We start from the raw sequence: 144,179 nt of genomic DNA on the forward strand, positions 1-144,179 counted from the left end.
ATATATATATACATACTCAAATAATTGACTTATTTTGAGAGTTTAAAAAATAATATACTTGCCCAAAAATGAATATTTACAATAATAATACAAAAATTAATTAAAGATTATAAGAGAGTAATGACACACGTATAACTATTTTTACAACATTTTAAATTGAATGTATTTTTGTAAAATTATAGTTCTTTAATAAGTTATTTTATAAAAATATCCCACGTTCAAAATATAATTAGATAAAAAGTTAAGAAAATGGTTGTATGTGACTATGTGTATCGTTTTTCTTTTTATATATATGTATATAATTCGGGGATCAAAATTACATAAACCCATTCATTATTTTTCAAAATAAAATTAAGTTTGCTCAAATAGATACTTTCTTATTTAATCCTCTCTTTTTTTGATAAATTGATTGTGTTGATTAAAATTGTGTATCATATCATAAATCCTTGTTAATATTAAGCACCTATAAGTTTTATCGCTTGGTATTTATATTGAATCATATGTAATATTTTTTTATTGATTGTATTTTAATTAAAGGTAGTTTTCTTTTTATTTTTATCAAAATTGAATACAGTAACTTTTTTGTTTTTATGCTTATAAATGTAGGTCATAAATCAAAAAAGGTAAAAAAGAAGAAGAAGAAAGAGGACAAACTTGTGTCGCTATCTGTTTGCTTTGTGAGAAAAAAAAGGTCTGAACATATCGAAAATAAGTCGTGGTTTGGTTATGGAAATGGGGTAAAATGAGATGAGTTGTTTTGTTAAAAATTTAATAAAAATTTTGTTATAATATAATTTTGTTTATTTTAAAATTTAAAAAAAATAAATTTTTTATTATATTTTATATAAAAATTTTAAAAAATTATAATAATTATATGAGATAATATAGTTTAATTTTATGTAATCAAAGTAACTCTAAATTAATAGGCAATTTTATTGAATTGGTGAGAAGTTTTGGTCTGTAATTTGAATATGCATAAGCCTCGCATATTTATTTAAAAATAAATAAATAAACTTAAAAATTATATAAAAAAAATTATTTTTTTAACAATAAATCATTTTTATTAAAAAAATAAGTAAAATTTATATTTACTATAAATATTCACTGTCTAGTATAAACTTTATATTTTTCATTTATAAGGACAGAAGATCGTTAATTAGGCACAGGTCCTCCGTGCTTTATTTCCCTCCATATCTGCCCAAACGAAGTGGGTCCGGTCCTCACACGGATAAGGGAAAGCTGTCCAACACAATGACTTCCCTCCCGATCTTTCCCTCCTATTTTCCACCAAACCAAACACTGTTGATTTTAATCAAGACAAAATAGGTATTAGTACTTTATTATATAAATATATATATATATATTACTAATCAGCCTATACCTACCCAAGTGATCCATTCAAATTATAATTGGTTTGCTCTCTGTCATTTCTCAATTTGAAATTCGAAATTGGTTTTAAATAATTTATTTAAATTTGTACATACCCAAATGGTTTTTAATTTTTTCTATTTTGTTCTGAATCCACCGAAGACCTTGTCAGAAAATTCTTGTTTTGATCACATTCACGCCCCACTTTGCATGTGAACATTTATGGAAGCAGATCTGAACATTCTTTACCGAGTTTAATATATAGGTATATAATAAATGCACAAAGCATAGTTACGGATCTAAGAAAAATATTGCTAAATGTAACTTACTTTTCGACATTTTAATTATTGATATGTTGAAACATTAAAAATTATAAAATTTTAAATTTTTAAAAAAATATTTAAAAAAATTAATCTTATAAGTAAAAGAGTCATATTACATATAATCATTTTTACGTATTTTTTATACACTCTATTAATATGATTGGGAAGAGCAGTTATTTTATATTAACAAAAATGTGATGCAGTCAATCACATGCACGTCTATATACGTATAGAAGTCATCAATAATCGTCGTCTCTTACCATTTTTACTCGAGAAACAAAAGAAAAACTTGGGTTTGGACAAAACCTTTGAAAATTTTCACTAATCTATAGTTTATTTGGGTTTCATGCGTGTCTAGCGAACGTGAAATTGAAAGTATCGTGGAACGTGGATCGATGAGAAATCTATAAGAAGCTAGCTCAAGCTAATGTCAAGCTGTGTAGAACTCAATTTAGACAATTTTTGTACTTTTTCTTATTTGATCTCAAACCAGAATCTATCGAATAAAACTATAACTCAATTGGACTACAACAATAATATTTTACATTGAAATGTCGATTATGAGCAATAAGAAAAATACATAAGAAAAATAAGTATTTATGATAAATTATTTACGACCGTAATGACTATTTGTGATGATAATAAATTTATTTTAATAAAAAAATATATATTTTAATAAGAAATAACTGACGGTAAATAAGTATTTTTTTTTTTCGTAACAATCAAATCATTCCACCCATCACCATTTTAGAGCAATTATCAAGTGTATCATTTAAAATTCAATTCAAAACATGGATTTCAATAGAAAAATGATAATATGATATAATTGTAGTGATTGCATCTTAATAAACGAGGAGTTGAGGAGGGATCTTTGTCCATCGTGCACGGCAACATGAAGATCACCCGCTCCATGCACAAGGACGGGAGGCCTACCCATATCATTGAGTTATGGAGTGCGAAGGAGGTAGAGATCGTTCCCTTTCACGGGGGTTGCCCTAATGTGTTGGGGATCTCTGCTCTCATAACCACATGAGGTTTACTTGCAAGCCTTGAAAGTTTTCCCTAGAGTGTAACTAGTTCAATCCGATTCGATTTTAGACAAGTTTTAGGATTGAATCGATATACACTGATTTTAGAAATTTAAAAATCGATACAGACCGATTCATTATCTTCACTGGAGTTTTCGATTTTTCTCATTTCAATCCGATCTGATTTTTTCAGTTTACCATTTACACGTATGACACTACATAAGTTTAGTATTATAATTTTTTTAACACTAAATTTAATTGTTATAATTTAGAATTTATTATTAACAATTACTAATTTATTAATGTCTAATGATACTACTATATTAGTGATAATATGATATTTACATATTTTTTTTTTATATAAAACGGATCATAACCCTTCATTAAGAGAGGAGTTACAAAGTTGACTTGAAAAACAAGTCAATTACAATCGTTAATAACAACCTAGTATACTTTCGTGACTGATATAGTCTAGTCCACACGGTAAACCTCTAAAGATCTAGATCTTAGAGAAACTACCACCTCTGTTCACGATAGAGGTTACAAAGCCCTATACCCCGACTAAGCAGGATAGGGTTCACCAAACCCCGTCAATGCGGAGGGGGGACTACTACTCCATTCGGACCACCGTCCGAAGGCACTATTTTTTTTTTTTTTTGGTAGAATTTTATTATCCTATAAACATTACACAAAAGAAAATACAGAGAAAAACATTGCACAAAAAATGAAAAGCAGTGCACAGAGGCTGCTGTGGCGTGTGCAGTACACGCGCCACTCTGGGAGGAGAACCGACAATCGATCTTGGAGATCCCAGACTCACAGACTCCAGAACCGCTGCGCGTGGCATTGGCAGAGGGCTCCCCGTTGGTGCGTTAAAACCACGCGCTGAACGACGCTGGACTACGTACACGCGTGTGAGCTACTCGCCGCTCCGTTTGGTGCCGCATTCGGTGGTCTTGAAGATCGGCGGTTGGGCAACACCATGGTGGGGCACGTGCTGGCTGTGGGCGGCGAAAAGACCCAGAAATTGCGATTCTCCCTTATTTCGCCTGAAACCACACAAAAAAAAAAAACAAAACAACAGAAAAAAACACTACACAGATGAGAAGGGAGGGAGGAGGAGGAGGAGGCAGGAGGGAGGGAGGGAGGGAGGGAGGGGAAGGGAGCCGAAGCTCCCACCCCTCCAGCCGGATCTGTGGAAAAGGTTTTAGAGAGAAGGGAGAGAGTTTTAGAGAGAGCGTGTCCGATTATTTTCGAAAGTGGTGACTGTTTAAGTATGCATTGAATGGGAACTTCTTTGTGGATTGAGGAGATTTCAAACAAACAAAAATGATCCAGACCACAACACAAGAACTACATACTAGTAAATAAGTTATTAATATATTTGTATTATTTTATAATAATTAACACATACTAGTATATTATTGAGTTTACTATAGTCTATACAAGTTCTATACTTTTTATACTAGTATATATAATCCATATTTTTTATAAGATTAATAGACATGAATAAATAGATTAAAATTTTATGTTATATTAATTAGCAATTTAGCATATAATATATATAATATAATATAAAAATTAAAAAATATATACATATAAATACCGGTCCGATTCAAACCGGTTTTCAAAATATGAAAACTGTTACTGAACTGGTTTAGGACTAGTTTCGATTCTTAAGAACCAATACTAGACAAAACCCACCGGTTCAGACTGGTTATGAACCAATGGGTTTGATTCAACTGGTTTTCAATTTTTTCTTACACCCCTAACTCCCTCAAACCCATGCATATAGGTGAGGGAGTAGATCTTTCCCTGCAGTTCACAACACAAGAACTACATATAAGGATGAGAGATGTAACCCTCCCTCCATTGCAATTAGGGGTGGGGGCAAGTCACCCGCACCCAATCCACATGTGCGATCCGCTCATCCTACTAGGAGATGGATAGGCAACCCACCTGCATCGAGCACAACTACAGACAAGCAGTTTAAGTGTTTAATTGTGGGCGGGTAGGTTCTGGATAGGGTACCCACCCACTTGACTTTTATCCCGCCCGACCATATATTTAGTATATAAACCAAAAGCTCTAACATTTTAACTCTCTCCCTCGTTTCCCTTCTCCCAGTGTCACTCCATTTTCTCTTCTCCATTTTTTTCTCTTATACAATCCCTAATCTTCTCCTCCCCTAAAATCTCTTAGACTGCTCTTCTTCTTCTTATTCTTCTTCTTCTCCTCCTCCTTCTTCATCTTCTTTTGTTTGTTTGGCCTTCAACCGTAGCCATGTCGAGCCAAAGACTGGAGACCATGGTCAAGAGTCACTCAAGTCAAATCTATGTTTTCTTTATTTTTTTGTTGTTCTTGACCTAGATTTGCATTTCCAAGCTAAATCTATGTTTTGTGGGTTGATTTTTATTTTTTTGATGCAGATTTTGGTTAAATCTTTTTTTTTTTTTTGGTCGAATCTACAAACAGAGGGGATATCTTGGCCGAATATATGGGCGAAGGGGATAAAAATCCATCCGCCCAATCAACAAAGATTGACGAACTAAATAAGGGGTCAGGGGGATATTAGCAACCCACTCAAACGAGGGAGGGGTACGATAAGGGCTACTGCCCACTCATATAGGGTGGCAGTAAGCCTAATTACAATATTCTATGTGGTAGTTACTAAAGTGTAAAGGAATAAGGATATGTTTCTTCCCTTTTGTGGCGACTACTATGGCCCGAAGAGGGAGAGATTTATACCCTCCCTTGTAGGGTTGCTACTCGCCCTATTCAGGTGGGTAGCCCGCCCTTGCACCCGCCTGGGTAGGGGCTATATTTTTCCTTGTCACCCGGCTCTGCCTGACCAGACATATGAGTGGATTGGCCCATGGCCATCCACTCACCTGTGGGCGATCATTGGCCCATTTTTTGGACAAACAACGACGATAACAACAAGGAAATTGCGATGATGACAAGACGAGAAATAAAGGAGAGAGAGTATGACATAGAGAAGTGATGGAGGTTGAGATTTGAGAGAGACAGAGAGGCGAATGGGTTTCAAGGTCGAGGGAAAGAGGGGAGGGGAAGGGAAGGGAGTATTCTAGAATGTCGTCGTCTTGGGGAGTTCTTTTAACTCTAATAAATGTTGTCATTTTGTTTAAACTTTTTAATATATGTAATATAATATATATTTATATATTATACATACAATTCAGGCGGGGGAAATGCCCTACTAGGTACTCTTCGTCACTTTTTGAATAAGGGCTCATATTTATTTAATATGGAAAGTCCACAATCAATGTATGTTAATAAGGTTATGCCTGTAAACCGACTCCTAAAAGGGCAAGGAAAGAATAATGGATGCAACCAACTTATCAAATCAGATGATTCCTCTGGAATGTGACCCATAAATTCAAATAGTTAATTTATTAATAGAAAATGATTTGTATAGTTTTAATACATGTAAATTCCTTTACAAAAATGAGGTGTACCTAAGATTCACATGAATAAATTTATGTTTTCATGGTATACCCTGCTTCTTTTCAAAGAGATTGTATATAAATTGCACATTCTAAAACTATATTTATTAATAAAAGCAATTAGAATGGATTTAAAATTCCAAGAAAAAAAATCTATTTGGAAATCTATATTTAGACACATCAAAATTCATCAGCCCTAAGGAGGATGCAGAGGCTTGCCATGTTAACTAATTAATAGTGTTGACTTTTATAATTAAAATGAGTTCCACAACAAATAGTGTGTTGATACATTAGATTTGCCGATATTAAAATTGGAAAATGCTTTTCAGCCATATGAGCTTACTGTTCAGATGGATAGTTTAACTTGGTAGTGCCACTGTTAGGTCATATTAAAAGGAAAAAAAAAAAAGAACATAACACTTTTTTTTTCAATCATAAGACATATTCTCTTGGGATCTATTTCTCGTTATTTTTTTTTCTTAATATTAATGACTATAAAACAAGGCCCATCAATTATCAGTTATGAAATTTCTTTGGCACAATAAAATAAAAATCAAATTATGGTTTTAGAAACAAGGGAAATTAATCGAAATTGTTGGCAATATTATTGTTTGGTGATGAATTGAATCGTACATTTTGAGAGTTTATTAAGGGACTTGATAATTGTTTGTAGTCAATTAATTATTCTATACATGCTTACTATCATGATAACAAATTAATACTCGCCTTCTTTCTCTGAGAGAAGGTGAGGTTTTCTCTCTAAGTTTCTCTGTAAACTTAGAGTTGGTTTTTTCTCTTGAGCTTTGGCCTGTAGAGACTATTGTCATGGAAGGGGTTTTGTCATCGTTATGTGAGAGTTTGAAGTTGACTGAGGAGGAACTACAGGAAGTTGAGATTAGCAAGGAAGAGATTTCCTTCTTTGTTACAAAAAGTAAGACTTGCATTATGGCCTGCGTGATGTCAGACAAAGAGATTAGCCGAGGGGCTTTCAGAACAACCTTAGCAAGAGTGTGGCAGGTTGAAGGTAAGGTTGTGTTCAAGGAAGTGGGATTGAACAAGTTCTTAATAGAACTTAAAGATGTGACTGACAAAAAAAGAATTATCAATGGGCGTCCATGGGCCTTTGACAAGAACCTGATTTGTATTCAAGACTGTGAGAGGGTTGATTCTATTAAAGAGATGCAGTTTCATCGTGAACCTTTCTGGATTCAGTGCCATGATCTGCCTTTTGCGGGTATTAATATTGGCACAGGTGAAAAACTGGGTAACACAATGGGTGATGTTATTATGGTTGATGCTGATAGCAGCGGTGCATGTTAGGGGAAATTTTTACGTGTGAAAGTTTGGATTGACATCACTAAGCCCCTTACTAGAGGCAGATTTCTTACATTGGGTGATGTTAAGTATTGGATCTCTTTTAAGTATGAGAGGTTGCCTAACTTCTGCTACCATTGTGGCTTGATTAAACACAAGGTAGGTAGATGTGAAAAACAGGTAAAAGGAAATCTTTTAGTGGATGGATTCAATCAGCCATATGGCGCATGGTTGAGGGCTACTAGTAATAGCCCCTTCAATAAGTCTTCTATGGAGAGGAAGGTCTCTGGTAATGGTGGTTCATCGGAGATTGGCCGGAGTGAGGATTCTGGTGAGTCTTGCAAGGAGGGGTCCAAGGATGGTAAGTCTCAACATGTGGAGGATTTTGTGGCATGCAATCAGGAGAACTCCACGAAACTAGGGTCAACTCAGCAGATGGAGACTAATTTTGGTAACTCATTTATTCCTTTCTCTGCAAGGAAAGTTGACAATATTCAAGGTGGGGTGGAGGCTGAGTCAGCTGAAGCAGAATCTTTTTTTGAAACTGCTGCTACTAATAAGGGCAGTTTTTTCGAAGGAATAAGTGTGGATGGAGTGAAGTCAGCAGATAAATCTGGGATGGCTCATCCACCAAGTGGTCAAGTCAGCACTGGTGATCAAGAGGTTAGTCATCTTCCAGCTGGCAAAGTAGGGTCTATTAGGAAGTAGGAACTCTACTTGGAAGAGAAGAGCACGTGTAGGTATTAATATTTCTGAGTTGCCAAACAATGCAGATATAGTTTTGGATTTGAACTCAATATCCCATAAAAGAAAGTAGTAGTGTGAAGATGAGTGAGTGGCAGATAAGAGGCACAAGTTGATTCAAGAGGTAGTTAATATGGAGACTTCATTGGCAATGGCTGCTGAGCAGCCCTGCCAATCACCATGAAACTACTAAGTTGGAACTGCCGAGGGCTTAAGAACCCTCAGATAGTTTGTGAGCTTTACCTATAGGTGAAAGATAAGGTCCCAATGATGATTTTTCTGTCTGAAACTAAATGTAGGAGGGAAAAACTTGAGAAAATCCATAATAAAATTGGCTTTGATTGTAGTTTTGTGGTGGATTGTGTTGGAAGGAGTGGGGGGCTAGCAATGCTTTGGAAACAAGAAGTTAATGTTGAGTTATTTTCCTATTCTAATAGCCACATTTCAATTATAATTACTAAGGAGGTTGAAACATAAAAATGCATGCTAATTGGCTTCTATGGTAGTCTTGTGGTGGAAAAAAGAAAAGAAAGTTGGCAGTTACTTAGAAAGCTTAAACCTATGGAACAGATGGCATGGTTGTGCATGGGGGATTTTAACAAAATCCTGACTAATGTTGAAAAGTTTGGTGCTGCTAATAAACCAATCTCTCAGATGGAGAGTTTCAGAGAGGCCCTCTATGATTGTGAGTTAACTGACTTGGGGTATAAGAGATCCATGTATACCTGGAGCAATAAGAGAGAAGGGGGAGAGTTTACCAAAGAGAGACTAGACAGGGTCTTAGGCAATGGTGATATGCAAATGTCCTATAGTAGCTGTCTTGTCCAAGTCTTACATGTGATGCACTTTGATCACAATCCTTTATTTATTTTATGTGAGTGTGAAGATGAGATGCAAAGAAGACTTGTGAAGATTTTCAGATATGAAGCTCTTTGGTCCAAGAAGCAAGAGTGTAAAGAGTTAATTAAAAGGGTATGGGGTGCTTCAATCACAGGCTGTAATACTATGAGCTCTCTGAAACTTGGTCTTGCTCATTGTAGAAACCAATTGACACATTGGTCCAAAGCAGTGAGAGGGGACCATAAGAAGCAACTTAGCCTCAAAAGGGATATGATTCAGGAATTACAGAATATAAGTCACGGGGACTTTAATGAGACTATCAAGGGGCTTCAAGCAGAGGTTGATGTTATATTGGAGGATGAGGACTTCAAATGGACGCAAAGAGCCAAGGAGAAGTGGCTTTAAGGAAGAGGAGAGAAATTCTAAGTATTTTCATAAGTGTGCTTCTCATAGAAGTCAAGTCAATACCATAAAGAGGATCTCTGATGAAAGGGGTTAGTGTGCTACTAATCGAAAGGGATTTGTAAGCATTTTCAAGAGTTTTACCAGGATCTTTTCTCTTCCTCATTGCCTAGCAGCTCCGATGAGATTCTGAGGGACATTGATCCTGTCATCAGTGATGAGATGAACTAGTAGCTTCAAAAGGATTGCACATCTGAAGAGGTGAAATATGCTTTTGTTTGAAATGAACCCTCTAAGCTCTCCTGGGCCAGATGGCTTCTCGACAGGTTTCTACCAAGAAAATTGGAATGTGGTTGGTCAATATGTGGTCTCTACAGTGAAAGGTGTTATTGCTGCTGGTACAAATTTTGAAGCTATTAATGAGACATATATTGTCCTCATTCCAAAGAAGAAAAACCCTAGTTTTATCTCTGAATTTAGACCTATTAGTTTGTTTAATGTGGTATATAAGATTGTTTCTAATGTGCTAGCCAACAGACTGAAATCACTCATTCCTCACATTATTTCTAATGCTCATAGTGCCTTTGTTCCTAGTCGTTTGATTTCAGATAATGTAATTGTGGCTTTTAAAGCCATGCACTCTATGCAAAACAAAATGAGAGGCAAGAAGGAAGGGTATATGACACTTAAATTGGATATGAACAAGGCCTATGACAAAATTGAATGGGGTTTCATTGAAGTAGTGTTGAAAAGAATGGGGTTTGGGGGACACTGGATAGATCTGATTATGACGTGTGTTAGCACAGTGAATTACTCCCTTTTGATTAATGATTCTCCTCAACAAACTTTATACCCTTCTCGTGGCATAAGGCAAGGGGATTCTATTTCCCCTTACCTATTCATTCTTTGTTCAGAAGTGTTGGGTCAAATGTTGGATAAGGCTGAGAAAATAGGTTTTATTTCTGGCTTTCCTTTTGCTAGAGGGACTTTACTGGTTAACCACCTCTTTTTTGCAGATGATAGCTTGTTTTTTTGTAAGGCTAATCCATTGGAGTGGAGCAGACTTTTCAAATTACTCGACTCTTATGAAGAGGCCTCAGGTCAAAAACTCAAAATTGACAAGTCTGCTATATTTTTTAGCAAGAACACAAGATTTGATGCAAAACTGGCCATTCTTTCTAGCACAAGAATAAAGGAAGCTAAGTCTTTTGAAAAATATTTGGGGCTCCTTTCTTATGTGGGGAAATAGAAACTGACAACATTTAGACCCATCCTTGACAATATTCAAAATAAGATGCAAAGTTGGAAAGTAAAATTCCTCTCTCAGGCATGTAAAGAAGTGTTGCTGAAATCAGTGGTGTAGGCCATCCCAACATATTGCATGAGTATTTTCAAGCTTCCCAGAGCAATTTTGATGGCCATCAACAAACTTATGCAGAAATTCTGGTGGGGCAGTCGATGAGACAGGACTAAAACCCAATGGATTCGTTGAAAAGTCAAAATTGGAAGGAGGACTTAGTTATAGAGATTTTGAAGACTTTAATGTGGCCCTTCTAGCTAAACAAGGCTGGAGAATTCTACAACAATCCCATTCACTTGCTGCTAGGGTACTAAAAGCTAAGTACTTCTTTAAATCCAACTTCCTTCATGCAAAGGTGGGTAGCAATGCTTCTTATCTCTAGAGAAGCTTTATGACAGTAAAGACAGTATTGCAAGAAGGCTTATTATGGAGAATTGGCAATGGAGAATCAGTGAACATATGGTCAAATAGGTGGATCCCTCGTCCATCCACTTTTAAAATCCAGTCCCCTATGCAAGATCAATATGGTGGGTGGAAGGTTAGCTCTTTGATTGACAAACCTACTAGTTCTTGGAACCATGTGTTGTTAAGAGAAATGGTGAATGCTGAAGAGGCTGATGTTATTAGCAGGATTCCTATAAGTGTTAGCAATGCTCTAGATAAATTGGTGTGGAGATGTTCTAGTGATGGTAAGTTCTATGTAAAGAGTGCTTATCACCTGCTTTGTGATATGGAGGCATCTGAAAAGGGAGAGTCTTCTCAGAGATCACTAAGGAAAGACATCCGGGCTATGATATGGAAGCTTAATACTACTAATGTCATCAGAATGATGATATGAAGACTATGCCACGAGTCCTTACCCACCAACTAGAATTTGTTTAAAAGGAAGATTGTTGAATCCCCATTGTGTCCTGTGCATGGAATGGAACTTGAGTCGGCTTCTCATATTTTATGGCTTTGCAAATTAGCTCAAGATGTGTGGGGTTTCAGTTTTAAAAGACTACATAAATTGGCATTGTTGGATTCATCCTTTAAGGATTTGGTGAGCTATTTGTTTACTGTTTTAGATGAAGATGAAATGACTATATTTGCTATAATTGTTTACCAGTTATGGAAAAGGAGGAACTCTTCTGTATTCGAAGGCAAATTCATGGATCCAAATGCTCTACTACAAATGGTTATTCAGCAGAACATGGATTTCAAGGTGGCTAATTAGCAAGTTGATGAGGACAGAGTGATTGAAAGGCATACTGTTTCCCAGTGGAGGGCTCCTCCTCCTCATGTCTTTAAAGTCAATTGGGATGCATCAGTTGATAAAGTTAATTGCAAAGTTGGGGTAGGGGTCATTGTTCATGATTGGACTGGAAAAGTTATAGCCTCTCTTCGATCTCAACGTGATCTTTTTCCTGAGGCATGCCTAGCTGAGGCCTTTGCTGCACTTAAAGTTGTTATTCTTGGTAGACAATTGGGTTTGCAAAAAATTATTCTAGAGGGTGATGCTCAAAAGGTGGTGAATGATATTAAGGGGGCAGTAGAACTTTGGACTCCTGTTGGTTTGATGGTTTCTGATATTAGATTGATGCTACAACACTTTTAGTATTGGTCTGTTTCTTTTGTTCCTAGGAAGTTTAATGGGGTTGCACATTGTCTTGCAAATGATGCATTAAAACTCTTAGGAGAGCATTGTTTTGGAGGGTGTCTCTCATTGTCTCCATTGTATGTTGCAAACAACATGAATAAATTGATATTATTCATTTAAAAAAAAAACAAAAAACAAAATAATACTTGTGATAATAAGAAAAAAAAGAGTTTTACGCTCAACGTTTTTTAATATGACATGACAGTGCCTTGCCACAAGGCACTGTTAAGTCTAGCAGTCAATCTGAACGGTAAATTTAGATGGTCGAGTAGCACCATCCATTAAAATTAAAAGAAAAATTTACAAACTAGTTTTAAGAACACTCATTTTTTGTATTGTTGATATGACATGATTTAATTTATAAAAAGTTTTAAAATTAAATTATTTTACAAATCAAATAATAAAATGTAAAAAATATAAAATAACTAATATTGCTCAAAACCAAAATTCGCACCCTACCGAGCCAAATCCTTGGGCTCCACAAATCGATCATTAACAATGGTTCATCCAACGTCCTAAAACAATTGCAATTCCTACACCTAACTAACACACAAACACTTCCCAAAGCCCAAACGCCGAAATCGTCAATACTAGGGAATCCAGCTAGGACGAACTCGTAGACAGCTCCCACCGTTCTGCCCACCTGCTCTAGATCTGACCACCCTCATTGCCTCCGATTGTTGCGCTCAAAGTTCTCGGCGCCATGGATGCTCTGAGAAAACAAGCCAGTAAGCTCAGAGAACAAGTCGCCAAACAACAACAGGTTTAACTTAACTCTCACTTTAATCCATGATCCGTTTGATTCCCGAGAAACTGAAGTATGTTGCCTAAACAGAGGGAAAAGTTAGTGTTTGTAGTTTTAAGTGAAAAAAAGAAAAGAAAAAAGAAAGCTAGTTGAATTAGGCTCATTCTAGTGGAGGATTTTGTTATGGCAGATCACGAATGACAAGTCCTATATTCTATGTTTTTTTGTGTAAAGTTTATCTGGAACCAAACAGTCCTCTGATGTTGTTTTGGTCAAATGTGAATTGAATTAACATCCTCCATCTGTATCAGCATTTTGAAGTGAAAATTGTCTTTGACGGTTTTGATTGTTCTAGAAAGGGGAAATTTTTATTTTACATCTATTTTTCTTGTCTTTTTTCCCCATGGAGGATAAATAGAAGCGAATGTAGTTTTTTTTTTTAATATTATTTGGATTTGCAGGCTGTGATAAAGCAGTTTGGTGGAACTGGTTATGATGGCTCCGATGTAATGGTTATCGATGAGGTCGAGATGCACAGACATCAACAGCTAGACAAACTGTACAGGTCCACTCGTTCAGGAAGGGTAGAGATGTTTTTGCACTTCTGTTTTTTTTTTTTTTTTTTTAATATATATATATATATATATATAAATTTACGACATATTTATTTTCACTATTTGTGAAGTTAGCGGCCATTTTTCCTTTCTTTGTTCTTTTATTGTTTTCTTTTTACTGAGGTATCTGTTTCTAATGCTTCTACCAATTGGTAATGTTAGCAGGGTGCTTGTTTTTTGATTTTGCAATTTCTTTCTTGAAATATATATAAAATGGAGTGGTCTATATCGGTTTTTTAGAAGTTTAGTGTCCAGGGATGTTGACGGTGATGGAAATATTAGAGGACAGCATCAAATGTTAGTGAACCCAAGTGTTAGCTTTCTTCAGGATCAATGCGCTATTCTCCAGCCTGTTATAACCGATTCTTAAGCCTTGCATTGGGCTTCTATTTGTCTAAGTAGACCCTTGGATTTTTCTGGGAGTGCTAATGCTTCAAAATTTACCAGGTTTGATAGATAGTATAGGAAGAGTACTGAATGCAAAAATCAGCAATGGAATGGCTTGGCATCATCTAAAGTGTATGCGGTACTAAGGACAAATGGGTTGGCTAGGGAATAATGCACCAGCCGTAAGTTGGAGGATATGGGCTGCTAAATATCACGCATACCAAATCCAGCAGAACAGAAGTGCATGACAATAATGGAACCTTGCGGTGATGTGAATTTGGTAGGTGTCAAGGTCATCAGTGAAGGTAAGTCAGTTTTAGGCTTGACTACTTGACTACCTGCTGAGGCAAGACTCTAGGAACATTTTTTGCTGCTGGTGTGTAATAATGACAAGTAATCACTAATATGTGTTGATATTTGTGAAAACAACTGGTAGGGCTAATTGATCCCACCACTGAAAAGGTTAACAGTTGTGAATTTTTCACACCTCTATGTTTTGTGCTTTGGGTTGGATTAACTCGTTGTAACCATAGGAAGTGGTATTTGGTGATAGTTTGGCTGGATGCATTTGGTAGACTTGGGCTAAACTATTTGTTAACGTCGTGTTTCGTACGCCTGGGCAAGGTTCTAGCAACTCGGGCCGGGATCTTCACCTGCAAACATAAAGAAGAAGGTGGGCTCGGGGTTGTCCGAGGAGCCTCCAATGCCTAAGTTAGTCTCCTTGTGCGTATATTGATAGCTTAAGTATTCAGAGTTTAGAGAGAGTTCTTTGTACTTGGGTGGGGGGCTTTTATACTAAGTCCCCAGGGAACATTATGTTCCTTGTGTTAGGATTAAGCCGTCCTACTCGCATCCATCTTAGCCTGAGCATTTAATGCAACGTGATGATCTGGGTCAGGGCCTTTAATGCTGTGTGGCTTCTGGCATGACGCTTTTAATGTGGTGTGGCTCCCAGGGCAACTCCTGGCGGTGGGTAAACAATGCAGTCACTTATGGTCCCCTCCCTCAAAGAATGGAGGCGTGTCTCCCGTTTCTCCTACTGACGTAATTCCTCAAAGCTAGGTGCAACAAGGGAGGATGTCAAAGTCGCCGAGTCCCCATCTGTTCCATGTGTATGGTTTCCCGTGTTACATATCCTTCTTTCTCTGATATGATCTTGAGGGCTGGACCCTTTTGGTGACTCTGGGTCCTCCATGTAGTGAGACTCGGGTTGGGCTGGGACTCAGTGTTGGGCTCAGGCCCATCAAGAATGGGCCTGGTGGGAAACACCCTTCCCACCCTTATTTGTAGACATGACACTTATTTTATTCTACAACTTTTTTCTTTCGTTTACCTTTGACTTTACCTATCAAAAAACAACTGATAGGTCTCAAAGTATGTCATGACTTATCTATAAAAAAAATTCTCATAGTATGTCATCATAATTTGATGAGTTCTTTTGACCCTTTACCATCATCAATGATGATCCTTTCATAAAATCAAGGGTTCAACTTCTGTCATTCATATATATGTGGAGCACAGGATCTCAGATACAGCAATTTACTTGCTATATTTATTTCTCTCATAACTTTTATACCTCTCCTCGTTTTGTGGTCTGCCTTGCAAGCTATGGCTTATGCCTATACAAAAAATAACTCTTCTCAGAGCAACACCTTGTCCGTATTAAGGTGCTTGAATTCCAGTTTTGAACCAATGATTGAGAATTTTCTCAATCATATGAAGTCCTGCATGTAATTCTTTAGCCACTTGTGTCATACCACATAGAGCAATCTTGTATGGACGTGGATGGCAGCCCTTCTAGTGCATGGGATTTAAATTGGATATGACTTTTTGGTGAAACTCATTAACTGATTTTCCATGATTCATTCAAGATCTGTATGGTTTATCATATTTCTGGAAGTAATTGTCATTATTCAGTAATTTCTAGTTCTCTTTGAATTTAGTTCTATTTTTCTTTTTCAGGATTTCCAGAAAGAAGTTATTAAAGCAGCAGAAGCATTTACGGCCATAGGCTATAGGCATATTGAAACAGGTGATTTATTTATTTTTGATCGGTAAACAAATTTTTATTGATAAAAAGAGTAGGCATTGGCCCAAGTAAACGGGATAGACAAGAGCAATGCCTAGGTGTGCTAATTTAGTAATACAAGGAATTCATGAAATGTCATGCCATGGAAATCAATTACAATCGACCAATGGAGTAAAATATGGAAAAAAAAATTTCTAAGCTCATCCATCGATGCTCTTGGTCTTCAAAGCTTCTTGCATTCCGCTCCCTTCAAATGCACCACCATAGACATATAGGTATCATCTTCCATATGGATGCAATTTGAGAGTTGTCCCGAATACCTCTCCAAGAAGCTAGAAGGTCACATACCCTCTTCGGCATCACCCAAGCTAACCCCAATTGAGCAAAGACTTCATTCCACAAGGTCATGACAATTTCACAATGTAGTAGTAGGTGGTCAACGAACTCTCCGCTCTTCTTGCACATATAGCACCAGTCCATAACTGTAATATGACGCTTCCTCAAATTGTCCATGGTGAGAATCTTTTCCAAAGAAGCCGTCCATACAAAAAATGCTACCTTTAGGGGGTGCCTTTGTCTTCCAGATGCTCTTCCATGGGAACATATATGTGTTGTGTCTGGTCATGGTTTGTTAGAAAGAGCGGGCCATGAATATCCCTTCTTAGAGGGGTACCAATAGATCTCGTCTTCACCTCCCCCCGACAAGTGAGTGGAATACATACACAAGGTCAAAGAACATGGAAAAGTCATACATTTCCCAATCTTGTGCATCTCTAAGAAAAATAATATTCCATTGGGGAAGGCCATTGGAGATGATAAATAGATCCGCAATCGATGCTTCTTTCCTTCTTGCTAAGCCATAAACTTGTCAAAAACTTCCTTGAGTGCCCGATCGCCGCACCATACATCATGTCAAAATTTTACCTTCAATTTGTCCCACCCTCTTCTTATGTGTTTCCATAGCCCCACTCCATGAGGCCCACTCACCTCATTAGAACACCATCCTCCCCATGATTCCCCGTGCTTCAAAGCAATGACGGTTTGCCACAAGGCCTTCCCGTTCATGGTGAGATCTCCATAACCATTTTGCCAAGTAAAGCTTTGTTAAAAGATTTCAAATTCCGAATTCCCAAACCTCCTCCTTTAATGGTAAAGAAAATTGTGACCCATTTCACCAAGTGGAATTTAAACTCATCATTTATCCCTCCCTATAAGAAATCACGTTGGAGTTTCTCCATGCGATGAACCACCTTGGCGAGGAGCGGAAATGACGAGAGGAAATAAGTTGGCAAGTTAGAAAGGGTGCTTTTGATTAAAGTCACACGACCCCCTTTGGATAGGTACATCCTCTTCCAACCAGCTAATTTCGTCTCCATTTTTTCTAGCACATCATCCCATCCCACATGGATTTCGATTTGAATGTCGCACCCAACGGGAGGCTAAGATATTTCATGGGCAACTGAAATATCTTACAATCCAAGATGGACGCCATACTCTCTACATTGGGCACATACCCCACTGGCACTACCTTTGATTTAGCCAAATTCACCTTCAACCCTGATGCGGCTTTGAAGCATAATAGGAGAGCCCTCAAAGCTCGAATTTGCTTATGTCTTACCCCACAAAAGATTATGGTATCATCAACTAACAATAAATGAGATATGTTGAGCGAACCTGTAAGTGCCTCACCCACTGCAAATCCTGATATGAACTAGCCCGCCAAGACCCCTGAAATCATCTTACTAAAAGCTTCTATCACAAAAACAAAAAGTAGCATAGAAAAATGGTCACCTTGTCTCAATCCTCTGGAGCTTTTAAAAAAGCCTTTTGGTGTACCATTCACCAATACGGAAAAACAGGCCATAGAGATACAATGATGGATCCATGTACGCCATTTCGTGCCAAAGCCACATCTGTCAAGCATATGAAGTAAGAATCTCCAATTAACATGATCATAAACTTTTTCCATGTCCAACTTGCATAAGAGCCTCGGCTCTCCCGACTTAATTGGACTATCCAAGCATTCATTGACAATAAGTACTGAGTCAAGGATTTACCTACCTTTAACAAAGGCATTTTGAGGCTTCGATATCAATCTTTCTAACACTTTGCTCAACCTATTTGCCAAAACTTTGAATAAGATTTTGTATAACCCACCCAACAAGCTAATAAAATGATAATCTTTTACCTCTACAGCGCCGGGTTTTTCAGGAATGAGTGCTATGAAAGTTGCATTTAGGCTTTTTTCAAACCGCTCGCTTTCATGAAATTCATGGAAAACCCCCATGTATATTCTCTAAGCACATCCCAACAAGTTTGAAAAAAGGACATGGAGAAGCCATCCGGGCTTGGAGCTTTGACACCCGCCATACGTTTTCATACTTGCCTGACCTCTACCTTGTCAAACGACATTTCAAGCTGTTCCATTGCCTGGGGATCAAGAACATCAAAAGCAAGCCCATCTAGTCTCGGCTTCCATGAAAACTGTTCCGAAAGCACACTCTCATAGTAATTGACAATGTGATATGCGATCTCGGTTTGGTTGGATGAGGCTGCCCCATCTATCATCAATGTTTCTATAGCATTGTTTCACCTATGTGAGTTGGCCGCCCCTTCCTTCAACTATAATGCTCACGATTTTTGTTGCCAAGAATCCTCCAATGTCCATAGTCACTTGGGTTTTGCAAACCCACTCGATTTCAAATAGTACCCTCCAAGCCCTTAAGTTCCTCCAAAAGAACATTTTTTTGGCTTTCCACATCACCAAACACTTGCGCATTCCACACTTGCAGATCTTTTTTTAGGGACTTTAATTTACAAGCCAGGATATAACTAGGGGTTGCCATGAAATTGGTAAGAAGACCACCATTATTGTATTCTGTTTAGAAACCCATCTGACTTCAATCACATGTTCTCAAACTTGAAGTACCTTGGGCCTCTTTGAAGACCTCCGCAGTTCAAGAGGATGGGAAAGTGGTCCGAACACAACTTGGGGAGTCTCTTTTGAATGAGGTCCGGAGAGTGTGCCTCCCAATCTGATGAAATTAGAAATCTGTCAAGCCTTGATCAAGATGGATGATCTCGGTTGCTTGACCAATTGTAGGAGCCACCTACAAGAGGAATATCCTATAAATTTTGTTGAGAGATGAAATTAGAAAAGTCTACCATTGGTGGGTTGAAGCTGTAGCCACCCGATCTTTTTCTCGGAAAACGAGTGACGTCGAAGTCGCATTCAATACACCAAGGTAGGTCCCATGCTAATACCGACCAACTCATCCCATAGTAAACTTCGGGCCCGGTCAAGATTAGGCCCATAGACTCCTGCGAAAGCCCACTGATAACCATCCATGACATTCTGAGCAAGCCACCACATAATCCCCCAAACAATCTTCGATTTTTTACACAACTCTTTTGTCCCACATTACTAATATGCCCCCTGAGGCTCCATTGGACGGTAAATAATGTCATCCCACTTGACTACATTCCCACAAATTCCTAATAGTGCGAAGGGAAATAACTATCAGTTTCGTTTCTTGCAACATACAATGTTTACCTTCCATTTATGGAGCTGATTTCTAAATTTAAGGCGTTTATCCTTCTCATTCAGCCCCCTTACATTCCAAGAAACAATTTTTGGTTTCATAAAACTGCCTCCTTTGCCCTTCCCTTCACTCTCCCCCGGTTAGAGCTTTTTTCTCTTGCTCCATCATTTACTGTCCAGTCAAGTCTTTTGAGTTCTCTTGCTTTCTTCTTAGCTGATGTGAGCTCCCTGGATGATACCAAATTATTCTTTCCAGCTTCTAAGCTGCAAGGAGGGCTATGAATTGATCCTCAAGAACGTCGCATAAAATCCCCAGTGTTGAATCACCTTTGCCTTGTGTAAGACCCAATCTGAAGCCTGGATATTGCTGTTTTTGTTCAGATGTAGGGACAACAATGGAGTTGGTTTTTCTCAGCTAGCATCTTCACACACCAAAGGGGGCTGCTTGTGCCACACCCACTCTGTTTGAGCCCGAAACTAGCCTTTGCATATACTCTCCTTCAGTCCCATTCAAGTAAAAAACAACCATCGCTGTGAGTGGACTTCCTGTTGCCTCTGTGTCAGCCTCACAACCCCTTGCCTCTGTTAGATCCTTCTCCAGCTCGAAAGATCCACCATTTCCAATGACTGCGCATTCTAGAGTGAGTTCTCATCTGTTTGAGCATATCCGCCATCGTTTTCTGTATTGAAAACCAACCCAGCTTCCCTTATGTCTGTCGGTGGCGCCTCTGGCAGCCCCCCCTCGGCCGGGAACCTGGCCACCAGCTTGCCTTCCCCTGTCGGTCGATTCTATGGTGACCCTGTCCGGTGGGTGTTAGCTGCCAGTAGATTTTGTGCAACACCGGAGGAGGACCCAACCTCGAACGTAGATTGGCCTGTTGGTTTGGCCTGCCATCGCCGGGCCTAATGTCCTATGAGATTGTGGGCTTTTAGTTTTCTTTTTTTGGCCCAAGCCTTTTTGGCTCCCCACGAGTCCACCTGTGTGCCCAAAGGCTTAGGCCCTGCCGAGTTCTGTCCTAGGCCCTTCTCCTGCTTACCCTTTGCGGCCCAAGTCTTCTTGTCAACTCCCAAGCCCACTTGAGCGCCCAATGCCTCAAAAACATACAGCTATAAGTTCCTCCGTTATGCTAATTATGGAAGTCTTTTCAGCTACACTCAGAGAGCCTCCACCCCTTCTTGTGTAAGCACCTTTGATTGACGGTGAAACATTGCTCTCCTCTCTACCCTTCTCTCTAACGGATGCACCCTTCTCCTTTGAAATTCCAAAGCTGCCCTTCAGTTCAAGGTTTGACCTTATTCTTCTCTGTGTCACTTCTGGTCTGCCGGCGGCACCTCTTGTGGTTGGAGCAGTGCCCATTATGGCCTTGGTGTAGGTCTTGGCAATGGTTATCTTCACAGGTTGTTGGGTAGGAGCCTCAGCACTCCCGTACTTCTCCCCTACTGTGTTCACCACACCACCACACATCTCACAAAGCTCCATAGCCAACCTTCTCCAGCCTTGACCTCCAACATCTTTTGGAATGATGATGATGATGCTTCTCCTGCCACCACCTCTATATTCAACTATGGCCAAATGTCTTCCGAAATCATTAGAGGACCTCTGTGCAATATAAGCACTGCGGCCATAACTGAGAGTTTTGATAAATTCCTTCTTAGCATCTGATTGAGCGCATCCTTCAAGGGTCTGCACAACCCAGCTCACAGTAGTGAAACTGATTACCAAGTCTATAGTCACCTTCCTTCCCCTCTCTATGATGCATAATGCTTGACTTCCAGTATGCACAATCTCAAATAACTTCGTTTCTATAAGGACTGCCTTCATGTACCCCATCCTTAACAATTATACTTCCTATAAGATGTTAATTCGTACTGGTGCTAAACAGCCATGGAGTGTAGATGCTTTTAGGTTGAGTTTTAAGACACCAATCCTGTGGTTTGTAGCAATGAAACTATGGAAAGTTTCCACTCCTATTTGAAAATGATAACCCTTGTTTTGGCCAATTATATACATTACTTGAGATTCAGGCGAAAAATTAAATTGCTATTACTTATCGAAAGAAAGAAAAGAATAAAAGAAAAATTAAGTAGACTATCTGCATCACATTATATTTGTCATAGGGGAATTTTATGGGATTAATCACATTAGATTTTGGTATTAATCATATTTTTTGTGAAGGAAATGCACCAGCTGATTATTTAGCTAAACAGGGAGCTCAAGGATTGACTTATGTTTGGCGCTCTTTATTGAGAGTTCCAAAATTTCTTAAAGGATTGCTGCGCATGGATAAATTGTCTTTGCCTTATCTGAGAGGGCTTTGATATGCTTGTTTATAATTTTTATTTCTTGGGTTGGTCCTTTATTGGTGAGGTTTGGTTTTTTGTGGCATTTTGCTAGTTGTGGTATATATGCTTGTTTTTTGCTAAGGTATTCCTCCGCCATAAGTGAGGGTTTGTGGTTAATAAAATTGAGAAGGGGTCACTCTTGGACATGTGACCCTAACTCTTTATAAAAAAAAAAAAAAAAAAAAGGGGGGGGGGGAATTTTATGGGATGAAGTATATTAGATTCATCTCACATACAAAAGCATTTCAGAATTAAGCTCACCATTTATAGTTCTTATGGTATTTAGGAACCAAGTTATCTGAGGATTGCTGCAGATATGGAGCTGAGAACATAAATGATAATGTTTTAGCTAAGGCAGCATCTATATATGGAGACGCTCGTAAACATGTGGAAAAGGAGCAAGAGGACTTCAACAAGCTGTTGTCTTCACAGGTTATCCTTTTTATTGCACTAGCAGAGATGAAAACATTGTTGATGAAAGTGAGCCATTTTATTATTTGGAAAGAAAAAAATTATCAAAAAAAAAAAAATTATTTGGAAAGGAAGAATCGATCTGATGTATCCTGTTGGATGTTTTATCCCAGATGTTGTGTACTTGCACATCGAGTATTTTCAGTTCTATCTCTCCATTAGTATTATAAAATGGTTCCTTTGGTTACTTTTAGTAACTCACAACTTCATCCTTATCAAGATTATAACAACAAAAACAACAACAACAATAATAATTCTTGCCTTATAATCTCTGGTATCATCTAAATCATATTTTAACTTCCATGTATTTACATACTGAGTCAGGACAGATTGATAGCTCACCAAGATTGTTGATTTAACATAAGAAAAAGGAGAAGACCAAATAGTTGAGATATTTCTGAGTAGTTGAATTATCGCCCACAGAAGCGGAATTCTTTAGGATTGTTTGCCATCGAGATTTTTCATCGTCAGTTAATGTACATGGTATGACTAGTAAGCACTGAAAAAAGCTCATTTGGTGATGGGGCAGAATATATTTTATGACCATTATTTCTTTTCAATTTCTTGTTCTTTTTTTAATAGGTTTTATTGAAACTGCAAAATGAGGGCTTCAGTGTGTGTAACAATCACTTATCAAAAAACAAAAGTGTGTGTAACAATCAAAACAATAAATTTTCTTGTTCTTTAACTGCTAGAATATTTCTCTGTTGAAGTTTTATGGTGCAGCATTATTTCTCCTAGCTGCTCTTTTGTCACAGCTAAGAAATTTGGTTTGTATGGTTTTTGTGCTATTTGAAGTAAAGTTTTGGAACTCGAATTAATATACAGCCTTTTTTTGACTATGAATGAAGTTGACTAGCTATAGATTAAAGGCCAATTGATTTCTATAAGAACCCGCAATGTTTAATGCTTTAAGATACAAGCATGAGCTCTATATTTTCCCTTCCAGGTTTTAGATCCATTGAGAGCAATGATCGCTGGTCCTCCTTTGGAAGATGCTCGTCATCTTGCTCAACGTTATAGTCGAATGCGACAGGAAGCAGAGGCACAGGTAATTAAATCACTTGGCATATGTGCATCGGTACATACTATATTAGTTATTTGTTATGATTTAAATCTCACTTGTTGGTCTCCTATTCTTAATGTTAGCATCATAACTCATAATTCATATTGACCACAAAAAGCAAACAGGCAGCAGAAGTTTCTAGAAGACAAGTGCGGGTAAGGGAATCTCCGACTCCTGAAAATGTTGCAAAGCTGCATGCAGCTGAAGCAAAGATGCATGAACAAAAAGCAAACATGGCTGTTCTGGGTAAAGAAGCTTCAGCTGCATTGGCTGCTGTTGAAGCACAGCAGCAAAGATTGACTTTCCAGAGGCTTGTTTCGATGGTATGTGGAGAACATTTCTAGGCTACAAGTTTCCACATAAAGTGATTTGGAGTCTGATATTTATGACCTTTCCTTTTGAAGGTTGAAGGAGAAAAGACTTGTCATCTAAGAATAGCTGCTATACTTGGTGAGGTCGAAGCTGAGGTTTGCTTCTGGCTCTGTTGTTTTCAGAAGAGAATTTTGATCCGTTAAACTATTTAAATTTTAAACTTATGTTTTGGCCGGGAACTTGTGGCAGATGGTCTTAGAGAAACAGCGGAAAGACTCTGCTCCCCCAATAATTTCATCAGAGAATGGCTCAGAAAAAACGACATACTTCTTGGCTGAAGTATGCTACTTTTCTCTAGACTTGGATCTTTAAAGGTCAATTTTACTTTTTTTAAAAAACATTTATGACTATTTTATAAAAATTGATTTCAGATTGTCTCAATCATATTGCGGCAAGGTGGCTATGAGTTCAGCTAGTGTAGTTTTAATTAAATAACCATGACTCCTGAGTGGGTTAATCGGAGTGGAGTGTGAAACTCCTCTCCCCCCCTTCAATCCTATTCCTTTCAGAGGAGGTTGCTACCAAGTGCGTGGTGTTTGTAATTGTCAAAACAACTTCTTCCATGCACTTGAAGGTTTAGAATTTTTTTTTTTGACAAGTAAAAAAAAAGAGGGTTTAGAATTTGAAGTTGATATTCAACGGTGGGTGTGATTTTAGGAGATATCTGTAATTGATTGGTGGATTGGTTGCTTTCTTTGGGCAGCAGAGGTTAAGAAGACGGAATCAAATCCTAAACAGAGATCTCTCCTCATGATGGTAAGAGAGAGGACTTGATTCTGCCCAAAATTACGGGGGTAGCAATCTCTGTACTTATTCAGTAATGCTAAGAACTTAATAGCTGCTCACAACAGATTGAGATGCTTGGGTGAATTATGAGATATGCAAGGTAAGTTTTATCAATGATAAAAAGTACTATCAACTATCAAGTACACACGGAGTATACATTAGCTTGAAAAAGTCAAAAGGTCCAGAAAAATTTGGAAGCTGAAGCTAGGGAAACATAAATAGGCAGCCATACTATAACAGTTTATTAAAAAAGAAGGCTTTGAGTTCCTCTGTCGACCTTGATCTGTATTCGAAGCTTTTCTTTCTTGCCATATGCACCATATTAGACATATTGGTATCATTTGGCATAAAATTCTGCTTTGGACATTCTTCCTTTCCAGCATGCTAGTAAATCTATCACTTGTCTGGGCAACACCCAGTCTAGCTCAAAGAGGCCAAAAACAACATGCCACAAGGCTCTAGCTTTCTCCACATGGAGTTATCGTTGATCCACGGTTTCCTTGAACCTCTGCACTCTCAACACTCTCCATTACTATGACATATCTCCTTTGTAGGTTGTTTAGTGTAAGGATCTTACCTTGTGCAGCTATCCAGACGAAGAAAACTACTCTTATGGGAGCCTTATTCCATGTAGACTTCCATGGAAAGCTAGTGCTACCATGAGGGATTGATGTGCTATTAAACCACTTGACATCAAACACCCCTCTCTTAGACATGGTTTGGCGCACTTTATCTTCCCCATACCTCTCAGATTACAACTGAGCATAAAATGAGTTGAAGAGATCCATTTCCCAATATTATGTCACTTTAATAAAATTGACTACCTATTTGAAAGCTCCAAATGATCTGTTATGAAGCATCCTTGGCCTGAACGATGTGGAATAACTTGGAAAAGCCTCTTTGAGACGGAGATTTCCTCACCACACATCACACCTGGACTTTATTTTTTATCCATATTCCACCTCATATATGGTATGTCGTGAAAACTGCCCCCCTATCCCCTGCTAGTATTTTTCCATAATTCAACCCCATAATTCACCTTGTTGGAGCTCCAACCAGACCAAGCACATCTGTAAATTACCTCTCTCCATAAACTGTATCTTTCATTGGCATATGGCCAAAGTCACATCCATAGAAAGCTTGGTGGAATATAATTAGCTTCCTAACCCCAACCATCAGAGAGATGTAATACTTCTGTAACTTCTCAATATTGTTGGCTACACTTGCTGGGAGGAAATAAAGAAATAATGTAAGTGGGTAAACTTGAGAGAGTAATCTTGATCAGAGGGTCTTGTTTGGGAACACAAGTATTCTTAGGTATTCTCAGATATCTCCTTCACAAACATCACTCAAACACAAAATATAAAACACTTTTCAATTTCAAATTTTCAACTTTCTTGTCTAATCATTACCTAATTACAACTTTTCCAAACTCTCAAACAAAACACAAAAAACAATATAAGTTTTTCAAATTTCAAAACAAAACTAATATTAAAAAATAATATTCAAACAACTTTTTAGCTTTATAATATTTTTTTAACCTTTTTTCTCTCATTTCCCAAAACCCAATAAAATATCTTAACTCAAACCATTTCACTACTATTCACAGATATTCTAAGTGTCCGAACGAGCCCTTATTCTCCGCCCCTTAGATAAATACATCATCTTCCAATCTATGTTCCACTTTCTAAAAAATACCTTCCCAAAATAACTTAGCTTTAAAATGTGCCCGTAATAGGAGACCAAGATATGCCATAGGGGTAAAGAAGACACCATACATCAGAGGATTTTGGCCAAACAATCAACATCATCTACATTATGAATTGGGAGTAGGTAAGTTTCTATGGCAATGGACCTAAATTAGAGAATGCAATTGGGTTGCCCCGGATTAAGTAGAAGACTAGAGTTGGAAGGATATTCTAAGAGGCTAGTAGCTTAGGGTGATAGTAGTATTAAAACAAAGGTAAAGTGCTATTTCTCTGTTTTCCGGTTTGCAATTGGCTCAAATGGCACATCCGCCCGTAAGATTGGGATGAGGGGTAAGCTTATGGGTCAATACCCACTGAAGGTACAACATGTATATGTTTACAGGTCTCCAAAAATGCTAATTGAAGAGATAAAATAGAAGTACTAAGTTGAATGTTATGCAGAAAGAAGAAGGCATAATAGCAAAAGTTACATATTTTTATCCGATTCCTTATCAAGAACCTATTTATAAAGGACCAAGGCAATGCGGGGAAATATTCTTTAGGAGAGATAAGTTGTGAAGGCCTCTTAAATAAGAGAAAATACTGCACTACTGCTAAATTGATGATAGTGGCATGTTCTAGGAATTGTTGGGAGATGATAAAATGATGAGCTCCTCTCAAAGGATTTAGCTTTCCTTAGATTACGAAAGGTATTAGATAGCAACATGAATCACCTCCTATATGGATGGGCCTCTCGTAAATGTCAGGGACATCATTCTCATTGTTAGTGGGTGAACCTCTGTTAGTTGTTTACCGAAGGAACATTTACTATTTAGTTGTAGAATTTTTATTTTATTTTTTTGACTTAGCAAAAAAAAAAAATAATAACCTTTTTGGCATTACTTGGCTTGGGGCAAAGAGCCTTAAAATGCAACCAATGACAACTGAATGATATTCCATAAAAGCTTGAATGCACATGATATCCCAAATCACCGGTTTCCAGGATTAGAGTGGTAACTTGATGGTTGTGCTCTGATAACCTCTTATTTTGCTTACTACCAATGATATTTAAATTGTTGTCCTAAGAACTTCCTAGATTAAGCAAGGCATTTAGGGGAATAAGAGCCAGTGAAAACTTTTAAGAGGAAGAGAATGCCAGGTGGAGTGTGTAAGGCTTAGTCATATAATCCAGCTGTGAGCACTTATCACATTTCTTTTTAACTTCAAGTATAAGGGCCATACTGGTTTCTATTAAAGCCACTTCTTATCTTTCTTCTGCAATGTCAGAGATGAGATAGAACTTTTTTAAGGGAGCCCATTACTAGTTACATGTCTTTTTAAAATGTAATGTCCTATCCATCCCCGCTTTAAATAGATGAGATTTCTTAAAATCTTCATCCTGCCTTTCAACAAATGTGGAAAAGATAGGAAACCAACAAGTGATGTGTTGCAATCCTAGTCATCTCGAGAGCAATACTGGAATATAAGGCAAAACCAGTGGACTGACATGCTTAGTACAAACTTTCTGATTCCATTTCCTGAGAAGACGCCAAATCTATGTAAGGGTTAGCTTTCAGTCACTGGGCGTTACTCCTGTTCTTTAAAAGTTTCTTGTTGCACAATGACTTTTTTTTTCAATGAGGAAAGAAACTGTGGAAGTAAACTCTGGACATAGAACTTGCACGTCCTACTGGGAGAAATTAGGAAGGGAAGCAACATTGTCTGAAAGGGAAAGATTCTGACGTGGATATACTCTCATAAGTCATTTTATGAACAAAAAAGTTGCTTTTCCTCAAGTAGGCTATTAGAAACTGATCTTGCAGCGACTCTAACTTTCAACCCTCTCATCTATGAATTAGCATCCCAACACACCATATTGTTGAATGGATACATCATCATTCACTAAATTTACTTCTTACCTCTTGCAGGCAATACATCATTTTTATGCTGAATCAGAGAAGGAACTAAGCTTGTCAGTGGGCGATTATGTTGTTGTGCGGAAGGTCCTTTTTCTCCTCCCTGAGACAGATAGCTTAATTTTGAGTCGTGTACTTGGTACATGTACTTTATTTGCACATAGGCGGCATATATGGATAAGTTGACCTCACTGCTGTTGTTGTTGGAGTAGAAGGAAATCAATGTGCGGCATATAATTTCTCTTGCAGTAAAATAGTGGAAGTCCCCTTCTCTTTATAAATAAGCAAGCATATGCACACACACATATATATGTATATACATGTATGTATATATACACATGGATACGTATTGCTTGCTTTACATTCACCTCAAAAGTGTTTCATGACATGCCTCTTGATGGCAATGGTACTCTTTGTGAGGGGTACGGTTCTCATTCAATATTTTTCAGGATTTTTTTTTGCATTTGAGAGATCCATTCAAATAGTTTAGTACATGCTTGAGACAAGCAAATATCATCTTATATGGCAAGTATTTGAAACTTTCATAAGATTACTTGACCGGTAAAATTTCAAACAAAGAGCTGATCCCTCTTTGACATTGAGGGTTAATATTTTCCCAATGGAGCTGTCCACTTCAATCTTATTTGATATATTTACTTTTAGGTCTTAGAATCACCTATCCTTTTGTTGATGTCACATCACCCCTATATATTTTATCCAGGTCTTAGCTTGTTCGGTAATTCTGAAACTTCTCATGTTTATCCAGGTGAGCCCATCAGGATGGTCGGAAGGAGAATGCAGAGGTAAAGCCGGGTGGTTTCCATCAACATTTGTGGAGAAGAGGCAGAGAATTCCTACCAGTGACATCGCTGGTGAAGTTTACTAAGCCCTACCCAACTATTCAGCTGGCCATTAAATCTATCGATCCAATTTGAGAAAAAAAGACTTTGTATAGATGATAGTAAAAATAGACTCATAATTACCAGTTTCCTGTTGAGTTTTTCAGATCATGTTGGTTCTTTCTTATGCCATACTGTTTCAAAGGCACAAGGCTTTAAATGTCTGTCTATGTTCTTTCGTATCTACTTCAAGAGAATGGCCATGTTTTTCAAGAAGATTGCACTCTTTGGATCTCATTTCTTTAGATTCTTAGAAACAAAAATTAGGGATAGGGCGTTAGCTGGCTGATAAAAAAGAAAAAGAGCTCTAGAGCCATGCAAATTGAAGGCCAACAAACATGACCTCAAGCGAGCTAATCCAAACTGATAGAAGTTAGAACTGAGCCGAGTTGATGATGGTAGTTTGGTCGTTTGGGTTTTCTTTCAACCTTTTTGAGGGATCTATTTTCTGAGCATACTGAATGGGGAGAGCATGTAAGGCTAGAAGAGAGCCTGAGCTTGGCTTTTTATTTAATTCCTCTATAAAAAATCAAATACTACAAAAAATTAGAGTTATTTAGTGTAAATTTTTGTAAAGAGTTATAATATATAGGGTATACAAAAATATATGTAGTTGTGCTTCTCCCTCTTACATTATGGATAAAAGTGAATGTTTCTCCTACATGGCTGCTAAAGGAAACGAGCGTATCCGGCTCTTCTCGATTTTCCTTTCTTGCTTATGACGATGAACTCATATGAAGTGCCACCAAAGAGGCATATACCCCATCATTGATGTCCATCAGCACATCATGTGTTCCCTTCTCTCCAATCACACCATTCTTCACCACTGCAATAATATTAGCTCCTTTGATTGTGGCAAGGCGGTGAGCGACGACAATGGTTGTTCTATTTACCATCACACTGTCAAGAGCATCCTGCACTACTCGTTCGGACTCTGCATCTAGTGCACTTGTGGCCTCATCCAGCAAAAGGATTTTAGGGTCCTTGAGAATAGCCCTCGCAATGGCTATTCGCTGCTTTTGGCCTCCCGATAGCTGTACTCCTCGTTCCCCTACGGAGGTGTCATAGCCTTGTGGCAGCGACGATATAAAGTTGTGTGCATTTGCTGCTTTTGTAGCTGCAATGATCTCTTCCTCCGTAGCACTACCCCCCTGGCTGCCATAAGCTATGTTGTCACGAATGGTTTCGTTAAACAGGATAGGTTCTTGACTTACCAACCCCATTTGTTGCCTCAACCAACTTAGTCTCAACTTACTGAGTTCCACACCATCGAGTAGCACAGAACCTGAATCTGGATCATAAAACCTCTCTATGAGGCTGATTACTGTTGATTTCCCACTTCCACTCTCTCCAACCAAAGCAACAGTCTGCAGATTAAAATTTCTTTCAAATCAACTAAGTCAAATGCATAAGAGAACCAAATGTTTTAAGATTAATGTGAAGCATATAAACATCGAAGTAGTTTAAAAAATTATAGGAAATGCTTATTTGTTAAACAAAGGTTGATCATAGGCTCAAACATTAGCAAGAGATAGAAACAAGGAAGTCATATAATAGTATGATGATGACTATACCTTTCCAGAAGGGATGTTCAAACACAAGTCTTTGAAGATTTGCATGTCTGGACGTGTGGGGTATCTAAAGCTAATATGTTGTAGCTCAATATTCCCTGTTACAGAAGGTAATGTGGTGCCCGCATTGTTGCTTGAATCTATCTTAGGCTTGCTGTCAAGCATTTCAAATATTGAAGCTGCTGAATCCTTAGCTTTGTTCGTGTCTGGGGCCAAGGCACTGGTTTGGGAAACCCCAACTGCTGATATTGTTAAAGCAAAGAAAACCTACAAAAAATCATTAATTAGAGTTGGAATGACTGGAGTAGATAAGAAAAGGAACAAACAGCTCAGATTGTACCTTGAAAACTTCGCCAAATGTTGCTTTCCCATGTTTAATAAGAATAGCACCTATATAGAAACAAAATGCATTTGTGCAGAAGAGTGCAAAGTAAGAGAAGCCGAAACCTATTCCACTTATGAGTCCTACCCGAACTCCGTTTTTCATAGGGCCCTCACATTTCCTTTGATACATATCCATCACCTTATTTTCAGCACAAAATGATGCAACAGTTCTAATGCTGCCAACAGCATCATTTGCCACTTGACTTGCTTCTTCATACATCACCTGAAAACACTCACAACATCATTAGTACATATAATGCATATGAGAAATTTGCAATCCTAAGTGATGGATTGCGTGTGCAGTCTCATTGATGAATGTGGATAAAAGAAAAAAAAACATCATTTTAAAAAAGATATTATTGTAATTTTTTTTAAATATAACTGTATGCGCTTGCATGAGCAGTTCCTACTTGGGGACTGTATGTAGACTAACTCAATGCATATTTCTTCATAGATTGCAGAAGTTTGAGGAGAAAACTAACCTTGGCATCTGCACTGAACCCCTTTGTAAACCTCGCCTGAATGAACCCTTGCATTAGCACCAATGGCAACACAGCTAGAATTATAAATGCCAATATCCAGTTAGCTGTAAATGCTATGATTATTCCGGCTATGACTGTGGCTATATTTTGTACAATTTGGGCCAAGGCATCACCAACAAGACTTCGGACCGTGGAAGCATCAGTGGACAATCTTGCACCAACTGCACCGCTGAAAATTGCAGAAGAGAACATAAAAAAGGTTTAAGTGAGCAAAAAACTTGGACAAAAGGATTTTCATTTGTTTGACAAACCTTGAATTTGCAGGATCGTCGAACCAACTTATTTGTTGGTGCACCACCTTCTCAAATGTCAAGGAACGAATCCTTTCTATTAGTTTTCCTCCTGCAATTCCAAAGAAGTAATTTTGCACTGGAATAGCCACTAGAGCTATGCAACCCAAAGCAAGATACACAAGTGCCCAAAATCTAGAATCCTTCCGTAGCTGACTTGGAGGTTCAAAAAACATGCTAATGGCTGATGAGAGTAAAAGGCCAAAAATTGGGAATATAACACCTTGTATGGCTGCAGCAACAGATCCAACTAGCAAAACTGGAATCTCAGTCTTGTTTAGGTAGGCCAATCGTTTAATGGAAACCTTTTGCCGCTTGCCAACATCTATCTCCTTTCTTTCAAAATCCTCAGTTATTTCATCTGTCTCAAGCATAGTGATTGGGCCTCCAGGGAGAGCATAGTTAATTGTGAATGATGAGCGCCTGCTGCTACCAGATGAACCTCTGCTAATGGATCTCCCTAAAGAGAATCTTTGGCTCCCTAAACTTTCCACTGTCTTATCTACATCGAAGAAACTTGTATGTGTCTTGTTAGCAGTAGTGATTTTGACGTTTTCTTCTTTTTTAGCTCCTTCTTGTAGGCTAACTAGCTGGGAGTAAGCACCATCCGGATCTCTTATCAATTTCTCATGAGTTCCTAGAATTCCAGTTTCTCATAAAAATTAATTATTGGCGTAATTTAGCAATTTAGGAAGGAAAATGAAAGGTTCAATTTTACCTTGCTCCACAAGTTTTCCTTGATGCACCACTGCTATAATGTCAGCATTCCTAACAGTTGTCAAGCGATGTGCAACAACCAAGGTTGTCCGATTTGACATAATATTTACTAGTGCATCTTGTACAATGCGTTCAGACTCAGCATCCAATGCACTTGTTGCTTCATCAAGAAGCAAGATTCTTGGATTCTTTAGAATGGCTCTTGCAATGGCAATTCTTTGCTTTTGTCCACCAGAAAGTTGGGTTCCATGCTCCCCTACCATCGTGTCAAGTCCCTATAAATTAAACACATATGGGTAAACTCAAAATTCAAACATTTTTCTTAAATTGTAACTAATGAAATATCAAGTTGACAAAACAAGGGATTGGGTTTACCTTGGGTAGCTTGTCTATGAATTTTGCTGCATTAGCAAGCTCAATGGCTGTTCTGATCTCCTCCATAGTCGCATTTTCCTTCCCATATGCTATGTTTTCCTTTATGGTAGTTGTAAACAAATTGGGTTCCTGACTAACAAGGCCAATCTTCTCCCTTATCCATCTAAGCTGCAACTGCTTCAAATTGACACCATCTATAAGTACTTCACCAGCATCGGGATCATAAAATCTTTCAACTAGGCCAATCACCGTGGATTTCCCACTTCCACTTTGCCCAACTAGAGCGACTGTTTTGCCGCTTGGAACATACAATGAGAATCCAGAAAAGATCTGAACATCTGGCCTTGCAGGGTATCTGAAGTACACATCTTTAAGTTCAATTTCACCCTTTATGTCTTCCAACATAGCCCCACTTGTGTCATAGACATCAATCTTGGGTTGTCGGTTGATTGTTTCAAACATTTTATATGCTGCAGCTTGCCCTGATGCAAATGCATTCATACTTGGGGATGCCTGACCCAGAGACCTAGCAGAGAGTGAGTGAAAAATAGGTTTATGAGAGTGAGTGAAAAGTTGGGCAATCAATTTGGATTGTCTAAATTAATAGTGATATGAGCTATAAGTGAGCGTGGATGAATTTAGAAATAGAGAATATGCTATGGAAAGAAACTTTCATGGAAATTATTGAATCAAATGTGTTAATCTACTCACATTCCACCAGTCATGACTGCCATTAGTACATTGATTACTTGTCCACCATCATATCCTCTTTCAATGATAAGTTTGGATCCATACCACACAGCGAGTCCATAACTGCAGAATACGATCGCAATAACCACACCAACTCCTAGTCCTGAGGCCAATCCTTGATGAACTGTGGCAGTGTAGGCGATTCTCAACTTCTTGTTATACTTCTCTATTGCTCGCTTCTCCCCAGTGAAGGAAGCAACCTTGCGCAATCAAATAGAGAATCAGGAGATTTGGCATTTTGGAAAAGGCTCTTAAGAATGTTTGTGAATAATAGTAGCGATTATTAGCCATGACTTACTGTTCTTATGGCTCCAACTGTTTGCTCTACTACGTTTCCAGCATCTGCATAAGCAACTTGTCCACGACTTGACATTTTTGACATGATAAGCGAAACAGCCCCACCGGCAATTACAATAGGAGGTATACATGAAAGCAGAACTACCGTAAGAAGCCACCCTTTTGCGAAGGCAACCGCAAATCCTCCAAGAAATGTAGAAACAAATTGTACAAACTTCCCAACCTGCAGTCAAAACACTAACAACTTGTTATCTGTGCTTCCAATCCTACAAACTAACATGAAGTTGGGGAAACTAGAGAAAATCCAATAGGAGACGAAAAAGTGGCAAGCACTACGTAGGTATGAGTGAGAATACCACATTTAGATATGTAAATTAAGACTATATATATAATGGAAAATGGAGCACTACCACAAACGTTCTCTTTAAGCAAGAAAGACGTGTACCTTTTCACCCATGGCGTCTTGAATGAGAATGGTATCTCCAGACATCCTGCCAATGACCTCTCCAGTTGTTGTCTGAGTGTCAAAGAAGGCAATGTCCTGTCTTAATATCGTTTTCAAGTACAAACCACGGATACGGGAGGCTTGTCTTTCTCCTGAAACCGTCCAACAAGCCACCTCTACAACATTTGACATAAAGTGATCGTTTAACTTTTTTATGTTAATTGAAAATTAAAGAGAAATAAGTCATTAAGTAGTAACACTTGAATCTAAGAGCATTAGCAATGATGTCCTAAAAAAATACCCAAGAAACAAATGCAACTGTGTAAGAGAGAAAAAGAAAATATAATGCTCTTACGTAGAAATGCAACAATTCCTGTAGCTATCGCCAAGTATACAAAATCAAGTGATACCTGAAAATCAAAGAGGCACATATCAATACATAGTTAGTCAACATGATGTCTTCTTAGTCAACTGTTTCTAATCTTTCATTAACAAATGTTGAAAGTTGACGCGAAATATTCCAAAATGGTAATAAAAACTGATGTTCTCTCCAGTACATTACGTTATAGCTTGTCTGTAACAACTTGATCTTGTAATTTAAGGAATGAGACATAGATAATTTTTATTGGACCTAAATTAATTTTAATGGATTATATTGGATTAAAGCGCATCTAATAGCTCATTTCAATTAGTATTAGGTCCAAAGATTTATTTTAAAAGTCCAAAAGTATTTATTGGACGAGTTGAGCTCATTTTTAGAATTTAAAATTGACTCGTTAAGATTGTTAAGTAACTAGGCCCGCGAAATAAGCCTAAGACCCAAAACCCACAAAACAGGCCCAACTCGTGTGCATCTTCTTGTCCTGTGAAATCCTAAATTCAGACCTGCTACCTTAGACACCACAAAGCATTGCTCAACTGTTCCTCCCTCAAGCCACGTCCAAGGCAGCCATCTGTGCCACATTGATGACCTTAAAACCACCACAAACTGTTGCAATCACCTCTAATTCAAGCTTGTTGCATGCCATAGATGGAAGCCGAGCCCCACGTTGCAGCCTCTCCCGTCCTACATGTCAATAACCACTGCACTCAACCTCACAAAAACCCCTTGTTTTGTAATATCGAAGCAGAGCATCCACCGTAACAGTGAGCTTGGTCTCCCTCAGCAGCAAGCACAACCTCTAGACTCCTGTAGGCCTTGGATGCAACCTCACTACACCAAGCGAAGGCCACACCCCTTAGTCCTCCCTTAAAAGAGCCAAATCGTAGACCCTATTTTCACTCCCTGCAATAGTGGACAGTCCAGCATGTATGTCTAACTGACCCAATTGCTCGACAATCCTTCCAAACACTTCAGATCACCGCATCAGTCCTCCCATAAGCCATGGACTCGGCCTCGCTAAACCATAAGATGTTAATACACCTTCTATCAGCATCGTAAATCATGAAAGATTTCCCTTGCCGAAGATCATGTCTCACATGCAAGGCAACAAGCAATTTCTTCAAATTGTATAAAACAACTAACACACTTATTTATATATTATCAAACATATCCTAGTAATCATGGGACTCATTTATATATTGTACTCTCTGGAAAGTTTTCTTGTGTAGAATAATAATATTTTTGCACCATATTTCATTTTACGGTATCCAAGCCCTACTGACACACGTCTTTTTTTTTGCCATACTTGTTCATGGCTTCTTCGTCTTCCTCCCGCACAAATGTCTCTACTACTCCACCAAACTACCTAGCTCCTCCTACCAATATTACCCACCTTATCACTTTAAAACTAACCCATACAAATTATCTTCTTTGGAGGGCTTAACTCCTTCCTTACCTCAAAGGACAACAACTCTATGGCTTCGTTGATGGTACTCATCCACCTTCATCTCCAATACCCAATCCAACTTCCTCTAAAAATATTGATTCTATCTTACTTTCCTTAAAAAAGGCTCCCTGTCCATTTTAGAATTTTTTTCATAAAATGAAATAATTTGGAGGCACCTTGGCTACAATTGACTAACCACTCCCTGATAGTGAACTAGTTAGCTTTGTCCTTGCAGGACTTGGATCAAAATATGACTAGAATATGACCCCTTGATCACTTTTATTACTACTCGAATTGATCAAATGACCATTCGAGATGTTTATGGTCATCTTCTCAATCTTAGTTACGATTGCAATGATAACACACCACTCCAGATCTCACCCATGCTAAACCACCACTACTTCCAAATGCTCTTCACTTTGTGGGCATTCTCACAACATTAACTCGTCAGGTTCTAATACTCGAAATAATTTCCAGTAGTCCTCTCGATCACGTAGAAGAGGACGTGGTCGTGACCCATCACCATCAAATGGATCTCGACTTACCTACCAAGTTTGCAACAAGCCAGGTCACATAGCCCTCAAATGCTATCATAGATTTGAACAAGCATATCAGGCAGAACAACCTAATTAGTACTAGACATTCATCTTTTCAAATTCCTCTGCCCCTAATCAAAATTGGTACCTTGGCACAGCAACTGCTCACCATCTTACATCTAACTTTAATAATTTGACCTTTCACGCATATGAGTATGTGGGAAATGATCATATAAAAGTCATCAATGGTGCAGGTTTACCCATTTTCACACACTGGTGTCTCTAGCATTTCCTCTCCTTCTAAATCATTACTTTTTAAACAGCTTCTTCAAGTTCCTTTGATTCAGAAAACTTATTATCTGTCAATAAATTTACACGTGATAATAATGTTTTCTTTCAATTTCACCCCAATTTTTTATGTGTTAAGGATCACACTATAGGGAACCTCCTCCTCCACAGACCAACTAAAGATGGTATTTATTCTTTCTCTTTGCGCTTTTAGCCATCCATAACCAAGGTTGCTTTCATTGGGAAAAAAGCATCCTGCCAAACCTGGCACAATTGACTTGGTCATCCTTCTCTCCGCATGGTCAAGTAAATCTTATTTTCAAATAGCATTCCAATATCCTCAAATAAGGCTCATTCTATTTGTGACTCATATCAACAAGCAAAGAGTCATAGGTTTCCCTTTTACTTGTCTCCATCTAGATCCACAAACATTTTAGAATTAATTTTCTCTAATGTTTGAAGACTTTACATGTTGAGAAAATTTTCTATAAATTTCAATTGTTTGTGAAGCGTCAATTTGGGACTAAAACCAAAGCAATCAAAACAGATTGGGGGGTGAATATCATCGCTTAAATACATGTTTCTCATTTATGTGGACGACATCCTGGTCACTGGCTCCTCTAAGGCTGCTATTGACAATCTCATCCATTAGCTTCGAGTAGATTCTTCCAGTTAAATATCTTGGCCACCTAAACCTTTTCTTGGGTATTAAGACATCTATGCAACCTGATGGTATTTCCTTCAATCAGTCTCAGTATATCTATGATATTCTCCAAAAGACCAACATGTCTAACGCAAAACCTGTATCCACACCAATGTATTTGTCTAAATTTGATCGTGATTCTTTCTTAGATCTATCGAAGTATTGTTGGAGCCTTACAATACCTTCTCCTCACTCGACTGATTAATTGTTGTTGTCAACTAGATTTTTCAATATATGCAACGTCCCATTGTAAACCATTAGATTGCCATCAAGCAAATTCTTCACTATTCCAAATCCACCCAAACTCATGGGTTGTTCATTAGTCATACTTCATCATTTAAATTATAAGCCTACTCTAATGTAGATTGGGCAGGGTGCCTTGATGATTGTCGTTCTACTAGTGGGTATCTTATATATTTTGGCACAAATCTTATCTCCTAGAGCTTTAAAAAATAACAAATTGTTGCTCGCTCAAGCACTGAAGCTGAATATAAGGCACTTGCTAACTCCACTGCTGAACTAATATGGTTACAAAGTTTTCTCAAGGATCATGGTGTTTTCCTTCATTAGCCACCTACCTACCTTGTGGTGTGACAACATTGGTGCCACTTATCTCTCAATCAATCCGATATTTCATGCTCGTATTAAGCATATCGCTATTGGTTTTCATTTTTTCTGTGAACATGTGACCCTATAGCAACTGACTGTTCATTTTATTTATGGAAAAGATCAATCGACATATGTCCTCACCAAACCATTAATCATGGCAAAATTCTCTTTTTTATGAGACAAGCTCAACATCCCTCACTCCCGTCGAGCTTGAGAGGGCATGTTAATACACCATCTGTCAGCACTGTAAATCATGGAATTATTTCCGTCGTTGAAGATCATGTCTCACATGCAAGGCAACAAGCAATTTCCTCAAATTGTGCATAATAGCTAGCTCACTTTAGTGCATTATATGTAAAACATATCTCAATAATCCTGATTATCTTATAGTGTGTATATTGTACTCTCTAGAAAGTCTTCTTGTGTGGAATAATAATATTTTTACACCATATTTTCTTTTAAAGAGCACCAACCTGCGGCGATATTGCACACAGTTCCTACACTGCGTTAAATAGAAGCACAATTCTGTCGCTGCATGCCATGTCAGACCACCTCCCTATTTGACTTGGCCATCGTAGCAACTGCGCATCCAACACCACTACACCCATAACCCGTATGCACACCATGCAACTTGGCTCGCCTTTGTTCTCTTGGTATTTAATCTCTCTCTCTCTCTCTCTCTTTCAATGTAGTTTATGGCTAGTGGGTCATAGGCTAAGCCTAAGATTAATGTCAGCATGCACGTGTAATTACGGGTTTATGTTAGGAACATGTTTGATATGCATGGAGAGGATTACTATTTTCAAGCACACCAAGGTCACGCGTTTATCTATATAGGTCACATGAGTTTGCATGAATTGTTTAAGGCTGATGATATTATGATGAAACCAAGAGAAAATAGATGTTTGGAGGAAGAAATATTTAGAGTTTATGAAGTATAGGTTATTTGACTAATTCGGGCTTTAATTACAAAGTACGTGCATAATTAGAGATTTTTGTATCATTGAGAATTGACACAAGTTATGTTCCTATTTTAAGATGAGGATTGATATTTGTTTGGAACTGTTGTGATAAAATTCAGAGAGTTTAAAAAGTTCATGTAAGAGGTGCTCCTATGATAGAATTTACTGAAACCTCATTGAGGTTGATTTTATGAAAAACTTACATATTTGGTTATGAAAACAAGTTATTTTCTGCACTAGTCTCTGTATCTAGACTCTAAAATTTGACATTTTATTATGACTGGTATAGACATGAACAATTTTTGTATTCTGTTTCTCTACTGCATAAAATGTGAATATGAAATATGAAATATTTGATCGGATTATATGATATTTATTTGCTCAATACTTTATTATGATATGATATTGCATCTGAAAAATCATGAGGCATAAGATCTTATTATGCTTTGGTTACAACCCTGCCACGGGTTATAGTAGTGGCCTCTGGCCCTACCACGGGTTATAATTGTGGCATTTGTTCTGTGTGCAATTACCTTGGTGATATGGTGATTTATCACGTTCTGCTTGGCTAACCACAGAATACACAACCCTACCACAGGGATAAACATGACTTTTGTTTTGAGTGCATGACTTGGGTGACAAAACATTAATTTATGTTCTGCTTGGCTAACTATAGACATACATAACTCTACCACGGGGGTAAACATGGCCTTTGCTTATGTTTATGATGTTTAGTTATGCTTGTGCCTAAAGTCTTTTATATATGTATTATTATATGAAATGTTTTTGAAAATATCATGACTATTTTTTAGAATGATTTGTTTCTGTATTCTGTAACTAGTTCATGTTTACACATTAGTATAAGCTCGTTGCTTACTGAGTCAATGGACTCACACTTTTATCCACAATTGTTTTTACAGATGACGTCGATGATTGTGACAGGATCATAGGTGGTATAAGTGGGTTTGTCCAAATTAGGAGAAATTTTGCAGAGTTTAGTTTATTTTACTTGGAAGGATTTTTGAAACATTTGGTTTCTGGAGGACTTTTTTATGTATTTAAGTTTTTATTATTTCAGGTTAAAGGGTCACCCCGGTACGGGCGCGACATTGTCTGTAATATCTCATTTGCACCAAAAAGTAAACATGCACCCATGCAGTCATATACGTACACATGCTTAATATCACTCATGTCTCTTTCGCAATTAAATTGTTTTCTACGCAGTTTCGAATAGGTGGCATTTGAAAGCCAAAATACGTATAAGCTTCTTCAATGATCTCCAATATTCTTCTTTTAATTTTTTGTTTCAAAGTGAATCAAAGATCAATCTAAACTGCACCGTAGATCGTTTAGGTAATATATACACCATTCAGTATTTTGATTATATATATAAAACCCTCAAAAGTTAGAAGCGAAGATCAAACAAATTAAAGAGGAAAGTAAAATGAAAGAAACCTACGTATTAAACATAGTGTAGAGAGGTGTACCTTTGACACTTGCTTGATGACATGAGAAGGGTCCGAGGCACCGAATGAATTGATAAGCTTGCCGAAGATGAGTGTCATGAGCGGCTGCGAAAGCCCGTTGGCCGCGGCGCCTATCGTGCCCAGAATCATCAAGACAACGTCGAGCGAGTCCGCAAACGAGAACAGCTTGTAGAAGGAAACCTTCTGTTTATCGATTTTTGCACCTGATTTGTTGTCTCCTCCTTTTCCATCATCATCTTCTTTCATTTGCTTTGTGACCATCCTTCTCTTCTCTCTATCGGTGCTGGTGCATGCACTGGTTTCGATCTAAAACTGAAAGCGTTTTTTCGTGAGACAAACAAAACAGATCACGCAAAACAAAGAAACATAAGGATTGGTTTGTGGTAATGCATGTATATATATTTATATATATATATATATATATAATAGCATTGAAGAAAGGAAGTGTACGTCTGTACTTTCTGTGGGCAGAGACACTCTATGGTTTTCTTAAAATCAAGCAAAAAGAAAAAGGTACCACAAACTAAGAAAGAAAGAGAGACATACCAGCAGAAGCTCAGTTATTAGATCGATCGAGAGAGGGAGAAAGAAAGAGAAAGAGTGAAAGAGATCAGGGGGGAGATAAGGAGGGAGGGGAAGCAACAAAATGATGTGGGGTTAATATATACAACATATATATATATATATATATTTATATGATGAAGAGTTTGGAGGTAATTTGGAGTCTTTTAGCAGTGACGTCCTTAATTCACACCTCCTGTGTACCACTCATCTATTTTAGGTAAATGCCATCTATATATTTAGACGTTTCTTTAATTACTACGTACGTACTCAGCTAGCTTCTCCTAGGATCACTCCCTACCTTATTTGCTTCGTGGTTCTTCTCCTTGATAAATCAGACGTCTCTTAACACGTATGACATGATTAATTGATTTGTAAAAAATTCAAAAATATAATTTTTTTTTTTAATATGAAATGTTAGCGTCCCAAAAGCATGAAAAATGGTAGATTTTATTATTTTTATCATGTTATTAACACCCCCTCATGTGTGAGTCTATTGAATTATGAAATAATTAAGCACTTCATGAGGTGTTCGACAAAAGTCTAGAAAGAAGAATTCCTCTGTTTTTCATTCCTTCAATTTTCTATATTTTACAACCGTGACTTTACAATGCATATATATAGGAAGATTACAACAACCTTGATCATTCCATGAATTTCGGATCAGTTGTGAGCACCTGTCCTACCAGAATGCTGTTCTTGTTACTAGAATATTCCTTATTGCTCTGCTGTGTGCTTTTTCTTTAACAGGGTCAATCTTTCATTCAATGAGTAGGTCTAACACATGAAATATTTAATTAAATTGGATGAAATGTAGAATCAAGATTCGAACTCAAGACTTCTGTTCTGATACCATGTAAAATCACTACTTATTCCAAAAACTTAATTGATAAGAAGAAGTAAATTTTATTATTTATATCATATTCTTAACCTAGCTAATGGATGTTGTACTATGAATACGAATAAGAATAACGATACTTTGATTGCAAAACTTCCCATAAGTTTGGGTTTTTTTTTTTTTTTTTTAAGATGAATTTTTCAAGGATTTTGTGAATAACTTAATAAGTAGCACTTTAACCATCTAGCCAAGAAAAACGCCATCAGGAATACTATAATAATAAATATATCAAAGTTTGAGCCTTTTTCTAATTAAAATCTGTTAAAGCCCTTGCCCAAAGTAATTAGGCTAAGCTTAGGCTATATACATATGTAAATTATCAATACAAGTGATCTCGTATAAACAAAAAATTATTCCTAAAATAAAAGGTTAAATTTACAACTTATTAATTAAATTGAGAATTTTCTTGGCCCATTTGGTCAATCAATATTCAATAAATTATATAGTAAGCTCTATTTAATTGTTGTTGTTGTTGTTTTTTTTTTTTTTTTTTTTTTACTTTTATTAATTTATTTTCTTGAGCCTTATATATATATGTATGTGTGTGTTATGTGACTATATTCATGATATTGGTCAGTAGCTTAATTATGTCAGATTTGAATAGTAAAATCATCTCAATTCATTTAATTATTATAAAATTTTTAATTTTTTAAATAAAATATAATAAATAATTATAAAAATAATATTATAATAATATTTTATTCAAATTTTAACTTTTATATCATTTCAACTCACTATCCAAATCAGGCCTTACACTTCTATCCAAGGGTGACAATTCAAAAAAAAAAAAAAAAAACACGAAATTGTTTTTTCATGACTAACTGGGGATGCAGCTAGCCATTTCTGTCATTTTTCAGCCGAGTACGAGTAGTCCTTGTAGCAGTACTTCCAATATATATATATATATATATATATATGAAATTTAAAGTGCCTCCACTTTTGGGTTTTCTTTATTTGCTATATATGCTTTACTGTCACCATGCATGCGTTGCTTCTATATATGTTGGGCTCTTTGTTGTTGTACATGTTTGCTGTACTTAGGGATGTAAAATTTTCGGTCTGGACGTAAATATTGACCAGACCGGATTGACTAAACTATAAATATATATTTTTAAATATTTTTTTTATAAATTATATATATTATTTTATATAATAGTTATAAGTGAATTACGTAATTTTCATCTAAGTTATGACTATTGAAAATATAAAATGTTAAATATATAATTATTAATTAACTAATATCAATTATCAATTTTGATAATTTTGAACAACTATTTTTAGGCTATTTTTAAGTAAAAAATATGTAAATAAAGTCAAATAGCTTTATTATTCAAAATTATAAACATTGTGAGCTTTTATTTTATTTTATTATTATTCTAATGGGCCGAGAATAAACATTGCGGGTTTTTTTGTATACTTCAAAAATGATGAGGTTTTGTGTGTAATTGGCCCCCATTGGAGACTGGCTTGGACCAATATAGACTGACCATACTAATAGCTAATAGTCCGGTCCAATCCATTAGGGGTGATCGTCTGGTCCGGTTTGAGAAAATGATGAATCGAAAGTCCATCATCCCCTCGACCGAACTGGACTGGACCGGACCGATTTATATCTCTAGTTGTATTGCATGTGGCCAATATCGGTAGTTTTATATATTTTTTGTGGGTTCTTTGTGGTTGTATTATTTAGATGAATTGTTAGACCTTCGTTCCTTATTTGTACATATTTTCTTAGTAAATTATTGCCTTTTTTTTTTTTTTTTTACTTTCTCAAAAATAGAAAATAAAAGAGCAAGTGCGATTGTCACCTTTGCTTACTAAATGTTAGACACATTAGCATACCCTAATTAATGTAATTATCTATGGGAAAATTACACTATTGATTTGGTCTTTGAATTACCAGAAGAATATATAAGGTTGGAGCCTTAATATTTTCTTGAAAAAGAAAAAAAAAAGAAGATAAAGATAGTTTCATCACATTTAATCATTATAATTTTTTTAAATTTTCATACAAAATATAATAAATAATTTAATTTTTTAAAATTTTAAAATAATAATAATATTAAAAAAATAATTTTTAACTTTATCTCAATTCATTATTCAAATCTCACCTAATGTTGCATAGAAAAGGTAAGGCTACCAAAATCTAAGCAAAGGACACAAAGCCAGTGGACCACACAACACTTTGATGCATATGCAACGAATCTAATTGCTTTTAGCGTATGAGCCCAAAAGCCCAACTGACAGAAAAAGAAGTGCCAACAAACTTAACCATTTCAATCACAGGTAGTTGAATTTGGCATGAATTTAGCAAAATATTCTCTAAGAATATATATATATATATATATATATATATATATATCATGATACCACTCTGGGCAGTGCATGGGTCTAGCATTTCTGGTGAAAATTCTAAGAATTTTGGTGCACAGAGAATGTATAGGTTGGGCATGTATATGTTTATAGAAATGACATAAAAGGAATTGTTGGGATCAATATCTTATCTGGGGAGAGAGTCGCAATGGATAAAGACAAGGGACAGGAACAAGGCTATGTCATTGATCACAACATTCATGAAGGTCGATTTCAGATTGGATGTACCAATTGGCCTGGCCCCTGTTGTTGTGTTCATGCCCGCCCTTATTAAAATCTGGCACCAAGTATATGTATATATGCATCATTTGGCATGGTGGGTGGTCCTGTTTATGGACTCAAATTTTCAATATCCTTAGAATTGTAGATATTGTAAGAAAAATGATAAATAGGCATTACTTTTTTAGAACTTTTACAATTTTATTTTAAAGGGAATGCATTTTTAAAAAGAAAAATTTTATTATTTAAGTCGATATATAGAGTATGGCTAATAAAGTGTTTATATGATATAATTTGATTTAAAAGATAAATTTTAAATTTTGAATATTATAAATAAAATTTTATCACTTAAGTAATGTAGATGATATACTTTACATACCAGTTTAAGAATAGAATGATTTTAAAATAAAAAAGTTGAAAGACTATCATTAATTTTTAAAAATCTCATCTTTTATAAATGAGAAATAATATTTATAATCATAAAGTGTATAAATATCGTGTATTTTTTTTTAAAAAAAAGAGAATAAATATAAAATTTATAAAAAAAAAATTAATTTTTTTAATGATACATTTCACTTTTTTTTTTTTTTAAATAAGTATATTAATATCTTGCATTATTGCTCTATGTTTGACATCTCATAATTGTGTCTTTGTCGGTACTTTTCTTTAAATATCAGAACAGGCTACACGGATACCTAACAAGTCATGACTTTGGCCGCCTTCCATTTAATCTAGAATTCAAGGCTAATCAATGGTTACAATGTAGGGGAAGGGTAGTTCAAAAGAAAAGCTGTCGAGGATTACTTCAAAAGAGAAAAAGAAGGCCCACGTACAATTAATTTTGTTTACTTGCTCAGGTGGTGAAGGAAGAGATTGGAATATAAAGGAGGAATCCTTTTTTATTTTTTATTTTTCCTTGAGATTAATTAAAAAGAAAAATTGAAAAGAAAACTCAAAAAAGAAGGAAATAATTTTCAACTTTTGGTTAAGATTAATTAGAAATTCATAGAGGATGTAAACATGGTAATATTCTTGCTTAACAAACATGTTATTATAAAGAGAGTTTAGACGAATTTATAGAGAGTTTATAATACATAATTGGATGTAAAAAGTCGAGCGATCATAACCCTATTGTAACGCCACTTAAAAAAGAGCGAAATATTTAATCTACAAACATACCTTTAAAAATATATAATAATCCGAAACAGATAAATAGATAACTAATGTAGTCTAATGTCTTTAAATGTTATACTTAATAATTAAATATATGCAAGAGTGCTTATACATTTACGAGTAGGGTTTCACATGAAATCTATTGTTCATGTAAGATTTTCATTAGTGTATCTGCAATCATCTTATGATTATATACAATCCAAACTTAAAATAGAAGCACTTTAAAGAAACGAAAAGCCAAAATTCATAATAGATACAAACTCTGAAAAACTCGCCAATAAACATGTGCATACAAAATTTTGAACTTATGGTATCTTATTTATATTGCTCATCTCAAAACCATTGCGCTATCTATTGAAATTTGTTGAGAGTGTAATTCACGTCACAAGGGTTAGTTTGGATACATAAATTATCTCACCTCATCTCATCTTATTTTATCATTATAATTTTTTTTTAAATTTTTATATAAAATATAATAAAAAATTTATTTTTTTAAAATTTTAAAATAATAATATTTTATTTAACTCATCTAAAATAATCTCATATCATTTTATTTTATTTTACTATTCAAACGAGTGTTAGAATCATTATACGCTATCGAGGATTCCTCTAATTCTTTTTTTATACATATTTTTAATCTTTTTAAATACTTAAAAAAATTACAATATGATTATTGAACACTTTTTAAATCATGAAATAAAAAATAAAAAAAAATAATCGGACCCATAATCGGTAAGAGTAGCTTTTTTTCAAACATTTATTATAATTTGATGTGTTGGATATTTTTTCATAATGATGAGCACGAAGAACAAGTGAACCGCGTAATATTTAATGCCGAAAGATACGATATCGTTTGGCGATCTTTATTACTGTGATCTGTATACCGTACAATATCTAGCTTTTTAAAAAAAAGTATATAAAATGAAAAAGGAAAATGCTACATGCCCGCTGGGGCTCCGCTGGGCATGATTTATTTTAATTTTTTTAATATAAATATTATTAATAATTTTAAATATTTTAAAAAATAAAATAAAAATTATAATATTATTAAAAAATATTTTTTTAATCAAGAAATAGAATAAAAAATAATATTTATTTTACTTCGTGATTAAGGAAGTATTTTTTAATAATTTTTTTTTACTTTCTGATTAAGAAAGTGTTTTTTAATGATATTTTAAATTTATTTTATTTTTTAAAAGTGTAAAAAAAATTTATATAAAAAATAAATTAAAAAAATACACATAAAAGAGTACATATTAAGCCCAACAGGAACCCCAACGAAACTGTAGCATGTCCATTTTAAATATTTAAAAAAATCATAATATTATTAAAAATACTTTCTTAATCATGAAGTAAAATTAAAAATTATAAAAAAATATTTTTTATTTTACTTCGTAATTAAGAAAATATATATTTTTTTACTTTCTAATTAAAAAAATATTTTCTTAATAATATTTTAAATTTATTATTTTTTTAAAATATTAAAAAATGTTAAAAAATTTATATAAAAATTATTTAAATAAAAAATATATAAAATAATCCTACAGCCCCCAGCGGGAGCTCCCTCCCGCTGGGGCTGTAGCATCACCCAATGAAAAATAATAATAAAATAAATCTTTAAACTAGTTAGGACGCGTGGACAACGCGCGCGGAACGGAGTCAAAACTCAAAACCTGAGACGACAAAGACGAAGAGGCAGTTTCGAAGACAGAAGGGCGGGGTTTCGTTTTCAAACCAAACATACTTGTCTCGGATACGCAAAAGCAACCAAAACATTATTGAAAAAGAAAAAAAACACAAACACAAAACAACTCTCTCTCTCTCTCTCTCTCTCGTAATTCGTGCACCAATCTCATCACTCCGTCCCTGCACCAACCAAACCCTCACTTTCCTTAAACCCACATCTCTCACCATCTGGGTTCGAGGGTTTAAGATGCGTTTACTAGTTCGAACCCAAGCCCATGCTGGCCGTGGCCTTCGTCACCTTGTGATTCAGTTCCCTGAGAGATGGTTTGTGCTCAAAAGGTATAATTTTCCTACCAGGTTTTGTTATTACTTTTGTTGTTGTTGTTGTTTTTCTTTTTTTTTTTTGGGGAGGGGGAGGGTTGATTTTTACTCTTCATCTAGGGCTGTGAAAATCTCTGTTTTTTCTTCTTGTGAGAATCTGAGTTTTATTTCGCATTGTGATGGTACGACCCTTACTGTTTACCAAGTTTGGTTTTCGCCATTTGTGATGATATGGGTTTTCTACTTTATCAGCAAAATGTCTCCCATTTGCTCGATATTTACATCTTTCTCATGCTGATCACCTCTTGATATGTGGATTTGCGGTATTTTGCAATGTAATCTACGAGTGCTGCCCTAAGGTTTTATTAAGGATACTAGATTTTACATATACATCGTAGAATGTTGAGATAATTTTAACAAGTGAGAAATTTTTGGTAAAACACGTAGATTCCTTGTAAATATTGCACCGAGAAATCTGACCATTGTGGGATACAAACAATAAGACTTGAACCATCAAAGGAAAAAAAAACGCAAAAAGAATAGGAACAGTAAATCCATATAACACTCTAACTGGTAATGGAAGGCAATAGGAAATTCCCACTGCCCTGGAAGTCTCTTGGGGATGGTGGGAAAGAGATGCAGAGAGAAATCATAAATTAGTGCATCCGGAAATGTGCTTCACTTGGTGAATTAACATGGGGTGGATGGGTTTAGTGTTGTATCCCCTGACATGGACTGAATTGACTACATAATAGGCGCACCTGTTTGTCTTGGAAAACAGGAGAGCAACTGAAGAAGTGTAAATTATACTGGCTAGTGGGTCCATCGCAAGTAAGTGCATTAATTTATATACATGTGCATTGCATCCATGTACTCGGTCCAATGTAGTATCTGAATTCAGGTGCATGTTATGAGGGAGCTGGTTTCTGGATGGTGGGTACATTTATCATCTATCCTTCCAACTTGTCAAATGAATGGAATGGAAATTAAAAGGAGAGAGGAATTATCTTACTGCTCCTGATTGGTGGTTAGGTAGATGCTTTGTGCATGCAAGGACATAGAAAAATTTATGTCTAATGGTAAACATCCCCCTCCCCACAAAAAAAAAAAAACAAAAGAGGAAGAAAGGTTTCCATACCTTCAAAAACAAATACATAATTCCCCACCCCCCTAAAAAACAAAAACAATCAAGGAAAAAAGTTTTCCATATCTTAAAAAAAAAATACTTAATTGGTTTGGCTCTACAATTGAAAATGAACCGAATCCTACTCTGTGCGAGGATGAATCTCATTTCGCAATACTGGAATTAGATTACTTCAATAATCCACTGGTTATATGTCTTTCACTAGGCATGGTCAATATGGTTGGGCCTTGGATAGTCCTTTGTTTCTAGCATACGAGCTCCATCACATATTTTAATATTTTGGTAAAACTGATTGTTTATAGAGGATAAAAAATATCTGTCTAGGTGTAGTCTAGTGGTCAAAGAGTGGGCCTGAGATGAATTGTAGACATAGAAATTTTGATTTTGTACTAGGAGTTCCCTTGGATTACCTTATCTATACATGGTTGTTGTTGGTGGGGTTGCGTATGTCGGATTTTACTCTCTAGAGGTTAGTTCGAAGAGCTTCCTTGCCTTGGTGAGGTTCCACTTCAAAAAGAAAAAAATTCTTATTCTTTACATTATTAATCTGGTGCAGTGGTGTGTATTTTAGCTTTTCTTTTCATAATCGAGAGAAATCTATACCATCTTGAAGTTCCAATTTTAAATTTTTTTGACCCTAGCTTGGTGAATAACAACGATGCCACTTGGAGGTCAATAATGTGGTTGCCCAGAGTTGAACTTGATGATTTGGGATTTTTTCAAATCAGCATAACAAAACTATAAACAACTCCTCCCCATGGTGCAACAAACCAATACCCAGAGTATTTTTCCTTTGGAAATGCAAGTTGACATTTTCGGGGTTGATCATGCTTCTGTAAGTTTGAGGGCCTGGATATCTTGCTAGTTTTTCTATGTGAAAACAGTTGGCAAGATAAAGCTAAAGAAGTAGCATGGCTCTGAAGTATGCAATAGGAAATGTGTAACCTTGTAAATGTTTATAGGACCATATCCAGATGTATCTTTTTTCAAATTTCTTTCCCCCTTCTATTTTTTATTTTCAATTTTTACACCCCTTGTTTCTTTCAAATCCGACGGTTTTAACGACAAACCCATAGGATCTTGAACGATATTCAGTTTTTGCTAGAGACTATATTTGTATTTTCTTTGTTCTGGGATAGGAACATAAGCAAATGCATGCAAATGTATGTGCATAAAGATACGACAACTTAAGGGATACAAGGCATTCATGTGTTTAGGTACAGCTACATGTATTCTTTGTCTTATCTAATATAAGAGAGTAAGCATGCCATGGAGTCCCCATGTCAATACAAGTTTGCGAAACATGTTGAATATCTCTAGGCAGCTTGAAGGTTTATTAAATTATGATCATATATGAGTTTGGAGATCAGTATCAGTTTGTGTGGGGAACCTACCATTTTACTACTACAGAGCAAAGTTGCAACTTCAACAATGTAACTTTGTATTATATTTTGACTGAACTTTGTTTGTGCTATGGATAGTGTAGAAGTTTGTTTGTTCCCTTGCAGTGCTCTTTATCCCTGTTGAATTGACCTTGATGTAGTTATCTTTTGACATGCTGCTTATCATAATCATTTCTTGACAATGCTTCTTGGTCCATTTATGTTAGGTTCAGAGATGTTAACGATGCCTGCTGTAAGGGTTGTGCTCTATTCCAACATAATAGATGAAAAATTTCTCACTAAAAGGTACTGTTGGAGTTTATGCATTAATATACTTCAGGTCTGGAATAGGGAATGAAGCCATTGGTCCGCATGACATAGCTATCTTTGTATCATATTAAGATTCACTTTACATTTTTTTTTTTATCTATTTTGAAATTCTTTGGATAATAGATGCCTTGCTGCACCTTCTATTTCTATTCTGTTTTGTTTTTGAGTATTTACCTAGTGACTGATTTGAATCCTCCTCTCTCTCCTCTCTCCCTCCCTTCCTCCCCCCGTGTGGGCACCATTCTATATTGGATTCTACAATTTGTTAATTTAAAATGTATGCCTCTGTGCCTAGTGGTGGTGTTGGCTGGGAATGTCTTTGTGCCTTGGTGCTCCTTTCTGGATATGGTGACCTGCTTCAAATATTTACTCAATTTGTTTAGCTTTGGATGTTGGTTCTTTCCTTTGAAGTTAGTGCATGGACTTAACTCCTAGGGAGTGGCTCACATGGTATAGGCCTAAGGCTTGGAGGTATGGTCCCTCCAGGTCTAAAGTTCAAATCCCATTGGGTGCAAACAATCTTTAGGGACCATTGGATAGAAGGATTTTCTCTTTGAATTACTTGAGGTGCATTTGCGGGAAACTCCTTATTGAGAGCCTGTGCAATACTCGGGATCAGTCAAGATGTTGTTTTGGACACTCGGTGCTAATAAAAAAAAGTTAGTGCATGGACTTGCCCAACAAAAAACTAGGGTCTAAAAGAATTAATTGGCAATGTTGACTTTCATCATTGAGAATATCAACTAACAGTGGAGATTTCTTTCAAGTCTTATTAGTTACTTTCAAAAACAAAATACATGTGAATCAGGTTTTACTATATGCGAATTTTTAACAGTATTCATTTTTAGATGATTGACACATGAAATCATTTAAATTGTGTCACATCTGTAAATGTGATAGGGGATGATAAGATTTAGAATAAAGAAAAACATTGCTCGTTTGTATTGATCACTTTAATTTGTTTTTAGGAAACAAATGGTTGTGATTTACTGAGTCATGCATAGTAGAATATCCTAAAAATTATGGACATAGAATTACAAGTTTCTGTTGGTCCCACTTTGGCAAAAGCTAAACTAGAAGAGCCACCGGGAATTATTTCTTTTAGTGACTGAGCTTTTTAAAGCAAGCAAGCTCAAAGGCTAGCTAGCGTTGTGATAAAGAGCTTGCATTTTCCGCACTCATTTCTGGATCCTCATAGCATCAACGTATGACTTCCCATCGAGTTTCCGTGAGAAAAGACCCTTCAAGTAATCTGCAACTCTTATTCTTTTGAATAATGCCGGTGACTCTGTATTCAAAAGGCTTGGCGCTGGACCAAAATCTCCTTCCAGCCTTGGGCTTAAAAATGTGGCTATCGACAGCCTCTCCTTTTCTGAGTTCACAGTCGCACGATGCTCGATGCTACGGTAGATACCATTCGTCACAATCTGCCAAACCATTCATGCATGAGAATTGACCAACTACTGAAAACTAGAATACACTTTTTTTTACCGTAAGAAAGATATATATGGTTAACATTTTGTGTCAGGAGATTTACATATTTTATACGTTTCTCTTCAAATTATAGAAAGTGTATGTCAATACTTTTGAGTATTGGTGAAAGATTCGTGACTGAACCGAAATAAATTGAGATTAATCTAAAATCTCCGAGATTTACCTCCAAAATATCTCCAATGTTGACGATGAAAGCATTGGGGAGGGGTTTAATTGGGATCCACATGCCATCTTTTCTAATCTGCAGACCTTCAATTTCATTGAGTTGGAGGAGGATTGTTAGGCCTACAGCATCGGAGTGAGGGTTGATGCCGATGACAAGCTCTGGTTGTGGACATGGAGGATAATAGTTCATCCTCATTGCCTGGAGCCCTTCTTCAAATAGGCACCTCATGTCATTAGTTTCCATTCTTAGAGCTTTGGCCATCTGATCTAGGATTTTCATGGCAAGATTTTTCAGCTCTGCCGAGTAAGCTTCCAAGTTATCCCTGCATACAAATTTGATCTTTTCAACTTTTCCTTCAGCCCAAAGATTTAAAGAAATATAGTTTGATTGAATCACAAGATCATTAATGGCGGTAAAAAATCGAATATTTTATATTAAACAATTTAGATGTTCCCAACGTTTTACTACGTTTAAATCGTCTTAAGAGTAGTGAGAATAAAAATAAATAGTTTGTGAACAGTAATAAAATATTTTGAAAATATTTGATAATAATTATGTTTCCAAACAGATCCTTATTGTTTTCTTCATTAAAGAAAGAGAAATGATATTTACAATTATGGAGTGTGCAAATGTCATGCACTCCTTTAAAAAAAAAAAGAGTAAATATGAAATTCATGTTAAAAAATTAATTTTTTAATGGTAGACTTCATTCTTTTTCAAAAAGAGTGCGTGATACTTACACAATTTATAATTGTATCTAGCATTACTCTTTATTTATTTGTTTTAAAAAATCTGCTTGCAAGCATGAGAGTGAAGAAGGGATCAGATGACCTGAGTGGGAGAGGAAGTTGAGGGAATAAGTGGGGCTTCCTGAGATAGGTGGGAAGGGTTATGAGGAAGAACATGTCACTCCAGTCTAGCTTTTGCTCCTCCGAAACAACAAAGCTCTGTCCAAATCCCTCGACATTTCCTTCTCTTTCACCTTGCCAATACTTCTTTTTCTCTTCCATATCCATATTAAATAGTTCTTGAATGCCAGATTTCACCTTCTCCAACAGGAAACTGCTCACCCCATGATTTATCAACTACAAAAACATTCCCATATTAATTTTCCTCATAAATAAATTACAAAAATAAAAAAAGTTTGAAAACTCATGATGAAGTCATGTCAAAGTAATAAAAATCTTAGAATTTAAGAAATAAAATTATAAAATATTGTCGTTTTTACTTCTTGTGTCCGTTCTACTCCTCCCCCCATTTCGCAGTGGTGGGCACTCACCCTCGCTTTTCTAGCCATGCATGTACAAGCCCAAAACCTGCAACCTCTCCGTTCATTTAAAAACACCCACTCAAAAAATTCACTTTTTTATTGTGATCCTACTGAAAAAGTCCATGTTAGGTGCGAGAGAGAGAGAAAATTACGAGTATGTTTGGACGTCAACATCACCTCATCTCAAATTAATTATTAATAAAATAATAATTAATGAGATTTAATAATTTTTCAATATTTTATAAAAAATTTAAATTTATCTCAATTTATTTTATATATTCAAATATATATCTCAACTTATTTATATTCAAATACATCTTAATAAGACCTATATAAAATATTACTTTTCACATATCAAGTTAAATCATATGAGACAATCTCATATCCAAACATAGCTAAAGATTTATATCCGTTTGACATTTTTTAAGTGTGGTTATTGTCAGGTTTAGTGTATGGATTAATGGTATATGTATAATTATTTTTTTACAAATATTTATATAATTATGGTTTAAATTAAGGGTATTTCTGAAAAATTATAGTATTTTTAGAAGTTATTTAACTAAAAAAGTTTATCATTTAAAACAGGATTATATAAAGGGTTATAAAAAAAAAAAGCTGTATGTGTATATTTAAGAGCACTAGCAATGGTTTATTCATCTTCATATTCATATTCATATTTATATAATATGTTTTTAAATTTATCTATATTGATTTATGCATCTCTAAATTTTTACATAATTATGAATAGTGCCCTCCCACTTGCAAATAGGCTGGGCCCATGTGTTTTGTTTGTAGTGTAGTGTATCTTTTTGTAGGGTTTTATTTGGTATTTGTATTTTATTTTTCTCCTTTTAATAGGAGGGTGTTTGGATACCCCTCTTCATTTGGAGGATGATGTGAATAAAAGAAATAGGCTATTTGACTTATATCCATAACAAGGTGGTTGGATACCTCTCTCCTTTTGGAGGATGGAGTGGTTGGGATACCTCTTATCATTTGGAGGATGGGGTGGTTAGGATACAATTTCCTTCTTTGGAGGTAGGGATGTGTTTTATCTCTGATTTATATAGAGAGTGATACTCTTTTATGAGAGTTTTTAGAAATTTATACAATGCCTAAAGGAATTTGTGTGCAGGGAGGCGTATAACATATGTATAATTTGGCTTGTATTCGGAGTTTTCTCTGTATTCACTAGTCACAACTGTAACTTTTTTCATAGATGAAATGAAGCCTATTTCCTATATAAAAAAAAAAAATGAAAATATAATCCGAATGAGTTGATCTTAAACATGACCGTAAACATTATCAGCGTTTACCTTATAATTGATCTTTATGGTCATGTTTACAAACGATTTGTTTCTCTGATCATTTGCTAAAAGTTTGTATTGGACGATAAAGGTGATCAAAAGCATATATATCTTTGGTAAACCTACCTTTCCAAATCTCTGAAATCTCTTGTCATATGCATGATCTGCTACTCTCATAAATATTTTTGGACGAAGGATTCATTTTTTCTTCAATCTTTTCCTGAATCCGTTTAGTCAATATGGGTCATGACTCTTCAACCAAGAGTTTTGTCATAGATTGTACTTAATTATACTCTCACAAAGTCTTTTGTCATGAGGAGCCATTTCATGGTTCAAAACAGTTATATAATAGATCAGATGATCAGGTTCTTATTTCTTCATTTATGAAGAGTTCAACAATGATCATATATTCATATTTTACTCTGTGGGTACGTATGTGTGTGTGTGTGTGTGTGTGAGAGAGAGAGAGAGAGAGAGAGAGATCACGACTGACCTGGAAGAAACCCCATTGTTTGCTTGCCAAGTGCAACTTCTGCAGTTCAGAGTCCATAAAATCTTGGGAAAATAGGAGATGCATGTCGATGACTGGGAGTTGGGGCAAAGCCGTGGAGTCGGATATGAAGGGAGGGTCTTGATCGGGCCGCACATACCGTGGTGGGACGGTGCTTGCTGTGTCCTTTGCAAGCTCCTGAACACAGGGAACCGGGAGAGAGCTCCCAAACCTCGTTATCTGCGCTTCCATATACAGCTGAACCGGTAGTTCTTAGCTAGGAAATCCAAGGGCAATTTCAGAGCTTTAATTCCTACATATCACAAGACTGGGGATAACGTACTGATGAGGAAACGGGGGTAAAGCCCACCCACCCTCGGTCACATCATATTTCATAAGTCTAGTGAGCAATAAGCACCACTTTTTTTAATTTCTTTTTTTGGACATGATATGTGAACGTAGAATATGATTGATAGGTAAAATAATTTAATTAGTTTAATAAGAATAAAAAAATAAAATAAAATTTAAAATATACACACTACAAGACAAAGTACTTTTCCGGCAACACTAATTCGCCGGAAAAAGCCCTTGCATACTCTTTGAAAATCAACATTCATCTCGAAAAACATTAACCCACGATTTATTTTGTCAGAAAAAGTCTAAAATTTTGCGGCAAAAAAGCCTGTAAACCATGTCGCTAGTGGACTTTACCCGCGATGAAATCTTATTTGCCGCAATATAATTCTCCAGAAATAAGAGAAAACAATGGACATAACTCACCAAAAATATTCTAACATGACAAATTTGATATTTGCGGCGGGTATAAGTAGTCGTAAATAGTTATTACCAACGTATGAGAAACGTGAAAAAAGTTATAAGACAAATTATTTCTGGTGATCAAAAGTTGCCGTAAAATGTCGGTTGTAACATAAAAAAAAATTCACTTAAACAGAATACATAAAAAAAAAAAATATAACACACATTCACATTATAGGTTACTTAAATATAATACATAAAAAAAAGTTATAATACACATTCACATTATAGGTTCCAGCTCAAAAAACCAACTGCACAAGCAAGATATTGAAATAATTTGACTTCTAACTGCAATCTACTTATGTCCATCAATTGCTGATCAGTATGTGCCAATGCGTACCGTATGCCTACATATTGCAAAAAATGAGCTGAAATCAATTACATTGTGAAAACACAAAATAAAGAGAGGATACAAAATAAATTACATTGTGAAAACACTGTAAAAATGGAAAACAGTGCACAAAAACATTGATAGTGCAATACATGTGCCATTCTGGGAGGAAAACCGACGGTTGATCTTGGATGATCTGGAATAGCTGCTTGTTGTAGCGGCAGAGGGCTCCTTGGTGGCGCGTGAGGGTCAAGCGTCGACGAGCTCCGAATCTTCAACCCGTGCATGCGGTCTATGCTCCACTCCGATTGGCGCCGCGTTTGATGGTCTTGAAGATCGGCGGCTGGACAACCTCCAGGTGGGGCGTGTGTTGGCTAATGGGTGTCGGAAAGTCCCGATCGGTGATTCTCTCTTTAATTGGCCTGAAAAAATACAAAAACAAAATCAAAACACTACACGAGAAGAAACAAACGGGCATAAGATAAGATTATTGCATTATTTTGTACATTATAAATAATTAATAAAAAGTTTATTCATATTTTCTCATATTATTATAATTCTTGCATGATTATAGATAGATGCAAAAAATAATTTCTTGATTATTTTTATATTTTAAAAAATATTAAAAGAAAGATGATTAATATTATTTTATAAAAATATAATTAATAATAAAAAAATGCATCGTAATTCTAGGGATAAAGTTACTATAGGGATGAAGTTGTACTAAAGAGAAGGAAAAAGGGAAACACAAGAAGTAATAAAATATTAGAATGAAGATGCTACAGTTCCCTTTATATATATATATATATATATATATATATATATGACTCTAGGGATAAAGTTATTATAACTTATCTTCTAATGAATTGTGTTTAGCTAATTCAATATAGCTGAAATTACGTGAACATTTTTCAAAATATGACTTTCACTGACATTTGGCTAAGCCAATGCCAGTGCTCCACGTTGTTTTTTAGCACAACCGTATTTGCTCTCCATACCACTACAAGAAATAACGCTTTTTGCGACGATTTTATGACTGTTGGAAATAAAATCTCCGCATAAAGCCTTTAATTGCGGCGATTTTTAAATCGTCACGATCGTTTTATCTAAAATTTTAAAACTGGTCTTTTACGGTGATTTTTTAACTTTTTACGAAGAACATATTCAACGCAAATACTAATATGGTCATTTGCAATGATTTTTCACTTTTTGTGGCGAAACAAATTGCCGCCATATTTAAAAAACTTGTTATGATGATTTTTAAATCGCTGCAATTGCAAAAGTGGCCTTTTGCAGCGATTTTTAACTTTAAAAATCGTCGCAAATATTAATTAGGCTTTTGCAATGATTTTAAAAGTGTTGCAAAAAAGAATTTTTATTTTCGGCCAATTACAAGTCGTTGCTTAATCTCCAATGCGAAGTGGGAAATCACATAGTAGATCAATGTATAATTCACTTTTGCAGCACTTTTTTGTACTTTTTGCGGCGATTTATGGCGTCGCAATAAAATTTTTTAATTGTTGCGTCATTAATCTACCGTCGATTAGGAAAAATCGCCGCAAGAAACAATATTTAAGCAGAACATTATCACCGTAATAACATATGCTAATAAAATTTAAAACGCCCGCCTTAAGGTTTTCCATAATTTCTTTCCCTCCAGCCCTCATTTCTTTCCCCTCCTCCCCCCTCTCTCCCCAATCCGTCTCCTCCCTCGAGCCTTTGCCACGCACAGCCCGTCGCCAATGGCCCCACCACGCCACCACCTTCTCATCTCGACGGCCACCCCCTCCTTCTCCACTCAGTTTGATTCACAAGCAAGCAAGGTAGTCTCTGCGATGCAATTTCTGTGTCGTCTCCTTGTTCTTCTACGGGTTTAAGCCTCTTCGATTTGTTGGTGATTTTGTCATATTTTTTAATTTCGATTTTCCGCCTTCGTATTTGGATACATTTCTACGAACTTTCATGCAAATTAAGAATCTTGGGTTGAGAGACAGCATGGTTGGGTAGTTAGGGTTTCGGGTTTTGTGGGTTATACCATTATAAGCTTATTAATCAAACATACAAATTTTTTGGTCAGTATTTCGAGGAGCTTTGGGATCCTAAAGATTTTTTTTAATAAAAATAAATTTCTTGGGTTAGGATTTAGGCTTGCTTGGGTTTTATTCGAAATGCTCTAATCAATTTAAAAGCTTTAAAGTGGTTAGATTTACTTTTAATGTGTTTTATGATAATGAAGCCTATTTAGCTTGGATAAAGATCTGTGGGTTCTGTTTGTGGTTACATATGGTACCAACCTTCAGGACTATTTCCAAATTTGAGCTATTCTTTCTAGTTGATTAATATGTAGGTGTTTGTTGATGTTGTTCCTAGGATGACAGAGAATTTCCTGGCACTCTGTACAAGTATGATTGAATTTCTCAATTTTGATTATGATTTAAGCCCTCATTCCATAGTTATGTATGTCATGTATGGAATTGAACACTTCTTAAACTAAGTGGTTTCTATTATCATGTTATGAATAATTGTCTTAGATTATATTTCAAGTGGCTAGGTTCATTGGATTTGGAAGACTTATAATTGAATAAGTCTTCCAAATCAGTATGTATTTTTTTTACATACTGAGAAATCAGTAGAAATCAGTTTTGCTACTGGGAAATCTTTGCACTTCAAGGGATCAATTTTGTTTAGGCCTCCATTTTTATGTGTTAAACTAGTAGAAATCAGTATGTATTTTTTTACCTTCTACTCAAGCTAATAACATCAGTATGCACGTACAACCATTAATTTAAACTAGGTATTCCTTCCAAGTTCCATATTTATTTTATAACGTCTATATATGCTTACTTGCAATAGTTGAACAACGCTCTAGTATTATGAAATTACCTATATTATGTTTGCTTAATTTTTGTATTTTCTTTTCAATTATAGCTGCATCCAATTTACACCAACTTCAATCTTAAGCTGCTACTTGTATGTGGTCTTCTATATACTTGATTCAAAACAAGTATTTCTGTGTTAGAGTTGGTTTTGGTTGCTTAGAGCTGGTTTTGGTTGAAATTTGAGTTCACTTGGTTGAGTTTACAATTGTGTGATTGGGTTGAATGGCATAGCTGTTGGGTTGTTATTCATTCTGTTTTGTGCATTTTTTTTAATTACCTGAAATCATTTCCGGCGAGTATAGTTCGTTGGAAATAAGTTTTTCGTTATAGAAGACTATTTGTGGCGACCAAAATATTGCCACAAATAAGCTTTTGCAGCAACAATTACTCGCTGGAAAAGAGACAATCTTATTTGCGGCGATTTTAACCGCTGCAAAAAATATTATTCACGGTGATTTTTGAACATGCTGCAAATAATATCAAGATATTTGCGGCAATCTTTTGTGTATTCACGACGATAGAAAACGCTACAAATACTTTTTTGCAGGGAAATGAGACTGAAATCTCAATATTATTTACGGCGAAATTAATAATATTAGCAGCGAAAAAAATCGTTGTAAATAAAAATTTTTCGTGACGATTTTTGAATTTTGCTGGCTAAACTTTTAAATGTCTCAACAATTGCGACGAATGTCCGGCGCAGCATAAATCGCTGTATAAAAGTATTTGCAACGATTTATGAGGTTATTTGCGGCGAATTTAAATGCCAGAAAAGACCATGTTTCTTGTGGTGTTGGTTCACAGTACTATAAGAAAAATGCTTATACGTTGCTAGTTATATGCAATGGAAATGACTATGTTTTATTATAAAAATGAGTTCATTCTCATTGCAAATAATAATTTTCATCACAAAAAAAACTCCTATCAAATAATTGTTTCTTTTCTAGTGTCGCTTACAAGATCCCTAAGTGCTGAGCTTCGCAACAAGCTGTCCTCCAATTGATTGAAACCAATTCCATTATTTTCAGAGAAAAAAAAGTATATACTACTTGAATATAAAGCTAATTACGATAATTATAAATGTATTGAAATTAAATAATTAAAATACTATATATTATATAGAATATTGTGAGGAAAAAAAATCACAATTATCTAAATATATAAGGATCTTATAACTTGTCTTTTCAAATTATCTATTTACAATAGCACTAATGCATGCCATCGTGAAAAGACAGGGCAATAAGTGAAAATTGTGACCTAATATATAGCTAGACATCAAATGAATCAGTCACGTTTTTTTAAACGCTCTTGATCGATTTAACCCCAATAATAGTGTTAAACAACAATATCAAGGTCAACATACAGATCATCATCATGAGTTGATCCCATTCTCCTCAAAGTTGTCAATCCGTTCGTGTTGGGTTGGATTAATTGTATCGGGTCATTTGTTTGGATTATTAATTGTATCGGGTTATTCTACTATTAAAAAGTTATATATTATTTGATAACTATATGTGTAAATCATTTTTAAATATGTTACATTTATTTGAAAATAAATTAAAAAAGTATATTCTGAGGTAGAAATAATGATCATTTAATTTTTTAAAGATTATGACCACATCCTTAAAAGTTTGAAAGTTGTAATTATCTAAAAGTTGTATAGATATTTTTATCCATTGACGATCTTTTTAAGATCTGAACTATATTCTGAATTATCTAGAAGACTCCGTTTGAGGAAAGTGATTTGCTAGGTATAAGCGGTTTGGCACACCAAACCGCGTACAACACTCACATAACTTTTTTTATTACAAAAATAAATAAAAGAAGAGTTTTGTTATGTACAAGCAAGTTTGTGTACCAATCTGCGTATTAATGTTGTTACCTTCATATTCTAAATTCAAATTAGCACTGTTTTTAATAAAATCTACTTTCTGATCAATCATATTGAATTAGTACGCAAAATCGCTTACAATTAGATTTTTCCATAAAAAAATACCTTACATTTAACATTAATGGTACGCGGTTTGGTGCACAAAATTGCTTGCGAAAAGATTTTTTCTTGAGAAAAAGTACGTACCTTTGAGAAAAGTAATTTCTTACTTATTTGAGATTAAAAAATATTTTAATATAAAACATGAGTACCCAAAAAACCTAATTTCTTTTTTATTAAAGAGCTTTTAAGTCTATTTAAACACTTTTTAAGACTCCTAATACAACCCCAATTAACAAGTGATCCTAAGTTTGAATTTTTAGGAAGCTGAACATAAAAATATAAAAATAGAAGTATTATAGTATGACAATATGAAAATGAGGAAGCCTTCTGGCGGTAAATGTTACCTTTAAAGAAAAGTCATTGACGTCAAGCAACAACAACTTTCCCTTTCCTGCAACCAATTAAGAATGCACAAAAATAAATTCACATAAATCAAAATTTAGGAATATTACTTCATTGAAATGTGAGTTTTTTTTTTTTTTTTGAAGTAAAAAAAATCAACCCAAAATTAGTTTTCTTGAGAGATCAACTACCAAGGGTACGGTATTTACTTTTTGGCTATATTAGAGATTGAGAACCAGCTCCAATCCACACAGTGGCTAATCTCCACAACATATAGAAACCACCACCCTCCATCAGAACCCATTTCAGAACCAAAATCAAAGCATCCACCCTGCACAATCACAAACCAACAGTAGAAATAGGCTAAAATAACAACTTACACGTAGCACAAAAGAAACTATCATAAGCTGATGAAAGATAACAAATAATTAAAATAAAACTTTCATGTACTCTGCCATATTTAATGGGAGCAACTCACAATAAAACCTATATACTAATAACTCATCCTCTTGCAGCATAGAACTCTTTTCACATTAATCATTAGAAGACTCATTATCTCAATAGCACGTGTGAGAGTATGGGGACACATTTGGACTCTAATCAAGCTATCCTCTTCTTGTAACAGAACCCATAAACAGTAATTTTTAATTTGGACCCTAATCAAGCTACTCTCTTCTTGAGACAGAACCCGTAAACATTAATTTTTAACATGAAAAAACAATAAAATGTTAGCAGTAATACAATTTATATATTTAATGCAAGGAAAATCAATATCTTTCACTATTTCTAACTACACTGACCAATTGAGCCAAGAAATACAAGCACAATAAAAAAAAAAATAGTCAAACCCAATAGCATGTCAGAACAAGATGAGGAAAGTTGTCATTACAAAATAAACAATAATGAATCAACTATACAACCACACTATCTTATTAACTTTTTTTGTAATATAAGTACTGCATGACCACACACCTACACCAGCTTGTTCTCCCTCCACGCAACAACACCAGAAGCTAAGATATGTATGAGATTATTTAATCCATGTAAAGCCAAAAATGATAGAGAAAACCCAAGAGATCCACCAAGATTTTAATTTTTCCTTCAATCAGTAGACGACATGAGTAGTAGGAGAAGAGTTGCCCTGCTTTAAACTAATACAACCTACATACCATAAAACATGTACAATTTCCAGCAAAAACAAGAATAGTTTCAGGAAAACTCAAGTTATCATTTCTATAACAAGCATTGGTGAAGTGACTAATCACAAAAAGTGGATTATCAAATAAGAAGTTAACAATTGGCAACTTATAAAATGAATGAGCAGTTTAGCAACCAATTTGGGATCCATCACAAAATGTAGATATAGTATGGAGAAGAATTTTACTTGGTCCCCCTGCTGCCGCCGGTATAAATTTCCACACTCTACAACACTATGGCTCCATTACCTCCATAGACCACCAACCTCTAATTGAAATACAAAACTATCTTATAACAATGTCTTCGCATTTTTGGTTGCTATGGGACAATGAAGAATACATATTCTCCACCAAGATGAGAAAGCACGTGAAAGGAGTGAAAGAGCCCAAACCAGCATGCATATTTCTAACACTGCAGTAGGACCCTCCTAACTCTTTATTTTAAAAAAATAATTTCATTTAGTACAATAACAATAAACAAGATTAAAGAAGAAAGTGGGCTGTCTGTCACCACTTCATAAGTGGCCTTGAATCTAAGACCTCCCCCCACATAAATATGAGTAAAAATACTGTCAAATGTATATGATATTTATTTGGCATATAGATTATGTATCAAGTATGCAATATTGTTGCAATTGAACCAGCAAAGATGAGATAACGAGAGAGAAAGAGGAACAGAGTTAGAAGAAAAAAAAAAAAGTGGGCGGAGGGTTAGAAGCATTAAGGTTAGGGCTTGGCTTTTTTGGAAGTGGGGAAAAGGAACAGAGCGAGAGAGAAAGAGGAGCAGAGTGCGAGAGAGAGGAAAAAAAAGGTCTGTCTATTTTGATTCGAAACTTTTTGCAGCGAGAACAGTCGTCGTAAAAGTACTATAAAATGTTGCAATCAGTCATATGCTACCAACTTATTTCCCGCAGTCATATTTCTGGTGACCAAAATTGACGAAAATATATTTCTCGTGATGACATTTTTAGTTGTTGAGATTTTTGCAACCCAACAGTCCAAAATGAGTTGTTTTGCATCAATTTCATTTCCGGCAATAAAATAAAAAAAATGACTTTTTTCATTGCGATTTTTCGGAAGGTTTCCGCCCAAACTGTGGAAGTGGGCTTTTTGTTAGTATTTTTAGTTGGCGCAAATAAATGTAGCCGCGAAAACTACTTTATCTTGTAGTGTGTATGGTGCATGGTGTTTAAAGACGAGTAGCATAACCTGTGATGGAAATCATGTATCCACCATGTAGGAAAACTAACCTGCCTTTCTTTTGTATTGTATTCATCTTAAATAGAGATTACAAGTGTGTGCAACGGTTATGAACAGCTAACATCATGACTGTCTATTGTGCTATAAAAGGAAATATAATCACTGCCTATTATGCTATACAAGGAAATAAGAATGTATACAAAATAGAATGAGGAATAAACAGAATAAGGAATTAAAGATGAGAGGAAGTCATGGAGAGAGAATCGTGGTTGACAGATCGTATCTCTACATCCCCCCTCAAGCTCAAGGCGATATTGGATTGTTGAAGAGCTTGCTTCTATTCGGTAGAAACTTGGCAGCACACAATGGTTTTGAAAATATATCGGCGATTTGATGTGGACCAGAGATATGTTGCAGAAAAAGAATACCACGAGCTACTTGTTCCCGAACAAAATGAATATCGATCTGAATATGTTTCGTGCGATGATGAAAAACTAGATTCTTAGCCATGTTGATAGCACTGATGTTGTCGCAATACAATGTGGGAGCAGGAATTAAATAGCCGATGCTTTTCAGAAGATGCATGAACCACATAAGTTCAACTGTGGTTGATGCCAACGCATGGTATTCTTCTTCCGTTGTAGAGCGAGACACGGTAGCTTGCTTCTTAGCTACCCAAGATAACAAGTTATCACCCATATAGATAGCAAACCCAGTTGTAGAACGTCGATCATCCCTAGATCCTGCCCAATCCGCATCACAAAAACCACGAAGTGCAATGAGAGAAGTTTGGACAAAATTAAGTCCAATATTAAGAGTACCTTTGAGATACCGAAATATACGCTTAACGGCAAGGAGATGGGTGTCTCGTGGATTTTGCATGAACTGACAAATATTGTTGACTGCATAGGAGATGTCGGGGCGTATCAAGGTGAGATATTGTAGCGAACCAACAAGGCGCCGATAATAAGTTGGATCAGATAGGAGAGCTCCCTCATTAGCAGTCAACGACGTACCAGAGGCCATAGGAGTGGAGACTGGTTTAGCACTGTCCAGACCAAATTTCTGAAGTAGAGAAAGGAGATATCGAGTCTGAGTGACAGTGATGGTTGACTCATCTCTTGTAATTTGTAGGCCTAAAAAGTAATAAACATATCCAAGATCCTTCATGTGAAAAGCAGTAGAGAGATGAGAAATAAAGCTGCTGATGCTTGAAGAAGAGCTCCTCCCTGTTATAAGTATGTCATCGACATAAATTAAGAGCACAATTATATCTGAACCTTGACATCGAGAAAATAAGGACTAATCATAGGGACATCGATGGAAACCCATTTGCTGAATATAATTGCTGAACTTCATGTACCATGCTATTGGAGCCTGTTTTAAACTGTAGAGAGCTTTATGCAGTTGACAAACATGATGGGGATGAGATGAGTCTTCAAAACCAGGTGGTTGGGATAAATATACACGCTCTTGTAAATCACCATGAAGAAAAGTATTACTTACATCAAGTTGTTTAATTGACCAACCTTGAGACAAAAGTGTGAAGATCAATCGAATGGTACCATGTTTAACCACTGGACTAAATGTTTCATCATAATCTAGGCCAGGAAGTTGGGTGAAACCACGAGCCACTAGTCGAGCTTTATATCGTTCAATTGAGCCATCAGATCGTGTTTTAATTTTAAACACACATTTGCTACAAACTAGGTTCATGTCTGGTGTTCGAGGCACCAAAGTCCACGTATTGTTGCTATGAAGCACATTAATTTCATCTTGCATGGCTTGCTGCCACATTGGATCAGTGAGAGCGTGCTTATACATTCGAGGCTCTTGTGGTTGGTTTTCAAGATCAGCTAGAAAGCATGCAGGTATTGGATGTCTTGAAGAAAAGAAAACCTTAGGCTTTAATGATCCTGTTTAAGTGCGCGTTATCATAGGATGAGTTCGACGTGGTGCAGATTGTGAGATGGCCTCAATGTCTGGATAAGACAATTCTGAAGCATCTTGAATGATGGTGTTGGTAGGAGGCTCCTGGCATGGTGCAGACTGTGGCATTGACGCAGAGTGTTGAACATGAAGTGAGGAAGAATGCACATGGTCAACATTATTGGCAACTACAGTTAAGGAGTCGGATGGAATAGATTGTAAAGCAGCAATTTGAAGAGGTTTGGGAAGAGCACAAACTTTGAAGGTATGAAAATTAGATTTAGTGGACTCCTGCGTCGACCTGAAGGGGAATGTTAATTCATCAAACTTTACATGCCGAGAGATATATATGCGACCTGTTTGCATGTCGAAACATTGATATCCTTTGTGATGTGTAGAGTATCCTAGGAACACACAACGAATGGATTTATAGTCCAGTTTGGACCTTCCAAAAGGAGTAAGTAATGGGTAACATGCACACCAAAAAACTCGTAGAAGAGTATAGGATGGTGGCGTTCCAAAAACAAGTTCATAAGGAGACTTGTTACCAAGAATAAAAGTTGGAAGCCGATTTATAAGAAATACTGCAGTGTTAAACGCAGCTGTCCAAAATAGTGGGGGAATGGAGGCATGGGCCATTAATGTTAAACCAGTGTCCACAATATGCCAATGCCGAGGTTCGGCCAATCCATTTTGCTCTGGTGTTCCAGGACATGATAACCTGTGAATAATGCCATGGGCTACAAAATAATCTTGTAAACTTTGGTTAACAAATTCGCCGCCACCATCACTTTGAATTATTTTTGCACAAGTATTGAACTGGTTAATCATTCTCTGAAGAAATGCAGGAAATATAGTGGCGACATCAGATTTATGAGCCATAGGAAAGTGCCATATGTATCGAGAATATTCATCAATAATGATTAAATAAAATAAAAACCCATTATATGAGGGGATTGAGGCAGGTCCCCACACATCAGTATGAAGAGTATGTAAAAAGGTTGTAGCATATGTCTAGGGGTGTAACCGGTCCGGTCCGGTCTGGTTTTGGATAAAATCTAGAACCGAACTGGTATGTATCGGTTTTGTATTTTTCAAAACCGATTACGCACCGGAACTTCCGGTTTTTTTAAAATGTAAATTTCACAATTTGTCATTAAAAATTTATTTATAAAAAAAAAATTGATTTAAAAAAACTGTTTTATACTTTTATTAATATATTAGACTATATAATAGTATTAATATTAGACTATTGATATAGTTATAAGTTATATATTAGTATTAGTTATAAACTTTTAGTGATTTAGTATTAACATTTTATGTAATAATTTATAAATTATAATAAGAAATTATTTTATAAATGAATATATATGTTATATATAAAATTTCACATAAAAATTTATATTTATACATTATATATAAAACTTATATATATTAATATTTAATATATATAAAATATTTTGTATAAAACTTATATATAAAAATATTATTTTTTATTTTTTTTAATCAACCGGTCCGGTCCGGTCCAAAAAATCCCGGAACCGGAATCGGACCGGAACTGGCCGGTTTTTACGTTTTAAAAACCGGTTCCGGACCGGTTCAAAACCGGTAAAACCGGTCCGATTTTCCGGTTTTCCGGTTCTCGAGCATTTAAAGCTGCTAATATAGGATCAAATTCAGATCCTAAACCTCGAAGAATACATATGATGAACTCATCGTCATCCATTGGCTTACCTGCACCTCGAAGAGACAAGGCCAGAGATTTGGCCTTGTGCATATAATCTTCTAAAGAAGAACTGCCTTTGTTGAGCGACTGCAACTCGCCCTTCATCTGTTGAAGACGATCCTGAGTATGACTACCATAAAGAGTCTCCAAAACATGCCAAGCATCATGAGAGGATTCACTATTGATGACTTGGGACAGGTGACCATCGGACAGAGAGCTATTGATCCATCCAAGAATCAATTGATCAGTGCGCAACAACATAGCTGCTGCTGGGTTGGTTCGAGACTCACCATCTTCACCGATGATGATTTGTGACGGGCAAGGAACCTGATTTTGCACATAACCAAGAAGACCATTTCCATGGAGAATGGGAATGACTTGGGCTTTCCATAAAAGATAATTTGTGGAGGCTAGCTTAATTGAGATATCAGGTAAATGAGGAGAAAGTGGAAAGTCAAGTGAAGAAGGAGTTGACAAAGTCAAGTGAAGAAGGAGTTGACACAGGTGGGATCGAAGAGGTAGAAGACTCCATTGTTGGTATTACGTCTGGGGTCTCTGATACCTGCATGTAGGAAAACTAACCTGCCTTTCTTTTCTATTGTATTCATCTTAAATAGAGATTACAAGTGTGAGTAACGGTTATGAACAGCTAACATCATGACTGTCTATTGTGCTATAAAAGGAAATATAATCACTGCCTATTATGCTATACAAGGAAATAAGAACGTATACAAAATAGAATAAGGAATAAACAGAATAAGGAATTAAAGATGAGAGGAAGTCATGGAGAGAGAATCATGGTTGATAGATCGTATCTCTACACGCCAAGGAATCCCACGATGAAAGCTGCCGAATGTGTGTTTTTTTTAATATTTGTTTTCTTTATTTTTTAGTATTGTGTTGTTGCATTTTTTTGTATATAAAAAAATAAATAAAAAAATGTTTTAAAGTATAAAAAAAAAAATAAATAATTTGCACTGTTGGTAGAAATCCTTATGGGATTTCTCGATGGCCCTAGCAGCTGCATTGTAAGAAATGAGCAATGCACGGGATAATTCCTAAAAAAAAATCCTTTGTTGAATGTGCCATGTCAATAGTTTTGACGGAAATGATAAGATTTAGAATACCACTGCATATTTATATCGATCACTTTAATTTGATTTTAAGAAAAAAAAATGATTGTGACTTAATGAGATATGCATAGTACTAGCTAGAATATCCTAGAAATTATGGAGGGCATAGATCTAATATTTATTACCGTAGAAATAGAATTACAAATTTCTGTTGGTCCCACTTTGGCAAAACAAAGTAATTAATAATATAGAATGAACATTTCGTTTATTTTAAATCTGGCTCGAGTATATATACTCAAACTTATTCTCTGAAGAGCATGCATTTTTGGCCTCATTCCTTAGATCCTCATAGCATCAAGGTATGACTTCCCGTCGAGTTTGCGTGAGGAAAAACCCTTCAAGTAATCTACTGCTCCTATTCTTTTGAACAATGCCGGTGACTCTGTATTCAAAAGGCTTGGCGCCGGACCGAAATCTCCTTCCAGTTTTGGGCTTAAAAATGTGGCTAGCGACAGCCTCTCCTTTTCTGAGTTCACAGTCGCACGATGCTCGATGCTACGGTAGATACCATTCGTCACAATCTGCCAAACCATTCATGCATGGGAATTAACCAACAATTGAAAACTAGAATCAAGCACTTTTTTTTTACCGTAAGAAAGATTATACACACTACGGCCTGATGAATTTTATTGCATTTAATAAACAGTTTTTACAGATAACATTCTACGATATGGGATTCATATATTTTGTCTGTCTCTTTCCGAATCATAAGAACTGTTTATGTGTAATGTAAAAGAACTTAAGGGTAATACAAGTCTCCAAGATTTACCTCCAAAACGTCTCCAATGTTGACGATAAAAGCATTGGGAAGGGGTTTAACAGGGATCCACGTTCCATCTTTTCTAACCTGAAGACCTTCCATTTCATTAAGTTGGAGGAGGATTGTTAGGCCTGAAGCATCCGAGTGAGCGCTTAAGCCAATGGCAAGCTCTGGTTGTGGACAAGGAGGATAGTAGCTCATCCTCATTGACTGCATCCCTTCTTCAAATAAGCACCTCATGTCATTACTTTCCATTCTCAGAGCTTTTGCCATTTGGTCTAGAATTTTCATGGCCAGATCTTTCAGTTCTGTTGAGTAAGCTTCTAAGTTATCTCTGCAATTAGATTCCATAGTGATGAAAAATATTGGTCTTTTATATATTGGGGGAGGGGGGTCGAACCCATAATCTCCATTTTGGACATGTGGGTCTTGTGCCATTAGGCCACATGCAGTACTTGGCAGTTAGTTGATTTGATACTTTAGAGTAAAATTTGAACAATTTTTAGAGTAAAATTTGAATAATTTAGGATAGCCTCAAAGTCCAAAATGACTTATTTTATTAAAAAGAGTAATGATAGATACAGTTTTAAGATATGTAAATCACGCTTACTCATTTTGAAGAAAAATAAGCCCACCAATAAAAGAATGATTTTTCCATATCAATCTCATTTCACTTTTTTTTTTTTTTTAAAGGAAGTGTGAGCACGTAAATAGAATTTCTATTTTAAAAATCATGCAAGCATGCGAGTGAAAAACAGAAATGAGACCTGAGCGGGAGGGGAAGGCGAGGGAACAAGTGGGGCTTCCTGAGATAGGTGGGAAGGGTGATAAGGCCGAACAGGTCACCCCAGTCCAGCTTTTGCTCCTCCGAAACAACAAAGCTCTGTCCAAAGCCCTCAACCTCTCCTTCTCCTTCACCTTGCCAGTACTTCTTTTTCTCTTCCATATCCATACTAAATAGTTCTTGAATGCCAGATTTTACCTTCTCCAGTAATGAACTGCTCACTCCATGATTTATTAACTGTAAAAACATTTCCACATTAAATTTTCCTCGTAAATAAATATTAAAAACAAAACGTATCCCTTCATTTTATGGGTGATTAATCAAACCAGTTGGTTTGAAAACGACTTGTCCCATTTCATTTTATTATTATGAAAAACCAAAAAATAATTGTATAATTTAAGAAATAAAATCATAATGGGCAACCATACACCGTTTTCTTGCCACCTCTATGATTTTTCTCTTTTAAAAAATAGACGTTGACTCACTTACAAAATTAGAATAATTAATGCTAAAAGTAGTTGTAAGATTTATAAGTATCATGTATTCTATTTAGCGAAACAGTGAGAGTTATCATTAAAAGGTTAGATTTTTTATATGAGTTAGAGATTTATGTTTTTTTATAATTATTTTTTTAAATTAATTAAGGTCTCGTTTGAATACAATAAAATGAAAATTAAAAATTAAATAAAATATTATTAAATCAGTTCTACACGCCACCAGTATTGTGGAACGGTCGTGTAACTAGTTGACGTGGAAATTGCCACATCAACTTCTGACAAAATAAAAAAGGACCCTTCTAGAGTTACCGCAGGGGGCTCCCGCTGGAGCTCCCGCTAGTGTATTTGAATTTTTTTTTTTTTTCATTTTTTACATACATTTTTTTAATATTTTTAAATATTTTAAAAAAATTAAAAAAAAATCCCATCACTATTAAAAAACATTTTTTAATAGAAAAATAAAAAAAAAAAATAAAAAAAAATCCCAGCGGGAGCTCCAAGCGGGAGCTCCCATCGGGAAAACTAGCATTTTCCAATAAAAAAAGAGAATAAATGAGTGGAAACAATCGACCCATTGACTGAAGAAGAAATAGCATCTCAGCATTTTAACTAACGACTGAAGAAGAACCAACGTCTAAAGATGGACTAAAGGAAGAAGAAAGGACTGGACTAAACAAAGAAGGAAGGACTAACCCTTTTCTACAGAGCATTTCGAGTGGCTGAAAACGCCCAAATCCATTTTGGCAGAGGATTTCAAGTGACCGAAAAACACCCAAATCGGTGCTCGACAACAATAAAACAAAGCTTACGACGGTTTGAAAAAAAAAGTTTGGAGGTCAAATGGGACTTTCTGAGAAGAGTCTTTAAGAGCTTTATGAAACCCTTTCAGATACTAAATTCTCTCTCTTTCTATTCATCTTAAATGAATTAAATTATCAAATTCATACAATGGTTATTGTATTGACGATACAGGAGACCCTTTTGTTTTAGTTTTTGAAAATCAGATTACACGACACTTTCAAAATTGAAATTCTACGTCTCTCTGCTGTTTGGTTGGGGAGAATGCTAGCAAAAATTATATCAAAACCATGATTGTGGAGAAGATGATATGGACTTCGTCGGATGTGGCTACGTGGGCTGTGGCTTCTTGAAGCAGTGGAGAAGACGAAGACAATGGGGATGGGGGTTCCGAAGACGAAGGGTCCGGTGGCTGAGTCTAAAATTGCAGACCAATGATCCAACCAAGAACTAAAAAAGAATACCCATAACAAAAGAATACCCACAACAAAAGTTGTAGACCAATGATCCAGAGGCCGAGTCTGAAAATGGGTCCGTTGGAAAAGAAAAAAAAAAGACGATCCCAGAAGGAAAGACAAATGGATAGAGGTCCCCGAGTCTCTCTCTATCGCTCCTTATAACTTTGACGTTTGCTTTGATTATTCAGCTGCTTCAATCAATTTTACAAGTATTTATCTTTTTTCTTTAAAGAAATATTTTCCAGATCTTCTTTCACTATCTTTCCCAGATCATAAGGTCAACGCTTATCAGTTAGTCCTTTTTTTTGTGCTGTTTGTTTACAACCTATGTGTTTCTCGGATCATTCGATGAAATTTTGCATTGAACAATTCAATGATTAAGAAAGATGCTCTAAAACATATATGACTACGGTTTGATATCTTATTCATGCATATGGTAATCTCATTCTTGTGTTTTGGATTCGTTTTTTCTTCAATCTTTTCAAACTTCGAACCCAGCTTGATCAGTCAATATCGGGTTTGACATCTTATTCAAGGCTTAATGGTTGAAAATAGTTACAGATCATCAGATGCTATAATTCTACCACTCTTTGTGTGTGTGTGAGAGAGAGAGAGAGATCAAACTGACCTGGAAGAAACCCCATTCTTTGCTTGCGACATGCAATTTCTGCGACTCAGAGTCCATAAAATCTGGGGAAAATAGGAGTTGCATGTCGATGACTGGGAGTTGTGGAAAAGATGTGGAGTTGGATATGAAGGGAGGGTCTTGATCGGGCCGCAGATAGCGCGGTGGCACTGCGGTTGGCCTTTCCTTTGCCAGCTCCTGAACACAGGGAACTGGGAGAGAGCTCCCAAAAGTCGTTTTTTCAGCTTCCATAGCTCCGAGATGGGAAGTCCAAAGGCAATTACAGAGCTTGAATTATACCTATTATAAAATGGCCATGGGGACCAGTACTGTATTGCTGTCGAAACTTGTTTTATGTTTTGAATATGTACGCGTGTTTGTATATATGCTCTATGTGCCTTATCTATTATTTTCTTCCTAAGACTTTTTTTTTTTTTTTTTTTTTGGTTTTTGGATTCTACCTGGTGCGGGTAACATGGTTGTATTTGTTTCTATCATATTTAATTATCTTTCTTTTATGTATGTTGTTCTATTTATATTTATATATTCTGTTGCGAAAAAAAGCTTATAAAAATTTTGATGTTTAAATAGGGATTACAAGTTTTCGTTGGTCCCACTTTGGCAAAAACCCCATTGCTTGCTTGCCAAGTGCAACTTCTGCAGTTCAGAGTCCATAAAATCTTGGGAAAATAGGAGATGCATGTCGATGACTGGGAGTTGGGGCAAAGCCGTGGAGTCGGATATGAAGGGAGGGTCTTGATCGGGCCGCACATACCGTGGTGGGACAGTGCTTGCTGTGTGCTTTGCAAGCTCCTGAACACAGGGAACCGGGAGAGAGCTCCCAAACCTCGTTATCTGCGCTTCCATATACAGCTGAACCGGTAGTGCTTAGCTAGGAAATCCAAGGGCAATTTCAGAGCTTTAATTCCTACGTATCACAAGAATGGGGATAACGTACTGATGAGGAAACTGGGGTAAAGCCCACCCCACCGACCCTCGGTCACATTATATTTCACAAGTCTAGTGAGCAATACGCACCACTTTTTTTAATTTTTCTTTTGGTCATGATATGTGTACTATGTGCACGGTGATATATGAATGATAAGTAGAATAATTTAATTAATTTAATATAAATAAAATAAAAATAAAAAAATAAAATAAAATTTAAAATATGCACAGTACAAGACAAGGTACTTTTCCGGCAATACTAATTCGCCGGAAAAGCCCTTGCACACTTTTCGAGAATCAACATTCGCCACGAAAAACATTAATCCTTGATTTATTTTGTCGGAAAAAGTCTAAAATTTTGTAGCAAAAAAGGCCGTAAACCATGTCGCTAGCAGACTTTTACTCGCGACGAAATCTTATTTGCCGTAGTATAATTCTCCAGAAATAAGAGTAAATAGTAGACATAACTCATCGAAAATATTATAACACGACAAATTTGAGATTTGCGCCAGGTATAAGTAGCCGTAAATAGTTATTACCAGCGGTATGAGCAGCAGGAAAAAAGTTATATGGCAAAAATTATTTCTGTCGATCAAAAGTCGCCCTAAAATGTCGGTTGTAACATAAAAAAAAAAAATCACTTAAACAGAATACATAAAAAAATATAACACACATTCACATTATAGGTTACTTAAACATAATACATAAAAAAAAAAAGTTATAATACACATTCTCATTATAGGTTCCAGCTTAAAAAACCAACAGCACAAGCAAGAAATAGAAATAAATTTGACTTCTTCCTGCAATCTACTTATGTCCATCAATTGCAGAGTAGGTGCCAATGCGTGGCGTATGCCTACATATTGCAAAAAATGAATTTTGAGACTTAAAACATGAAAACATGAGAACGAATATTATTTGACCTGTTTATCCAAAACATAAAGTTATTATTATTATTATTTATTTATTTATTATTTATTTATTTTTGATGATATTCTGAGTATACGAAGTACTAGACTAACAGAAATACAAAACAATATGGGTTCCCTCAATACTAACAATGAATTCAACTCATTCCAACTCAATTTCAGCTAACTACCAAAGTATTTTAAAATGTAAAACTACAAGTTGGGATGTATTTCCCCCTTCAAGATTTGCAAAATAATGAAGAGCAGCAAAGAATTAATCAGGTGCACTGCAGGCATTTGAAACCATGATGGGCTTATAGGACCAAGGAGCAAGTACATTGGACTTCATGGTTAACTAAAATTCGTCTACCCAATGTTATTATTTTAGCCAATCACTCCAAAATTTAAAGTCTATATTATTGGATTAGTTATTACAATTTCTATAATAAAAAATATTATTATTATTTTTTGTCTTGTAATTTTTTTTAATAATAACGGACATCATTCCATTTATTAATAGAGGACATACAAAGTTAACTTAAAAATAAGCCAGTTATAAACGTTAATAACTTCCCAACACACTTCTATGACTGATATGGTCTAGTTCAGACAACAAATCTCCAAAGATCTAAGTCTGAGAGATAGAACAACTCTGTCCACGACGGAGTTAATAGTAACCGGGTGACAAAACCCCGTACTCCGACTAAGCAGAGTAGGGAGCACCCAACCCCACCATAAGCACCACCTAAGTGGAGGGGACCACTCCATTCGGACTAAGGTCCGAAGACACTATGTTTTTGGATTTTTATTTTTTTAAAAAATAAAGACAGGACACAAAATAAATTACATTATGAAAACACTGTAAAAATGAAAAAACAGTGCACAAAACGCTATTGTGGCACGTGCAATACACGCGCCACTCTGGGAGGAAAACCGACGGTCTATCTTGTAAGATCCAGAGTCACAAGATTCGGAATAGCCGCGCATTGCAGTGGCAGAAGGCTCCTTGGTGGCATGTGAAAGCCACGCGCCGACGAGCTCTGAATCTTCAACCTGCACATGCGGGCTATGCTCCACTCCAATTGGCACCGCGTTTGGTGGTCTTGAAGATTAGCGGCTGGGAAACCTCCAGGTGGGGCGTGTGTTGGCTAATGGGTGTCGGAAAGTCCCGATTGGCAATTCTCTCTTTATTTGGCCTGAAAAAACACAAAAACAAAACCAAACACACTGCAAAGGAAGAAACAGATGAGCATAAGATAAGATTATTGCATTATTTTGTACATTATAAATAATTAATAAAAAGTTCATTCATATTTTCTCATATTATTATAATTCTTGCATGATTATAGATAGATGCAAAAAATAATTTCTTAATTATTTTTATATTTTAAAAAATATTAAAAGAAAGATGATTAATATTATTTTATAAAGATATAATTATTAATAAAAAAATGCATCATAATTTTAGGGATGAAGTTATACTAGAGAGAAGGAAAAGGGAAACACAAGAAATAATAAAATATTAGAATGAAGATATTACAGTTCCCTTCGTATATATATATAACTCTAGGGATGAAGCTACTGTAACTACTTTATCTTGTATTGTGTATGGTGTATGGTGTTGACAGATGAGTAGCATAACTTGTGATGGAAGTCATGTATCCATTGAGGAATCCCACGATGAAAGCTACCGAATGTGTTTTTTTTTAATATTTGTTTTCTTTATTTTTTTAGTATTGTGTTTTTTTATTTATTTTTATTTAAAAAAATACATAAAAAATGTTTTAAAGAATAAAAAAAAAATAAATAATTTGCACTGTTGGTAGAAATCCGTATGGGATTTCTCAATGGCACTAGTAGCTGCATTGTAAAAAATGAGCAATGCACGGGATAATTCCTAAAAAGAAAATCCTTTGTTGAATGTGCCATGTCAATAGTTTTGACGGAAATGATAAGATTTAGAATACCACTGCATATTTATATCGATCACTTTAATTTGATTTTAAGAAAAAAATGATATGCATAGATCTAATATTTACTACCGTAGAAATAGAATTACAAATTCCTGTTGGTCCCACTTTGGCAAAACAAAGTAATTAATAATATAGAATGAACATTTCGTTTATTTTAAATCTGGCTCGAGTATATATACTCAAACCTATGCTCTGAAGAGCATGCATTTTTGGCCTCATTCCTTAGATCCTCATAGCATCAACGTATGACTTCCCGTCGCGTTTGCGTGACAAAAAACCCTTCAAGAAATCTACTACTCCTATTCTTTTGAACAATGCCGGTGACTCTGCATTCACAAGGCTAGACGCCGGACCGAAATCTCCTTCCAGTTTTGGGCTTAAAAATGTGGCTATCGACAGCCTCTCCTTTTCTGAGTTTACAGTGGCACGGTGCTCGATGCTACGATAGATACCATTCGTCACAATCTGCCAAACCATTCATGCATGGGAAAACTAGAATCAAACACTTTTTTACCATAAGAAAGATTATATATATATATATATATATATATATATATATATAGACACACACTTCGGCCTGATGAATTTTATTGCATTTAATAGACAGTTTTTACAGATAACATTCTACGATATGGGATTCATATATTTTGTCCGTCTCTTTCCGAATCATAAGAACTGTTTATGTGTAATGTAAAAGAACTTAAGGGTAATACAAGTCTCCAAGATTTACCTCCAAAATGTCTCCAATGTTGACGATAAAAGCATTGGGAAGGGGTTTAACAGGGATCCACGTTCCGTCTTTTCTAACCTGGAGACCTTCCATTTCATTGAGTTGGAGGAGGATTGTAAGGCCTGAAGCATCGGAGTGAGCGGTTAAGCCAATTGCAAGCTCTGGTTTTGGACAAGGTGGATAGTAGTTCATCCTCATTGTTTGCGTCCCTTCTTCAAATAAGCACCTCATGTCATTACTTTCCATTCTCAGAGCTTTCGCCATTTGGTCTAGAATTTTCATGGCCAGATCTTTCAGTTCTGTTGAGTAAGCTTCTAAGTTATCTCTGCAATTAGATTCCATAGTGATGAAAAATATTGGTCTTTTTTATATTGGGGGAGGGGGGTCGAACCCATAATCTCCATTTCGGAGATGTGGGTCTTGTGCCATTAGGCCACATGCATTTGGCAATTAGTTGATTTGATACTTTAGAGTAAAATTTGAACAATTTATCATAGCCTCAATGTCCAAAATGACTTAAGGTATGTAAGTCACGCTTACTCATTTTGAAGAAAAATTTGCCCACCATTAAAAGAATGATTTTTCCATATCAATCTGATTTCACTTTTTTTTTTTTTTTTAAAGGGATTGTGAGCACGTAAATAGAATTTCTATTTTAAAAATCATGCAAGCATGCGAGTGACAAACAGAGATGGGACCTGAGTGGGAGGGGAAGGCGAGGGAACAAGTGGGGCTTCCTCAAATAGGTGGGAAGGGTGATAAGGCTGAACATGTCACCCCAGTCCAGCTTTTGCCCCTCCAAAACAACAGAGCTCTGTCCAAAGCCCTCAACCTCTCCTTCTCCTTCACCTTGCCAATACTTCTTTTTCTTTTCCATATCCATATTAAATAGTTCTTGAATGCCAGATTTTACCTTCTCCAATAATGAACTGCTCACTCCATGATTTATTAACTGTAAAAACATTTCCACATTAATTTTTCCTCATAAATAAATACTAAAACCAAAACTTATCGCTTCATTTGATGGGTGATTACTCAAACCAGTTGGTTTGAAAACGACTTGTCCCATTTCATTTTATTATTATGTAAAAGCAAAAAATAATCGTATAATTTAAGAAATAAAATCATAATGGGCAACCATACACCTTTTTCTTGCCACCTCTATGATTTTTCTCTTTTAAAACATAGGCGTTGACACACTTATAAAATTAGAATAATTAATGCTAAGTATAGTTGTAAGATTTATAAGTATCATGCATTCTATTTAGAGAAACAATGAGAGTTATCATTAAAAAGTAAGATTTTTTATATAAGTTATAGATTTATGCTTTTTTATAATTATGTTTTTTAAATTGATTAAGGTCTTGTTTGATTACACAGATGAGATGAGATAATATGAGAGTTAAAAATTAAATAAAATATTGTTAAATCAGTTCTTTTACATACCACCAGTCTTGTGGAACGGTCATGTAATTGGCTGAAGTGGAAATTGCCACATCAACTTCTGACAATAATTAAAAAAGAGAATAAATGAAAGGAAACAAGCAACCCATTGACTGAAGAAGAATTATTATCTCAACATTTGAACCAGCGACTGAAGAAGAACCTGCATCTGAAGAAGAGGGACTAAAGGAAGAAGAAAAGACTGGACTAAAGAAAGAAGGAAGGACTAAACCTTTTCTACAAAGCATTTCGAGTGGCTGAAAACGCCCAAATCCATTTTGGCATAGGATTTCAAGTGACAGAAAAACACCCAAACCGATGCTCGATGCTCATGACGGTTTGAAAAAAACAACTTGGAGGTCAAATGGGACTTTCTGAGAAGCATCTTTAGGCGATTTATGAGACCCATTGAGATACTGTAACATCCCGTATTTTAGTGTATTTTTATTGAATGAATTATTTTTATGGATTCAAAATTTATTTTCTTATTTTAAAATTATTGGATTTTTAATTGGGTTATTTTTAGGATTTTTAATTTGGTGAAAAATTAATATTTTATGTGCTTTCTTAATATTTATTTATTGTTGTGCATTTAAATTACTTTTCATATTTAATTAATTACTGTGAGATTTAATTATTTCAATTTGACTTTACCATTACGTTTAAATTATTTTATTTGACTTGTGGTTTTGAAATCGTTTCCGTTGGATCATTTTTGTGACCCAAGTTATGAGGATTGGACCTCATTTCTTTTCCCTCTATTTTTCTTTTCCTCCTTTTCTTTTCTCTTTCTTTTCTTTTTCCCCCTTATTTCTCCTTCGGTTTTCTCTCTCGCACGCGAAGCCCAGCCCCCCTCCCTCTCTCTCTCTCCCGTGCGTCCGTCGCCCATACCCAACCCGCTGCCGTAGCGCCGTCATGACCGTCACTGCCCACCCCATTTGGTTCCTCGGCCGCCGGCGACCTTACCCCACCAACCTCACCTCCATTCGCGCCGCCGTTAACCACCAGTAGCCCTTCAAAGCCGCGGCGTCACTTTCGCTCCAGCGCCGCCGTCGCACCACCATTGACCACCATCTTCACACCACTTCATCTTCGACCTCTTGGCAACCCATTGGACTCAACTCCACCTCCGATCCGTTACCAGTGAAGCTCCACCATCCACATTTCCGATTTGGGTATTTTGGTCTTCTACCGCCCATTGCGCCGCCACCCACGGCCAACCTTCACTACCACTAGCTTCACCGACCTCCCTTGGCCCTACCCTATCAATTTTGGGTCTTCGTTTGTCTTCGTTGAAAAGTGGGTATCTGTGACCCATGGCCACAGTGTATTTTACACTGTCCTACAGCTGTTTTCCACTTCTGGCAGCTTCGTGATCCTCCTGAAATTATTATATAGCGCTGTAAGTATTTTCCAAAGAATTCTTGTGAATTTAATGTATTTTTGCACTAACACATTTCACTGTATTTTAACTGTTGATTGGATTTGCCGGACTGAGTCCGAGGAGTTTGGGAGTCGGATGGATTGATGATTGAAGTTGTTTGGTTGGATTTGATTGGGTTGGTTATTGATGATTGTTGATTAGTGTCGGTACATGTACATTTCATGATATTATGCATGATCATGTTTGTAAAGGAAAACTGGGTTTTCGTGTATTGCATTCATGTTAATGTGTTTATAAAAACTGAATTTTCATGTGAAAATGAAATTCGGGTGTGTGTGTATCACGACCCCAAGCCGAGATGGGGCATTATCTCGATGGAGCTCCTTTGGTTACTCGGGAGCGGAATATACTGAGTAACGTCCCCTGGATTGTCGCTGGGCGACAATGGGATCAGACGAGAGATTCGTGCCGACTCCGTGGTCCTTCTGCTGACAGGGACTAGAGGATGTCTGGCCATGTACGCGCTGGGCGCGGAACTGGGCATCGCTACGAAACCAGGACGTGTGGATGGTCCCTAGGGGAGGCCATGGTGCATAGGGTAATAACGGATTAATTGGCTATTTTCTAGGAAAATAGTGTGAGTTGGATTTTGTGTAAACCATTTTCTTGGAAAATGTTTACGGATTATTTTTAGGCCAAATGAGATTTTGGCGTGTGTTGGAAAATTATCATTTTCGGGAAAAATGATGTTTTGAGGAAAATGCATATTTCATCATATGCATGCATGTTGGTTGCATTAAATGCATTTTATTCCTGAGAATTATTTGGGTTATACTTACCTGCGGTACCATTCTGTAGTAACGCAGATTTTGATGCAGATGAGGAGGAGGAGGGCGAGCCTGAGGAGACGGCTCCGCTCGAGGAGTGATCTGGGATCACTGGCTTTGTTATTTTATTTTACTTATTTGTATTTTGGGACATGTGTTAAACTTCATTTTGGATGACTGTATAACTACTTTTTAAACCCTTTTACTGATGTTTACTTGTATTTAAATTCTGGTACTTAGTTGACTTATCCGCTGCATTGTTTTTGTTGTACACTGTCGCATGTATACACACATGGCACTTTCGTTGGGATGCGTGACCGTGTTGTCATCATCATGGCGTCTCGATTCCCGTATTTCTTTACATGGGGGACGGGGGCGCCACAGATACTAAAGTCTCTCTCTTTCTATTAATCGTAAATCAATTAATTTATCAAACTCATACAATGGTTATTGTATTGATAATACAGGAAACCCTTTTGTTTTAGTTTTTGAAAATCAATTTGCACGACACTTCCAAAATTGAAATTCTACTTCTCTTTGCTGTTTGGTTGGGGAGAATGCTAGCAAAAATTATATCAAAATTGTGGCTGTGGAGAAGACGATAGGGGCTTCGTGGGATGTGGCTATCAATCTTATTCATGCATATGGTAATCTCATTCTTGTGTTTTGGATTCATTTTTTCTTCAATCTTTTTAAACTTCGAACCCTTGATCAGTCAATATCGGGTTTGATATCTTATTAAAGGCTTAATGGTTGAAAATAGTTACAGATCATCAGATGCTATAATTCTACAACTCTTTTTGTGTGTGTGTGTGTGAGAGAGAGAGAGAGAGAGAGAGAGAGATCAAACTGACCTGGAAGAAACCCCATTCTTTGCTTGCGAAGTGCAATTTCTGCGACTCAGAGTCCATAAAATCTGGAGAAAATAGGAGTTGCATGTCGATGACTGGGAGTTGTGGAAAAGATGTGGAGTTGGATATGAAGGGAGGGTCTTGATCGGGCGCAGATAGCGCGGTGGCACTGCCTTCGGCGTGTCCTTTGCCAGCTCCTGAACACAGGGAACTGGGAGAGAGCTCCCAAACCTCGCTTTTTCAGCTTCCTCTGAGATGGGAAGTCCAAAGGCAATTAGAATTGGATCGTGCTACAGCCCCCGCTGGGGCTCCCGCTGGGAGCTCCCGCTGGGGCTGTAGTGTATTTTTGTATGTGTTTTTTTTAAGTTGTTTCTTATATAATTTTTTTTAATATTTTTTAATATTTTTTAAAAAATAAAATAAATTTAGAACATTATTAAAAACACTTTCTTAATCAAGAAGTAAAAAAAAAATTATTAAAAAATACTTCCTTAATCACGAAGTAAAATAAAAAATCATATAAAAATATTTTATATTTTACTTCGTGATTAAGTAAGTATTATTTAATAATATTATAAATTTTTTTATTTTTTAAAAATATTTAAAATCATTAAAAACATTTACATAAAAAAAAATTAAAAAATACACATAAAAAAATACACTAGAGCTCCAGCGGGGGCTCCCAGCGAGCCCAGCGGGAGCTCTAGCATTTTCCATTAGAATTATACCTATTACAAAATGTCCGTGGGAACCAGTACTGTATTGCTGTCAGAACTTGTTTTATGCTTTGAATATGTACGTGTGTTTGTATATATGCTCTATGTGCCTTATTCTATTATCATAAGTTCAACGCATATTTTGTGTTAAAATTTTAAAAAAATTAAAATAAGTAGACGAGAAGAAAACAAACCACGGCCGCCAGGGAGAAAATATTGTTCACGCATTCATGAGCCTCGGCCCTCGGGCCCTACCCAGAAGGAAAGACGAATGGATGATAGAGGTCCCCGAATCTCTATCTATACCGCCTAACTTTGACTTTTGCTTTGATTATATATTTAACTGCTTCAATCAATTTTACTGGTATTTATCTTTTTTCTTTGAAGAAATATTTTCCAGTTCTTCTTTCACAATCTTTCCCAGATCATAAGTTCAACGCTTATCAATTAGTCCATTTTTTTTTTTGTTTTTTGGGTGCAGTCTGTTTACAACCTATATATGTGTTATACTTTTGCATTGAACAATTCAATGATTAAGAAAGATTCTCTAAAACATATATGACTACGGTTTGATATCTTATTCAATCTTTTCAAACTTCGAACCCTTGATCAGTCAATATCCGGTTTGATATCTTATTCAAGGCTTAATGGTTTAAAATAGGTACAGATAATCAGATGTTATAATTCTACAAAATGGCCATGGGGACCAGTACTGTATTGCCGTCGAAACTTGTTTTATGCTTTGAATATGTGCGTGTGTTTGTATGCTCCATGTGCTTTATTCTATTATTTTCTGCCTAAGACTTTTTTTTTTCGGTTTTTGGATTCTTCCTGGTGCGGGTAACATGTTTGTATTTGTTTCTATCATATTTAATTATCTTTCTTTTATGTATGTTGTTCTATTTATATTTATATATTTTGTTTCGAAGAAAAGCTTATAAAAATTTTGATGTTTAAATAGGGATTATTCTCTTTATAAAAAAATCTGGACCAACAAAAGTTGCTGCACTTTCAATTTTAAAAAGTTAAAAATAGTAAGTATCTTTATTTTAAATATATTTTGTTGAGAACAAAAATTAAGAAAACTTCAAAAATAAAATAAATACGATTTTTTTGTAATTTGTTTGGAGAACTTGACATGAACAAGTCATTAATTTTGGTAAATATTGAATTTAAGAATTTTAACATATGCTAAATCTATTCTTTTTATTTCATGTGTATTTGTCATCTTCTTATATTAATTTGTTGTGGTTTACATTATTATGTCTGTTAATTATTGTTGATTTAGATTACGAGTAATTACATACCATGTCTTATTGAACGTAGGAATCGATCAAGAGTAATACTATATACAGTCGTGGAATGTGCAAGCGTTGTGCAATCGATTTGAAAAAGAATGAGGTTTAATATTAAAAAATTAATTTTTTTATGTGGGTCTTGTATTTATTCAATTTTTTTTTTTAAATAATTGTGCGATGCTTGCAAATTTACTGCAAGTATTATTTTTCATCGATCAATATGTTTGTTCCATTTTGAGTGTGCTGTTGGATACGAGTTTCACATTAAACATTGGTCATTGATTCGTTTCATTCTACTTGTGTGTCACTCTATCCACCTGTTGGAAGAATCGTATTCTTGATTGAGATAATGATAAGTGGTAAGATTATATTGAAAGATCAAAAACATTTCTTTCAACCTACAATAAGATATAATATTTTCATAATTAATTTTCTTTTTAAATTTCAAAGGTCATGGAGAACAATCAGCCAAAAAAAAAAAAAAAATCATATAGAGACTTGCTAGAATCTAAAAAAGAAGAGTTACGTTGAAAAAGAAGAGAAATATATGTTCAACAAAAAGCATCAAAACGTAGTTCTTTTCAATTGGAGGATTCGGTTTCGTTTGAGAAATGACAATTTCATTTTATGTTTTGTCATCCTTAATTACATAAATTTTGAACGGTATTCATTTTTAGATGATTGACACATGAAATATATCCGTAAATGTGATAGGGGATGATAAGATTTAGAACAAAGAATAACATTGCTCGTTTGTATTGATCACTTCAATTTGTTTTTAGGAAACAAATGGTTGTGATTTACAGTAGAATTACAAGGTTCTGTTGGTCCCACTTTGGCAAAAGCTAAACTAGAAGAGCCACTGGGAATTATTTCTTTTAGTGACTGAGGTTTTTAAAGCAAGCAAGCTCAAAGGCTAGCTAGCGCTGTGATAAAGAGCTTGCATTTTCCGCACTCATTTCTGGATCTTCATAGCATCAACGTATGACTTCCCATCGAGTTTCCGTGAGAAAAGACCCTTCAAGTAATCTGCAACTCTTATTCTTTTGAATATGCGGGTGACTCTGTATTGAAAAGGCTTGGTGCCGGACCGAAATCTCCTTCCAGCCTTGGGCTTAAAAATGTGGCTATCGACAGCCTCTCCTTGTCTGAGTTCACAGTCGCACGATGCTCGATGCTACGGTAGATACCATTCGTCACAATCTGCCAAACCATTCATGCATGGGAATTGACCAACAACTGAAAACTAGAATCAAACACTTTTTTTACCGTAAGAAAGATATATATGGTTAAGATTTATATTGTATAGTCTCTCTTCAAATTATAGAAAGTGGATGTCATTAGTTTTAGTATTGGTGAAAGAATCGAGACTGAATCGAAATATTTGAGGTTAATCTAAAATCTCCGAGATTTACCTCCAAAATATCTCCAATGTTGACGATGAAAGCATTGGGGAGGGGTTTGACTGGGATCCACATTCCATCTTTTCTAATCTGGAGACCTTCAATTTCACTGAGTTGGAGGAGGATTGTTAGGCCTACGGAATCGGAGTGAGCGTTTAAGCCAATGGCAAGCTCTGGTTGTGGACATGGAGGATAGTAGTTTATACTCATTGACTGCATCCCTTCTTCAAATAGGCACCTCATGTCATTAGTTTCCATTCTTAGAGCTTTGGCCATCTGATCTAAGATTTTCATGGCAAGACTTTTCAGCTCTTCCGACTAAGCTTCCAAGTTATCTCTGCAATTAGATTCCATGGTGATGAAAAATATTGGTATTTTAACTTTTGTATAACTATAATTATGGGTCTTACAAAACTCTTTTTAACAATAAAAATAATATATACATAACTATCTTAGAAATTTTACACAATTCTTCGATAAAATAACATTATCGTTTGAATTCATTTGAAATTTGTCTGACTTTGAAGTGTTTGATATAAAAATATCGATTTACTAAAGATTTGTGTAAAAGTGGTAAATTTCTCTTTTAACAAAGAAATAAAGAGGTGATCTGCGACTAGCTTTTGCTCAGACTTTTGTTTTTGTTTTTACTGCCATTTTTTCTCTCGAGACTATTGGATTAAACGAATTTTTTTCTTAAATTATCATGTATTTATGAAAAATTGCTTGCCGAGAGTTTCTCAAACAAATAGTTTTTAGTTTTTTATACATTGGGGGAGAGGAGTCGAAGGGTCTTGTGCCATCTGGTCACAAGTCCTTGGCAAACAGTTGATTTGATACTTTAGAGTAAAATTTGAACAATTTATGATAGCCTCAAAGTCCAAAATGGTATATTACATTAAATAAAAAATATTAGATATAATTTTAAAGTGTGTAAGTACGTTTACTCATTTTGAAAAAAATTAAGCTAACCATTAAAAGAATGATTTTTTTATATCAGTCTCATTTCAACATTTAAAAAAACAAAAAAAAAGGGAGCGTGAGCACGTAAATAGAATTTCTATTTTAATCATGCGAGCATGTGAGTGAAGAACAGTGATGGGACCTGAGTGGGAGGGGAAGGCGAGGGAGCAAGTGGGGCTTCCTCAAATAGGCGGGAAGGGTGATAAGGCTGAACATGTCATTGTCACCCCAGTCCAGCTTTTGCTCCTCCGAAACAACAAAGCCTTGTCCAAAGCCCTCAAACTATCCTTCTCATTCACCTTGCCAATACCTCTTTTTCTCTTCCATATCCATATTAAATAGTTTTTGAATGTCAGATTTCACCTTCTGCAATAATGAAATGCTCACTCCATGATTTATTAACTGTAAAATAATTTCCAAATTAAATTTTCCTCATAAATAAATATTAAAAAAAAAAATTTTGTATGATTTGTTTTAAAACGAATAGTTGAAACAAAACATATCCCTTCCTTTTATGGGTGATTACTCAAATTGGCGTTGACACACTTATAAAATTAGAATAATGCTAAATATAGTTGTAAGATGGTGTATTCTATTTAGAGAAACAGTGAGAGTTATCATTAAAAAGTAAGATTTTTTATATGACTTATAGATTTATGTTTTTTTATAATTATTTTTTTTTAAATTATTTAAGATTTCGTTTGATTACATAGATGAAATGAGATGAAATGAAAAGAGAGTTGAAATTAGAATAAAATATTATTAAAATATAAATTTTTAGTATAATTTTGTTTTAAAATTTAAAAATTTAAAAAATTAAATTATTTATTATATTTTATATTAAAATTTAAAAAAATTAAAATAAATAGACGAAATGAGATGAGAACAAACCATGGCTGCTAACGAGAAAATATTGTTCACGCATTCAGGCTCGGCCCTCGGGCCCTACCTAGAAGGAAAGGACAAATGGATACAGGTCCCCGAGTCTCTCTCTATCGCTCCTAACTTTGACTTTTGCTTTGATTATTCAGCTGCTTCAATCAATTTTACTGGTATTTATCTTTTTTCTTTAAAGAAATATTTTCCAGATCTTCTTTCACTATCTTTTCGAGATCATAAGTCCAACGCTTATCAATTAGTCCTTTTTTTTTTTTTTTTTTGTTGCAGTCTGTTTACAACCTATGTGTTTCTCGGACCATTCGATGAAATTTTGCATTGAACAATTCAATGATTAAGAAAGATGCTCTAAAACATATATGACTACGGTTTGATATCTTATTCATGCATATTGTTGGAATATACAAACTTAAATTGAAGCTTTGGAGTTGAAGTCAAGGAAAGCTAAACAGAAAAGATCAACAGACATTTCCAAATGACAGTAAAATTAAATCCAAATGAAAATGAGATAAATTAGTTAGAGTACCAAGTAAATTTCTTCTGTAAAGTCAAGTTAGTTAGCATAGGTGTCTATAAATAGAAATGATGTAAATGTATTATTCATTCAATTCTAGTTAATGACAGATTCAAATTGAATTTGCTTTCAATCTTTCTTTTACATTTCGAGTTCTCTGTTTTTTCATTCTTGAAGTTACAGAATTTTACATGGTATCATCGTCCATAAACATTCCGCTGCCTTCTTGATTTTTTTTTACAATTCTTGTTTTCTTTCTTCTGCTTCTATGGCAGAATCCTCTAATAATTCTTCTGAAAATTCTTCTCCTCCTTTGGGGAATCCATCTGATGATTCCTCAAGTTACTACTACTTGCATCCATCTGATAATCTTGGAGCTCTTCTTGTATCTGAATTTTTTTTTTTTAATGACAATTATGTGGCTTGGAGTCGGTCCATCACAATTGCTCTCATAGTCAAGAACAAAGTTGCCTTCATCGATGTGAGTTTGCCTCAATCTAGTTTTACTAATTCTCGACTTAAGATTGCTTGGTTGCGAGCCAACAATCTTGTGCTTTCTTGGTTAATGAATTCCATTGCAAAGGAGATTCGAGGTAGTCTTCTTTATTTCAATAGTGCTGCTGACATTTGGAATGAATTAAAGATTCGATACCTGCGTAGTGATGGTCCAAGAGTATTTGCCTTAGAAAAATCCTTAAGTTCTATTTCTCAGGGCTCAAATTCAATCACTGAGTATTTTAGTGCTTTCAAAGCACTATGGGATGAATATATTAGTTATCGTCCCCTTCCAACTTGTAATTGTGGATTTTTGAAAAAGTGTACCTGTGCAGTGTTGAAGAACCTTGCTAATCAACAACAAGCTGACTATATCATGAAATTCTTGATTAGTCTGCATGATTCTTTTTCAGCAATTCGAAGCCAACTGTTGCTTCTTTCTCCATTACCATCAATGGGCAAAGTTTTCTCTTTATTGATACAAGAAGAGAGCCAACGTTCCTTAACTAATGCAGTGCATATCCCCTTGATTCTCATGCTATGGCTGCTGCACAACCATCTACACAAACTTATTCAAATGCTGTTAAGTTCAGCAAAGTCAAAGGCAAATCAGATGTCATTTGTTCCCATTGTGGATTCTCTGGACATCTTGTAGATAAGTGTTTCCAGTTTATAGGTTATCCACCAGGATGGAAAGGGCCTTGAGGAAAGAGAATTAATTCTACACGATTGCCCAATGCAAACATTGCATCTTCTATGGAGAAAAACTTAAACAACCCATCTATGTTTTTTTCTCAAGAGCAAATACAGAATTTGATCACTCTTGCAAATAGCCTATCTACTTCTTCTATCAATCCTAATCCTGCAGTTAACACTACCTCTACATCAGGTAATAACTCCATCCTTTGTTTAGCTAATGCCTCCCTAAATCACATCTCTTCTTAGATCCTAGATACTGGAGCAACAGGTCACATGATCTGTTCTCCTCATCTGTTCACATCCATAAAAATCCCAAACAAACCCTCTTCAGTCCATTTACCAAATGGTCATTCAGTTCCCATCAGTTTTACTAGTACTATTAAAGTCTCCCCTGATTTAATTTTACACAATGCTCTTTATGTTTCCTCTTTTCATGTCAATCTCATTTCTGCTTCCAGGTTGACTAAAGAAAATTCTGTTGCCTTGTTTTTCTTTCAATCTAAATGTGTATTGCAGGAGCTCAGCAAATGGAGGATGATTGGGCTTGCTGAAGTCAGAAATGGTCTATACCACCTCATCAATTTTTCTACTGCTACACAGAAGGAAATTCCTGATTCCAACAGCTCTTTCTTGGCTAACACATCTACCATTAGTCCTAACATGTGGCGTTTTCGGTTGGGACATTTATCTTCTGCCAAACTAAAACTCATTAGTTCTATTGATTCTTCTGTAAAAATATCTCACAAACATGTTTGTGAGATCTGTCCTCTAGCAAAACAAAAGAAACTGTCATTTCCTATATCACAAAGCAATTCCAATAAAACTTTTCAATTAGTACATTGTGACATTTGGGGTCCATTCTCCACTATCTCTCATTCTGGCTATAAATTCTTTCTTACCATTGTGGATGATCATACACGTTTTACTTGGCTCTTTCTTATGAAAGCAAAATCAGAAACTCGAGTTTTACTAGCCAACTTCATTGCATATGTTCAAACTCAGTTTGATACTCAAATACAAACATTTAGAACAGACAATGGCCAAGAATTCAATATGCCTTCTTTTTATCAAGAAAATGGTAAAATACATCAGCTATCTTGTGTAGAAACTCTTGAGCAAAATGGTAGAGTTGAAAGAAAGCATAAGCATTTGCTAAATGTTGCTAGAGCTCTCCTTTTTCAATCTAAACTGCCTTTAACATACTGGACTGCGTGTGTATTGACAGCAACACATCTCATAAATCGAACACCCTCATCTGTGCTAGATAATAACACACCATATGCTCTCCTTTTTCACAAATCTCCTGCATATAACTATCTTAAAGCCTTTGGTTGTTTGTGTTTTGCCAGCACAATCCATACCAGTCGAAGTAAATTTCATTCAAGAGCCTCAAAATGCTTGTTTCTTGGTTACCCACCAAATATCAAGGGATATAAAGTGCTTGATTTCCTTACTCTTAAAATCTTTGTTTCCAGAAATGTCATATTTCATGAGAATGTTTTTCCTTCTATTCCAAACTCTACTCACACACCTTTTGTCTTTCCTGATTTTCCTCCAATTCATGACTTCACAGTACCTACTACTCCACCAAATCCACATTCTGCAATTCCAGAAACTACTACTTCACAGAATCAATTTTCTGAAGTTCCAGAATCTATAACTTCACAAAATCCTTCTTCTGCCATTCCAACACCTGTTACTTCACATATTAATCCTGAAAATGTAAGCCTTCGAAGATCTGAAAGAATAAGGAATCCTCTTTCATATTTGCAACATTTTCATTGTGGTAATATGGCTCAATCTACTTCAACATCTCAAAAATCTTCCAGCTGCTGCATTCCTTCTTTTGGTAAGCCATACCCTCTTGTTCATTTCCTTTCAACACATAAATTGTCACCTAGACATGCAGCCTTTACTTCTGCTTTGTCATTTACTTTTGAGCCTAAGACATTCAAACAAGCCAATTCTTATCCACATTGGCAAGCAGCCATGTTAAATGAGATCAAAGCTCTTGAATTAAATAAAACATGGGAACTTGCAATATTACCTTGAAATAAGATTGCAATTGGATGTAAGTGGGTATATCGTGTTAAATTCAAAGTTGATGGCACAATTGATAGATACAAGGCTAGATTAGTAGCAAAAGGCTACACCCAACAAGAAGGCCTTGATTATTTTGACACATTCTCACCTGTAGCTAAAATGACAACAGTGAAAACATTGTTATCCATTGCTGCCATTAAGAATTGGCATTTACATCAACTTGATGTAAACAATGCTTTTCTTCATGGAGATTTAAATGAAGAGGTGTATATGCAACTACCACCAGGGTATTCTTCACCAACTGATCCGAGAGTTTGCAAACTCAAAAAGAGCCTATATGGTCTAAAGCAGGCCTCAAGACAATGGTTTTCCAAATTGTCATCTTCTCTACTTCAATTTGGTTTTATTCAAGGGAAGTCTGATTCCTCTTTATTCATCAAGCATAATTCAAACAGTTTTATAGCACTCTTGATTTATGTTGATGATGTGATTCTTGCTTCTAATAATCTTGATGATATAGTCACTGTCAAAAGGTTCTTACATGACTCTTTCACTATCAAAGACTTGGGAGAACTAAAGTATTTTTTGGGGATAGAAGTGGCTCAATCAACCAAAGGCATAACTTTATGCCAACGGAAATATGCCTTAGATATCTTGCAAGATAATGGTTTTTCAGGTTGTAAACCTGTGGCATTTCCTATGGAGTCTACACTAAAGCTGAGTGCAAATGACTCATCTCCTCATTTGACAGATCCTGCACAATACAGAAGATTAGTGGGCAGATTATTGTACCTCACTATAACTAGACCTGACCTATCCTACTCAATATAAGCACTAAGCCAGTTCATGGCTAATCCTAGTAGTAATCATCTTCAAGCTGCTGAAAGTATCCTCAGGTATATCAAAGCAACACCAAGCCAAGGTCTTTTTCTGTCTGCACATTCCCCTCTTCATCTAAAAGCCTACTCAGATAGTGATTGGGGTGGTTGTATTGACACCAGAAATAGTATTACTGGCTTCATAGTGTTTCTTGATGACTCTCTTATATCATGGAAATCAAAGAAACAGCCAACAGTTAGTTGATCCTCAGCTGAGTCTGAATATAGAGCTCTAGCCTCTACCACATGTGAACTACAATGGTTGATCTACTTGGTAGCTGACTTAAAAGTCCCTCATCCACAGGCTATTTTGCTTTATACAGACAACAAACCAGCTTCTGATATTGCATCAAACCCTATCCAACATGAAAGAACAAAGCACATCCAACTAGACTGCCATTTGGTCCGAGAAAAATTGCAAGAAGGTTTGATCAAGATCATTCACATTCCATCCAAACATCAACTGGCAGACATTCTAACTAAACCACTTGGTTCCCTCAGTTTCCATCATCTGATCCGCAAGATGGGAATGATCAATATACATTCCCATCTTTAGGGGGGGGGGGGTGTTGGAATATACAAACTCAAATTGAAGCTTTGGAGTTGAAGTCAAGGGAAGCTAAACAGAAACGATCAACAGACATTTCCAAATGACAGTGAAATTAAATCCAATTGAAAATGAGATAAATTCGTTAGAGTGCCATGTAAATTTCTTCTGTAAAGTCAAGTTAGTTAGCATAGGTGTCTATAAATAGAAATGATGTAAATGTATTATTCATTCAATTCTAGTTAATGATAGATTCACATTGAATTTGCTTTCAATCTTTCTTTTACATTTCGAGTTCTCTGTTTTCTCATTCTTGAAGTTACAGAATTTTAAATTTTACACATATGGTAATCTCATTCTTGTGTTTTGGATTCATTTTTTTTTTCAATCTTTTCAAACTTTGAACCCTTGATCAATCAATATCGGGTTTGATATCTTATTCAAGGCTTAATGGTTGAAAATAGTTACAAATCTTCAGATGTTATAATTCTACAACTGTGTGTGTGTGTGAGAGAGATAGAGAGAGAGAGAGAGAGAGAGAGAGAGTTGACCTGGAAGAAACCCCATTCTTTGCTTGCGAAATGCAATTTCTGCAACTTAGATTCCATAAAGTTTGGGAAAAATAGGAGTTGCATGTCGATGACTGGGAGTTGTGGAAAAGATGTGGAGTTGGATATGAAGGGAGGGTCTTGATCGGGCTTAGATAGCGGGTTGGCACTGCATTTGGCATGTCCTTTGCCAGCTCCTGAACACAGGGAACTGGGAGAGAGCTCCCTAACCTCGTCTTTTCAGCTTCCAAAGCTAGCTCTGAGATGGGAAGTCCAAAGGCAATTACAGAGCTTGAATTATACCTATTACAAAATGGCCATGGGGACCAGTACTGTATTGCTGTTGAAACTTGTTTTATGCTTTGAATATGTGTGTGCTTGTATGTTCTATCTGTATTAGGAATATCAAGTCATCCATTTCAGCTGCAAAAGACATGTCAGCACCTCCAAGACAACTCAGCAAATAATACAGAATTGACCCTCTTGTAAAGCACTATTACATCATTGAAAACACAATAGCATTTCATCATATTATTGTTATTCTGTTTATTAACATGGTATCTAGAGCTCTGTAAGGACTCACGTCCAAACCTACCCATGGCCGAATCACAAAACTCCCCTAAATTCTCCCTCCCATTTCATCATTATCAAATTAAACCATGACAATTATCTATTTTGGAAGGCACAAATAACGCCTTACCTGAACAGTCATAATGTTTATGGATATTTTGATGGGTCCATTGTTGCACCGAAGCTGATTGATGAAAATCCCACATACCCATCTTCTCCATATTTGATTTGGAAACAGTAGGATCAAGTCATTATGACCATCCTAATTTCTTCCCTTGCCAATAATATCATTTCTCTCGATCATGTTGTGGATGCATCCACTTCACGGGAAATCTGGATGATTTTGGAAGGTCTTTTTGCTTCCAAATCTCAGGCTCGCGTAATGCAGCTTCAATATTAGATCACTACCCTTAAGAAAGGTTCGTTGTTGATTACTATCAGAAGGCCAAACTCATCCGAGATACCCTAGCGGCGGCTGATAAAATCTTATCCTCTTCTGATTTTATTGCATATTTGTTGGCTGGTTTGGGAACCGATTTTGATTCGATTGTGACCTCCATTACCACACGCGTGGATCCTCTTACCCCATCCCAAGTATACATCCATCTCCTCACCCATGAATCCCGTATCCTTCCCCAACAAACAACCCTTACTGCTTCCCCAGAGTTTTCGGCTAACTCTACCACCACAAATAACACCAATACCAATACCAGAGGTAGGGGTCAGTCTCATGGCAGAGGAGGTTACAGGGGTCGTGGACGAGGTCACAATGGAGGTCGGTTCAGCCCTTCCCATTTTTTCCAAAATCGTTATCCCTGTCAAGTTTGTCACCGACATGCTCTTCAATGTTACTATCGGTTTGATCATGGGTATCAGTCAGCACCTCCTCCTTCATTAGTTGCTCATTTCATCTCTGCCCCTCTTTCTCATGATACTGCATCTTCTGTTGATAACAACTGGTATCTTGATTCCGTAGCGACCCATCATTTTACTCATAATCTTTCTAACCTATTTATCAATCCTTCTGAGTGTAAGGGCGAGGAGCAGGTACGGCTTGGTGATGGCAACTCTCTTCCTATCCACCATGTTGGCTGCTTTGTCATCCCCTCATCTTCTGGAAATCTCTTACTCCCTCAACTTTATCATGTTCCGTCGATTTCAAAGAATTTAATTTCTGTTAAAAAAATTTGTGAAGATAATTGTGTATTTTTTGAATTTCATTCATCTTGTTTCTATGTGAAGGACTCCCGTACCAAGAAAACCCTTTTGCAAGGCCCTACTAGTCACAGCATGTATGTTTTTCCTCCAGTCCCATCTCCATATCAAGCTCACACTGGTTCCAGAGTCACCCCCTTTCTATGGCACGCTCGTTTGGGTCATCCTATCCTTCCATGCAATTAGTTCAAAGAATAATCTCACAGTTATCTCTCCCTGTGAAGTCCTCTCCAAACACTGAGTTATGTTCTTCATGCTATAAGGCCAAACTCCATCAACTACAGTATACATCTTCTCAATCTTGGACCGCTGCTCCACTCCAACTCTTGTTTGCTGACGTATGGGATCCTGCCCCCACTGTGTCTAGGGGTGGTTTTAGATATTAGCTTTCCTTTGTTGACGACTATAGTCGATTTACGTGGATTTTTCCATTAAAATGTAAATCTGATATAGATAATGTCTTTTTATCTTTCAAATGTCATGTTGAAAATTTACTTAATACAAAAATATGTGCCTTACAATCTGATTGGAGTGGCGAGTTTCGCTCTCTTAACATTGTGTTACAATCTTTTGGTATTGCTCATCACTTGTTTTGTCCTTATGCTCACTCTCAAAATGGCCCAGTTGAAAGGAAACACTGACATATTGTAGAAACTGGTCTTGCCCTTCTTGCACATTCCCTCTCTCCTAAAAAATATTGGTCCGATGCTTTCATTACTGTTGCCTACTTAATTAATCGGTTGCCAACATTTGTGTTAAATCATAAGTCTCCATTTGAAAAATTATGGAACAAACAATCAGATTACAGTTTCTTGAAAACATTTGGATGCCTCTGCTGGCCTAATCTCAAACCTTATAATAGACACAAAATGAATTGTCGATCCCTTCCTTGCGTTTTTCTTGGGTACAACCCAAATCATCATGGCTACTTATGTTATCACATCTCTACCTCCAGAATGTATGTGTCACGAGATGTTCTTTTTGATGAATGTGTCTTTCCGTTTAAACAGTCTCCATCAATTCCATCTCCTTCTTCACATACCACTCTACCCAACTCCTCATTTTATTTTCAGCCCGTTACCTCAACATTACCCAATCCCACCACCCCTCCTCCACCTAACAGCGCTGGCCCTATTACATCATCTATTAGGCCTACTTCTTCTTCACACAACATGCCTACTACTTCCACACCTGCCTGACCCATGTCATCACATATTACACATCCCGCTTCTCCCTCTCCTTCTTTTTCTCATTCTAACCCCATTTCCTCTTCCAGCCCAACATCATCTATCTCTAGGGCACCGTCTTCCTCATCGTCTCCATTCTCTTCGCGCTCTCCTGAATCTTCATCAACGTCTCCATCCCCACTTTCCCTTATCCATTCTATGCAAACAAGGTCAAAATCCAATCTTCACTTTCCAGAAATTTGAACTGACGACACCGTTGCTTGGCCGAAACCTCAGGCCCATGTCACCTCCACTGTGACTCCGAATGAACCTTCCTTTGTTACTGAAGCTTCAAAATACTTTGAATGGAGACAAGCAATGCAACTAGAGTTTGATGCCCTTCTATCCAACAATACCTGGACTCTTGTCCCTCTAACCTCTTCTCAGAATCTTGTGTGATGCCGATGGATCTTCAAAATGAAAAATCTATCTGATGGCTCTATCGAAAGGAGAAAAGCACGTCTTGTAGCCAAGGGCTACATCCAACTAGAGGGCTTGGACTACTATGAGACCTTCAGTCCTGTTGTCAAACCGACAATCATCAGGTTGGTTCTTTCCATTGCACTCTCTGCTAGCTGGCCGGTTCACCAATTAGATGTACAAAATGCTTTTTTACATGGCACGTTGGATGAAATTGTTTTTGTCACAACCAAGGGGTTTTGCACACCCTCAATTTCCCACATATGTCTACAAGCTCAATCGAGCATTTTATGGCCTTAAACAGGTCCCTCGTGTGTGGTATGCATGCCTGAGTCATAAATTGGTTGAGTTGGGATTTGTCATTTCCAAATTTGATACTTCATTGTTCATATACCAGCATCAATCTGTTGTTCTTTATTTTTTAGTCTATGTGGATGATGTAATCCTCACTGGTTTGGATATCTCAGCTCTTACTCAGCTTGTTCAATTGCTCAATGCTGAGTTTCCTTTAAAAGATCTTGGTAATCTTCACTGCTTCTTGGGAATTGAGTGTTGCAGAAATCCAAATGGGATGGTTCTATCCCAAAGAAAATATATTCTTGATTTATTGAACAAGACCAATATGGCTAATTGCAAACTTGTTGGGAACCCTATGTCTCCTTCCACTAAACTCTCTGCCTTTGACTTAACATCGATGGAGGATCCTTCTCTGTACAGGAGTGTGGTCAGTAGCTTACAGTATCTTCTCTTCACCAGACTTGATTTAGCTTTCTCAGTAAATCGGGTCTGTCAATTTATGCATGCCCCGTGTCTTTCTCATTGGCAATCTGTGAAGTGGATTTTAAGATATTGGAAACAGACACTGGATTATGGCTTGGTCCTCACCCCTTCTTGGTCTCATATTTTGGATGCCTTCTCGGATGTCGACTGGGCAGGCTGCCCAGACGACAGGAAATCTACCGATGGATATTGTTTATTCTACGGCAACAATCTAATATGCTGGAGTTCAAAAAAACAATAAACTATTGCTAGGTCCAGCATTGAGGCTGAATACAAGGCCTTAGCCCATGCCCCTTGTAAACTTATTTGGGTGCAATCTCTATTGTCTGAATTGGGTGTCTTCTTTTCAAAGTCTCCCATTCTTTATTGTGATAATTTGGGAGCAACTTAGTTATTTGTGAATCCTATGATGCATTTCCGGACAAAACATGTGGATCTTGATTACCATTTTGTCCGAGATCGTGTTCATAACAAGACTCTCCAAGTTTCTTTTTTTTCAAGCAAGGATCAAATATCAGATATTTTTATAAAGCCCTATCCATTACTAGATTCTGCACACGTAGATCGAGCTTCACAGTCATGCCAGGGCTGCTTGGCTCACAGGGGGATATTAGAAATATCAAGTCATCCATTTCAGCTGCAAAAGACAAGCCAGCACCTCCAGGACAACTTAACAAATAATACAGAATAGTCTAGAATATGTAGACGTGTCCATTCTGTTATTGTTAATATTCCTTGACATTTTGTGTATAAATAGATCCTCTTGTAAAGCACTATTTCATCAATGAAAACACAATAGCATTTCATCATTTTATTGTTATTTTGCTTATTAACAATCTACCATATTCTATTATTTTCTGCTTAAGACTTACTTTTTTTTTTTTTTTGGGTTTTTGGATTCTACCTAGTGCGAGTAACATGTTTGTCATAGTTAGAAGGTCCAATACTATATCATTGTATTTCAATCAATGCTATAATTTAACGTAGAATCTTGCCATAACTTGTTGGCCTCACTTAGGGTTGTTCATCCGGGTTTTGACCTGGGAACCCGGGTATACCCAAACGGGAACCTGGGTTTCAAAGCCGGACCAAAACCAGGACCAGGTTGGTCCGGGTCAGACCCAAGTGGATCCGGGTTTTTGAAACCCAAAAATCTGGGTTCCGAGTTGTACTCGGATTTATTTATTATTATTTTTTGTAAAGTTAAAGCCTTTATTTTATTTTATTTTTTTCTAAAAAGTCAAGTTCATGAAATTCATAATATTTGTATTCTAAAAGCTCAATTCGCAAAACACAAAAAAATTCAAACCATAATTATTTTTTATACCAAAGCCTTTATTTTTAATTTTTTTTTTAAAGAAGTCAAGTTGGAACGCATAATGTGTTCTAAATACTAAATGCATAAATTCATTCATGCATGCATCACAATGCAATCCATTACATATTATGTAACACCCTGGTTCCGCACGGGTCGGAGAGTTACTTCTTATCACTTAAACTCACATTTCAAGAAATTTCGATTCAACCTAATTTCTTCAATAGAACAAATTTTCCAAAATGCCAAGTCATCATAACACAATAAAATTTCTTAATAAAAATCGACAATACTCATAAAAACTTTCTATGCTTAATCCATTGTATTTAAATCATCTCACCCAATGCCTCATAATCTTGATACTCAGTTGAACCATCAAAATATCTGAAAAATATTGTGGAGATAAGGGATGAGTTATCAACAACTTAGTAAGCAAATAACTTATACTAGCATGTAAACATGAGCATTTATAAATTTCGGTATGCAGAACAAAAAATTTACTTTCAGAAAGCAAAAACAACATATTTCCTTTCAGAATGCATAAAAAAAAACTTGTTATAAAACATCAAAATGAAACTTTCAGAAAAAATTTCTTATTCAAAAATCCTTTGGCATATCATAAGCTGAGACATCATCTTCATATCATATCGAAGCATTGCATTGGAAAAAAAAATCATGTTTAACCATCGTGGTAGGGTTATAAACCACCATTATACCTGTGGCTGAGCTGTATACCGTGTTTTACCCCCGTGGTAGGGTTATAAACCACCATTATACCTGTGGCAGAGTCTTAACAGAAACAAAACAGAATATCATTGGAGTCAGATCATATTCAGATACAGAATTAGAAATTGATGTCAAGGTTTTTCAGATGCCACATCATATCAAAACAAAATATTAAATAGTTTCAGATCATTTCACATGTTTGAAATAAACAGAATCAAAACATCTTCATTTATTCATAGCAAAACTTTTAGATCTCATGCATTAGAACATCTCTATTTCGTGGAGACAAAACTTTCAAAAAGAAAGACTCATATTCGCTCTTTTTCAGATTAGAAATAGAATGTACAAAAATTAGCTTATGTCTACCCCAGTCATGACAAAAATACTCGTCTCTTTCTTACGAATCTCATGAGTAATGTAGGGCAAATAATTGAGGTTATTTTCACATTTCTTTTCAAAAACAAATATATCATGCACATTTTCATAAATCAACTCTAGTTCATTTTTTTTTTATGCAAAGTCTAGTATAGGAATCCTGCTTCCCTGAACTTCTTAGCTTATTAGAATTTCTCCACAGCGGTACTGAGCAAAAAATCAATCGTCATCTATAAAATTTGTCATGAAAACTCCCATAAATTTCAATCGAACACTTACTTCTATTCTTAAACTAGAAATACTAAATAACCTATTTTTCTATAAATCTAAATTCCTCAAAACCCTAAAATATCATCAAATCTCAAATACATAATTTTCACTCAATTTCTCCTGGACAAGACAAACTCTAAATTCTGTAGACCTTAAGACCAACAGTAATTTAAAAACTTGAACTATTTTCTGTCAAACCACTTTTTAGACTAATTTAAAAAATGAGTCGGAGTACGCTTAAAAAATCCAATAATTTTCTACAAAAAGACTGGCTCAACGTAAAAAAAAAAAAGGACAACCCATTGAAATATAACTTTTTAAAAGAAAAACCCTGATGCTTTGAATTAAAAATCAGAGGGTAAAAGTTGTACTTTTGTCAGAAAGTTTTTGTTAAATCTACGGCAAAACAACTCCTTCCCATTTTGAAACAATATCGAACTGCAAGGAGTGGTAAGACTAAGGCTTACTGAGGGGGAAGGACTAGGCACGATGGAGCTGGGTCTGGCCGGCGGTTGAGGGTGGTTAGTGCAGCAGCTCGTCGCTGAGGGAGAGAGAAAGTGATAAGAGAGAGACCAAGTGATGAGAGGAAGAGAGTCCGAAAGTGGTGAGAGAGATCGGAGAGGAGACTGTGGGCACGATGTGACCTTACCGAGTGAGAGCGACGGCTTGGGGTGGCGCGAGGTACCAGGCGGCACTTTCTGTGCCATGTGGTGGCGACGAGGTGGGGCTTAGCGATGTGGCTCACGGTGGGAAACAATTCCCCTATTTCGGTGGTATAAAAAAGATGTGGCTTTCGTGGGTTCACTATTGGGTCATGGTGGTGGCCTATGGTAGCGTTGTGGAGGAGGATGCAGCGGGTTGACCTCCTTGGGAAGTTGCAGTTTCCATGTGATGCTTGAGTAAAACCGTGAGGGTGCAGGCTGGTTGCGTGGTGAATGGTGGGGCTTTGGCTTCGATGATGGTCGCTAAACGTGGAGGAGCAAGGTGGTTCTCGTGGCTGGCTGTTGGGGAGCGTAGATGAGGGGGACGGTCGCTCAGGTTGGCTTTTGGCCATGTGTGGGTGCTGCGCGCCGTTGCTGATGGTTGAGGTTTCACATGGAGATAGAGGTTGGGCAGTGGGCTATCACATGACCGTGGTCTTGAGTGGATGAAAATCGGGCTGCGGTGGATGTTTTTGGGTCACGGCAAGGGAGTGCAACATGATTTGGGGGGGGGGAAGGGGTTGTGTTGTGGCTGGCGGCAGCAACACTTCTAGGCAGTTTCTCCATGCAGTAAAGGAATACAAGCATGAATATATAGGTGATTGAAAACAAAGAAAAACCTAGCGACGAGGGAAAGAGAGACGTATGTGCATGCGACTATGGGAGTGGAAATCGTGCGTGGTGGGGGTTAAAAAAAATTGACGTTGGTTCTCGGGTTGGGTTTTGAGGTGATCGAGTAGGGCCCATTTCCAGTATTTGGGCATGTCTTGGTTAATGTGAAAATAATAAATAGATTTTTCCTGAGTTTTAGGTCTCCAAGCAAGCTCTAAAATACTCTTACTATTCCCACAAATTTGTCAGCCCAATAAAAAGATTCCACCTAATCCAAAAATATTTAAAACTTTTCACTTAATAAGCAAGCCCAATAAATATTCGATACCCATCAAAAATAAAAAATTGGGCCTGGGTGTTACATATTACATTATTTGTTATTTATACATTACATTACAATATACAAAATTACAATATATGAATTGCAAAATCAATAACATGTCCATCAATGATTTAATCTTCACACCAAATAACAACTTCAAGTAATTGGACTGAGAGATCTTGCAAAACACACAAAGTTTTGAACAATGATTATATACAAGGATTAAGAAAAATCCCACTTAATAAATTAAAGATTAAGATGAGAATAGATTCTTATTTTTTTTCCAAATGCACCCACACTAACAAATATTTTTTAGAGTTTTCATTCAAATAGATATCCCTAGACAGCCAATTCTCTTAGCAAAATTAATAAACATGAACATAAAATAGAGTAGTACTCAACTATAAAAAAGCTATACATTCTCTCTGTCCTCACTCGCTTAACAATATGAATATCAAAATGCTTAATTCAGTAGTACTTCTGCTAGTATGTACTCAACTTTGTTTCATTGAAGCATGCAACAAAACCTGATTGAAGCACATCCTCTTTGTTTCATTGAAGCAAGCAATTTCAAACTTTTTTTTCAAGTATTTTTATACAAACTATAGTTCAAATAGTTGGAGTAGTACCATGACCCTGAAGAAATTGTTGCTGATCCCTAAAGTTGGCCTTAAAGTGGAGAAATCACCACCACATGTCATAAAGAATATGACCAATCATAGGTGAACAGATCATGCTCCCCCAGAAAAGAAAATAAAAAATCTTGCCCAACTTTCTAGTTTTTTATATTTCAGAAAACATATATGACCTACTAACTATCTTAATTAACCTTATAACAACATGGTGCATGGTGACCTGGTATATATTAAGCACTAACCACTTATAGTGCATGCCAAGATAAAACCGAAAGGCCATGCAAATCTCATCAACATTAATGTATATATAGTTTCCCTAGCAAAGATGATGACTACTCCAATTCATAAACTTAAAAAGCTTTAGATATTTAACAAGAAAATAAATGCATGAGGTTGAAACTTGTAATAGATATTTACAATTAAATATAGAAACGTGATTAAAGGACTAGCTACTTCACCAAAGATAATAAATCAGCTTGATGGAAACATGAAGTTTTAAAAAATGTAAGCTAATGCAGATCTTCCCACCTAAACGGAACTACCAGGTCAATGAACTAGAACATAGAAATGGGAATGGACCACAAGTGGGAGGCTACAACTTCTAAAGTCTGAAACTAGATTGAACCTGGCTTAACTCTCTAAAGTCTTTGCTTTTCCTAAAAATAATTTGGAACCCAAAGGCCCCAATTCTTTTTCGAAACTCCACCTAGAAACACAACTAACTTTTTAAAAATAATCTAGAAAAATCAAAGATACAACACCCTAAAAACCATTTCTTCCAAATCATAACAAATCTTCATTATATATATATATATATATATGTTTTTGGATATAACAGATCTAAACAAATCTAAACAGATATAAACAAATCTTCCAAATAATAATAACCCACAACCCTAGCATTTTGCAGTTAAACAGATCTAAACATATACTCCTCAAACATTCAAACAGATCTAACCCATAAAAATACTCCTCAAATATTCAAGCATTTAAAAAAAAAACCCAAAATCAACAAAGAGAGAACAAAACAGAGGGAAGAAAGAAAACATACTCAAACGGAAATACGTTCTAATATCTTGGATCTGAAGCTCAAGCACTTCCACCGTTCGACATCGCAGACAGTAGAGAGAGATAGAGTAGATGAGAGAGTGATTTCGGGAGGGGCTAGTGTATCGCAGATGCAGAGCAGAGAGAGAGAGAGAGAAAGCAGATGAGAGAGAGAGAGAGAGAGAGAGATTTCGGGAGGGGCTAGGGCATCGCAGAAGCAGAAGCAGAGCAAAGTGAGAGAAAGCATATGAGAGAAAGGAATCGGGGGGAGGGAGGCGTAGGGCATATCGACTCTGCAGAGCACAGAGAGAGAGAGAGAGAGAGAGAGATATGAGAGTTGAGACTTGAGAGTGTGATTCGAGGGGGTGGGGGGGGGGGCTAGGGCATCTCGGGGTAAGGTTGTAACAATGCCTTTTATATCTAAACTTGGGTACTGGGTTTGAAACTGGTACCAGGTGTCAAAAATCGCATTCGGGCCGGATAGGCCAAGGCTTTAAAAAGCGGGTACCGGCCCAGGGTTATTCCAGGCCGGAACCCATAACTAGAACCCGATTATCCGGGTTCTAGACTAAGCTGAGAAAAAACCCAGTCCGGATGAACAATCGTAGCCTCACTCATCGATCTACAATGAGGTCTTGTCTGATGCCTCCGAGGAGGTATTTTTATTGCCTTTGTGGCAGGCTTTTTTGGCTATTTGGCGTAGGTTGCCTTCTTTCCTCCTTGATAATCGCAAAGATGTCTTGTAGAGATCCGCCTCACTCGGTATTCTCGAGCAAGTGCTAACTTTCTTCCTGCTCAATTTTTCTAAGCAAGAAATTGGCCTTACTTGTTGATCTCAAGCCTTTTCTCCTCGATAATTATGAAGAGGTCTTGTAGAGATTGGCCTTGCTCGGTAATCTCAAACAAGTGTTTATTATTTTTTTCCTGCTTCGTAATTGCGAGCTAGAAACTAGCCTTGCTCTGTTATCTTGAGCAAGGACTTATTTCCTTCCTGCGTGGTAATCACGAGCTAGAAATTGGCCATGTTCGGTGATCCCAAGCAATGATTTATTTTCTCTTTTCTCGGTGATCGCAAGTAGCATCTTTTAGAAATTTCCCTTGTTTGGTAATTGAGAGTAAGGGCTTAGTTTATTTCCTCCTCAGTAATCACGAATAGGCTTGAAGAGACCAGCCTCACTTGAGCAAGGTCTGATTTCCCTTTTTCTCGGTAACCCCGAGTAAGAACATACTTTCTACTTGCTCGGTGATCCTTTGCTAGAGATCGACCTAGCTTGGTGATTCCGAGCAAGGGTTGATTTCACTTTCTTCCTGATTGGGGATCTCAAGCAGGGTCTTATGGAGATACGTCTTGCTTGGTAATCTTGAGCACAAGTTTATTTTCATCCTGCATATTTTCGAGAGACCATGATCAGTGATTCGAGCAAGGTTGAGACTGTTTATCGCAGCCTTCTTGATTTGCTCAGTACTAGTGAGCACATTTGCGAGTGAACTCGGTCGATGCCTAAATGGTTGGTCACAAAGATTTAGGAGGGTTGCCTAGCTATTAAGTGTTGAATAATAAACTTAACTTAGTAAATAGAGTTGTCTTTTGGTAGATTCATGAACTAGAGTGAAGGTTCATCTTGAAAGAACTAATTCATGTATTTGGGGATTCATGTATTTGGGGCATTCATGTACTTGGGTGTTCGTGTACTAGGGAAGTTCATGTATTAGAGTAAATGCTAGATGAATCTACAAGCCTATAAATACCCATGTATGAATTGGCACAAAGCAAGCTACTTGAGAATTAATTCAATTAGAGAGATTTTAGAAATAGTCTCTCATCTCTTCCCTCTAGAATAGAATATTTGTTTTTCTCCTCCAACAAACTGGTATCAGGGCTTCAATTTTCTAGATCCTGAAGATGGCCAACTCGTCGTTTCTGTTTCAATTTCCACATTTGACGAAGGAGAATTATGAGAATTGGTGCATTCGAATGAAGGCTTTGCTTGGATCTCAAGATGCTTGGGAGATTGTAGAGAAAGGCTATGAGGAGCCTAGAGATGAAGCTTCGTTGAGTCTTAATCAAAACGAGGCTCTACAAAGGTTACGGAAGAAGGATGAACAAGCTCTCATGCTCATCCATCAATATTTGGATGAAACAATGTTCGAGAGAGTGGCCAATGCCACTACTTCCAAGCAAGCATGGGAGATCTTACAAAACTGTTAATAAAGTGAAAAAGGTGCGGCTCCAAATGCTACGAGGTGAGTTCGAAGTCCTTCGTATGCAAGAATTGTTCAAATGAGGAGATATGGAGAAAAGCTGGAGGATGTCCGGGTGGTTGAGAAGATTCTTCGCTCATTTCATTCAAAGTTTGATTATATTGTGGTGGCTGTTGAAGAGTCGAAAGACTTGGAGATGATGACGATTGATCAACTCATGGGATCTCTCCAAGCCCATGAATAGAGACTCAAGAAGAAGAAGGAAGAACCTATTGAGCAGGTTCTCGCCACAAAGCTCTCTGTAAAAGAGAATGAATGAGTCATAATAAAAGTCAATGAGGAAGAGGACAATGAAGAGGAAGAGGATGAGGACGAGGAAGAGGCGGACAAAACAATCAAAATGGCAACCATGAAGAGAGAGGTCAATCCTCAAGAGGTCATGCAAGAGGAAATTACTCAAGACAGAATGGTCGACAATATGACAAGTCCAAAATCAAATGCTACAATTGTCAGAAGTATGGCTACTATGCTTCGGAGTGCTGGAGTTCTCCTAGCAAGTTGAAGAGAAGGCGAATCACATTGAAAATGAGGAAGCGGAGCCCACTTTGCTACTAGCCTACAAAGGAGAAGAAACTAGCAAATCAAATTTGTGGTATATTAATAATGCTTCAAGGAATCATATGTGCGAAGACAAAAACAAGTTCGTGGAGTTTGACGAATCAGTGAGCTGGAATGTGACTTTTGAAGATTTATCAAAAGTTTCCATCAAAGGGAGAGGTACGATTCTAATTTGGTTAAAAATGGGAGCCATCAATTTATGTCAAATGTTTATTATGGTCCAAGTATGAAAATCAACATTTTGAGTTTGGGGTAACTCTTGGAAAAAGACTATGAGATTGAAATGAAAAATTGTCGTATTTTTCTAAGAGATGAGAAGAAGAATTTGATTGCTAAAGTGTCCATGACAAGCAACAAGATGTTTTTGCTTGATATTCAAATTGATGTGGCTAAGTGCCTCAAAGCTTGTGTGAAAGATACATCTTGGCTTTGGCATTTGAGGCTTGGGCATGTGAATTTTAGTGGATTGAAATTGTTTGCTCAAAAGGAGATGGTGAAAGGTTTGCCACCTATTGATCAATCCAATCAACTTTGCGAAGGGTGTCTTGTTGGCAAACAATTCCGGAAGAGCTTTCCAAAAGAATCATTTACAAGAGCAAGTGAGCTGCTCCAACTTGTTCACACCGATGTTTGTGGACCAATCAAGCCTTCTTCATTTGGTAAAAATCGATACTTCCTCCTCTTTATTGATGACTTTAGTAGAAAAACATGGGTATATTTTTTGAAAGAAAAATTTGAAGTGTTTGGTGCTTTTAAAAAATTCAAAGCACTTGTTGAAAAACAAAGTGACTATGAGATTAAGTCTTTGAGATCAGATAGAGGGGATGAGTTTACATCTAATGAATTTAATGATTTTTGTGAAGCACATGAGATTCATCGGGCTTTGATGGTTCCGAGATCACCTCAACAAAACGATGCGGTTGAAAGAAAGAACAGAACGATTCTCAATATGGCTCGAAGCATGTTGAAAACGAAGATGATACCTAAAGAGTTTTGGGCAGAAGTGGTTGATTGTGTTGTTTACTTATCAAATTGTTGTCCTACAAGAAGTGTAGAGAACTCAATTCTCCAAGAAGCATGGAGTGGAAGAAAGCCAAGTGTTTTCCATCTGGGAGTTTTCGAAAGTATTGGCTATGTGTATGTGCCTGATCAATAAAGATCCAACCTTGATGATAAAAGCAAGAAGCACATCTTCATCGGCTATGATCAAAGGTCCAAAAGCTACAAGCTTTATAATCTAAGCACTACGAAGATGATGGTTAGTAGAGATGTGAAATTTGACAAAGAAGGTTAGTGGGATTGGAGTAATCAAGAAAATGAAAGATATGATTTCTTTCCCTTCCTTGAAGATGAAGATCAAGGAAATGATGTACAAGAACTCATGACACCTCCTCAATCACCAACAATTCCTAGTACTCCTTCATCATCTTCTTATGAAGGAAGTTCTAGTGAAAGGCAATCCCGAATAAGAAGTCTCTAAGATCTTTATGAGGTAACATAAAATTTAAGTGATGATCTAACTCTTTTTTATCCCTTTGCCGATTGTGAACCAATAGGTTTTGAAGAAGCGGTACAAGAGAAAAGGTGGGGAATTTCCATAGATGAGGAGATCAAATCAATCAAGAAGAAAGATACTTGGGAATTGGCGACTTTACCATAGGGATGAAAACCCACTGGTGTGAAATTGATTTTCAAATTAAAGAAGAATGCAAAGGGAGAAGTAGAAAGATTCAAGGAATGACTAGTGGCCAAGGGATATAGCCAACATCTCAGTATTGATTATGGAGAAGTCTTTGCTCCCGTTGTACGATTAGAGACGATCTGAATGATTATTTCTCTTGCAACTCAAAAGAAGTGGATGATTTATCATATGGATGTCAAATCAACTTTTTTGAATGGAATCCTTGAGGAAGAAGTTTATGTAGAGCAACCTATGGGTTATGTGGTCAAAGAGTAAGAAGATAAAGTGCTGAAGTTAAAGAAAGCCTTGTACGGCTTAAAACAAGCTCCAAGGGCATGAAATAGTCGAATTGACAAATATTCTCAAGAGAATGGGTTCACCAAGTGCCCGCATGAATATGCTCTCTATGCTAAGGTGCGTGAAAATAGAGATATTTTGCTTGTTTGCATATATGTTGATGATTTAATTTTTACTAGAAGCAATTCAAGCAAGTTTGGAGAATTCAAGAAAGCTATGATGAGAGAATTTGAAATGACTGATTTTGGTCTCATGTATTATTATCTTGCCATTGAGATCAAACAAATGAATGACGTAATTTTTATCTCTCAAGAAGGTTTGCAAGGGAAATTCTGAAAAGATTCAAGATGGAAGATTTTCAATCCTTGAGCACCCCAGTTGAATGTGGAGTGAAATTGTCCAAGCATGAAGACGAAGAGAAGGTAGACCCCACAATATTCAAGAGTCTTGTTGGAAGTTTGAGATACTTGACTTGCACAAGACCTGATATACTTTATGGAGTTGGACTTGTTAGCCGATATATGGAGTCACCAAGCATAATGCATTTTAAAGCGGCTAAGAGGATTCTACGTTATCTAAAAGGTACTATTGATTACGGACTTCTTTATTCATTTATGAATAAATTTAAGCTTGTAGGGTATAGTGATAGTGATTGGACCAGAGTCTTGGATGACTGGAAGAGCACTACTGGTTTTATGTTTAATTTGGGAAATACAAAATTTACTTGGAGTTCTAAGAAGCAACCAATTGTGACACTTTCCACATGAGAAGCTGAATATATTGCTGTGACACCTTGTGTTTGTCATGCAATTTGGCTGAGAAGGTTATTGAAGGAGCTACTCATGCCACAAGAGGAAGCCACAGAGATTTTTGTTGACAACAAGTAGGCACTTGCAATTGCGAAAAATCTGGTCTTTCATGATAGAAGCAAGCATATTGGCACAAGATTTCATTTTCTTCAAGAATGCATTGTCAAGAATGAAGTACAAGTCAAGTTTGTGAAGACCCATAATCAAGTTGCAGATGTTTTTACAAAGCCTCTCAAGTATGATCCTTTTAACAAGTTGCAAATGTTGCTCGGAGTTACCAAGACTTAAGTTTAAAGGTGGATCTTGAATAATAAACATAATTAATTAGTAAATAGAGTTGTCTTTTGGTAGATTCATGAACTAGAGTGAAGGTTCATCTTGAAAGAACTAATTCATGTATTTGGTGATTTATGTATTTGGGGTATTCATGTACTTGAGTGTTCGTGTACTAGGGAAGTTCATGTATTAGAGTAAATGATAGATGAATCTACAAGCCTATAAATACCCATATATGCATTGGCACGAAGCAAGCCACTTGAGAAGTAATTCAATTAGAGAAATTTCAGAAATAGTCTATCTTCTCTTCCCTCTAGAATAAAATATTTGTTTTTCTCCTCCAACATTAAGCTGTAACTTGGAACATCTAATAGGGATGAAATGCTTGAACAAAGAATATAACCTTGCCATTGTATTGCTTAGGAATAGAAATTTGCTAGGAAATAGACCATAACTTTGTTCGAATTTGTGATATGTGTAGGAACCAAGGGGGAGCTTCTTGACAGTCGCTTCTATGGAGCTACAATGCTCATACCGAGAATGTTTGTAAACTCATAATGAAATAAGCAGTGTATAATGTTCGTGTTGAGAATGTTTGCAAACTCTGATCTTGAACTTTTATATAGCTCGGTATTTATCGAGCTTGCTCGAACTTGGGACGTAACTCATTATGTTTGTATCTGAATGACTGGTGCACTAATGTGGAAAACTAGATCTCCATTTCTCTATAGTGAAACCGTGGTGGCAAATGAACTTTGTTGCTTAGTTTGCATGCTCAAGAGCTTGAAAAGTTGGCTCCTATGCTCGGCATGTAGATGTGTGCTCAGAGAGGGCTCCTCTCCAATGTCTATGTAAAAGCTACTAGCTCTGTCGGCAAGCAGTAGAAAATATAGCTCGGAAATGGCTTTGCTTCACTTCTTGATCAGAATATCTTTGATTTGACTTGTTAGTTGGGAGGGGGCACTCTGGCCATGGTGGTCGGGTAGCTGAACAACTTTTAGACAGAAAATGCTAGGAGTGTTGTTGTTGAGTTGTATGTGTTGATGAATAATCTCACATTGTTTGTGGACAAGATCTTGGACATGTTTATAAGGAATGAAAAATCCTCTCTTGTTAAACCGGTTTTATAAGATGAGTTAGGCCCATGAATTTCTATATGGTATCAAAGCAGGCTAACCTATGACCGATGATGGGCTCCAACGACCTACCCATTATGATGGTACATGAAATACTAGCCCACACGTGAGAGGGCGTATTGAGAAGTCTCACACGGTTTAGGAATAAACTCATCATGGTCTTTATAAGGAGTCACCTCAGTCCTCCTATTAGGCTTTTTATGGAAAGAAATGAGTGTTTCTATATGGTATTAGAACATGCTAACCTATGACTGATAATGAGCTTCTGCAACCGACCCACAATGATAGTACCGGAAATACCAGCCCACACATGAGGGGGCTTATTAAGAAGTCCCACTTGGCTTAGGAACAAACTCATCCTGATCTTTATAAGGAGTTCCCCCACTCCTCTTATTAAGCCTTTTATGGGGAGAAATGAGTGTTTCTATTGTTTGGACAACACCCTTCACACGTAGCTTTTATAGGTTCAAGTTTGGCATGATGCTTAGTCAACACTGTTGACATACTGACTGTTGCCGTGGGACATGGTAGAAATGTTGTGCTTGCTTTACTAAAATCCATCAATGTAAGTTTATCTACCAATATATATAAAACTGTTTGAGAAAAACATGTCTTGAGTTGTGGTTGGGAGTGTAATTGCACATACACATAGGGACTTAATATAATTCTCCATAATTCAATAAAATCAGTGGCCTTGTTGGAATGTGTGTCCTAACTATTAGTTTTACGAAGCCATGTGCAGGGATGAACCTACTTGGCAAAATACGCTAAGTTATTAGCTTGTAGGGATGAATCGAACTAGCTAGATGTTAGACTCTTAACGCATATGAAGCTAGATATACATTACAAGAAAACTGCTTATTTGTAGTCAGTTATTTTTTGCGAAAATGATTATTTTCTACAAAAATGAATCTGTTTTCATCACAAATTGTCATTCTTGTCATAAATAATCCCTCACAAATGTTCATTTTTTTTAGTGTATATATATAGGATATATCTTTGGTTGGAAGTGGAAGTTTGCTCAGGCCAAAAATCTCGAGAACACTTTTATGTTATCTTCATTTTTCCGCCCTACTGTATTTCCCCACCCCATCTTAATTTTTCCCTCCTATCTTCAGTTTCAGCCTTAGGACCTTTTTTCCATTCTATTGCATTTTTTTGCCCCCTTTTCATTTTTCCATTTTATCTTCATTTTCCACCTCAAGACCTTTTTCGGCTCTATAATTTACCTCCAATCACTTATCACAAGTGGCTGATCAAGGAACTAGCTAGTGAGCTATATTTTAGGTTGGTGTATGCTGAATGAGCATACTTCCGAGCAACTACTGTTACAGTGCGATCATGGGAAGATCTTGGGAATAAGTGTAACTAGAAATTCAGTTTTGTCATAGGTTGAAAATATTCTACTATTTTTTGAAAAATCATCCATAAGAGCATAAATCACTGTATACTTTGTGGATAATGTGTGAGGGAAAAAGTTGCCACTTCTTACTGGCACTACAACAGAAACTACAATTTCCCATGAACGAGTTTTGTGGCAAAAAGCGGACTTTTTGTGAGAAAAATCATATTCCCACAAAATTTTGTTGTGGGAAGCTCGTAGGATAAAACTCTTTGGAAAAAGTATTATAGCCCACGAAAGGTTTAAATCGTTACCAATACTTATCTTCTCCCACGACACTTCTTGCGGCAAGAGCCAATGAAGTTCGTCGCAAAAGCACGTCCATTTTCGTTTAAGCTCGTGGGAATAGGAGCAATTACCGCGAGAGGTGTTGGTGGGTATTAGTATTACCCACTAGAACATTTGGTGGAAAAAGCTTCTTCCGGCAAAAAAAAAGTATTTGCTGCGAGTTGTTTTCGTGGGAAATGCTAAAAGAATTCAGAAAAAAAAAAAAAAAAATTGTGAAAGCAAAAAATGATCCTAAAAAATTGTCTAACATATGCTAAAAAATTATATACAAACCTTGGAGATTAAAATTGACACCAATACCAATTTCAAAAAAAGAACTAAAATTAGAAAAACTCCTAATAAAAACCCAATAACAATAAAGAGTTAGTGCTTCGGCATTAATAAGAACAGTCACGTGGGAAAAGAACTATTTCAGATTTCTATTTCTAGAACTATTTACCTCAGTTCTTCCATCACGAAAACAACCACAAGTGGAAAACCAAAAATCACAACAAAATCACAAATCAAAATAGAGAAAGAACTTGATATGAGGAAAATAGAAAACTCACAATGCATGCAGGTTCTTCTTGCTTTTTCAGAATTTTTTTTTAAAAAAAAGCAAGTAAATGATACTGAGACAAAAATACTCAAAAGAAATAGTCTAATACCATAAAAAAAAAAAAAGAACTTTTGGTACTTTCGCCCTTTCAGGTTTTGGATGATCACTGCCATTTAGAATGAAGAAATATCAGTACTCTACCAAAACTTGTTTAATAATAGAAAACATTTTATATTCTAAAGATTGAGTACGTAATTTGTCACAATAGAAGAACATAATATGAAAGCAAGGATTTCTTGCATGTCTAAATGCAGCCAAACAAACACAACTTTCAAGTTGTATATGATAAATAAAATTAACACTAGCACTTTCCTTCTATCAACTTATAAGTTCCTTCGCCTAGCCACATTCCTGTCACAACAGCATCTCCAACCAGTTAAATTCCAATCAAGTCAAGACTTAATACTGACCATGGTTTCCCAGTGGGTGTCCAAACAGACATTGAAATGTTTCAAATTTCTTAAGCTGAAATTTATATGGTACCACTTGACCCATGTTTCTCTTCAATCTAAAAATTTCATGACATAATTCTTAAAACCAACAGAAGCAATTAGTTATAAAAAACCAATACTAATATAACCCAATTTTTCTCATATTTAAAAATTATATTGGTTATGTAATGTGCAGTTTTTTTTCATGTCTTTATTGATAATTTTTAATTTTAGGATGGGACTTTAATTAAAATTTTATACAATCTGGATTGTAGCTTTTATTGGTCACTTACCCTCTTTGGGTTTACAGAACTTTTTACTAATGAGTTTAGATTATATGGGAGTAATGAAATAATTGAACGTACGGTACTAAAGTTTAGTTATTTTTGTTTTAGTGTAAATGATGGGAGAATTGTTCTTGATGTTGGGCAGCATTTTATAACTATAGTATGAATTTGTAGTTACTACTTATTTAGAGTTTACAGGAAATTTAGAATAGGACTATTGGTTGTGTGATGAGCAGAATGATATTTTGTTCATATTAAATGCTGGTGATCATAAGAATGAAATATTTAACGTAAGTTCTTAAGTGAAGTTTTGTTTTATGCCATTAACTAATTAATTCTTTCACAATGCTTAAAAAGCATCCAATAAATCCCATACATAAAACTTTTTTTCCAAGACACAATAGAAAGCTAGCTAACATTTGGCGGATTTCATTCATGCGCGCATGAATTACTTGTCCCTATTTTTAATTTTATTTGATTGCTCAGATAAATTCTTTCTCATAAAAGACTAAAGGCAGTTTTATGATCTGATAAATTTATTGCATTATCCACAAAAAATAAAAAAACACCCTGGATTATTCCTCTTGTCCTAAAAAAGGAGCACATAAATTAAGAAAAAAGTTTTGATAAAATAATAGGAAAAAGCAATGAGAATCTTTTTAATTTTTTTTTTTACATTTCTCAAGCATGCTTGTAGAAACATCAATTCATTTAGAAATAATTTCTGGGTTCTCCCCGGTAGAGGTTTAAAAAAAGGTTCTAATTAGCTATGCCATCTCTCATCAATTCAAAGTTTTGATTTATCATGCATGTTTTACATGCTGATATTGACATCAATATTGACATGGCTTCATCAAAAGAACATCATAGTTCTCTTAATGTCAATCTTTCTATCGTTGATTCACAAATAAATTCATCATCAAGCAATGTAATACATTCTGATAATTTTAACAATTCTATGGATTTGCTGGATCCTAAATTAGCAAATACATGTATATAAAGAACAGACAACTATGGTCAGCGTGTGATTCATCAGGTTTATTAGTTGTAGTTTCTTTTCTATGGTAGTTATTCATAAAGCCTTTTGTTCTTCTGATCGAAAATTGGGAACATTTTACTCGATAGGCTACTTTTGTTGTTCATGGAGAAACAAGCTTTTAAGCAACCATGTCAACATCTTGTCAAAGTAAGCGATACAAAGAATTAAATAGTTCTTTTCATTTTGTCTTTGCCATTTGGTAATCTTCCAATAATGTTCTTAGTTAGACCATTTAAACACTTTTAAGAATTTTCCTCTATTCTTTGTTGCGTGTTTGTTTTATGCCATGGGTTAGGGGCATCACAGATCCACTCGTTTTAGGCAAATATTACAAATCTTACCAGCTCAGGCGGATTTTCTGCCATCTATGCCATGTTGTAGATATTGTAGAGTAAAGAGTTTTTATTATGAAATAAACGGTTGCAGGTGATTTGGCGGCATCTGGTCCATTATCTTCACATGATGAACAAATCCTACGCAACCTGGGTGTGCCTCAGCCAGCAAAATTGTTCCATTGACATCATTTGGTTGCTTGGACGAGACCTCCTACTAGCTGGATGAAATTAAACTGTGATGGGAGTTGCTGTGGAAATTCGGGGAGCAGCGGAGTTGGGGGAGTGATAAGGGATAATTTTGGCATGGTCCAAGGGGCCTTCTTCACTCACTTTGGGTATGGTACTAATAATGAAGCTGAATTAAGAGCCATTCGAGAATGTGTGGTTTTGTGTAAACAGCTTAATATCTTTAATGTGGTCATTGGGAGTGATTCTAAATTGGTGGTGGACTGGCTCATTCAGGGTCGTTGTTCAATTTGGTACTTGTGAAATTTTTGGGATGATTTACTTAATGAGCTTTACGGGGTTAATTACATGGTGGGTCATCAATTTCATGAAAGAAACCAAGCGGCGGATTTTCTTGCAAGAGAAGGTGAGGAAGGGAGGTCCATTTGTTATGTAGGTGATCATAATTTGCCAAGAGGGGAATTGTTTGGATTGATAAGACGAGACTGCAAAGTTTTCGACCATAGTTATTTAGTTTCCTATTATTGGTTGGTTTATTGATTTAGGCTATTTGGTTTATTGGTTGGTTTTGTAATGTTCGTATTCCTCTGCCTTAAGCAAGGGCTTTTAATAAATTGAGGGGATATTTCCCTGTTTAAAAAAATAAAAAAAAATAAATAAATAAATTCATGAAATGAAATGAACGGTTCTTGTTGTACTAATAGAACAATTTCTTTAGTTACAAATGATGTTCCTGACCAACTTTAACATCTGTTCACTTCCAACACAGCTGACTTTACCAAAAGATCAATAGATCAATATAAGATTGGTGACTTGTCAAACTTGGAAAATCAAAAGATCAATATAAGATCAAATCTTGGTTTAGATCAATGTGTATTTAATTTCCCTACATTATCATAAGTTGCAGTAATTTGGGTTGAAAATGATGATTTAGATAAGTTGACAGGAAGAGACACTGTTGTTTCTAGTCATATAGTTCAATATTATTTTAGCTGCTATGATCCACTTCAATATCCATTATTGTTTCCTTTTGGTAATACTGGTTGGCACCAATGCATACAAAGGATAAACAAACGAACCACATTAGTAAATAATGAAACAACTCGATTAGTTAATCATCAACAATCAATGTCAGTAGACGAATTGCTCAGAAAAGAACAACGAGGTTAGAATAATTTTTCCATATGACATTTTATGCTCAGGTGTTAAATGTACAATTTTGTAATATTTTTTCGTTCATTTTTTGTAGTACTAAACAAAAAAAGAAAATATCCAATTGTTTCATACTGTGGATATTATTGTTACAAGTTACAAATCAGAAAATGTCAGATCTATTCTATTATCGTTTGGTTGTTTGTTGCAACAATTTGTAATTCATATGTATGTTAAGATTGCAAGATCAAAGTTGGATTATTTCCATTCTAAGCAATAACAGATTTGATCAGAGATATATCAAGGCATTGTTGATAGCATTTCACTTGGAGAAACACAGAGATATATCAAGGCAAATTCATCAACGACACAACTGAACACAATTATGTGGGAAATACTTGTGTTTGAATTAATTTGTGATAGACTATATATTGGATCTCTATTAACAGTCTTTTGCTAATTTTCTTTCATATTATTTTCAGAATCTCATGCTGGAGAGATTGAATGAGAAAGATTCTGAGGAGGACGTTGATGAAGCAGCGGCTGAAATTTTCAAAGACGTGTTAGGGTTCAAATCTGGATACGCATCAGGGATGGGGCACATGGTCATTCCTGAACCTTCGCCTTCAATGAAGAAGAACAAAACTTTTATGCGTCTAGCGGAGGAGAACGAATGGAACAAAAGTGATGCAGAAATGTATAAGAGTAAAATAGAACAGATGATGGCTGATATTGTAGATATGAAGAGGAATTTTGATGAGTATGAGAAAGTCATGAACTTTCAGGTATCTGAGTTGGAGGGAAATACTGAGTCTCGTAGAGAGACTCAGCAGGACACTTAGGCGGCCCAAGTCCAGCAGTAATTTTTGTAGACTTTTTTTGTGGATGTTTTTTGTGGATGGTAACAATCCAAAGGCCATAGTGGTTTGTAGAAAAGGAATATATGTATCTACAAACATTGCTGCCCATATTGTTAGGTTGGGTATGTTAGACCCAGTGCAGGAAAATTAACAAGTGTTTTGGTTTTCCATTTCCTAGTGTTTTGTAAGCAAATATTGGAGATGTTAGTAGTCTCCCTTGATTGTCTTGCCGCTTCAGAGACTTGTGGTTACAAAGGGGTAATTATTGGCTATAATTTGTGCATTTAATTAATGGTTTGTAGACTGTGTATATATTAAACCAGACTTCATTGGCTAATATTAGTGTTGCTTTCATTGTATGCAGGTTTAAGCTCTCTCAAAACTTAGGTATAAATTTGATGGAAGGATAGAACAACAGTTGGTGGAGATGAAGAGGGTTTCAAGAAGCTGGCAAAATTTGCACTACATAGCAGTAAGTGTAAAGTTTCCAGCCCGTTTGCTTTTATTCAAGCTAATTGTGCAAATACATGATGGATGAAAAAAAACATGGACAAAACAAGGTTGGTTGGCACATTCACGATATTGTTAATTTGCATAATGCAGTTTGGTTCTTGTGTTTGAATATGGAATAGAGTGGCTTTTACATTTATGCGCTTGCCCTCACTATGCCATTCCAATTAGGGTATATCTTCATACTATTCAATTATTTCATTTCTCCTTTCTTCCAACCAAGTATTGCACTCATTTCCAGTTTCAGTTTTTCTAGTGATTGTTTTGCCATTGAGCTATGAAAAAGGGTAATATTCTCTGTGGGTATTTTTTTATGATAACGTTATTCTGTACCTAACATAAGCCTTGACCCAACCATCTTAAAACCTAGAAGGAGTGATGCATAAATCAAGCAATGGTTGAAAAGAAGATATTATTTTTAACACACACTTTAGTGTTTGAATAACCATGAGGCAACTAGAATGAAGGTAATATTCCGATGACATAAAAAAACCTATTCTGTACTTCTGGCTAGGAATACTTAGACAAATTAATTTTGGGGCTAGTTATGATTGATCTACATCATAACATAATAGGATTTGGGTGTATGCCTTTTTGGGATCTAGACTGAAAATGGATGGGCAGTACTTTCCTAGATGATGTTATTTTCTTCAAGCATGCTCTTATTCTTATAACTGTAAGCATTTTTTTTTTGGAATGATCCTTTTATTTATGTATTTGCTCTGCTGTCTTTGATTTCCCGGTGGTCTAAAAGTGAAAAACTGCCCCTTTCCCCCAACCAGAATTTTCTTGTTGCTTTCTCTTGCCTCTCTTTTCATCTGTTTATACATAGACTTGTGGATCGAGTTGCCTAGGCTAGTGAAGAATCTTAATACCAAGCTTGTAATTAGTATGGTTGTATTGATGCTTTGTAGCTAAATTTGGTAGTTTCTGGTGGTTATACTCACAAACATATTAGTTCCTACTCTGGGACTGAAAGATTAATGGTGGTTAGCTTATCCAAAAAAAAAAAAAAAAGGGGTCCTGGTGTGCTAGCCATGATAAGTTGTGTATTTATCATTTGCTCATTTAAATTTCAGTACTAGATTTTATGAATTGAGGGTTTTTTTTTTTTAGTAACTATTGTTTAACCTTGTTGAATATTGTGAAGGATTATAACTACACAAAAAGGGGATCTATATGTATCGAGTGTTAGATCATTTGTTAGAAATATGGCTTAACTGCTTGTACTAGTCCAAATCTCATATTTCAAGTCTTAAAGGTATAATAGAGGATCCAATCTCTCCAGGCAGGGAGCACTATTCCAGAATGGACACAAACCTCAGCTCATCAGCATTAGTACTGCAACATGTGTTTACTGCAGATTTGTAATTCCATCCTGTACTTGGGTTCTATTTGCAAACATACTTGTATTTTGATGGCCTATGTTGATTGGTTAACCTAGTGGACAGATTTGTAAATTACAATATTAATTATGTATATATACATAATAGTTGTCGGTAATCTGAATTTTTTGTTTGATAAGTTTGAAATATGTTGTTGCTTATATTTTTTGATGGATTATTGTGTTGAAAGAGGTTCAATACAGGCCTGTTTGTGGGATTAATTGTTGTGATAGTGTTGATTTTTGGTTGGATTCATTGTTTTCAGATCTGATTGGTAGGAAAATCTTTTTTTTTTTTCCCTAGTTGCAGACACTGGTGAGAACAAACTTTTCCAGAAGAGTTAATTTGGTCACAAATAATCTTTTCTCACCATCGTATTTCACACAAATAATATTCCTGTGAAATGCATCTTAAGCAGATGATTTTTAGACCAAGAGATTGTAGTGGAAATTGTAAATCCCATGAACAAATTGGTGGGTAAAACGCAAAAACCCATCTTTTGCCACAAATTAATTTTGGTGGAAAAAAATTGAACCAATTTGTTACAAATGAGCTTCACCGGAAACCACTATTTACAATCAAGCAATTGGTAGGAAAATGTTATTTTCCGACCAATTGATTGTAGTGGAAAGTATAGTTTCCACCAGATTTTATCTTCCAGATTATTCTTTTCCCATGAACAAATTGGTGGATAAAATGCAAAAGCTCATCTTTTGCCACAAATTAATTACCGTGAAAAAAAGTTGAATCAATTTGTTACAAATGAGCTTCGCCGGAAAAAACTATTTACAATCAAGGAATTGGGAGGAAAATGTCTTTTTCCGACCAATTGATTGTAGTGGAAAGTATAATTTCCACCAAATTTTATTTTCAGGATTCTTCTATTCCCATTAATAAATTGGTGGGTAAAATGTAAAAGACTCATCTTTTGCCATGAACAAAATTCGTGGATATAATAGTGTTGCCACGAAATTATTTCATGGATAAACGGATTATTACCGACCACGAGGTCATGTTAGTGGACCTATTTGCCACAAAATTAAAATGATTTATCCACTGTGAAGGTCGTCGCAAAAAATCGGGCTTTTCCCATGAACTGAAAATTTGGTGGAAAATTTATTTTTCCCCACCGGTTATATGCCACGAGTGTCCCACGGATCAAATTGGTGGGAAAAAAATGATTTCCCACCAATTTGATATTTTTCCCGACCACAGTCCCTCTTGGAAAAAAATGAGATTTCTTGTAATGATCATTACAAAATAAACAATAATGAATCAACTATACAACCACACTATCTTATTAACTTTTTTTGTAATATAAGTACTGCATGACCACACACCTACACCAGCTTGTTCTCCCCCCACACAACTACACCAGAAGCTATGATATGTATGAGATTATTTAATCCATGTAAAGCCAAAAATGATAGAGAAAACCCAAGAGATCCACCAAGATTTTAATTTTTCCTTCAATCAGTAGATGACATGAGTAGTAGGAGAAGAGTTGCCCTGCTTTAAACTAATACAACCTACATACCATAAAACATGTACAAATTCCTGTAAAAACAAGAATAGTTTCAGGAAAACTCAAGTTATCATTTCTATAACAAGCATTTGTGAAGTGACTAATCACAAAAAGTGGATTATCAAATAAGAGGTTAACAATTGGCAACTTATAAAATGAATGAGCAGTTTAGCAACCAATTTGGGATCCATCACAAAATGTAGATATAGTATGGAGAAGATTTTTACTTGGTCCCCCTGCTGTCGCCGGTATAAATTTCCACAGTCTACAACACTATGGCTCCATTACCTCCATAGACCACCAACCTCTAATTGAAATACAAAAGTATCTTATAACAATGTCTTTGCATTTCTGGTTGCTATGGGACAATGAAGAATACATATTCTCCACCAAGATGAGAAAGCACGTGAAAGGAGTGAAAGAGCCCAAACCAGCATGCATATTTCTAACATTGCAGTAGGACCCTCCTAACTCTTTATTTTAAAAAAATAATTTCATTTAGTACAATAACAATAAACAAGATTAAAGAAGAAAGTGGGCTGTTTGTCACCACTTCATAAGTGGCCTTGAATCTAAGACCTCCCCCCACATAAATATGAGTAAAAACACTGTCAAATGTATATGATATTTATTTGGCATATAGATTATGTATCAAGTATGCAGTATAGCTGCAATTGAACCAGCAAAGATGAGATAGCGAGAGAGAAAGAGGAACAGAGATAGAAGAAAAAAGTGGGCGGAGGGTTAGAAGCATTAGGGTTAGGGCTTGGCTTTTTTGGAAATGGGGAAAAGGAACAGAGCGAGAGAGAAAGAGGAGCAGAGTGCGAAAGAGAGGAAAAAAAAGGTCTGTCTATTTTGATTCGAAACTTTTTGCAGTGAGAACAGTCGTCGTAAAAGTACTATAAATTGTTGCAATTAGTCATATGCTACCAATTTATTTCCTGCAGTCATATTTCTGGTGACCAAAATTGACGAAAATATATTTCTCGCGATGACATATTTAGTCGTTGAGATTTTTGCAACCCAACAATCCAAAATGAGTTGTTTTGCATCAATTTCATTTCCGGCAATAAAATAAAAAAATGACTTTTTTCATTGCAATTTTTCGGAAGGTTTCCACCCAAACAGTGGAAGTGGGCTTTTTGTTACTATTTTTAGTCGGCACAAATAAATGTAGCCGCGAAAACTACTTTATCTTGTAGTGTGTATGGTGTATGGTGTTTAAAGACGAGTAGCATAACCTATAATGGAAATCATGTATCCACCATGTAGGAAAACTTACCTGCCTTTCTTTTGTATTGTATCCATCTTAAATAGAGATTACAAGTGTGAGTAACGGTTATGAACAGCTAACATCATGACTGTCTATTGTGCTATAAAAGGAAATATAATCACTGCCTATCATGCTATACAAGGAAATAGGAACGTATACAAAACAGAATAAGGAATTAAAGATGGGAGGAAGTCATGGAGAGAGAATCATGGTTGACAGATTGTATCTCTACATCCTGTGACGCCCGCAAATTCCGCTTGGGATCGGACGGACATTTGAAGCGTCGAGACATGCAACACAAGGTTTCCTGCCCCCGTTCATGACATATAAGATGCAATATTCCTAACATGCATCTAGCATTATGCAATATTCACAGCGGATAATTTTTCTTTTTAGCAATACTATGCATCAAACCGAAATATCCCAAATACTTAAAACATACTTCATACATAATGACATACTAAACAACTGAGATCACAATATTAATCCATATGGTTGTGATCAAAAGAGTGATGGAGATTGAACTCTACAAATACAAGTAGTAATCTGAGGTAACTATTGTATTAACACCTACATCGCATCGTCGCTTAGTCGACCATTTCCAGTTGGTCGATTCCCGATTCTCCTTCAGATCCTGTAACAAAATCTACCATTCGGGGGGGGAATGGTAGTTGGGACTACCACAGTAAGATTTGATTACAAATCTCAGCAAGTTAACAGGAAACTTCCACACAGGTTAATGATGCATGCATGGCAATAAAAGCATGAATGCATAATCAAATCGTAAGTAATCATAGCATAACTTGACATACAACATAACATAACTGGCATAACTTAAACTGAAACTGAAGCTTAGCATGAACGTGACTTGAAACATAACATGGACTTGAAACATAACATGAACGTGAACATGCATAATTTGAACTTGAACTTGAGCATGACATAACATAAATGTGAACTTGGAACATAACGTAAACGTGAACATAACATAACATGAACTTGGAACATATTCTTGTCTCATGGGATTACCATGATTGCGTGAACGTAAACTTGAATATAACATAACGTGAAACATGACTTGAACTTGGAATCTTATTCAATAGACTTAATCATTAACATGACCATATGGGTGCTACACAGGTCCCCTTGAGCCGTGTGTCCCTGCCGATTACCGCATCACATCACAGGTTTCTATACCAGCTGTGAGTGCGTTAATACGTACTCCACAGTTGTTGTGGCCCCACGTATTCTACGTGTCACAATTGCTGTGTCTCACGTAGTGTATGCTCCACAGTTGTTGTGGCCCCATACTTCATGCTCCACAGTTGTTGTGGCCCCATGACTTATCTGTTTGTGCCACACTTGCTGTGGACACACGTAACATAATGTGTGGCACCATCGGCGTTAGTGCCTGGCGCGCTCCGGTGACCAGCTAATTAGGCCCCATTCGCAACCTGTTGACTGTACTTCGTCAACCCAGGGAATTTCACACCTATTTAGACACTCCAGCGTGAACAAAGGAGTTCCACTAGGATATTACCCCATCCTAGCGCTTAGGGTCGTGATTGACATGAATGACTTAACTGGCAGACATGACATTTCGTAACGTGACGTAACATGAACGTGACATAAAAGATAGAAATCTTGACGTAACATAACGTGACATGAACGTAGGACGACAGACATGACATACTTCGAGACATAAATGTAACAGAGAACATTTCATAACATGTCATACATGTAACATGCAACATTTCGTAACATGGCATACCATATAACAGACAACATTTCTTAACATGGCGTAACATGTGACAATGAATATTACATGACAAGAAATACATGTAACAGATGGCATACTTAACTTAACATGACATACTTGCAATGTATAGCATGTATAGCAATACGTGACAGAATATCTTGTGTAACAGATGAATAATTCATGACAGAATAAATTCTGTGTAACAGATAAATATGTAATGACTTGGCATGGCACATATGATAACATGCATACATACAATTTAGTTCCCTTACTTATCACACATACACATTAAATTGATAGTAAGTTAAAAGCTAACTTACCTCGATCTTCGCGCTTCGAGACAAAACTCAAGTGCGATCACGGGAAACTGAAAGTAGTGATTTCTAAAAATTAAAACTTAATCACTAACAATTAGGAATATAGAAAAATATCAACTTAGAGTAAAATTACCATTTTACCCTCTACATGTGGGAAAATGACCATTTTACCCCTAACTTAAGGATTTTGCATCCTAACTCCAAAAATCACCAAAATTTACATACCTAATGTAAATTTTATCCTAAGCTCAAATATCAATTCAAAAAAAATTTAAAACTAAACACAACCATCAAAACTCTATATGGCCGAAACTTATAAGGCTATTTCCTTTGCTTTTTGTTGTAATTCTTTCAAATCTCAAAACTCATGATTAAACCAAAATTTTTCTTCTACTACACTCATAACATATTCTTAAGAATAATCATGTTTTGAATCATGAACAAAAGTCATCAAAATCACTAAAACCATACTTGAACTTTTTGGTTTCTCTTCTAAGTTCAAAACAGAATTTTGTTTCTAACTTGTTTTGATCAACCTCTTGATCCATGACTTATAAAGAAGTGATCTTCAAACCAAAACATCACATGATTCAAAAATGTGTCATAAAACAGATCCAAGCTTCAAACTCAAGATCACATGGGTAAACATCAACCAAAACATAAATTTAGCCAAGAACATCATCACTTTGGCCTAACCGAATATCTCCTTGCATAAAATTTCATATGTTCGAAACTAACTTCAAATATCTTCAAAATAACATTCTAACATGTATATAAGATGCTTAGGATCTTCCAATAAAAATATCAAAGCCATTGGAATAAGATTAAACCATAAAAGATTTAAACTTTCTCAAAACAGAAACTGTTTTTCCTCTTCCAGTTTCTAAGTTTCTAGACCTAAGAAAATATTTCACCAAAACTTTTAATCATGCGACAAATCCTCAACCAATAATCATATACACATGTTAACAGTACTCCATAAAAATTTCGGACCAAGATCTATTCATTAGCTTGGTCAAAAACTCCAAAATATAACACACTCTCCAGTTTATCGCCCAGAATAACCTTTCTGGGGTCTAAACAACTTTTTACCAATCAAATGATCTCCAAATGGAACAAATAAGATATCCACGTAAACTAGACTCCAAAATAAACAACTTTCATGAAGGAAACATTGTGAGGAAACACTTACAAAAGCTTCGAAACAGGCATTCAAAAGAGGTACGAAAAACTGTCCGAGAGTGTCTTTTGTGTTCTATGAAGGAAAAGTGTAAAGGAGAGCTGCTTTTCGTGGGAAGTGGACTGAAGAGCTTCTTACACAAGCTATGTAAAGTGATAGGACTGAATGAATGGTTGAGTGTTGGCCTTTTCTTCTCATAAAAATCAGACCAAGATCTTTTCTCAAGGTGGAGTGTGAGAGTGAAAGAGTGAGGTGGCCCTTTTGCTTTGTCTTTCTAGAACCTTCTAGGACCTTCTTGTACAGATCTGGCCAGCCAAGTGGGGGTACAAAACTTAGCCATGAAGCAATCCTATGGTGACCAAATTCGTGGGCCTTAAAGGGCCTAAACCGAATGGGCCTAAAATTTGGGGTTTAAAGAGGGTTTGGGTTGCTATCAAGCCCAAATCCAATATCACTTGGTCCAATCAATTTTTCAAGGTTAACAAGGTTGGATAATGATGTTCTAACACAAATTTGAAGGATTAATAGCATGTGGAAGTGATTTAATCAAGTGATTAAACACAATGCTAGAAATCGGATTAGAAAGGGTTTAGAGGCCAACTTTAGGGTTTTGGGGAAACCGTTTAGGGTTTCGATTTCAACAAAGCTTTTGGGCTTTCAATTGGATTCCCACCATTTAGGGTTTCACTAGGATTGAAAACCTCTTTGGTCTGGCACAATTTGGTTGAGCAGATGAAACAAGGTTTTGCTTAAGTGGCATGATCTCACACCTTGATTCCTTCAAATCCAACAAACATTCCTCATGGTGCCAAGTGTCTAATATTATTCACTAAGTGTGGCTAAGATCTTGCCAAGTGTCCAAATAAAACTTCTCTAATCCAATTTGGACATTCCACACTGTGATTTCGAAACACTGCAATTGGTGCGCTTACCGAGGTTACTATTCACTTCGAAAAAGTGAATCATAAACTTAGTACTAAAAATTCCTAAATATTCATATTAACCTACAGTGAAAATCTTTTACCGAAATTCAATCTCGAAGTGCCCCTAAAAATAATTTCACAATTTTCAACAGACGTTTCGTCCAGAATTATGAAAATAGGATATTGCGCCATAAAATTCTAAATAATCCACTGAGTCTAATGGCGTGGACCATAATGCATTCTGACACTTCTAACTATCTCAAATAAATAAAACTCATATTTCTAGCACCATAGTGAGTGATAACACTAACTATGTTGATAGATTAAAACCTATGCGATTGGTCGATTCATAAAAACTTATGGAGTTTTTACGAGATTCCTAAAGTCAATAGAAATTCCACCAATGAATTTCTAGCGGGCTGTTACACATCCCCCCTCAAGCTCAAGGCGATATTGGACTGCTGAAGAGCTTGCTTCTATTCGGTAGAAACTTGGCAGCACACAATGGTTTTGTAAATATATCGACGATTTGATCTGGACCAGAGATATGTTGTAGAAAAAGAATACCACGAGCTACTTGTTCTCGAACAAAATGAATATCGATCTGAATATGTTTCGTGCGATGATGAAAAACTGGATTCTTAGCCATGTTGATAGCACTGATGTTGTCGCAATACAATGTGGGAGCATGAATTAAATAGCTGATACTTTTTAGAAGATGCATGAACCACATAAGTTTAGCTATGGTTGATGCCAACGCATGGTATTTTGCTTCCGATGTAGAGCGAGACACGGTAGCTTGCTTCTTAGCTCCCCAAGATAACAAGTTGTCACCCATATAGATAGCAAACCCAGTTGTAGAACATCGATCATCCCTGGATCCTGCCCAATCCGCATCACAAAAACCACAAAGTGTAATGAGAGAAGTTTGGACAAAATTAAGTCCAATATTAAGAGTACCTTTGAGATACCGAAATATACGCTTAACGGCAAGGAGATGGGTGTCTCGTGGATTTTGCATGAACTGACAAATATTGTTGACTGCATAGGAGATGTCGGGGCGTGTCAAGGTGAGATATTGTAGCGAACCAACAAGGCGCCGATAATAAGTTTGATCAGATAGGAGAGCTCCCTCATTAGCAGTCAACGACGTACTAGAGGCCATAGGAGTGGAGACTGGTTTCGCACCGTCCAGACCAAATTTCTGAAGTAGAGAAAGGACATATCGAGTCTGAGTGACAGTGATGGTTGACTCATCTCGTGTAATTTGTAGGCCTAAAAAGTAATGAACATCTCCAAGATCCTTCATGTGAAAAGCAGTAGAGAGATGAGAAATAAAGCTGCTGATGCTTGAAGAAGAGCTCCTTGTTATAAGTATGTCATCGACATAAATTAAGAGCACAATTATATCTGAACCTTGACATCGAGAAAATAAGGACTAATCATAGGGACATCGATGGAAACCCATTTGTTGAATATAATTGCTGAACTTCATGTACCATGCTCTTGGAGCCTGTTTTAAACTGTAGAGAGCTTTATGCAGTTGACAAACATGATGGCGATGAGATGAGTCTTCAAAACCAGGTGGTTGAGATAAATATACACGCTCTTGTAAATCACCATGAAGAAAAGCATTACTTACATCAAGTTGTTTAATTGACCAACCTTGAGACAAAGCAAGTGTGAGGATCAATCGAATGGTACCATGTTTAACCACTGGACTAAATGTTTCATCATAATCTAGGCCAGGAAGTTGGGTGAAACCACGAGCCACTAGTCGAGCTTTATACTGTTCAATTGAGCCATCAGATTGTGTTTTAATTTTAAACACACATTTGCTACAAACTAGGTTCATGTTTGGTGTTTGAGGCACCAAAGTCCATGTATTGTTGCTATGAAGCGCATTAATTTCATCTTGCATGGCTTGCTGCCACTTTGGATCAGTGAGAGCGTGCTTATATGTTCGAGGCTCTTGTGGTTGGTTTTCAAGATCAGCTAGAAGCATGCAGGTATTGGATGTCTTGAAGAAAAGAAAACCTTAGGCTTTAATGATCTTGTTTAAGTGCGCGTTATCATAGGATGAGTTCGACGTGGTGCAGATTGTGAGATGGCCTCAATGTCTGGATAAGACAATTCTGAAGCATCCTGAATGATAGTGTTGGTAGGAGGCTTCTGGCATGGTGCAGACTGTGGCATTGACGCAGAGTGTTGAACATGAAGTGAGGAAGAAAGCAATTTGAAGAGTCGGATGGAATAGATTGTAAAGTAGCAATTTGAAGAGGCTTGGGAAGAGCACGAACTTTGAAGGTATGAAAATCAGATTTAGTGGACTCCTGCGTAGACCTGAAGGGGAATGTTAATTCATCAAACTTTACATGCTGAGAGATATATATGCGACCTGTTTGCATGTCAAAACATTGATATCCTTTGTGATGTGTAGAGTATCCCAAGAACACACAACGAATGGATTTATAGTCCAGTTTGGACCTTCCAAAAGGAGTAAGTAATGGGTAATATGCACGCCAAAAAACTCGTAGAAGAGTATAGGATGGTGGCGTTCCAAAAATAAGTTCATAAGGAGACTTGTTACCAAGAATAGAAGTTGGAAGCCGATTTATAAGAAATACTGCAGTGTTAAACGCAGCTGTCCAAAATCGTGGGGGAATGGAGGCATGGGCCATTAATGTTAAACCAGTGTCCACAATATGCCGATGTCGACGTTCGGCCAATCCATTTTGCTATGGTGTTCCAGGACATGATAACCTGTGAATAATGCCATGGGCTACAAAATAATCTTGTAAACTTTGGTTAACAAATTCGCCGCCACCATCACTTTGAATTATTTTTGCACAAGTATTGAACTGGTTAATCATTCTCTGAAGAAATTCAAGAAATATAGTGGCGACAACAGATTTACGAGCCATAGGAAAGTGCCATATGTATCGAGAATATTCATCAATAATGATTAAATAAAATCGAAACCCATTATATGAGGGGATTGAGGCAGGTCCCCACACATCAGTATGAAGAGTATGTAAAAAGGTTATAGCATATGTCTCTCAAGAGCTAAATGGTAACTTTGTTGATTTACCCAAAACACAACTTTCACAAAATGCAACATTTTTATTCAGATATGATAAAGATAAAAGTTGAAGAATTCGAGATTGAGGATGTCCAAGCCGAGCATGCCACAAGTTGCTAGGTACTTTAGTTGATAGCAGACCAACTGGAGAATTTGAATGTTGGCGTAACTGGATTGGATACAAGCCATCGACCACGGAGCCCTTAAGGAGCACCTGCTTCGTCCTCATGTCCTTAATAAGAAAACCCCAAGGATAAAATATAAAATAACAGTTATGTTCCCTTGTGAGTTGAGAGACATATAACAATTTCTTTTTAATATCAGGAATGATAAGAACATTATTGAGCTTAATATCACTAGCAGGTAGTGAGACTTGTCCAATACCAGATATTTGTAATCTATTTCCATTTCCAACCATAACAGAATCGTTTCCAAGATAAGAATGAATACCTTATACTTCATTTGTATCAGATGTCATATGATGATTTGCACCAGTGTCGGGGTACCAAGTGTCCTTTGTAGTGTCGGCAACATGGAGTGCAGCAAAGGCTTTGAATTGTTCTGCTTCCTCATCTGAGGCAAAGCATCCATCTACTTTATGGTTCGGGCCTCCACATCGAAAACAAGTTATGCCTCCACGTCCGCGACCAGTGCTGCGTCCACCACGATTTGTGAATGTTTTAGTGCCAGTTCCAGAATTACCTCTAGTTGAGCGGAAAGAACGGGCATCTTTGTGTTGGGATTGAGAGGTACTCTGGTTGTGTGCAATATTACGACCACGAGAACTATGAGCTCCACGAGAATTTGTATTGGTTCTACCACGATTTGTGTAAAATGCAACATTAGGAGAAGTCACCCGTGCTGCTTGAAGATGAATTTCAAAATCACGTAATTTGCCGATGACCCCTTCAAGAGGTGGGAAAATATCTCGAGCATGTAAAGCTGCTACTATAGGATCAAACTCAGATCCTAAGCCTCGAAGAATACATATGATGAACCCATCGTCATCCATTGGCTTACCTGCACCTCGAAGAGACAAGGCCAGAGATTTGGCCTTGTGCAGATAATCTTCTAAAGAAGAACTGCCTTTGTTGAGAGACTGCAACTCGCCCTTCATCTGTTGAAGACGATCCCGAGTATGACTACCATAAAGAGTCTCCAAAACATGCCAAGCATCATGAGAGGATTCCCTATTGATGACTTGGGATAGGGGACCGTCAGACATAGAGCTATTGATCCATCCAAGAATCAATTGATCAGTGCGCAGCCACATAGCTACTGTTGGGTTGGTTCGAGACTCACCATCTTCACCGATGATGATTTGTGACGGGCAAGGAACCTGATTTTGCACATAACCAAGAAGACCATTTCCACAGAGAATGGGAATGACTTGGGCTTTCCACAAAAGATAATTTGTGGAGGCTAGTTTAATCGAGATATCAGGTAAATGAGGAGAAAGTGGAAAGTCAAGTGAAGAAGGAGTTGACACATGTGGGATCGAAGAGGTAGAAGACTCCATTGTTGGTGATACGTCTGGGGTCTCTGATACCATGTAGGAAAACTAACCTGCCTTTCTTTTGTATTGTATTCATCTTAAATAGAGATTACAAGTGTGAGTAACGGTTATGAACAGCTAACATCATGACTGTCTATTGTCTATAAAAGGAAATATAATCACTGCCTATTATGTTATACAAGGAAATAAGAACTTATACAAAATAGAATAAGGAATAAACAGAATAAGGAATTAAAGATGAGAGGAAGTCATGGAGAGAGAATCATGGTTGACAGATCGTATCTCTACACGCCAAGGAATCCCACGATGAAAGCTGCCGAATGTGTGTTTTTTTTAATATTTGTTTTCTTTATTTTTTAGTATTGTGTTGTTACATTTTTTTGTATATAAAAAAATAAATAAAAAATGTTTTAAAGAATAAAAAATAAATAAATAATTTGCACTGTTGGTAGAAATCCTTATGGGATTTCTCGATGGCACTAGCAGTTGCATTGTAAAAAATGAGCAATGCACGGGATAATTCCAAAAAAAAAATCTTTTGTTGAATGTGCCATGTCAATAGTTTTGACGGAAATGATAAGATTTAGAATACCACTGCATATTTATATCGATCACTTTAATTTGATTATAAGAAAAAAAATGATTGTGACTTGATGAGATATGCATAGTACTAGCTAGAATATCCTAGAAATTATGGAGGGCATAGATCTAATATTTATTACCGCAGAAATAGAATTACAAATTTCTATTGGTCCCACTTTGGCAAAACAAAGTAATTAATAATATAGCATGAACATTTCGTTTATTTTAAATCTGGCTCGAGTATATATACTCAAACTTATTCTCTGAAGGGCATGCATTTTTGGCCTCATTCCTTAGATCCTCATAGCATCAACGTATGACTTCCCGTCGAGTTTGCGTGACAAAAAACCCTTCAAGTAATCTACTACTCCTATTCTTTTGAACAATGCCGGTGACTCTGCATTCACAAGGCTAGGCGCCGGACCGAAATCTCCTTCAAGTTTTGGGCTTAAAAATGTGGCTATCGACAGCCTCTCCTTTTCAGAGTTTACAGTCGCACGATGCTCGAGGCTATGGTAGATACCATTCGTCACAATCTGCCAAACCATTCATGCATGGGAATTAACCAACAACAGAAAACTAGAATCAAACACTTTATTACCGTAAGAAAGATTATATATATATATATATATATAGACACACACTTTGGCCTGATGAATTTTATTGCATTTAATAGATAGTTTTTACAGATAACATTCTGCGATATGGGATTCATATATTTTGTCCGTCTCTTTCCGAATCATAAGAACTGTTTATGTGTAATGTAAAAGAACTTAAGGGTAATACAAGTCTCCAAGATTTACCTCCAAAATGTCTCCAATGTTGACGATAAAAGCATTGGGAATGGGTTTTACAGGGATCCACGTTCCATCTTTTCTAACCTGGAGACCTTCCATTTCATTGAGTTGGAGGAGGATTGTTAGGCCTGTAGCATCGGAGTGAGCGGCTAAGCCAATGGCAAGCTCTGGTTGTGGACAAGGTGGATAGTAGTTCATCCTCATTGTTTGCGTCCCTTCTTCAAATAAGCACCTCATGTCATTACTTTCCATTCTTAGAGCTTTCGCCATTTGATCTAGAATTTTCATGGCCAGATCTTTCAGTTCTGCTGAGTAAGCTTCTAAGTTATCTCTGCAATTGGATTCCATAGTGATGAAAAATACTGGTCTTTTATATATTGGGGGAGGGGGGTCGAACCCATAATCTCCATTTTGGAGATGTGGGTCTTGTGCCATTAGGCCACATGCATTTGACAATTAGTTGATTTGATACTTTAGAGTAAAATTTGAACAATTTATGATAGCCTCAATGTCCAAAATGACGTATTTTATTAAAAAGAGTAACGGTAGATATAGTTTTAAGGTATGTAAGTCACGCTTACTCATTTTGAAGAAAAATAAGCCCACCATTAAAAGAATGATTTTTCCATATCAATCTGATTTCACCCTTTTTTTTTTTTTTTTTTTAAACGTAGTGTGAGCATGTAATTAAATAGAATTTCTATTTCAAAAATCATGCAAGCATGTGAGTGGAAAACAGAGATGGGACCTGAGCGGGAGGGGAAGGCGAGGTAACAAGTGGGGCTTCCTCAAATAGGTGGGAAGGGTGTTAAGGCCGAACATGTCACCCCAGTCCAGCTTTTGCCCCTCCAAAACAATAGAGCTTTGTCCAAAGCCCTCAATCTCTCCTTCTCCTTCACCTTGCCAATACTTCTTTTTCTCTTCCATATCCATATTAAATAGTTCTTGAATGCCATATTTTACCTTCTCCAATAATGAACTGCTCACTCCATGATTTATTAACTGTAAAAACATTTCCACATTAATTTTTCCTCATAAATAAATACTAAAAACAAAACTTATGCCTTCATTTTATGGGTGATTACTCAAACCAGTTGGTTTGAAAACGACTTGATCCATTTCATTTTATTATTATGAAAAAGCAAAAAATAGTCGTATAATTTAATAAATAAAATCATAATGGGCAACCATATACCTTTTTCTTGCCACCTCTATGATTTTTCTCTTTTAAAACATAAGCGTTGACACACTTATAAAATTAGAATAATTAATGCTAAGTATTGTTGTAAGATTTATAAGTCTAATGTATTCTATTTAGCGAAACAGTGAGAGTTATCATTAAAAGGTAAGATTTTTATATGAGTTATAGATTTATGTTTTTTTATAATTATTTTTTTTAAATTAATTAAGGTCTCGTTTGGTTACACAGATAAGATGTGATGAGAATTGAAAGTTAAATAAAATATTGTTAGTTTTTCTACGTACCACCAGCCTTGTGGAACGGTCGTGTAATCGGCAGAAGTGGAAATTGCCACATCAACTTTTTACAATAATTAAAAAAGAGAATAAATTATGAAAGGAAACAAGCAACCCATCAGCTGAAGAAGAATTAGCATCTCAGCATTTGAACCAATGACTGAAGAAGAACCAGAATCTGAAGAAGAGGGACTAAAGGAAGAAGAAAGGACTGGACTAAACAAAGAAGGAAGGACTAAAACCTTTTCTGCAGAGCATTTCGAGTGGCTGAAAACGCCCAAATCCATTTTGGCAGAGGATTTCAAGTGACAGAAAAACACCCAAATCAGTGCTCGACAAGAATAAAATAATGCTCATAACGATTTGAAAAAAAATTTGGAGGTCAAATGGGACTTTCTGAGAAGCGTCATTAGGAGCTTTATGAGACCCATTGAGATTCTAAAGTCTCTCTTTCTATTCATCGTAAATCAATTAATTTATCAAATTCATACAATGGTTATTATATTGATAATACAGGAGACCCTTTAGTTTTAATTTTTGAAAATCAATTTGCATGACACTTTCAAAATTGAAATTCTACTTCTCTTCACTATTTGGTTGGGGAGAATGCTAGCAAAAATTATATCAAAACTGTGACTGTGGAGAAGACGATAAGGGCTTCGTGTGATGTGGCTATCACTCTTATTCACGCATATGGTAATCTCATTCTTGTGTTTTGGATTCGTTTTTCCTTCAATCTTTTCAAACTTCGAACCCTTGATCAGTCAATAACGGGTTTGATATCTTATTCAAGGCTTAATGGTTGAAAATAGTTACAGATCATCAGATGCTATAATTCTACAACCCTTTGTGTGTGTGTGTGTGAGTGAGAGAGAGAGAGAGAGAGAGAGAGATCAAACTGACCTGGAAGAAACCCCATTCTTTGCTTGCGAAGTGCAATTTCTGCGACTCAAAATCCATAAAATCTGGGGAAAATAGGAGTTGCATGTCGATGACTGGGATTTGTGGAAAAGATGTGGAGTTGGTTATGAAGGGAGGGTCTTGATCGGGCCGTAGATAGCGCGGTGGCACTGCGTTTGGCGTGTTCTTTGCCAGCTCCTGAACACAGGGAACTGGGAGAGAGCTCCCAAACCTCGATTTTTCAGCTTCCATAGCTCTGAGATGGGAAGTCCAAAGGCAATTACAGAGCTTGAATTATACCTATTACAAAATGGCCACGGGCACCAGTAATGTATTACTGTCGAAACTTGTTTTATGCTTTGAATATGTACGTGTGTTTATATATATATATATATGGTCTATGTGTCTTATTCTATTATTATATTTTGTGTTAAAATTTTAAAAAATTAAAATAAGTAGACGAGAAGAAAACAAACCAAGGCCGCTAGGGAGAAAATATTGTTCACGCATTCACGAACCCTACCCAGAAGGAAAGACAAATGGATGATAGTGGTCCCCGAGTCTCTATCTATAGCGCCTAACTTTGACTTTTGCTTTGATTATTGAACTGCTTAAATCAATTTGACTGGTATTTATCTATTTTTTTTTAAAGAAATCTTTTCCAGATCTTCTTTCACTATCTTTTCCAGATCATAAGGTCAACGCTTATCAATTAGTCCTTTTTTTTTTGTGCTGTTTGTTTACAACCTATGTGTTTCTCGGATCATTCGATGAAATTTTGCATTGAACAATTCAATGATATCTTATTCAAGGCTTAATGGTTTAAAATAGGTACAGATAATCAGATGTTATAATTCTACAAAATGGCCATGGGGACCAGTACTGTATTGCCGTCGAAACTTGTTTTATGCTTTGAATATGTGCGTGTGTTTGTATGCTCCATGTGCTTTATTCTATTATTTTCTGCCTAAGACTTTTTTTTTTCGGTTTTTGGATTCTTCCTGGTGCGGGTAACATGTTTGTATTTGTTTCTATCATATTTAATTATCTTTCTTTTATGTATGTTGTTCTATTTATATTTATATATTTTGTTTCGAAGAAAAGCTTATAAAAATTTTGATGTTTAAATAGGGATTATTCTCTTTATAAAAAAATCTGGACCAACAAAAGTTGCTGCACTTTCAATTTTAAAAAGTTAAAAATAGTAAGTATCTTTATTTTAAATATATTTTGTTGAGAACAAAAATTAAGAAAACTGCAAAAATAAAATAAATACGATTTTTTTTGTAATTTGTTTGGAGAACTTGACATGAACAAGTCATTAATTTTGGCAAATATTGAATTTAAGAATTTTAACATATGCTAAATTAAATCTATTCTTTTTATTTCATGTGTATTTGTCATCTTCTTATATTAATTTGTTGTGGTTTACATTATTATGTCTGTTAATTATTGTTGATTTAGATTACGAGTAATTACATACCATGTCTTATTGAACGTAGGAATCGATCAAGAGTAATACTACATACAGTCGTGGAATGTGCAAGCGTCGTGCAATCGATTTGAAAAAGAATGATGTTTAATATTAAAAAATTAATTTTTTTATGTGAGTCTTGTATTTATTCAATTTTTTTTTTAAATAATTGTGCGATGCTTGCAAATTTACAACTGCAAGTATTATTTTTCATCGATCAATATGTTTGTTCCATTTTGAGTGTGCTGTTGGATTCGAGTTTCACATTAAACAGTGGTCATTGATTCGTTTCATTCTACTTGTGTGTCACTCTATCTACCTGTTAGAGGAATCGTTTTCTTGATTGAGATAATGATAAGTGGTAAGATTATATTGAAAGATCAAAAACATTTCTTTCGACCTACAATAAGATATAATATTTTCATAATTAATTTTCTTTTTAAATTTCAAAGGTCATGGAGAACAATCAGCCAAAAAAAAAAAAAAAATTCATATAGAGACTTGCCAGAATCTAAAAAAGAAGAGTTACGTTGAAAAAGAAGAGAAATATATATTCAACAAAAAGCATCAAAACGTAGTTCTTTTCAATTGGAGGATTCGGTTTCGTTTGAGAAATGACATTTTTCATTTTATGTTTTGTCATCCTTAATTACATAAATTTTGAACGGTATTCATTTTTAGATGATTGACACATGAAATCATTTAAATTGTGTCATATCCGTAAATGTGATAGGGGATGATAAGATTTAGAACAAAGAATAACATTGCTCGTTTGTATTGATCACTTCAATTTGTTTTTAGGAAACAAATGGTTGTGATTTACAGTAGAATTACAAGGTTTCGTTGGTCCCACTTTGGCAAAAGCTAAACTAGAAGAGCCACTGGGAATTATTTCTTTTAGTGACTGAGGTTTTTAAAGCAAGCAAGCTCAAAGGCTAGCTAGCGCTGTGATAAAGAGCTTGCATTTTCCGCACTCATTTATGGATCTTCATAGCATCAACGTATGACTTCCCATCGAGTTTCCGTGAGAAAAGACCCTTCAAGTAATCTGCAACTCTTATTCTTTTGAATATGCCGGTGACTCTGTATTGAAAAGGCTTGGTGCCGGACCAAAATCTCCTTCCAGCCTTGGGCTTAAAAATGTGGCTATCGACAGCCTCTCCTTGTCTGAGTTCACAGTCGCACGATGCTCGATGCTACGGTAGATACCATTCGTCACAATCTGCCAAAGCATTCATGCATGGGAATTGACCAACAACTGAAAACTAGAATCAAACACTTTATACATTGGGGGAGAGGAGTCGAAGGGTCTTGTGCCATCTGGTCACAAGTCATTGGCAAATAGTTGATTTGATACTTTAGAGTAAAATTTGAACAATTTATGATAGCCTCAAAGTCCAAAATGGTATATTACATTAAATAAAAAATATTAGATATAATTTTAAAGTGTGTAAGTACGTTTACTGATTTTGAAAAAAATTAAGCTAACCATTAAAAGAATGATTTTTTTATATCAGTCTCATTTCAACATTTAAAAAAAAAAAAAAAAAGGGAGCGTGAGCACGTAAATAGAATTTCTATTTTAATCATGCGAGCATGTGAGTGAAGAACAGTGATGAGACCTGAGTGGGAGGGGAAGGCGAGGGAACAAGTCGGGCTTCCTCAAATAGGCGGGAAGGGTGATAAGGCTGAACATGTCATTGTCACCCCAGTCCAGCTTTTGCTCCTCCGAAACAACAAAGCCTTGTCCAAGGACCAAAGCCCTCAAACTCTCCTTCTCATTCACCTTGCCAATACCTCTTTTTCTCTTCCATTTCCATATTAAATAGTTCTTGAATGTCAGATTTCACCTTCTGCAATAATGAACTGCTCACTCCATGATTTATTAACTGTAAAATAATTTCCAAATTAAAATTTCCTCATAAATAAATATTAAAAACAAAATTTTGTATGATTTGTTTTAAAACAAATAATTAAAACAAAACATATCCCTTCATTTTATGGGTGATTACTCAAATCGGCGTTGACACACTTATAAAATTAGAATAATGCTAAATATAGTTGTAAGATGGTGTATTCTATTTAGAGAAACAGTAAGAGTTATCATTAAAAAGTAAGATTTTTTATATGACTTATAGATTTATTTTTTTTAAATTAATTAAGGTTTCGTTTGGTTACATAGATGAAATGAGATGAAATGAGAAGAGAGTTGAAATTGGAATAAAATATTATTAAAATGTAAATTTTTAGTATAATTTTATTTTAAAATTTTAAAAATTAAATTATTTATTATATTTTATATTAAAATTTAAAAAAATTAAAATAAGTAGACGAAATGAGACGAGAACAAACCATGGCTGCTAGGGAGAAAATATTGTTCACGCATTCAGCCTCGGCCCTCGGGCCCTACCTAGAAGGAAAGGATAAATGGATAGAGGTCCCCGAGTCTCTCTCTATCGCTCCTAACTTTGACTTTGACTTTTGCTTTGATTATTCAGCTGCTTCAATCAATTTTACTGGTATTTATCTTTTTTCTTTAAAGAAATATTTTCCAGATCTTCTTTCACTATCTTTTCGAGATCATAAGTCCAACGCTTATCAATTAGTCCTTTTTTTTTTTTTTTTTTGTTGCAGTCTGTTTACAACCTATGTGTTTCTCGGACCATTCGATGAAATTTTGCATTGAACAATTCAATGATTAAGAAAGATGCTCTAAAACATATATGACTACGGTTTGATATCTTATTCATGCATATTGTTGGAATATACAAACTTAAATTGAAGCTTTGGAGTTGAAGTCAAGGAAAGCTAAACAGAAAAGATCAACAGACATTTCCAAATGACAGTAAAATTAAATCCAAATGAAAATGAGATAAATTAGTTAGAGTACCAAGTAAATTTCTTCTGTAAAGTCAAGTTAGTTAGCATAGGTGTCTATAAATAGAAATGATGTAAATGTATTATTCATTCAATTCTAGTTAATGACAGATTCAAATTGAATTTGCTTTCAATCTTTCTTTTACATTTCGAGTTCTCTGTTTTTTCATTCTTGAAGTTACAGAATTTTACATGGTATCATCGTCCATAAACATTCCGCTACCTTCTTGATTTTTTTTTACAATTCTTGTTTTCTTTCTTCTGCTTCGATGGCAGAATCCTCTAATAATTCTTCTGAAAATTCTTCTCCTCCTTTGGGGAATCCATCTGATGATTCCTCAAGTTACTACTACTTGCATCCATCTGATAATCCTGGAGCTCTTCTTGTATCTGAAATTTTTTTTTATGACAATTATGTGGCTTGGAGTCGGTCCATCACAATTGCTCTCACAGTCAAGAACAAAGTTGCCTTCATCGATGGGAGTTTGCCTCAATCTAGTTCTACTAATTCTCGACTTAAGATTGCTTGGTTGCGAGCCAACAATCTTGTGCTTTCTTGGCTAATGAATTCCATTGCAAAGGAGATTCGAGGTAGTCTTCTTTATTTCAATAGTGCTGCTGACATTTGGAATGAATTAAAGATTCGATACCTGCGTAGTGATGGTCCAAGAGTATTTTCCTTAGAAAAAACCTTAAGTTCTATTTCTTAGGGCTCAAATTCAGTCACTGAGTATTTTAGTGCTTTCAAAGCACTATGGGATGAATATATTAGTTATCGTCCCCTTCCAACTTGTAATTGTGGATTTTTGGAAAAGTGTACCTGTGCAGTGTTGAAGAACCTTGCTAATCAACAACAAGCTGACTATATCATGAAATTCTTGATTGGTCTGCATGATTCTTTTTCAGCAATTCGAAGCCAACTGTTGCTTCTTTCTCCATTACCATCAATGGGCAAAGTTTTCTCTTTATTGATACAAGAAGAGAGCCAATGTTCCTTAACTAATGCAGTGCATATCCCCCTTGATTCTCATGCTATGGCTGCTGCACAACCATCTACACAAACTTATTCAAATGCTGTTAAGTTCAGCAAAGTCAAAGGCAAATCAGATGTCATCTGTTCCCATTGTGGATTCTTTGGACATCTTGTAGATAAGTGTTTCCAGTTTATAGGTTATCCACCAGGATGGAAAGGGCCTCGAGGAAAGAGAATTAATTCTACACGATTGCCCAATGCAAACATTGCATCTTCTATGGAGCAAAACTTAAACAACCTAACTATGTTTTTTTTCTCTAGAGCAAATACAGAATTTGATCACTCTTGCAAATAGCCTATCTACTTCTTCTATCAATCTTAATCCTGTAGTTAACACTACCTCTACATCAGGTAATAACTCCATCCTTTGTTTAGCTAATGCCTCCCTAAATCACATCTCTTCTTGGATACTAGATACTGGAGCAACAGGTCACATGATCTATTCTCCTCATCTGTTCACATCCATAAAAATCCCAAACAAACCCTCTTCAGTCCATTTACCAAATTGTCATTCAGTTCCCATCAGTTTTACTAGTACTATTAAAGTCTCCCCTGATTTAATTTTACACAATGCTCTTTATGTTCCCTCTTTTCATGTCAATCTCATTTCTGCTTCTAGGTTGACTAAAGAAAATTCTGTTGCCTTGTTTTTCTTTCAATCTAAATGTGTATTGCAGGAGCTCAGCAAATGGAGGATGATTGGGCTTGCTGAAGTCAGAAATGGTCTATACCACCTCATCAATTTTTCTACTGCTACACAGAAGGAAATTCCTGATTCCAATAGCTCTTTCTTTTCTAACACATCTACCATTAGTCCTAACATGTGGCGTTCTCGGTTGGGACATTTATCTTCTGCCAAACTAAAACTCATTAGTTCTATTGATTCTTTTGTAAAAATATCTCACAAACATGTTTGTGAGATCTGTCCTCTAGCAAAACAAAAGAAACTGTCATTTCCTATATCACAAAGCAATTCCAATAAAACTTTTCAATTTGTACATTGTGACATTTGGGGTCTATTCTTCACTATCTCTCATTCTGGCTATAAATTCTTTCTTACCATTGTGGATGATCATACACGTTTTACTTGGCTCTTTCTTATGAAAGCAAAATTAGAAACTCGAGTTTTACTAGCCAACTTCATTGCATATGCTCAAACTCAGTTTGATACTCAAATACAAACATTTAGAACAGACAATGCGAAGAATTCAATATGCCTTCTTTTTATCAAGAAAATGGTATAATACATCAGCTATCTTGTGTAGAAACTCTTGAGCAAAATGGTAGAGTTAAAAGAAAGCATCAGTATTTGCTAAATGTTGCTAGAGCTCTCCTTTTTCAATCTAAACTGCCTTTAACATACTGGACTGAGTGTGTATTGACAGCAACACATCTCATAAATCGAACACCCTCATCTGTGCTAGATAATAACACACCATATGCTCTCTTTTTTCACAAATCTCCTGCATATAACTATCTTAAAGCCTTTGGTTGTTTGTGTTTTGCCAGCACAATCCATACCAGTCGAAGTAAATTTCATCCAAGAGCCTCAAAATGCTTGTTTCTTGGTTACCCACCAAATATCAAGGGATATAAAGTGCTTGATTTCCTTACTCTTAAAATCTTTGTTTCCAGAAATGTCATATTTCATGAGAATGTTTTTCCTTCTATTCCAAACTCTACTCACACACCTTTTGTCTTTCCTGATTTTTCTCCAATTCATGACTTCACAGTACCTATTACTCCACCAAATCCATATTCTGCAATTCCAGAACCTACTACTTCACAGAATCAATTTTCTAAAGTTCCAGAATCTATAACTTCACAAAATCCTTCTTCTGCCATTCCAACACCTGTTACTTCACATATTAATCCTGAAAATGTAAGCCTTCGAAGATCTGAAAGAATAAGGAATCCTCCTTCATATTTGCAACATTTTCATTGTGGTAATATGGCTCAATCTACTTCAACATCTCAAGAATCTTCCAGCTGCTGCATTCCTTCTTCTGGTAAGCCATACCCTCTTGCTCATTTCCTTTCAACACATAAATTGTCACCTAGACATGCAGCCTTTACTTCGCCTTTGTCATCTACTTTTGAGCCTAAGACATTCAAACAAGCCAATTCTTATCCACATTGGCAAGCAGCCATGTTAAATGAGATCAAAGCTCTTGAATTAAATAAAACATGGGAACTTGCAATATTACCTCGAAATAAGATTGCAATTGGATATAAGTGGGTATATCGTGTTAAATTCAAAGTTGATGGCACAATTGATAGATACAAGGCTAGATTAGTAGCAAAAGGCTACACCCAACAAGAAGGCCTTGATTATTTTGACACATTCTCACCTGTAGCTAAAATGACAACAGTGAAAACATTGTTATCCATTGCTGCCATTAAGAATTGGCATTTACATCAACTTGATGTAAACAATGCTTTTCTTCATGGAGATTTAAATGAAGAGGTGTATATGCAACTACCACCAGGGTATTCTTCACCAACTGATCCGAGAGTTTGCAAATTCAAAAAGAGCCTATATGGTCTAAAGCAGGCCTCAAGACAATGGTTTTCCAAATTGTCATCTTCTCTACTTCAATTTGGTTTTATTCAAGGGAAGTCTGATTCCTCTTTATTCATCAAGCATAATTCAAACAGTTTTATAGCACTCTTGATTTATGTTGATGATGTGATTCTTGCTTCTAATAATCTTGATGATATAGTCATTGTCAAAAGGTTCTTACATGACTCTTTCACTATCAAAGACTTGGGAGAACTAAAGTATTTTTTGGGGATAGAAGTGGCTCGATCAACCAAAGGCATGACTTTATGCCAACGTAAATATGCCTTAGATATTTTGCAAGATAGTGGTTTTTCAGGTTGTAAACCTGTGGCATTTCCTATGGAGTCTACACTAAAGCTGAATGCAAATGACTCATCTCCTCCTTTGACAGATCCTGCACAATACAGAAGATTAGTGGGCAGATTATTGTACCTCACTATAACTAGACCTGACCTATCCTACTCAATACAAGCACTAAGCCAGTTCATGGCTAATCCTAGTAGTAATCATCTTCAGCTGCTGAAAGGGTCCTCAGGTATATCAAAGCAACACCAAGCCAAGGTCTTTTTCTGTCTGCACATTCCCCTCTTCATCTGAAAGCCTACTCAGATAGTGATTGGGGTGGTTGTATTGACACCAGAAAGAGTATTACTGGCTTCACAGTGTTTCTTGGTGACTCTCTTATATCATGGAAATCAAAGAAACAGCCAACAGTTAGTTGATCCTCAGCTGAGTCTGAATATAGAGCTCTAGCCTCTACCACATGTGAACTACAATGGTTGATCTACTTGCTAGCTAACTTAAAAGTCCCTTATCCACAGGCTATTTTGCTTTATACAGACAGCAAACCAGCTTCTGATATTACATCAAACCTTGTCCAACATGAAAGAACAAAGCACATCCAACTAGACTGCCATTTGGTCCGAGAAAAATTGAAAGAAGGTTTGATCAAGATCATTCACATTCCATCCAAAGATCAACTGGCAGACATTCTAACTAAATCACTTGGTTCCCTCAGTTTCCATCATCTGATCCGCAAGATGGGAATGATCAATACACATTCCCATCTTTAGGGGGGGGTGTTGGAATATACAAACTCAAATTGAAGTTTTGGAGTTGAAGTCAAGGGAAGCTAAACGTAAACGATCAACAGACATTTCCAAATGACAGTGAAATTAAATCCCATTGAAAATGAGATAAATTAGTTAGGGTGCCATGTAAATTTCTTCTGTAAAGTCAAGTTAGTTAGCATAGGTGTCTATAAATAGAAATGATGTAAATGTATTATTCATTCAATTCTAGTTAATGACAGATTCACATTGAATTTGCTTTCAATCTTTCTTTTACATTTCAAGTTCTCTGTTTTCTCATTCTTGAAGTTACAGAATTTTAAATTTTACACATATGATAATCTCATTCTTGTGTTTTGGATTCATTTTTTTTTCAATCTTTTCAAACTTTGAACCCTTGATCAGTCAATATCGGGTTTGATATCTTATTCAAGGCTTAATGGTTGAAAATAGTTACAAATCATCAGATGTTATAATTCTACAACTCTGTGTGTGTGTGTGTGAGAGAGAGATAGAGAGAAAGAGAGAGAGAGAGCTGACCTGGAAGAAACCCCATTCTTTGCTTGCGAAATGCAATTTCTGCAACTTAGAGTCCATAAAGTCTGGGGAAAATAGGAGTTGCATGTCGATGACTGGGAGTTGTGGAAAAGATGTGGAGTTGGACATGAAGGGAGGGTCTTGATCGGGCCGTAGATAGCGCAGTGGCACTGCAT

The 144,179-nt window shown here is 36.1% G+C and overlaps 6 protein-coding genes, 1 long non-coding RNA gene and 3 pseudogenes across 8 annotated transcripts; 3 read left to right on the forward strand and 7 right to left on the reverse strand.

The window, feature by feature from the left end:
* Positions 1-8,805: 8,805 nt before the first annotated feature.
* LOC118347976 lies at positions 8,806-9,489 on the forward strand. The gene has a single exon (XM_035688686.1). It carries the CDS (start codon positions 8,806-8,808, stop codon positions 9,487-9,489), a length of 684 nt encoding a protein of 227 aa, XP_035544579.1.
* Positions 9,490-12,948: 3,459 nt separating this feature from the next.
* On the forward strand, positions 12,949-29,507 carry LOC108998062 (SH3 domain-containing protein 3). Of its 2 annotated transcripts, none has more exons than XM_018974498.2 (10): positions 12,949-13,188; positions 13,632-13,754; positions 16,134-16,203; positions 22,371-22,516; positions 23,505-23,606; positions 23,747-23,944; positions 24,026-24,088; positions 24,183-24,272; positions 28,396-28,470; positions 29,150-29,507. In XM_018974498.2, the coding sequence occupies exons 1-10, from the start codon at positions 13,129-13,131 to the stop codon at positions 29,267-29,269; spliced, it is 1,047 nt and encodes a 348-aa protein (XP_018830043.1). In that variant the 5' UTR covers positions 12,949-13,128; the 3' UTR covers positions 29,270-29,507. The 2 variants fall into 2 exon arrangements, 1 of the variants encoding a protein (XP_018830043.1); XR_004801078.1 differs by having other exon boundaries at positions 13,048-13,188; positions 24,183-24,307; positions 29,150-29,466.
* Positions 29,508-29,757: 250 nt separating this feature from the next.
* On the reverse strand, positions 29,758-41,733 carry LOC108998061 (ABC transporter B family member 9). The gene is made up of 13 exons (XM_018974496.2): positions 41,614-41,733; positions 41,068-41,379; positions 35,009-35,063; positions 34,654-34,829; positions 34,210-34,431; positions 33,873-34,111; positions 33,162-33,687; positions 32,788-33,061; positions 32,031-32,706; positions 31,720-31,948; positions 31,194-31,460; positions 30,857-31,120; positions 29,758-30,649 (listed from the first exon to the last, which is right to left on the reverse strand). The coding sequence occupies exons 2-13, from the start codon at positions 41,326-41,328 to the stop codon at positions 29,999-30,001; spliced, it is 3,840 nt and encodes a 1,279-aa protein (XP_018830041.2). The 5' UTR covers positions 41,329-41,379; positions 41,614-41,733; the 3' UTR covers positions 29,758-29,998.
* A 6,290-nt stretch (positions 41,734-48,023) lies between these two features.
* On the forward strand, positions 48,024-51,523 carry LOC108998046. The gene is made up of 2 exons (XR_001997269.2): positions 48,024-48,316; positions 51,052-51,523. It is a non-coding gene; the product is annotated as an uncharacterized LOC108998046 (long non-coding RNA).
* A 550-nt stretch (positions 51,524-52,073) lies between these two features.
* Positions 52,074-56,267, reverse strand: LOC108998075 (protein SRG1-like). The gene is made up of 4 exons (XM_035688086.1): positions 55,885-56,267; positions 53,646-53,899; positions 52,812-53,136; positions 52,074-52,581 (listed from the first exon to the last, which is right to left on the reverse strand). The coding sequence occupies exons 1-4, from the start codon at positions 56,131-56,133 to the stop codon at positions 52,333-52,335; spliced, it is 1,077 nt and encodes a 358-aa protein (XP_035543979.1). The 5' UTR covers positions 56,134-56,267; the 3' UTR covers positions 52,074-52,332.
* A 13,242-nt stretch (positions 56,268-69,509) lies between these two features.
* On the reverse strand, positions 69,510-73,704 carry LOC108998076 (protein SRG1-like). Its single transcript, XM_018974529.2, has 4 exons — positions 73,352-73,704; positions 70,954-71,207; positions 70,196-70,520; positions 69,510-69,947 (listed from the first exon to the last, which is right to left on the reverse strand). The coding sequence occupies exons 1-4, from the start codon at positions 73,598-73,600 to the stop codon at positions 69,705-69,707; spliced, it is 1,071 nt and encodes a 356-aa protein (XP_018830074.1). The 5' UTR covers positions 73,601-73,704; the 3' UTR covers positions 69,510-69,704.
* A 3,681-nt stretch (positions 73,705-77,385) lies between these two features.
* On the reverse strand, positions 77,386-83,356 carry LOC108998034 (annotated as a pseudogene).
* A 1,895-nt stretch (positions 83,357-85,251) lies between these two features.
* Positions 85,252-94,715, reverse strand: LOC108998035 (annotated as a pseudogene).
* A 36,659-nt stretch (positions 94,716-131,374) lies between these two features.
* LOC108991077 (protein SRG1-like) lies at positions 131,375-134,793 on the reverse strand. Its single transcript, XM_018965218.1, has 4 exons — positions 134,453-134,793; positions 132,822-133,075; positions 132,080-132,404; positions 131,375-131,812 (listed from the first exon to the last, which is right to left on the reverse strand). Exons 1-4 carry the CDS (start codon positions 134,699-134,701, stop codon positions 131,570-131,572), a joined length of 1,071 nt encoding a protein of 356 aa, XP_018820763.1. The 5' UTR covers positions 134,702-134,793; the 3' UTR covers positions 131,375-131,569.
* A 2,187-nt stretch (positions 134,794-136,980) lies between these two features.
* The window catches only part of LOC109015802, an 8,495-nt pseudogene continuing 1,296 nt past the window's right edge, over positions 136,981-144,179 (reverse strand).

This window comes from Juglans regia, chromosome 3, assembly GCF_001411555.2.
Source record: "Juglans regia cultivar Chandler chromosome 3, Walnut 2.0, whole genome shotgun sequence".
NCBI lineage: Eukaryota > Viridiplantae > Streptophyta > Magnoliopsida > Fagales > Juglandaceae > Juglans > Juglans regia.

Excerpts from the sequence above, each read along its gene's own strand:
- LOC118347976 (XM_035688686.1), top strand. The coding sequence starts at position 8,806 with ATGGAACAGATGGCATGGTTGTGCATGGGGGATTTTAACAAAATCCTG.
- LOC108998062 (XM_018974498.2), top strand. The coding sequence starts at position 13,129 with ATGGATGCTCTGAGAAAACAAGCCAGTAAGCTCAGAGAACAAGTCGCC. Across the intron at positions 13,189-13,631 it reads AAGTCGCCAAACAACAACAG|GCTGTGATAAAGCAGTTTGG; the intron begins GTTTAACTTAAC and ends TTGGATTTGCAG. Across the intron at positions 23,945-24,025 it reads TCCAGAGGCTTGTTTCGATG|GTTGAAGGAGAAAAGACTTG; the intron begins GTATGTGGAGAA and ends TTCCTTTTGAAG.
- LOC108998061 (XM_018974496.2), bottom strand. The coding sequence starts at position 41,328 with ATGGTCACAAAGCAAATGAAAGAAGATGATGATGGAAAAGGAGGAGAC. Across the intron at positions 34,432-34,653 it reads AAGACGCCATGGGTGAAAAG|GTTGGGAAGTTTGTACAATT; the intron begins GTACACGTCTTT and ends TTTTGACTGCAG. Across the intron at positions 31,461-31,719 it reads GGTTCAGTGCAGATGCCAAG|GTGATGTATGAAGAAGCAAG; the intron begins GTTAGTTTTCTC and ends GAGTGTTTTCAG.
- LOC108998075 (XM_035688086.1), bottom strand. The coding sequence starts at position 56,133 with ATGGAAGCGCAGATAACGAGGTTTGGGAGCTCTCTCCCGGTTCCCTGT. Across the intron at positions 53,137-53,645 it reads CAACTTCCTCTCCCACTCAG|GGATAACTTGGAAGCTTACT; the intron begins GTCATCTGATCC and ends ATTTGTATGCAG. Across the intron at positions 52,582-52,811 it reads ACATTGGAGATATTTTGGAG|ATTGTGACGAATGGTATCTA; the intron begins GTAAATCTCGGA and ends ATGGTTTGGCAG.
- LOC108998076 (XM_018974529.2), bottom strand. The coding sequence starts at position 73,600 with ATGGAAGCTGAAAAAACGACTTTTGGGAGCTCTCTCCCAGTTCCCTGT. Across the intron at positions 71,208-73,351 it reads AAGAATGGGGTTTCTTCCAG|TTAATAAATCATGGAGTGAG; the intron begins GTCAGTTTGATC and ends ATGTTTTTACAG. Across the intron at positions 70,521-70,953 it reads CGCCTTCCCCTCCCGCTCAG|AGATAACTTAGAAGCTTACT; the intron begins GTCTCATTTCTG and ends ATCTAATTGCAG.
- LOC108991077 (XM_018965218.1), bottom strand. The coding sequence starts at position 134,701 with ATGGAAGCTGAAAAATCGAGGTTTGGGAGCTCTCTCCCAGTTCCCTGT. Across the intron at positions 133,076-134,452 it reads AAGAATGGGGTTTCTTCCAG|TTAATAAATCATGGAGTGAG; the intron begins GTCAGTTTGATC and ends ATGTTTTTACAG. Across the intron at positions 132,405-132,821 it reads CGCCTTCCCCTCCCGCTCAG|AGATAACTTAGAAGCTTACT; the intron begins GTCCCATCTCTG and ends ATCCAATTGCAG.